Source organism: Cucumis melo, chromosome 4, assembly GCF_025177605.1.
Source record: "Cucumis melo cultivar AY chromosome 4, USDA_Cmelo_AY_1.0, whole genome shotgun sequence".
Lineage (NCBI taxonomy): Eukaryota > Viridiplantae > Streptophyta > Magnoliopsida > Cucurbitales > Cucurbitaceae > Cucumis > Cucumis melo.
Genome location: NC_066860.1, coordinates 2,609,697 through 2,752,859, shown reverse-complemented (window position 1 = coordinate 2,752,859; position 143,163 = coordinate 2,609,697). Strand labels below are relative to the sequence as shown.

Sequence of the window (143,163 nt, the reverse complement as noted above, 5' to 3'; positions counted from 1 at the left end):
TTTGCTGTTTCCACTATTTTCAAATAAATTTGAAGAAAACAAATGAATGGAGCATTAGTTTTCTCTTTTTTCTCTAGAAACTTGAAGGAAATCAAATTTAACCTATCCTATTTTCAAATAAAGAGTTTCGTAAAAGTAAATATCTAGCAAGTATGGACTTCTAATATTTTCTCTATGCACATTGTTGTATTTGACATGGAATTAGAGATGTTTTATTATGTTAAACATATAACTTAATGTAACCCTTTATTGTAAGTGTTCCTTTTTCTTTTGAAAGGAAACACTTATCTTAATGTTTTTAAAAATATTGAATATGCACAAAATGTATTATTACATTAATGGAACATATTATTAATTTCAAAGTTCACATATCTATTAGAGACAATAACATTAAAAATGACATCGTCCAATGGGAATACGAAAAAAGATAACGGAGTTCAAATTCATCAACTTGAACAATAACGTCACTTCTATAATTAAATGTGTATGTGATACCATAAACACAAATTAATTGATTGATTAATTAATTAGGCAATTAAACGTGACAATTTGGAGCAGAATCTGTTGATATGAAAAGGTGTGGTTGAGCATTAGTTGGGTGTCAGTTTGAAGACACAAGTTGTGTTATAATTAAATTAGTTGACAGTTGGGAATTTTGTCTATAAACGAATTCGATTCTACAACTAATCACAAAATCTTTCTTTCTTTCATTAAAAGAAATCTGATTTAATTGTTCAATAATCAATCATTTCTTAAAGAAAAAGTTAAATTTATTTAGAAGCATATTTATTGAAAGTGTCCATGGGAATATTAATTCATTTGCATTACAGAAAGAAACAATATCTAAATATTACTTGAGCACTATTTTCTTTTTAAGTTTTTATTTTAATAGTAGAATTGAGGAGATTCAATTTTTTTTTTAATCAATGACAATGGGTAAATACTTCCACCCGACATTTGTCTATTTTGATTTATTGACATTTAAGGCAAAGTTATATGATTAGGATTTAGACTTTGAAGTTTACATCTATTTAGCATTAGTATTTTTAGAGTGTTCGTCTAATAGATAGTCAAGTTTTCAACTTTGTTGTGCAATAAATATCTTATTTTTTAATTAGTTGTCCAATAGGTTTATGACATATTTCTCATTTCTTACCGTACAAAAATTTATTAGGAGAAAAATCTTTAGAGTTCCGTTAGGTGAAATTTAAAATTATGTTTTGTGAAATTGAAATTCGAGACCGAATAGATACAAAATTAAAATTTTAAGAACCAAGTGGATAATTTTGAAAGTTGAAGAACAAATTAAAACTTCAAAATTTTGACACTAAACATGTAATCTAATTTTCAGAAAGCAATAGTTAAGCACAAATTTACCTATTTTTGTCTAGTCCACTCTAATAAGACAACAAAAATAATAAAAACATTTTAGAAAAAAGAGAAAAATCAATAAACTACCTACCAAACCATGGTCAGGCGATTGAATATACAACACAAAGATGAGTATAGTGTGCAAAATGCACATAAACATATGTTTTTTAGAAAAGAGATTTAAATACTTTGGTATTTTACTTTGACTTGGTTCACCCTTTAGTCTTTATACTTTCGATTTTTAGTTAATTTTGATTTCTCTAATTTTAGAGCCATTGAATTTTTATCTGTATCTCAATTTGATTACTAAACTTTTAAAAATCTACCATTTTACTTCCCCTATAAATGAAATAAAAATATAAGTGAAAGAAGCAAAACAATCGCATTTTAATGGCATAAAATATAAAATGAAACAAAATTAAAATTACGAGAGCAAAATATTTATGAAGTATAGCAAAATTTTATATTCCATTCATAATAAATACCAGATCTGTCAGGCATATAAAATCTACGTTAGTAATAGTTTTTTTAAACCAATAAAAATAAAGTAAAATTTAAAAGTAAAATTGTAAAAAATAGAATATTTCACGAAATGATTTTGGTTTTGTTGTAAATAGTTTGTCTTAATTTATTTTTTTGAAAAAGCCCTAAGAATTAAAACAAATATTTGGAAAAACATATAAAAAAAAAGCAAAAACAATATTTAAACTAAAATAAATAAATAAATAAACACGAATGGGAAAGGGCAGATTCGTAGCTGACGTAAATAACAAATAGTTTAAAATTGAAGAAAATAATAACAACAATTAATTAATTATTATTATATAATTAAAAAAAGGGAAAAAAAAAAAAAAGAAAAGAAAAGAAAACCTTACTTCCCGCCTGCAAGTGGGTCCCATTAATGCTTCTTTCTACAACTGAAAAATCTTTGATTCCAATACAAAATGAAATGAAGTACATCAAAATCAAAATCTTCTTCTTCTCGATGGATTTCAATCCAATTCATTACTCCATTTTTTCTTCTTCTTTATGCTTTACACGTTTTTCAATGTCTTCCTTCACTCAACTTATTATTTTATTCATAATAATTTAACCCCAAATCAAATCTCACCATCTTCTTCTTCTTCTTCTTCTTCTTCTTCTTCTTCTTCTTCCGCCATTTTTACCCTTTTTCCTCTGCCAGCTCTTTTCAGTGCTAAGTCAACCATATACGACCATCCCCCCATCATTATTTCTCTTTCCGCCTATTGCGGGATACTTTTTTCTTCCAATGTGAATCTTCCCCACTTCTCTTCTTTCATCAAATCGCTTCATGGATTAATTCGTTTCTCTTCATGGAACACAACAAACCCAAATTCGTCAGGTGATTTCTTCTGTTTTCCTTTACTTATTTTTAGATTTTTGTTGATGGGTTTTTCGTTTCTTTGGGTTTTTACTCCAATCTTGGATGGGAATAAGAAGAAGCGTATTGAGTTCCCATTTCCTCTACATAATTTGAGATTTTGGTTTATGGGTTTTTCGTTTTTTTTAGGTTTTATTCCAATCTGGAGAAAAACGATGGGAATAAGAAGAAGGGTATTGAGTTCCCGTTACCTATTTTCAAAATGGGGACGAAATTAGAGAGTGAAAGTAAAGTTGATTCTTCGCAAGAACAGAAGAATAAGAGGATACTTAACCCTGAAAGTGAAAGGATTTTGAGATGGAATAGGGTTTTTTTGTTCTCTTGTTTGACTGCTCTTTTTGTAGATCCCTTGTTCTTCTACCTTCCTTCAGTGATTCATCATAACAGGTCATCTTGTATGACTACTGATTTCAATTTGGGAATTGTTGTGACTGTTTTTCGTACTTTTGCCGATGTCTTTTATCTGTTGCATATGATTTTGAAGTTTCGCATTGCTTATGTATCACCAACTTCAAGAGTTTTTGGCAAAGGTGAACTTGTTACTGATCCTAAGAAGATTGCTGAACGCTATTTGAAGTCTGATTTCTGTATAGATCTCATTGCTTCTCTGCCTCTTCCTCAGGTATTTTAACTAACACATTTGTTTGCTATTGTTCATTACAGCTTTATGTTTTCATACTCGTTTCGTTTCATAAGCATTTCAATTTTTTTTTAAAATTCTAGCTCTATTAGTTTATTTGTATTGTTATCTATTTTTAGGAGTGTTTAGTTTTCCAAAATTGAAAAAATGAAGTTGTTAGCCATGGATGATCTTTGTATTAGTTCTCTCACAGCTTCATGTTTGAAATTCAGCAAGTCTTACTTAGTTTGTTTGATAACTATTTGTGTCGAATTATTTGGTAATTTATTTATTTATTTTTGTTAAAAATTATGTAGTTCTTTTTTCTCACATTTTTTACGATGATAATTATCTTTTCTATAGATATTTTTTAATTATGATTTTTAAAAAACTTTTAAAATCTCTCCTTCTTTTAGTTTTCGAAACTTAGGTTTTGATTTTGAAACTATTTAAAACATTATAAAAAAACTAATAAATTGAAGTAGTGTTTATGACTTTATTTTTAAAAAGCAAAAGAGTTTATCAAAAAGTACTTTGGTTTTTGTTCTTTTGGTTTTTAATTTTAAAAAAAAGTGTTTAAAAGACTACAACTACCTATTATTTTATTATTATTATTTTTGTTTTGTTTTCTACTATTTCATGATTTCTTTCAAAATCAAAGTTAAAATAAAACTTAAGAAAAAAAAGTAGTTTACTTTCGAAATTTAGTTAAGAATAATGTTTAGTTAGAAAAGAAATAAAACTATTATTAAAAAATTCTGAGAAAATAAACATTAATTTCCAAAAACAAGAAATAAGAAGCAAATTGGTTATTGAAAGGGGCTGTTCGTATAAATTATATTGAAGAATCTGTTCGAGACTATGTTATCAATCAATTCTTCACCGTTATTTCCGTCTCCCAACATGACTGGCTTTGAGATTTGCAGTTTCTTTCATGTAGGCCCATATTTGTATATGAGCTGTACTGCAGCTGTTTCATCTGAAGCAACAGTTTTCTATATTTTGTTTTTATATCTCAACTGAGGTCATAGATGATGTTATTTTTATTAACCCCCTTTGTTGATGTATATTTTATTTAAACTTATTTTTGACAGATTATGATATGGTTTATCATGCCAGCAATTAGAAGCTCTCATGCAGACCATACAAATAATACTCTTGTATTAATCGTCCTGCTTCAGTATATTCCAAGATTTTACCTGATTTTCCCATTAAGTTCCCACATTATCAAAACTACTGGTGTTGTCACAAAAACTGCTTGGGCTGGAGCTGCATATAACCTCATATTGTATATGCTAGCTAGTCATGTATGTAATGAACCCGCGTGCCTCTCGTCTCGCTCCTCGTTTTTTACATTCTAAATATACTTCAAAGGCAACCTGTTTGAAGTTTCTTTTGTTCACATAGATCTTAGGAGCAGCATGGTATTTACTATCTGTGGAGCGCCATGCCATGTGCTGGAAGTTCACCTGCAGGAGGGAATTCAGTCCTATGAAATGCCTTCTTGACTATCTGGATTGTGGTACTTTAAATGATGTAGACCGCAGGATATGGGAAGTGAATACTACTGTATTTAGCCAATGTTCTCCAGATGAAGACGTCGTTTTCAATTACGGGATATTTGCGGATGCGATCACTAAAAATGTCATCTCCTCCCGGTTCCTTCAGAAGTACTTCTATTGTTTATGGTGGGGCTTACAGAACTTGAGGTATGTATAAGCTTTTTGAGTAGTTTAGCTACTTGTATTTGTGTCTTTGCTTCTCAGATTGCCCTCTCAACTTTGACATTTTTCATTTATAAATTTTCCAGTTCCTATGGTCAGAGTTTGGAAACAAGCATCTACATAGGAGAGACTTTATTTGCTATCCTCATTGCTATAATGGGTTTGGTCTTGTTTGCGCATTTGATCGGAAATATGCAGGTACGTTCGAACTCAATTTTTATTTTGCACTACTCAAGGTTTGATCCATTGGAATCTGACTTAGAGAATATACTAGATCATAGTTGTTGCATAATATAATCACAACAGCCAAAACGAGTTTAGCTCAGCAGTCATTGATATGAACTCTATCCTTAAGACGAGGGTTCAATGTTAATTCCCCATCCTCATAAGCACTTACTAGGTTTTGTAGGATAAATTAATAGCTAATACAGTGACAAACATATTATGTGTAATGTTTGTATTCACGGGTTCATTTTGGAAGGCAATTATTTGAAAACTGAAGACTTTTATTATATGATAATCTTTGTCGTGCTTCTATAAACTTCTTAATCAACATGCCAAGTCTGTCATACATTTATTTATAGCATAAAGATTAAAGAGATGTTCTATCTCTGTCAGTTATCTGGTTCACGTCAAATCTATGTATCATAAATAAGTCGATGTATACTTTTTATTCCATCTCTCTCTCTCTCAAACTTGTGTTACAATGCAGACCTATTTGCAATCCATCACTGTGAGACTGGAGGAATGGAGGGTGAAGCGTCGAGACACCGAGGAATGGATGAAACATCGACAACTCCCTCAAGATTTACAAGAACGTGTGAGGAGATTTGTTCAATACAAGTGGCTTGCAACACGAGGAGTGGACGAAGAGTCGATCTTACAAGGCCTTCCAACAGATCTCCGTCGAGATATTCAGCGTCACTTGTGCCTCGACCTTGTTCGACGTGTAAGCTCTCTCCTAAATCTCCAATTTTTGTTTGAATGTTCTCTTCCGTTTTACCTGCACAACACATCACACAAAGTGAACCTGAAATCATGGTGGTTAAAAAAAGCCAGATGTTCATAAAAATCTAACCCAACCAAATCCAATCTCCCAAAAATTTTATGATTTAGGTTGGTTCGTGAGTTCACATAAAATAACCCAAACCGACCTAAATTTATTGTTATTATTAATTTAAAAAAAGATTTTATTAGAAATATCAAAATGAGTCAAAATATTACAAAATATAGTATCAATAATATGCATCGACGTACATGATATATTTTATATAAAAGTCTATCATTATCTTATTAATAAAATTTGAAACTTTGTTTTATTTTGTAAATATTTTCAACGGTTTTTTATTTATAATAATTTTTCGTTTTAAAATATACATCTGTTTTTACGTATAGTATAATGATATGCACGTACATTATGTTAGTTCTATTTGATTTCATCTTTTTTTTTTTGTAATTATAATAGGTAGCAATTTTTAGAATAATTATTAAGTATGTAGCAATATTTTAAAAAAATTGCAAATATAGCAAAGTTTATCGGTGATGCATTTCTATCGTTGATAGACTCTTATGATTTATCAGTGATAGGCCAACATTTGCTACATGGTATATCGGTGATAGACTCCAATCTTTGATAGATTTTGATAGATTTTGCTATATTTGCAATTTTTTTAAAATGTTGCTATATACTTAATTATTTTGAATATAATTGCTACATTTGCAACTATCTTTTTTTTTTTTTATATTTTGTTCCCAACTTCTAAAATTAGTTTCTATTGCCCTTTGGAAAGAAAATTTTCATCAAAATTGAGTGTTTTTATGATAGAATTGAGTTTTAAATCTTAAACATATGAAAATAATTAAATTAAACTTTTAGGTATTAACATTTTACTTCTCAACCGAAATGTTTGTTAGTTTCTAGTTTTAATAAGGATTATTTATCTTTTTTTTTAAGTCTTTTTAAGCTTACGTTGGCAATGCGAATGTTTGAATCGAAGAAGTGTATGAAATCTTTATTCTTTGTGTACGGAGGAAAGTTCTCATTTCAAGTGAGCTGAGAAAATTTATATTCTGAAATTTATTGAACTGACCTCCTCTTGTTTTTGGAGATTGCAGGTTCCTTTCTTTGCACAAATGGATGATCAACTACTTGATGCAATTTGCGAGCGACTGGCTTCCTCTCTATGTACACAACGTACTTACATTGTTCGTGAAGGAGATCCTGTTACTGAGATGCTCTTTATCATTCGAGGGATGCTCGAGAGTTCCACTACGGATGGTGGACGATCGGGTTTTTTCAATTCCATAACCTTAAGACCTGGTGATTTTTGCGGTGAAGAGCTTCTCGCTTGGGCATTGCTACCAAAATCATCTATCAGCTTACCATCTTCTACTAGAACTGTTCGAGCAATCACCGAAGTGGAAGCCTTTGCTCTACGTGCAGAGGATCTCAAATTCGTTGCTAACCAGTTTCGACGACTTCATAGCAAGAAGCTTCAGCACACCTTCCGGTTTTACTCTTATCACTGGAGAACTTGGGCAGCATGCTTCATTCAGGCAGCATGGCGTCGCTTCAAAAGAAGAGTCATAGCGAAGTCTCTCAGCTTACAGGAGTCTTTCTCGTTGACTCCAGAGAAGCCAGTGGCCGATGAAGCTGAACAAGGAGAGGAAGGACATAATACTCCGCGCTCAAGTTACTCTCAAGCAAAACAAAACCTTGGTGTCACCATATTGGCTTCAAGGTTTGCTGCAAACACACGTAGAGGAGCACAAAAGCTCAAGGACGTTAACTTATCCAAACTTCGAAAGCCTGATGAGCCTGACTTTTCTGAAGAACCAGATGATTAACTTGTTGAAACAAAAAAGAAAAACAAAAAAAAAAAAACCCATTCAAGAACAGTCTCATCTTTGACTGTAATAAGATATTCACTTGTATATTATTACCCTTTTTTTTTCACCTTTCATTCATTCATTTCTAACTTTGTATTTTTATATTGGAACTCAACCAATTCCTAGAGGTCTTTCAGACAATTTTCACTGTACTAGCTGCACTTCTACTTTAACAGAGCACCAGAATTCAACAACATTAATCAAGATATAAGATCAAGAACTAAATCAAAACCAAATAGCGACAATATCTTTTGTTGATACTAACTCATTCATTACCTCACGTGAGATGCCGTGGATATAAGTGAAAAGGTCAAGAAACATCCTTTTGAACACTTTTAGGATATAATAAGTCGTAAGAGAGTTCCCAGATACCATTTAGCTTAAGAGAGTAATCTCAGACAGAGATAATCTAAAGTAGTTAAAAGAAAGTTGGCCCACTGGTACCCTAAACTTATGGAATGAAAATCAAGTTAATATTCAACTTGCCAACTTGAAAACGTGCAAGAGAGGTGGGTCATGACTCAGTTTGTCAAATCATAGTTTTTCCATAGAAAGAGGTCGAATAAGCTAAAGACAAAGCTTTAATTAAAAAGGGCCATACGTAACCAGTCAAGAAAACAATGGCCAAATTTGTCATTAAATCATTCCACCAACCAGTGACAATAGCAATAGTAGGCACTATCCACAACACAATAAAATAAAAAGAAAGAGAAAAAGAAAAGAAAAGAATCAGAGCATATGCCCACACTAGATCCTGGACCCCACAAATATTTCAGCAGCCTTCTAATAAGGGTTGAAAAGGTATCTGAACTAACAATATTAGCCACCCAAAACAATCAACTTTCCTCTGTTCAAACTTAACCTGCCGACACTAGCTTTGTAGTTTGTACTTTGCAGCACAAGTAAATTGCAGTAGATTAAAAGAAGAAAGAGCTATCATTGAAGTAGTGAAAAATATGATAGATTTTGGATTGGATGAAACAGTACATTTACAGAGAAGTTTGAAGTCTTACAGGTCCTGAAAACCATACAACAAAGGTAGCTTGATTCAAACTGATTGTTTGGTTCAGTTCGGTTTCTGTGTACGACGGGGTCTTGGAACGGCCAAAACAACACCCAAGAAAGAATTAATGGTGGCTGTGGAAATAATAAAGCAGAACTTATTTGCATAATAAACACTAGACTGCTGAAACAGCTTATGAATGATTACAATCACAGATGCTGTATGAGTGTGTAAGGGAAAAATGAAGGTGGTGACTGGTGTGTATGACATGAAGGGCAATCCAAAAGATGATGTTCTTTAGAAGACTTCGATATCGTCTCTTTTTATTGAATCAGAGGTCGGGTTCAGCATCTTTGATCATCGAGAGTTAAAATCCCTCGGTGGAACAAATTATACTGCACAAACAGAACTTTGCTGCTATAGCACAAGAAAATGTTGTTTATCCATCTTGATCTTGGATTCAATTTTGTGAAGTCAGCTCATTTGCTCTCCAATTAGATCAAGGCCTACAAGGAGGAAGGTTACACCTTGGAACATCAAGAAGTAGAAGTGGACTCCTTGTGCAGCCAAGAGACTCCTGAGTGAGGCTAACAGTAAAAGAAACGCGAGAGCTAGCTCTTTCCGATATATCTTGTTAACTTTTTTGACAGGTGCAGAGACTACTTCTTTGTGTTCCTTCAAGTGAGCCAACTCGGAAATCTCACTCTCGGAAGCACCTCTATAGATCAGAGCTTGATTCATTGTCTTAGAGTCCCTTTCAGCAGCAGCTAGTAAGTCGGATTCGGAGGACCTGCCAGCTTTTTTAGTAACAATCCACTCATAAGAGCTACCTAACTGGAATAAACCAGATACCATGGCATTGAATTTGGTGACGGACATGGTGTTCTCAAAAAGAAGGTAGGGGACAATAAAAGGAAAAGATTTTGGGGATGGAAGAATGTTGAGTAATGACATGAAAACGGGGACATAACAGATCACCCATACAGGAAGCTCGGCTTCTGGTACGAACATGGTTAGGGGAAGAATTATGCAGAACAAAGTGAAGGAATAGAATGGAAGGATAAGCTTCCTTAATAGAAAGAACAATAGTATCAAATTTGCCTTCTTCCATGTTGATATCTGCATTATAAAAGGTTCAAGGCATCATCTCTTCATCGTTATTGCATAACGAAGCGGCTAATAGTTAAAGTATCAGAATGTGAACATAAGGACCATACCTTAGAACTTATGACTGCTGGAAGACACAATCTGAAGAGTTGCATAGGACCAGAATGCCAACGATGTTGCTGCTTCCTATAAGCTTCATAGGACTCAGGAACTTCACAAAGGACCTGAATTTTACATTTGAAAATTTCTGAAGGTTTAAATTAAATGAAAACAAGCATATTCAACTTTATTAATACATATTTTCTTTGGATAATTGAAGTTATGCTCAACTTGTTATCCAACAAGATAGATACTTAGACAAGTCAAGTTGATATCATAGTTTCCTCAACCTAACGAAGTGACAGATTCGATTACCTTAACGTCGTTTAGAAATACAAATTTCCAGCCGTTAAGATGGGCTCTCACAGCTATGTCCATATCCTCTACTGTGGTTCTTTCAAGCCATCCTCCAGATTCCTCCAAGGCTTTAATCCTCCAAACACCAGCAGTGCCATTAAAACCGAAGAAATTAAGGAACACCCCATTAACCTGCTGTTCTACCTCAAAGTGGAAACACAAGTTAATATTTTGAAGGCGTGTCAACAAGTTTTCGTCCGTGTTCACGAAAGACCATCTGGCCTGAACCAACCCAAGCTCTGGGTTATCCTGCAAAAAGAAGAAATGCAAGGGACAGGAAGATCAACAAAATTTACATAGACAAAGAACATTGGAAAAAAGTGTGTTTTGTTGTTACCACCTTGAAATGGGGGACGGTCAGTTTAAGAAAATCTGGATTAGGTTGAAAGTCAGCATCAAAAATTGCTACAAACTCATAATCTCTAACATAATCGCAACTCATTGCAGACTTGAGATTCCCTGCTTTATATCCTGTTCTTACTAATCGATGGCGATACACTATATTTACCCCCTTTTGGCTCCATTTAGCAACCTCTGCTTTAATTAACAGTTGGATGCTCTCATCATCAGAATCATCAAGAACTTGAATTAGTAAATGGTCCCTTGGCCAATCAATCTGACAGACTGCAGAGATAGATTGCTCATAAACCTGCATAAAGTGTAAAGTCAGTTATATTTGGAATCTAACATTATCTTCTGACACTACAACGAGAACTACTAACTGTCATTGATTACTCTAATATACAGATAAAAACTTATAAAAGCTACATCAACATAAAAGAAGCATGTAGTATAATCTCACTTGTTTTTTATTCCTGTTTAATACCTAAGTTATTTAAATATTTATGCTCTATTGCTCTCACATGCTATGTTCACTCCTCATCTCTCCTACAATTATCAAATCACTGAAAAGCTAAATAATTATGAAGAATCCTTAAATCAGATTTGTCACATACTAAAAAATAGAGAAACAAAGGGGAAATAGATCGAAGAGGATCATTACCTCCCGCTCGTTGCACATGGGAATTTGAACAAGAACCATTGGATACTTGTACCCAGCTCCCTCCACATCATCCAACTTGAAGGGATCCCCTTCAATCTTGGGTTCAATTCTTTTGTACTTAATCCACAGGCAACCGAAACAAAGGATCATACGATCCACTGATTGAATAAGGAACAAAACAATGCAAAATTTAGAGAGTGCTTGAATGAGGGGAGCAATGTAGTCTGCTCTAAAAGTTAACCAAGCTACATAGAGTGAATGAAGGAATCCTTGCAACTCAGAAGCTTGAGGAATATGGAGATTGGAATTCTGAAAATAATGCCAGCCTTTGAAATAAGCAAGTATTTCAAAAACAAGAATGGCAATAGAAGTTACTAAGAAAACTCTAATAACTCCAAACAATAACTTCCCTCTTCCCAACTTCCCGCCTTCAATGGCGACTCCTTGTCTGTAGATCAGCCTCTTCTTGATTGTTCCCAACAATGCCCAAAGAACAGTAAGAAGCCAAGTTATGCAACCGACGGCTCGATTGGCCTTTAGAAGAAGAACCCATGTAACCTGTTTGGCATTCTTGCCTCTACTCTTCTCCACCGGCCGGAATGCAGCGTCGGGACCGTCGATCTCTACGACGGAGAAGTTAGGTTTCTCCATTGTTACAACCACCGGAGTTCCCTTTTGAGGGTCTTTCTCTTTACCCCACCGACACAAAAACCCCAATCTCGGTGCCATTTCTTAAACACACTGCAAGGGAAAAACAAACAAACGAACCCCAAATCTCCTAAACGAAAAAAAAACAAAAACAAAAACAAAAAAGAAGAGAAAAATCAGAGCCGACGAAGAAGAAGCTTAAAGCAAAACCCCATTTGAAAACCAATAAACTCCACCAAGGAAAACACTTGAATGGATGGTTATTCCATCATTTGAGAGAGAATAAAAAATAATGCAGCAGAGGAGGAGGAGGAGAAGAAGAGAGTGAGAGAGTGTGATTTGTAATGGGATTGAAGGCTCTAAAAAACCACATTATGAGGAAAGGTATCAGCAGCTTCATGTGGGGTAATGGTCACGTAATAGAATAGCTTTATTTTTTAACAGCTAAAGAATTGAGTGAAAAAAGGGGAAGGAAGCGTATGGCTTAGCTAAGCAAAACAGTGAAGAAGATGAAGTGAAGAAGTGAAGAAGTGAAGAAGTGAAGAATTGAATTTGAATAAGAGGGTGAAGAATTGAGATGGGTTTTAGAGAATTAATATAAAAATGGAAGAGAATTGGATGCGATTCTTCTTCTTCTTCCTTCTTCTGTTGTGTGAATTACAGAACGTGAAGAAGAAGAAGGAACCCAACTGTCAAAAAACAGGTCCAGATGGATTCGATCATGGCATGGCGCCCATTCTCATTTATCTTTTTTCCACCGCACTCCCACCCTTTTTTTGTTTTCTTTTTACTGAAATTGCACGGGATAAGTTTCTAACATTTTTTAAAAAATATTTTTTAAAAAATAACAATACTATTTTAAAATAGTGAAATCTAAAAAAAAAATGAGTAATTTGATAAAATATTTATAAAATATAACAAAATTTCAGATTTTAACGACCATACATGTTGATAGATACTGATATTTGATACATAATCCAAAATTTTGCTATGTATTATAAATATTTTAGTTTATTTTACTATATTTAAAAATGTCTATCAATATTTTGATTTTTTTATAATATATAGAAATTTGTCTTTTTGGTATTTCAATTCGATCCATTTTTCAAGATTTTTAAAATATATATATATAAAATGATAAAATATTTATTCTCTGTAACAAATTTTAATCTCTTATTTTTCTTAGTTTTTTATTGAAGTGTAAATAGCTTCTTTTCTTTTATCATCGGTAAAAACATTAAAAAGTTTATATTTTAAATCATAAGTTAAAACAGTTTTGTTGGTGTAATTTTTTCTTTTATTTTTAAAGTAAAGTAGATAACTTTTGAAAATTATTGTAAGAGAAATTGTGATGAATAGCATAAAAATAAATTTATTTACTAGCCAGAATTTCGAATGAATTATAGAGGCGAATTTTATTATAATTTATAAATAATTTCAATATTTCGTTCCTTTTTAAAATATTTATTTTTAAATTTAAAATAAAAAACAAGAATAAGAATGATAATAATTATTATTTTAGAATGGTTTATTTAATTTAGTAAAATGGAGGTTGTTTGGCCAAACTTTGCTTGTTAAGTTAGTATAAACTTCAATAGAGTAGATACATATTATTCTTTTTGCCTACTTTTACGCTTGCAAATAACTCTATTTTTTGAAACAATTCTACACTTCAAATCAAAATTCACTAACTCAAATTTAGAAAACAAATGTATTTATTCTTAAAAATGGTATGTTTTAAAATTTAGAAACTTACATTAAAAAGACAAATTTTTAATATATATGTATATATATATATATATAGTTATTTAAAAATGTTTTTATGGTATTTTTTTTCGCTTTCTTTTTCTTTAAGAAATATTTCTATTATTTACATTTGATTACATATGCACATTTTTGCACTAATAAGATATTTTTTGTTGGTGTAAGAATCAAAGATTGGAGCTTTAAGACACATTACGATTAAGAGTTTTAGAACCTCCATTTTCTACTCTACATTTTCAAACTACAAAATTAAGTTATGAGATAATAATAAGGTTAACTACTCGATAAAGAGTAAAGAAAAAGAAGCATGTTATTCTTCCAAAACAACCTATTCACAAGAAAATAAGATAACCAGAAAATTGTGGCATCGTACATACCACATGAGAGAAGAAAGTTGAAGTCAACTCACTCGCATATGAAGACTCGTTACGGAGAAAGAGAATAAATTTGTTACAATTAAATTTGACCATAATATTATTTACATTAATGGAATAGAATAATATTAACATCGTGGATATTTCATACATTATCAAAATACAAATAAAAGGGAAACAAATTGTTTTCATATAGGCCTAAAGCTATATGAAATAGTTGAAGTAGATATAGAGTGGGGCAAATATTAAAATATTTATGCTTCAATACTTTATATCGAGGTATTAGTTATTATTAATCATTTCAACTAAGCTAAGATTATTACTAAAAAATCATACAAAAATAGTCTTATAAATTACGTCATCCTAACATATTTATTACTCAATTTATCTTCATTAATAGTTACGATAGACAAATATATCGTAGTGTCTTTTAGAACGACTTCACAATTTATATATTAAAATACATATGAAATTGTGACATTGCATAAATTTTACCTTATTGATTAAATTTTCATTAAATCATATCATGCACTTATATGTTAAATTGTAATTATGGTCTAATGACCATTTAGATAAAAGGTTAGATTTAATAAAACACTCTTAGATGGTGCTATTTATGAGAATTTTATCATTATATATAGTATTTATGGAATTTTATCTAACTTACTTTTAAAATCATTCTAATTTAGTTCTAATTATGGAATTTTATCAACTAACTTCTAAAATCATTCCAATTTAGTTCTAATTTTCCGAGAACCATAAGTTTTTTTTTTTAAAAAAAAAAAAAAATCAGCCCAAATTTTACATTATTTATTAAGTTTTTTTTGTCAATTTATCGACATTTAATAATAATAACACCAACTGAAAAAATATTTATCTTTCATAGAAAAATCAAATGTAATGAAACTAAATAATTTATCAATTTTTCTATATCTAATGTTATAACTCCCGTATCTTATTTAAAATATCTTCTATGTTCTTTTTCTTTTTCATTTTTCAATTTATAAATTTCAATAATATTAAGAGATAGTTGCAAATATGACAATTACATTTAAAATATTAACATATATAAATAACATGTTAAAAAAATACAAATATAGCAAAGAATTTCGATGTTTATCAATAAGAGTCTACTAACAATAGAAATCTATCATCGATAGATTTTGTTATATTTACAATATTTTAAAAGAGAATTATCAAAAATAGTAAAATGAACAAACTATTTACACTTGGTAAAATCAAATTTAATAAATTTTTGTCTTAAATGGTTTGTATTTTTTATTATTTAAAAAAAAACCACATTTTTTAAATATTACTATCTATTATAAATACTCTAAAATATTAACACGGGAGAGTTTCTATTTCTTTTTCCATTTATGCCTTAGGGGTCTTGTTTTGCCCTACAGAATCTTAAGGAATATTCGTTCTTTTTTGTAAATAAATGCAAACGTACGAAATTATTTTCTTTTCTTTTGGCAAAAAAAAATTAATTTCACTTCTTTATCCACAAAAATAAATAATGAAAAGAACAGTCGGTAGCACTGAGGCAACGGCGTTTCCCATATCAGTGGAAGCGATATGTTAGGAAGGGTGTTTTCGTCTTTTTAACATTTTTGGGGTAAATGAAAAATTATAAGATTGTTTGGATATATTTTGTAACATTTTCGATTTTAAAATATAAAAAAATTTAACTACAGTCATTCTCATTTCTATTTATTTCTTATAATTCAAATAAATTAATATATTTATTTGATAGAAAGAAAAAAAAAATCATAAATATAACAAATTACTAAAATATTTACCATTTTAGATAATAACGTGCCTAAACAGAGTCCATCCTCCGAAATCTAGTTTAAAATAAAGAAAAAAGAATAATGCATATGTCATCCTTGGCAAGAACAAACTCTATCACTTTTTTTTCTTTAATATATTTTGTGGGTTTGCAATAAAGGTTTTAGAATAGACAGTGTTTGTCGCAACTCAAGGAAAGAACAAATTTAGTTTAATCGGTTAGACTGAGTAATTAATGATTAAATAGAGTTTAATTAATAATTAGTTATGTGATTAGCTGTGAGGCATATTTGAAATTTCTTTAATTTTGAACCCAATTACTTTAAAGTCTCATACTTTTCTATTGTTTTATAGCACTGTCTTTGTGATCCACAATCACACTATCATTTTAAAAACAGCTTCTTTAATTAATATATTAAATAAACGTAACATTATTTAATTTAACGTTTTTTCCTTTCAACATTTTATAAATTAAAATTTTTTAAAAAATATTTACGAATATAATAAACAAACAAGACAAACTATTATATATATTTACGATGATTGAGACATACACATGTAGTAGTCTAACGTGTTCGTAGATATATCATGATATTTTGCTATATTTAAAAATAATTATAAAAATTGACAAAATAGATAAACTATTTACACTTTATTTAAAATCAAGTGTAATGGGATTTTGCTTTTTAGTAGTTTTTTTTTTCCATAGAGTGTATATAATTTAAAATTTTTTATTATTTTTGAAAAAAATCCATTTTTATATTTTATTTTTAATTTTATACTTCATTTGCAAGATTTGAAAATGATTCAATCGACTTCAAAACTATCCTTAGTTATGAGTCGAACTGCTTTTAGATTTTATTTTTTCAATTTCCTTATTATTATTATTATTATTATTATTATTATTATTATTATTATTATTATTATTATTATTATTATTATTATTATTATTATTATTATTATTATTATTATTATTATTATTATTATTATTATTATTATTATTATTATTATTATTATTATTATTATTATTATTATTATTATCATCGCAACATGGTTGAAATAAAAATCAAACCTTCCACCTCTAAAAGAAATCACTAACCATTGTTGAATTAATTTCGCTTCTAACACTCCTTAATATTACATTAGAAATGATGTCTCTATCTCAAATAATAAAAGAGAGAAAAGATTTCTAAATTGATTTTTTATTTGGTAATTATTTTATTTCAAATTTTTGGTTTTTAAAAATTAAGTCTAAAACTACTTCGGAATTTGTTTGCTTTGTTACTTACTAACCAAAAGGTTGTGAACTCAATCCATGATAGATGAATTAATTTCCTACAAAATGTTGTGGGTAAGACACTCACGAATATCAAAAGAAAATTTGTAAATTTTTTAAAGTGAGGTCATTATTTTCATTTACGTGGTCACGGTATTGTAGTTATTTTCTTCATAAATTTCAAAATGTAACTTAAATGTTATTTTTATAAATTTAAATTTTGTTTCAATTTGATTCTTGAATATAAAAGTCTACACTTTTAACGATTTAGACTTACTCACTCGAGTCTTTAATTCTAATTTTGATCTCTATTAATTAATTTAAAACACTAATGAAGTGAAATTTAAAAAACTAATTTTAATATTGAATGAAAAATAGTAAAAATTATTTAAGTATAATTTAACTCTTTTAAATCAGCTTCTAAAAATGTGGGTATTCAATGAAAATAATAAGATTAAAAGTGTAAATAATAAAATCTAAGATCCAAATTGAATTAAAATTCAAACTCGAAACTCAAAAAGTAAAAGGGTAACGTTTTAAAATCTAGGTGAACAAACGTTTATAATTAAATTATATAGGTATGTATGTGTAATTATTACGATCCGTAAATGGTATGGGTGTGAGTAATAGTGTCTACATTTTTTTTTTTTAGGTATTTTGATGAGATCTATACTTTGATAGTATAACATGTGATGAGGGACATCCCACATAGTGTTGGATTGTACATTATCACCCAACACTTAGTTGGACAACTATGGTTATGTTTTCATGTTTTCTTTTTGTTTTTAGTTTAAATCTATTATCCAAAAAATTTATAGGTCTAGGTTAAATTAGTTAAATTATACGAAATAATTTCGTACTACTACGGATATAGATTTCAATCATGTTCTAATTATACTTCAAGATCTTTCATTTTTATATTTTGAAATTTTAAATTTGATCTTTGAGATTATGCCCAATGATGTATCTTCTTTGTTGGAAATAAATGAAGAAAAAAATTAAAAGGTTGTTGTTGTACTATATTTATACAAACTATAAAAGAGTAATATAGTTACGTTATTGTCATTTAATTAAGCTTAAAAGATATCATTAAAAATCCTGTAATTGACAAAATCAACATATAATATAACAAACGGAGCATATTTTGTTTATATTATATCAGATATCAATTTCGAAATTAGATGGTTCAGTTCTCTCTGTACTTATATGTATTCATGTACATAATTAATGAATGTGTGTATATATTTATTCATTGCCATCTCCATGTGTCACACGTGCTACATATTCATTTCGTCTTGAATAAATTTTGTAATTCAAAAATAAAAGTAAAAACTTTCCAAGTTTATCGACACAATTAAAATTTTAAAGTTTAGAAGTATATGACATAATTATATAACACATTTTAAAATACTATTAAAGTCACTTAGTTAAAAAAAAAATTGGCTATATAAATCATTGTACCCTATTATAAGAGAAAGAGACTATTTAATTCACCCACTTAAGTTGATCAATTGAGTTGGTTAAAATTAATTTTAAAATTAATGTGTGACCCAACAACTTAAAATGTTGATGAAGTTGAGTTGGCTATTTTAATTAGTCATCTCAACCCAATTTACTCTAATATATTCCAACGCGCCATCTATTCGATGTTTTCGATGACTTCACTTTCTAACTACCGTCGATGACTATTGTGATCTCACTTTGGCCCACTTTTGTCTATCCTACTTCGCTAACTGGATGATGATTTCGATAAAGACCACCAATTTTGTTGACCATCGTAGCCACTGACTCAATTGATTGTTTTCCCTAACAATTTAACAATACAAATTTGAAATTCTTAGTCTATATTGTTTAATTTAACAATAGTCTTATAGGAATTAGTTTAATGCTATTGAGTTTATATTTTATAGTAGTTTAACATTAATAGAAACACTTCGAATATCTATCAAAACCAAACAAGCTTTTAATTTATAAGAATACTTGTCAGAAAAGGTAACCAAATACGTGAGAAAATGAAATTTTAACTTTTTGAAAATATTCCTAGGCGTTATATGCATACTAGAGTCTTAATTTAAACAAAAAACAATAACGTTAAGAAGAATATCACCTGATATGTTTAAACAAAAAAATAGTAGAAAATCATTTTTGTCCTTGAATTTGGTAGGTTATATCAACTTGAATCCTAAACTATACATCAATTTCACCCGTTTAAATCACAAACTTGGTAGAACAACTGTGTTAATTCTAACTCTAGTTAAGCTTTAAAATTTTCAACTATGAACGACTTGGAAGTTCCATTTTCAATATTCAAAATTCAAATTGTGAAGCTATTTCGATTAAAATGAACGGCGTTAATCATATATGTTTGTCATTTCAACTAAGTTAAGATAATTGCTAATTAAACATTGTTCATAAATAGTTTTACAAATCACGTTATGCTAGCATGTTTATTATTCAATTTATCTTCGTTAGTAATTTTGATGAAAAAATATACCACAGTGTCTTTTAGAACGATTTCAGAGTTTAAATATTACATTAAAGTTTTCTAAAAATTTCAACTTTTATTTACGAGAAAATCACTTTGCACATATATATTAGACATTGCAATTTTGATATAATGATCATTTGAATAAAATTAGAGTTTAGTTTCTATGATTATAATTAAATCTATACGTTAAGATTTAATAAGAAAAACCTCGTAATAATCATTTACAAGAAATTTATCAAATCATGCAAGATATTTATGAGATCTTGTCAACAAATTTCACAATTTAATTAGTTCCAACTTTGTGGGAGACCATAACCTTTATTTTTTATAATTAAGTCCAAATTTTATATTATTTATTAAGTTTCTTTTGTCAATGAATTCACAAATTTTCGAATAATAATAATAAATATTTGATATAAGAGGATTCAGACGATAGATGTTTTGTATTTAGTGATTGATTGGGATCGCTATAAAATGATTATCCAATTTAGTTTTTGAGTAAAATATTATGTTGGCTAGCCATTTGTGATTTCTTTAAATAATTAAATATAGTAGCAAAAGATAACATCCATTTTCTAGAACTTAACAATAAAACAAATAAAAATAGAACTTTATCATAATTATTTAGTTAACTAATTATTTTCTCAAATAAAAAATATAATTACTAAGGCAATAATTCTAAATAATTTCTAAAACCGAAGATTTGTCAAATATAAATTTGATTGTTTAAAAATCAATTATACATAAATTTCTTTGGTCTACACGAACTAACTATCAATCCTGAAACAAACCCTAATTAATTTTTAATAAGTAATTAGTTATCTCGAAGGATGGTTGTTCTTTTTTCAAACAATAAGTTTCGATCGTGGCAGGGTATTAAAGATTATAAATATGACAGCCTTTTAATAGATTTTTTTTTTTAATATTAGAAAGAGACTAAATAAATAATTTTTGTTGCAATGCATTTAATATTAATGGGTAAATAAAAATAAAAATTGTGAAATTATTTGGGGGCTAAGTTAGGTGTTAGGGTGGGGAAAATATTGGAATAGAAAAAAGTGACACAGAATGATAATGAAATAATAAGATCCAAAATAGTACAATACAAAACCACGTGCTTTTTTTGAGGGGAGAGACGAGAGAGTTTAACATTGACATGCCCACATGATATAATCCCAATCTAACAAGTTTTCCTCCTAAAATCAATGAACGGCTTTCTTTAGGCTATTTTCCAAAAATCTCGTGGAAGGGGCGGACTCCACGTGTAGTCGTGGTTAACTACTATTTTTTTGTTCGGTGAAAATGTCTATTTTGGTGGTGTAATTTTGAGTTTAGTTAATTTTAATTGGTATATTTTTAGAATATATCATTTTAAGATCTTTTGTGTTTGAAAAGTGATGGTTTTATTTTTTGGTTCCTTAAATTTTTAATTCTAGAGGACTGAAATGACAAAATTAAAAATGAAAAGGAGAGAAAAGAAAATGGGAGGGTAAAAGATGGAAAATGAGAAGAGAATAAAAATTGAATCAGACTTATTTAAATGGTCGATCTTTAAAATATTAATTATTTGTCAATCTTAACAAAAGATGTTGGATTTTAGTTTTGAACTTGCGCAATTATGGATTTCAAAATTGGCATTGAACTACATTTACTTAAATGCACAATATTATAACAAAAAAAATTGTCAATTTTTAACTAGAGATTTTTAAAAAGAAATGTTGGATTTTAAAATTTAAAATTATTAACTTTTTTTCTTTTTTTGACAATTTTAATAAAAAGGTTGGATTTTAATTTTAGAGATAGTTAATTAGGATTTAAAGAAGTTAAACAAAATTTTTAAGTTCTCACAACTTCGAACTATGGAGCATATATGGTTAGAAATAAAATTTTAAAAAAATAATAAAAAATCACTATTTTCTTGGCATTTAAGAAATTTAACATAATTCATTTAAGGGCGAATACACATTTTATAAATTGTAATCAAAATTAGCATAGGTTAGGCAATTGCTTGTATATATGACCATCAACTTTTCTTTTATCTTCATGGTTAAAAAAATTGAACATAAAGTATTCTCTTCTTGATTGCTTCTTAGCTACAATACGTTACAAATTCAGAAATGTAACTATTTAATGACTTTTAAAGGATGACACAATAAACATGACATAGCATTGGAAAGGTTTAAAATTTTCGGTCTTTTCTAGCTAAAATCGTGTCTTTTTCCTTTCAATACATTCTACGACTCTTTTTTTTATAGTCATAAATCGATGGCACAAAGAAAAACAATCATTTTCGTTAAAAATTCGAAAACTTTTATTTTTCCAGCGTTTTATGACTCATTTTCTATGCACCATCTAGTTGGCTACTATTAAATAAGCCATGGAAGCTCAATTTTTTGTTTTAATGATATGTCAAAGTCTAATAAATTGTTGTTATTGTTAAATTTGTGACCTTTTTTCTTTCTTAAGTAACACTTTATTGTGCGACATAACAACATGATGTGTTAATTAGTGTAAAAAGTTGTGAAATTGACATAACATTACCTAAAATAATAAGACAAGCAAAGCTACATAATTTTTTTATTATTATTATCATTTTACTCCAATAACAACAAGTGAGATTCTAGACGTTAAAAAATATGACGTCTTTCAATGATATAACTAAACCAATTAAACTATGTTAGATTTCACAGGTAAATAAATGAGTTAAACTTAAGATATAGTGGAGTAGATCCATAAACTACATTTCAAAATTACACTTCTGTAAAGTCATGAAGTGGACATTTTTAATAAATATTTTCTTTATAATATATGAGACGATAAGAGTGAATACGATAGATAAAAAAAAACAGAATCGACCGACCAAAATCAACTGAATTGAAGGTAGTCGGTAGAAAAAAAGGGATTTGATTGACGTCAATTCGAAAAAATCCAAACAGACAACATTTTTAAAAAGTTTCAAAACTTAAATCAACCAATTGACCGAACAATAGTCGGTTTTATACTCCTTTGTGCACTACAAGAGACGAGGTACTCTCGACGCACAAATACGTCGGCGAAAATGAAAAGATCGTTGGGAAAGGATATCCCGACGTACAAAACGGCGTCGGGAAGAACGTCGGAAGAAATGCGTCGCGAGAGGCTTTTCTTACGCCAAGATATGCGTCGGCATAGCTTGCGTCGGGAATAAGGTATTCCTGACGCCGTCTATGCTGACGCATATCTCGGCGTCGGAAAAAACCGCTTTTGCCGACGTTTTTTTCCCGACGTAAAGAACGTCGGAAAATCCTTTTTATATATATATTTTTAAATATTTTATTTTTACCTTTTTCCTTATAATATTTTGCTCAAACATTCACAATGATATTCGGATTGCTCAAAAAAATTTTGCGACGTTTTGGATTAAATTAAAACAAATGAAATATAAATTAAAATAAATTAATAAATATACAAACACAAATTAAAAAAATAGAATTAAAATTAATAATACGAATAAGTTTACTACAACAAAATATAGTTCTCAAAATAGAAAAAACATAAACATAATGAAAAGTCTCCCAACGAGGTGCGTATGCACGTCATTCTACATCTTCAGTCCTAAAAATGGTATAAAAATAACTAAGTTTAGTACATAATCATATATTGCAAAAACTTAAGAATAATAGAGACATATACGTACCGCAGAGCTAAGGATCATGTGGTGGTTCCTGTTGTGCACGAGTTAGTTCTTCTATCATCTTTTTCATACTTTTCACTTGTGAAGCTAATGCTTGGTGATTTCTATCTTGTACTTCAATTTGTTCCAAAGTTTCATGAAGTTTAGCTTGTAATTCAATCTCTTTTTCTGTGGATGGCGAACAAGATGTCGACGAACTGCTTGCACTCACCGTTCTGCGGGCCTTCGGCTTGGGTCCTCAACCAAGGCCTTTTGAGTAGCCTGGTCGTCTACCCAACACCTGATCGCATATCTCATCCTCAAAGAGTGGCTGACTACCCTCTGGGGTAGGCTGGGATTGGAGTTCCAGCATTTGATTCTGCAACAAATTTAAAAACTATGTTAGGTAACGTGCAAAAATATATAATGAAAGTGGATAATTAATAAGGGCATAACTTACATGCGCATCCTCAGCGGCCTGCGACACGAATGTCCCAGCTCGAACGTGTGTTTCCCGAAACAATTCCACACGATCGATCGGCTCCCCTTTTCTTTCAGCGAGCTCATACTGTCATTGTAGAAACGACTTGGACCCGCTACTATGATTGTAAGGCTGCTTCTGTCTAGTAGCCTTGTTCGTCCGTGATTGCTCCTGCATTAAAACAATTATATTATTTATTTCGTATACATATTGAAACTTGTTATCATAATTAATCATGACAAATACCTGGAATGCACGGCTGATATAATGGTCGCAAAGGAAGTGACAATCCTCATCACGTCCAACCAATGCATTTGGTGGGTTGACACGAGCCTCCTCCAGATCGCTGTACTTTTTGAAATGTCTATGACAGTCGGCCCGGAACTCTTTAAAGGTCGTGAGCATCTGATGCTCAACAAACCTGTTAATCGCTTAATCATTGAAATCAAGCACAAACAATCGCTACAGATTACAAACATAACACATTAAATTGGTTAAAGTTAGATATGTTTCAAATGAAATCATATATAAATGTGTAGTGCATTTAATTACCTGGAGGTCGTCCTTGAAGACCCCAATGTATTCTCTCCCAACGTCTGCCCACTTAAGACAGCGGACAGAAAATGTCTTTCGCATGCACACGCCTATCGCCTGGCTGAAGCGAACGACGTGTGGAGAAATAGGCTTCTCCGCTCCAGGGGCGATCGTTATCGGAATGCGCCCATTTATTGCAACGTGGCGCTCTAACTCCAAGAGTCGAGACTGCGCACGTCTCCTAGGAGTCGGAATCGATTGTTGAGAAGAAGACTCTGTTCAATAAATCGATAATAACATATAAAGTTAGAAAAAAGAACATGAAATATTTGTAAGTTAAAATGAAGAAAATTCTTAGACTCACCCGTATTGTCGCCCACAGATGACGACCCTCCCGCAATGTTATTATCTAAATCGTCCTCAAACTGGAGGAACATATCGTCCGTCTCCATAAAATTTGATCGTCGATATGACATAATGACTATAGACATAAAAAACAAACTACTACTTCAAAATATTAACAACATATCTTCGCATCCTACAAACTCATCCAAACTAATTATTAACAACAAAATACTTCAAACTATCCTACTACCACCCATTCAAACCAGCAAATTCAAAACAAAAAAGGTTACCATAACTGCAGGATAGTCATCCATTCCATTTTCAATTCAAAACATAAACTATAAATCCCCCCTCCCCCGGGCTTCAATTTAACTATTAACCCTCCCTCCCTTCCAATTTCAATTTTCAATTGAACTTAAACCTCCCTCTCCCCAATTCAATTTTAAATTTAACTATAGATCCCCTTAACTATAAATCCCCCCCCCCCCCTCCAATTTCAATTTTCAATTAAACTTTAAACCCCCCCTCCCAATTCAATTTTCAATTTAACAATAAACCCCCTCCCCCAATTCAACCCCCATTCAATTTTCATTTAACTATAAACTCTCCCCTCAATTCAATTTTCTAAATAACCCTAAACACTAAACCATTCAAATTTCAATTCAACCACAAATTACACACATTCTATACAAAAATACATTTAACAAACAAAAATCTATTCCAAAATAAAATCCTAAAATAATTTTCCTAAAAGAAACCCTAAAACATAAATTTAAACTAAATAAAATTTAATTTTTCACTTACCTAAAGTGGCAGACGGCGGCTAAACGGTGGCAAGTGACGGCGGCGGAACACGGAACGACGACGACGATTCTCTCTTCTCCCCTCTCGGCTTCTCCTCTCGTTTTCCCTCTCGGTTTTGGTTCTGTAAATTACAGAACTGAAACAATTAAAAAGGGGATTTCCCGACGCAGTGCCGCGGCATCGGGAAATCCCCCTAAAAGCGTCGGGAAAAGTGGCATTCCCGACGCTCATTAAAAGGTTTTCCCGACGCTTCATAAAAACTCCTTTTCCCGACGCCGTTCCCGACGCACTGTGCACGACGTCGGGAATAGTTTGTTTTCTAAATTTAATTTACCCTTCTCCCGACGAGTTCTTGCCGACACTTTCTTAGTGCGTCGGGAAAGAGTGTTTTCCCGACGCTTTGCCCGATGCGGTGTTCACAGCTTTGGAAAAACCCTTATTCCCGACGTTCCTTATGCCGACGTCGTGTTCTGCGTCGGGAATGATCAATTTTCTTGTAGTGATGGTTAGGGTCGGTCTAAGCATTTACTAAGTTGACGATAATCTGTTTGGTCGAAAAACCGACTCCGACCAATTAATGTTCACCGATGAGATGTATAATCAAATTTTTAACCGAAATTAATAATATGTAGGACTTCTTTAAGCTTGAACTTGATTTGATTAAGAAAAAGTGCAAATACATAATAGAAAAGAATATGATCATTAATATCTTTTGATATTTTGTGGATTTCACTTTTTCTTTTTTCTCTTTTCTTTTTCTAAATTTTATTTTTAAAAAAATTCAGCTGGTGGATTGCACTTTGGTTTCACCAAATATAAAAAATATACTAAAGAAGTGGACAATTTTCCATCTGATTGATTCTTGCCTTGAAGAGAGAAAAAAAAAATTGTTGAGGATTTGGAAATTGTTTTACCCATAAGGCTGTCCCAATGGAGCTTTATCTATAGAGATATAAAAATCTTGTCCAATGGCAAAGGGTTTGGAATCTAAATAAACACAGATTTACATTGGGGATTGGAAGTGAACTATGAAGACTCCCTTTAGATTAGGGTTTAAATTACAAGTTTCGTTATTACGTATCTATTTTATTTTCGAACAAGACTATTTTGTTTTTATGTATGTCTATCAAATTTAAAATAGAAGAATGAGTCAATAACTTGTTTGGTAAAAATTTAAAAAGAATTTCACTCCTATCGTCTCATATATTGAAAATCACCGATTCGAAATTTCATGAACTTGGATGTATGTTCCCTTCGAAATCATTTTACATAATAAAATAGGTTGTCTTAGTAAAAAAACAAAGTACGTAAAACGGTAAAAAAATGTTCTTTTATAAGAAGTAAAAGAGGAATGTGATAATTGATAATGCGTTTGAAAAATAGGTTAATATTTTCTATTTTTTCACCAAATTGACCCGCAAAACATGTATGTGTGTTTAAAGTTTGTAATAGGTATCAAGAATATTTTGGTATTTAACGTTGGAGTATTAGTCATCACAACCAAATTCTACAGTTGAAAATGTTGTTTGGGTCTTTCGTAGTCAAACCCAATCTCTAGATACCCTACCCACTTTTTATTAAAAAGGGAAGGGAAGAGAAAACATATTAGTTGAAGAAAATATCGAAGTTGCATCATATCTGTCAATATATTCGTTAATTTAAGTTATGGACCCAAGCAACATGTGATGATGTATACACTTAAAATCTTCCATAATTAATGTCCTATCTCACATTCTAATTAAAAATTGATTAATAGCCAATTCAATTCAAACCGTGGATAAAGGCAAGGCCGATGATTTGGTCCCTACTTCCACAATTGCTAAACCAAAAAAGATGGATTATTACATCTATTAACATCCATCAATAATTTAATTTACACATTATACCTATAATTCATATGTGCACGAACATCCTTGAATTTTGTTTAAAGTTTACTACCTATTACTTTGTTCATGTATGTCATTTTTACATATTCTTAATTATTTTGTAAAATTTGGTAACAAGTGCACATGTGATGCTTATAAAGTTATAGTTAAATGTGTGATAGTGAAGGTAAGGAAAAGTTACTTTGAATCTGCTTTTGCCAAACAAGGCATCCCTCTAAGCTCCATCAAGAACAACTTTAAGAAGAAATTCCCCAAATAATTGAGTAAGTCAACTGTTGTAAAGCATTCATGAACCAGAAAACTCACTGTTCAATTTACTCGAGATGTCCAAATCCAAAAAGAAAACTGAGTCTCAATTTGTAACGTATGTCTTTTCGAGAATGATTCTTTAGATCAAAACTAAATGCACAGTTAAACTGGTTGAGTCCGATGCTAATGACCTAATAATGATGGACAAATCCAGCAAAACTTAGAAGAAAACAGAAAAAGGTTGGTATGTTACAGGTTCCAAGCTATGAGGTCACTCCTAGTAATGAATTGAACTGTTTCTTTTCACTTTGTTGTGGGCCTTGCGCTCGTAGAGGAGTGATAATTGGTACTTCTTTGTTTTCTATAAGAAGTATATACATCGTCTTTGCCATCAAAACTCATGGGTCCTTCCGAGGGATTAACCTCACCAATCTCTTTAAACCACTTAGACACTCTCTCAAGAACTTCAAAGGGAGATATATTGGATGGAGGAATTAAAGTTGGAATATCCAAAGGGTTCATGGAAGAATATGGGACTCCACTTCCAATCTGCATTTTTCTCACCATTCCAGGAATAAGACCAGGAGGGAACAAAAGATATGGTGGCAATTTTTCACCCACAGCAGCAGGCATTAATTGGGCATTGGGTTGTTGGTTTGGTGGTTGAATAGGAGTTGGCAAAGGAATGGAGCTTACAAAATCAGCTGTGGGTATTGTACTTGGTAGAAAATTTTGTGGCGTCACAGATCTTGGCAGCGCCTGGCCTGAGGAAACGGCCTTATCTGGGTGCTCTTGATCAGGAAAACTTGGAATGGCGCATTGCCTATCAGGTTGCCACAGGTTCATGGCGTGGTTGTTTGTATGCTGTGCCAATCCTGCATGGCACCAAGAAAAAGTTTAACAAAGATTTTACCCATTTGACTTGAAAATATCATTTTCTCACAAAAGCACTCTGCAAATGAGAACATAAGTGAAGGCATACAAAAAAGAAAGCCAAAAACCTACCAGCAGCTGAATCTACTGTAGCAGATAGCTCTTTTGGATGCCCTGGCAAAGCTTTGGTAGGAATCTCACTAATCATTTCACCTTCAAGTGCGTTAATAGTATCCTTATCATAAATCTCCTTAGACGCCTAGAACTGTATCAACTTCTATAATTTCAATTGCCTTTCCTCCTTCGTTTGAGGGTTGTGATATACTCTTGCAAGCATGGAACCTAAAACTGGTTTGAATGCTAGAGCTTCGTTGTCAAGGTCCTTTGAATTGATTCTTTGCATCATGCTGAAAATTTTGGAAGAAAAATTAATGAGGAAAAACTAATACACCTCGAATTATTATATTGTTGGACTGCTATCAGATTAGTTGGTTAATGCAAATGATACTTTATTGAATAGAGCTTCTAAAAAAAACTCGTCATCAGATCTAATTCTATTTAAGAAGCCAGAAAGAGAGAACATCCCTCACTTCAAGAGCAGTTAAATTATTTGTTCCAGAAAATAAAACTTTAAGCAGTATTCAGCAACATTAAGAACTTAAGCAAGCTGAATGCACCAAACCAAGAAATTATAATATTCAAATAACAATAACAGAAGCAATCATATGGTTGCGCACCTCTCAAAAAGAATGTCATTGACAAGGTATATATAAGAAGTTGCTTCACAGAATCATCTATGTTAAAAATCATGTCTCTAAGTGCCAAAGCATTTGTCCCAGTAAGGTTGGTGCAAGAGGAGACCACTGCATGAACCAAGTTTTAGCACGTTCAATGGATTCTTTTGTCCCAGTAAGGTTGCTGAGCACATTGTTGAGCTCCAAAGCAACATAAGAAGGAAGAGGTCCAGAAAGCCCTTTAAAAGATTTTGAAGATTGATCATAATCTGACCGACCAGGGATACCGAAAGCCTGTTGACGGTGCTGCTGCTGCTCATAGAAAGAAGCAAAAGGAGTTTCATGCATTTGAGCTCCCCCAATTATTGATGCAGAGGCATTCAACGGAGAAGCATGGGGGGGGGGGGGGGGGGGGGGTGGACGTAACAGGATTTGGACGAGGGTGCAACATGGCCACGGATGAAGATGGAAAGGGAGAATTGAAGGGTTCTCCAAGATGGGGGCGAGTCATTAGCCAAAGCTTAAAACGATAGTAACCTTTCCCCTCCCCACCAAAGAGAAAGCCATATGTTGGATTGTCCTGTTGTTTTTCTCGTATCATGGATTCAAATTCAGGGCCATTCTTTATGATATACTCCACGAGTTTGTCTATCCGTTTTTGGAGCTTGGGGTCTGAAGGAGGTGGGACTGGTGGTGGAGGAGCAGAATCATAGGGACCGTGGAAAGGTGAAGGACCCATGGGAGGGGGTAAATGAGGAGCAAAAGCTGGTGGTGGCTGCTGCTGCTGTTGAAGATAAAGAAGGTGAGGGTGGGGTGGGGTGGATGATGTGGATGAAGTTGTGGTTGCTGCTGCATAGGGTGATGATAAGGGAACTGTTGCATAACAGGATTGGCGGTAGGAAAGAGAGACCTGGAACAGATGGAGGATATTGTTGATGTTGGCCATGAAGATTACAAACGGCAGCTGTTGTTGCATATTAGTTGTTTGTCGTCGCTGTTGTGCATAAGCAGCCGTAGTAGAAGCAGCTGCATAGTCTTGAGACTGTCCATCCATTAGATATCGATAATTCTGTATAAGTAATCAGCTGGATAACAATCTCAATCTCGACAAAATCTTCAATCTACATAAACAAATTTGGCAAACAAACAAATCATTAATCACCCCAAACCATTTCGTATCATCAAGCAAATCCAATTTGAATGTAAATGTCAATCAACTAAATTTCACTTAATCCATCCTCAAAAAATAATCAAAAGCTATAATTGTCACGACCACATTTCAGATAATCAAACACGTCGAATTTCAAAAGTATCAACAACTACATTTTACTCAATCCTGAAAGTTCAACAGTAAAATCCTCGAAAACGAGTAAACATATATAAATCGCTAGCTTGCAGTAATTTGGACATCGTGAACAAAGAACCTATAATTTCTTTGTATCTTCGACTTTTCAACATCAGAATCTCAGCTACAAAACGAAAATTCGTGAAAACCAGTGAAGAGAAAAAATATATGTTTCAAGTGCCAGAACAAATCTACACTGACCATCTTTGTCTTTCAAACCAGCCTCCGAGCTGCTTCACACGCTTTCTTGGTCCTCCCTTCCTTTTCTCTCTCTCTTTGTTTATGCAATTCCTTGACGGCTCCGACGAGGTTGATCGTCGGTCGCCGCTGCAATCTCCGGTCTTCATGCCCTCCCATAAACTCATTCGTCCGATCCCCAACCCGGATATGAGAGTTAAGCATGATAGAGCAAGAAACCGAGTCCATAGAGTCGATTTTAGCGAAAAACACGATAGCAGATAAAAAATTTCAAAAGTATTTATAAGTGTTAAATTAATAGAAACAAAACTAACCCTAAAACAACTAGATGATCACCCCTGCCCAATAGGAAATTAAAGAAAATTATTTTTATTTTCTACTTAGTCCTTGGAAAGGAAAATTATTTTAAAAGAGAAATCTACTCAAAATGATAATGGCAATATTTTATATTCATCATCCATATTACTATATTACTAATAGACACAAAGATTATTAGCAACTTTCTTATGTTTGAAAATGTTATAAATAAAACAAAAAAAAAAAAATCATAATCTATTTATAATAGAATAAATAAAATCTATTTGTAATAGAATAAATAGATTTTATCGCAATAAATAGTTTATCGACGATAGTTCATTATTTGCAACATGATCTATTGGTGACAGATTCTATCATTGATAAACTTTAGTATGTTTTGTTATATTTACAATTTTTTAAAAATATTGATATATACATACTTATTTTAAATTTAATTGCTATATTTGCAACTATACAGTAGCGGATACATAAAATTTGTATAGGAGTCACTATATAATAAACATTAATTTAATACGTATTACAACTGTCATTTACGAGTTTTCATGTTTTGAAATCAATCAATGATAAGTTTGTTATATAACTTATCCAATAAATCTTTATCGATATAAGCTATAAGATAATCATTCATCAATTGATCTCTCATTCGATTGCATAGTCGAGTATTCACTGTATCCATAGCAGAAAACGTTCTCTCTATAGTAGATGTTGCAACTGGTAAAATCAATGTCAATGTGAACAACCGATAAACTAATGGGTATAGACCTTACCTCTTTTCGTAATGACCAATTTCGCTACAATATCACCAATGTTTTTTTAGTTCAACAAACTTTGAATGCATATCAATAATATAATTTTGAAGTTGATCATCAAGCATAGAGAGTTCAATAGCTGAGAAGTCTATTGGATAAAAGCTGAATGAATTACTTGGATTCAAACATGCCACATAGAAAAGCAATTTAATACTTGTTTCAGTAAAACGATTATTCAACTCTTGTAGAGAAGAATAAGAAGCATAAAAGTTTTTGAAAATTATTGATATTTGAAATAAAAATTATTTTGTAAAAATAGTTGCAATAAGCAAAATTTAAATCGTTAACATATTGGTTATAAGGTGGGCTTATAACTACTACATCAAAAGCAAACTTTAATAAAAATAAAACATTATTTAAATATATTGTAATTCAAAATTATTATTGAAATATAAAAACCAATAACATGAACAGTGCACGCTCGGCCTTAATAAATCCAACTATCCCTTCTTTTATTTATTTTCCATGTTCCTAAATTATAGTATAAGAAAAAAAAACCGAAAATTGAAAGACATAGTGTATTTTATGCTTTTAAATATGTGTTCGGTGACAAACTCCATAATTATATTATAACTCAAATAGATATTTAAAATGTGTGATATTATATTTATACACAATAAGATCAATTTTAGTCATAAATAAATATGACGTTGTAATAAACTATTATTAATTTATTTTTTGTATAAAAAATTGTATAATTAACATTCTATAATGTAAAATATATTACATAATACATGTTCAAATTTTAAAAATTGAAATGAGTTAAAAAAGTATAATACTATATTTATAGATATTTTTGTTTTTATTTAATATAATATGCATTTTAAAACATCAAATTCAAATTTCTAATAACTTCTCTTTCTCTCTTTTAATTTACACAATTAATGTTTGAAAATAGAATATAAACACATTTTTATCCACTAAACTGTTGACACGTACGTAATTGGGTTTTGACTTTTAAAAAATACGAAAAATATATACTATTAGTAAATTGAAAAATCCGAAAACTTGAGGAACAAGAAGCTTTAATACGGTCAAAGGCGAATGTTGAGTACTATAACGGTCATATCTCGTCAAATCGCTTTGAGAGGCGAATGTTCCTTCTCAATTGTTCTCGCGACGTTCGCTGCAGCACGTTCGGCGTAGTGTCCTCTCGCTACAATCCGATCGAAAAGCTCCATAACCAGATGAACATTATCGTTATCCTCGTAAGTCGTTTTAAGCTTCACTATGTTCGGATGTTCAGGCAAATTTTACATTGTAGCAACCTCTCGCCTCACATCCTCTATATCCACTGCAGTTTTCAGCTTCTTCTTCGATATACAAGCCCGAACTCTCCACGGCCTAGTTCAAGCCCCAGTATATACTTGTCGCTGATTCGCGTCCGGTGACTGAGTGAAACCCTAAGTGGAGCCGGCGAGGAAAACGCGGGCCGAGATCGGAACTCTCCAAGGCCTAGTTCAAGCCCCAGTATATACTTGTCGCTGATTCGCGTCCGGTGACCGAGCGAAACCCTAAGTGGAACCGGCGAGGAAACGTGGGCCGTATCCTGAACTCTCCAGGACCTAGTTCAAGCCCCAGTATATACTTGTGGCCGATTCGCGTCCAGTGACTGAGCGAAACCCTAAGTGGAGCCGGCGAGAAAACGCGGGCCGTGATCCCGAACGCTCGACGACCTAGTTCAAGCCCCAGTATATACTTGTCGCTGATTCGCGTCCGGTGACTGAGCGAAACCCTAAGTGGAGCCGGCGAGGAAACGCGAGCTGTAATCCCGAACTCTCCACGGCCTAGATCAAGCCCCAGAATATACTTGTTGCTGATTCCTGTCCGGTGACCGAGCCAAAACCCTAAGTGGAGCCGGCGAGAAAACGCCGGCCGTGATCCCGAACGCTCCGCGGCCCAGTTCAAGCCCCGGCATATTCTTGTTGCTGATTCGCGTCCGGTGACTGAGCGAAACCCTAAGTGGAGCCGACGAGAAAACGCGGGGTCGGTTGAGAAGAAAAGAATAAAAAATTCGTGGTAATCATATCTAATTTTAGACACTTCCCATTCATAGATGTGATAAATAACAAAGTCGCATCTAACTCGAGATCTCTATTTGGATACAAAATTCTTTGGCTATCTTAACTTGGTCGTCTAAACTCGCTCGCATATTTTGGAAAAATTCTCAAACCAATTGATTATCGTTTTGTAAACAGGGTCATGTGCCGCTTATATCAATCTCGGGATTGCATCAGTTGCACTTGTTTATCTTCTTCTTAGCCGTATTTCATATGGTATATAGTGCCATCACAATGATGCTTGGGAGGCTAAAGGTATGGGAATTATTTGTATGATCAATGTTAAGCTGTTAAGAGTGTTTTCCATGGTTGCAAAAATTCTTGGATTAAATATTAATTGTAAGTTACCTCTATTATAGTTTCTCACTAATCCAAGTTTTGGCTGTTAACCATAATGGCTAATTAAGGAGAAAATTGATGACCTTTTTCACCATAAGTTTATTTTGACAAGAAATTGGTACTCAATCTTTCCGTTTAAGAAAAAAATTTGAAATTGGGATTAATTGTGTATAAAAAATTTAAAATATCAACTACGTAAGATGAGAATATAAAGTTTTGATAATGTTGCCTCTGTTAGTTGTTAAATCTACTCGTGTCTATGTTTATACATTACTTTCATTTCTGTGCACAGATTCGAGATTGGAAGGCATGGGGAGGAGGAGACCTCAACTCACAATTATGAGTTCTCAAATGGTATGCCACTTTTCTTTCCTTTAAAAAAGCTTTTTCTTTTAATAGCCTAACTTTTGCATGTTCTGCCCCAATACTTAAGTTTAATGATTTATTTTCTCATGGACGGATCAGCCTTTCCTCTTTGAAACTAAACTAGATGAACTTGCTTTGCAGGTAATGCACGATTCAGGCTTACTCACGAAACATCACTTGTGAAAGCCCTCACGAGTTATTGAACAAAACTTCCTGTCTTCTTTTACATTGTAAGTAAAGTTTCTCCCCAGCTAGGCAACTCTTATTTCCTTTGTTGTGCCTTTTTTTTTCTCTGTGAAACCACTTGGACGTAATCTGGAAGCAATAATACTGTATAGTCACATTAAAACACTATTGTTCAATAAAGCAATGCTCGATTGTTATGCATGTATTGAGATGGAGTGTCGAAGTGGAGAGAATCAAAATATTTTTATTTAAGACATTGCCAAGGAATATGGGCAATGTACAGCCATACATCCCTCCTCTATCACGGGGACAAAAATGAAATTCTTTGGCCTTGATTAGAGATATGGATATCGTGGTTCAAACTTATAATACTTACAATTGATTTCCTATAGAGATTTGAAACGCTTAAAATATGTTATTTCGTTTCAGGGATGCTTCTTCCAACAATTTTTCAAGTCTGTTGGCAAGGCTGGCTACTTGGCATTACGTAATGGATTTATTACCAGTGAGTTCCCAATTCCCAAACTAACTGTTGATCATAAACCACTTACTTGTTCCTTTTATGACAGTGCTTTTTATCTTTAGGTTCACCTTGCTCCGGGAAGTAAATTTGACTTTCAACAATATATCAAAAGGTCTCTAGAAGATGACTTCAAAATATTTTTCGGAGTGAGGTAAAAAATAGATTTTCTATACTCTCCTCTTCCCAAATAGTACCATGTATTCATGGGTGGATCATTTCTTCCAAATGATTGAACTTGTAGTCGTCCTTATTTATTTACTTAATGTTGTTGCAGACCCGTGCTTTGGACAATGTTTGTGGTCTTCTTGCTCATAAATGTTTACTGTGAGCTAGTTCATGGGTGGAGTTACATTGTTGGAACTGTTGTAGTGCCAACTAATCAGGTTAGCCTTCTTACTCCCTAGTTTTTATAAAATTTTCAATAAATGTTTTTCATATCTTATAAAATGTTTACTTTTTTTATGTTCTTTGTGAAATCATGTTTTTGTTTCAAGAGTAAATAGACTTGAGAGAGATTGAGCAAGGAATGAAATTATATCGTTAGTTGTAGGTGGTTAGGAATGGAGCATTTAACTCTAATTTAATATTGTCATCCCTTTTAAGGGAAGCCCAGCTTTTATTTAGATGAAATTAAACAATACAAAGTGAATAAAAAATAAACACTCCAAAAGATGGTCCCTTATTAACCTATAAGGGGCCTAATACATCAAAACAAGACATAAATGCTTCTCACACAAAGTTGTTATGTTATATTAGCCTTAAAGCGGCCCAGAATAAAGCAAAAAAAGATATAAAAAAGTAATTACAACAAGCTTTTAGACCCTTTCCATTCAAAGATGTGATAAATAACAAAGTCACACCTAACTCAAGATCTCTACATCCCTCTAGAATCTAAATTTAATTTAAGTGGTATAGCCATTTTTTGTACTACAAAGTAAAAGTTTGGTTGGAGAGTTCCAAAAGGAACAACTTTTAAGACATATGAGAAGAGAGTTTTATTTAAAGTATGGGATAAGACTCGTATAAAAAAGTCTGTAATAAGACTACAACTTTTTGATTGAAGACACCTTGGTATTTTTCGGATAAAAGTGTAGATAATTGGACGTGAAGTAAATAAAATAGACTAGTAAACATACTTTTTTTTCAGACTCATGATTGACTTGTTAAAGGTGTTGGAAGATAACAATAGAGATTATGTATTCCATGATGGAGGTAAATAAGTAACACAACAAGAGAATTTGGATCAAAGTATGTGATTGGACTTCAACTTTTTTAATTGAGGACGTTTAGTTGTTCTTTGGATTAAAAAGTATAAGTTTGGTTGAAGAGCACGATAAATGGACAAATTAGAAGATACTTAGGATAAGAGTTTAAGGTTTGAGATTGGACTTCCAATATTTGGATTGAGGCTTAACCATTTTTTGGATTACGAAGTAAAAATGTGGTTGAAGTGTTAAAAACGGGACAAATTAAGAGATACATGAAATAAGAAAATTTTGGTTTAAAGTCTAAGATTGTACTATAATTGTTTGATAGAAGACACCAAGCCATTCTTTGAATGAAAGTGTAGATTATTGGTTGTGGAGTTAATGAAACGGACAAATAAAGGTACATCTGAGACTTATGGATAATTTGTTTAAGTGATTGACATTGAAACATAACGTTAGAGATTATATATGCCTTGGTGTCGAAAGATAAGTAAGAGGTATAACGTTAGAGGTCTAACGGTTCTCAAATTAAAAGGTATTAGTTTGATTGTAGAGTTTAGAAAATTGAAACATTAAGAGATACAACATATCAAATAATTTTGGAAATAATTTTGGTTTATTGACATTTTGATTAAGGGGGCCTAGCCATTCTTTGGATTACAAAGTACAAAGTTGGTTGAACATAAATTGGAAATTAAGAGATACATAGGATTGCAATATTTTTGTTTGAACTCCGAGATTGGGTTACAACTTTTTTGATTGAAGACAACGTGCTATTGTTTGGATGAAAGTGTAGATTATTGGATATTGAGTTAGAAAATGGACAAAAATATAGGTACATCTAAGACTTGTGGAGAATTTGTTCAAGTGTTTGACATTGGAACATAATGTAATGTTAGAGATTATATATCGATAAGGGAAAACACAAATTTATTGTTGATAGTTATGTATTCCATGACAAAGGCAAATAAGTAAATATAAGACAATTTTGGATTAAAGTATGTCATTGAACTTCATTTTTTGATTAAAGATACCTAGTCGTTCTAGGGATTAAAAAGCTAAAATTCGATCATAGAGTTCGAAAAATGAACAAATTAAAAGACACTAAAGATGAGACAAATTTGGTTTAAGGTTGGAGATCTTCAAGATTTGTATTAAGGTTGGATTTGAAGAATATAAAATTGGTTGAAGAGTTTGAAAAATGAACAAATTAAGATTTACTTAAGATAATTTGGTTCAAGGTTGGAGATTGGACTTCGACATTTGGATTTAGGGAACCTAGCCTTTATTTGGATTATGCAAAGTACAAAATTGGTTGAAGAGTTCATAAATTGGAAAGATTAAGAGATACACAAGATTAGAGTATTAGATGGGACTACAACTGTTTGATGGACGACACCAAGCCTTCTTTGGATTAAAGTGTATATAATTGGATGCAAAACTAAGAAAATGGACAAATGAAGGTTCTTAGAAGACTCATGGACGATATATTGAAAGGGGAAAAAGATAAATTTTTTGTTGATAGTCATGTATTCCATGATGAATGAAGATAAGAAAGGACAAGAGAAATTGGGATTAAAGTATATAATTTTATTTAGTTGAGGAGTTTAGAAAAGCGACATTAGGCAACACAGATGATAAAATAATTTTAGTTTAATGATGGAGAATTTTGGTTAAAGGTTTCAAATTTGTCTTTGGCATTTGGTTTTAATAGGCCTAGCCATTCTTTAAATTAAGAATTTGTTGTAGAGTTCATAAATTGAAAAAAATTAAGAGATGCATAGGACTAGAGAATTTGGGTTTAAAGTCTAAGATCAGACTACAACTTTTTGAATGAAAGTGTAGATTATTGGATGGGAAGTTAAGAAAATATAGAAATAAATGTACATCAAAGACTTGTGGAAGATTTGTTTAAATGATTGACATTGGAATATAACATCAAAGACTATATGTTGAAGAAAAGGAAAACAAAGTTTGTTGTTGATAGGTATGCACTTCCTGATGGAGATAAATAATTAAAGATAAGAGAATTTTGGATTAAAGTGTGTGATTGGACTTCAACTTTTCGATGAAGGTTGATCGTTGAAGAGTTTGAAAAATTAACAAATTAAGAGACTCTAAAAATTAGAGAAATTTGACTTAAGGTTGGAGATTGGACTTCAAGATTTGGATTAAGATTGGAGGTTGAAGAGTATAAAATTGGTTGAAGAATTTGAAAATGAACAAATTAAGAGTCACTTAAAATAATTTGGTTTAAGGTTGGAGATTGAACTTCTAACATTTGGATTGGAGGGATCTAGCCATTATTTGGATTACAACGTACAAAATCGGTTGAAGAGTTGATGAATTGGAAAAAAAAAAATTAGGAGTACATGATTAGAGATTGGTTTAAAGTATAAGATGGGACTACAAGTTTTTTATGGAAGACACCAAGTCGTTCTTTGCATTAAATTGGAATAATTGGATGTGAAGTTAAGAAATGGGATGGTAAAGGTATTTATAAGACTCATTGACAATCTATTGAAAGAGGAAAAAGACAAATTAGTTGTTGATAGTTATCTATTTCACGATGAAGATAAGATAGGATAAGAAAATTTTGGATTAAGGTATGTGTTTTTATTTTAGCTTTTTGTCTAAAGTTTGATTGAAGAGTTCGAAAATGAACAAATTAAGACGAAGATTAGAGAAATTTGATTTAAGGTTAGAGATTGGACTTGAAGATTTGGATTAAGGTTGGAGGCTTAAGAGTATAAAATGTGTTGAAGAGTTTGAAAAATGAACAAATAACTTGGTTTATGATTGGAGATTAGACTTAACCATTTGGATTGTAGGGACCTAAAGATTATTTGTACTTAGTACACTATTGATTGAAGAGTTCATAAATTGGAAAAATTAAGAGGTACATAGGATTAGAGGTTGTTGGTTTAAAGTCTAAGATTGAACTATAATTTTTTAAATGAAGGCAACATGTCATTGTTTGGATAAAAGTGTTGATTATTGGATGCAAAATGAATAAAATAGACAAATAATAAGACTTGTGGAGGATTTTTAAGTGATTGTGATTGGAGCGTAATGTTAAAGATTATATTTTGAAAAAGGGGAAACACAAATTTGTTGGTAGTTATTTATTCCATGATGAAGACAAATAAGTAAAGAGAAGTGAATTTTGGATTAAAGAATGTGATCTGCTTTTAACTTTTTGATTAAAGAGGTCCAATCTTTAAAGTTCGATTGAAGAGTTCGAAAAATAAACAACTTAAGAGACATCGAAGATCAGAGAAATTTGATTTGAGGTTGGAGATACTTCAAGATTTGGATTAAGGTTGGAGGTGAAGAGTATAAAATTAGTTGAAGAGTTCAAAATATGAAGAAATTGAGAGTCACTTAATCTTAAGTGGTTTAAGGTTGGAGAATGGACTTCAACATTTGGATTTAAGGTACATAGTCATTATTTGGATTATACAAAGTACAAAATTAGTTGAAGAGTTCATAAATTGGAAAAATTAAGAGGACGTTTGGCGTGAGAAGTGACTTATAATTGTCTGGGGATTATAATAGCTTGTGTTTGTGAGAAGAATATGTGTATTATAGTCTGAGGTGCAGACTTAGCCCAACTCCACGTTTAGGGCATGGATTAAGCAAAAGGGGAATTTGTGTTATTTTACTTCTTTACTTTATGTCGAAATCCCTGCCACACTGTTCCATTCTTTTGGTCGGGTGCACCTCGGCACAACTGAAAACTTTGTTTTTCGGGATCAATCTCGGATGAGATCGACCTCGAGATTCTTCCCAAAATTATAGAACTATTTGAAGGAAATTTCTCGGTCTTTTTTTAGGCTAACTTGGGCCAACTTTGGTCCAGGGTCATACTACATTACCATATGTTCTTTAGCTCGGGGCTATCTCGGGCCAACTTTGGCCCGGGATCATACTACATTACCTTATCTTCTTTAGCTCGAGGCTTTGGCCCGTGATAGTCTCAAGCTAAAGAAGATAAGCATAATGTAGTATGATCCTGGGCCAAAGTTGCCTTGAGCTAAAGAACATAAGCATTATGTAGTATGATCTCGATCTAAGGTTGGCCTAAGTTAGCCTCAAGAGAGACCGAGAAATTTCCTTCAAATAGTTCCATAACTTTGGGAAGAATCTCGAGGTCGATCTCAACCGAGATTGATCCCGAGAAAAACAAAGTTTTCAGTTGTGCCAAGGTGCACCCAACCAAAAGAATGGAACAGTGTGTGGCAGGGATTTCGACATAAAATAAAGAAGTAAAATAACACAAATTCCCCTTTTGCTTGATCCATGCCCTAAACGTGGAGTTGGGCTAAGTCTGCACCTCAGACTATAATACACATATTCTTTTCCCACAAACACAAGCTATTATAATCCCCAGACAATTATAAGTCACTTCTCGCGCCAAACGTCCTCTTAATTTTTTCAATTTATGAACTCTTCAACTAATTTTGTACTTTGTATAATCCAAATAATAATTTCAGTTTTGCCAAGATGCACTCGACTGAGAGTGTGGAACAGTGTGTGGCAGGGAGTAAAATAACCCTAATCCCCACTATGCTTAATCCATCCCCCAAACGTGAAGTGAGTTGAGCTAAAATAATCCACCCCACTCAAGTCGACACCCCAAACACGTCCTAAGAGATACACAAGATTATAAATTGTTAGTTTAAAGTATGAGATGGGACTACAACCTTTTGATTGACAACACCAAGCCTTTGTTTGGATGAAAGTGTAGATAATTGGATGCAAAGCTATGAAAATGGATGAATCAAGGTCCTTAGAAGACTTATGGACAATATATTGAAACGAGAAAAACACTAATTTGTTGTTGATGGTTATGTATTCCCTGACAAATGAAGATAAGAAAGGATAAGAGAATTTTGGATTAAAGTATGTAATTTTCTTTCAACTTTTTTATTGAGGAGGTCTAGCCGTTCTTTGAATTAAAAAATAATTGATTTAGTTGAAGAATTAAGAGAAGTGACAAATTAGGAAATACAATTTGAGGTTGGAGACTTTTGGTTAAAGGATAAAGGAAATTTGGTTGAAGGTTCTAAATTGGATTTTGGCATTTGGATTTCATGGCGCCTAGCCGTTCTTTGGTATATAAAGAATAAAAGTGGTTGGAGTGTTCATAAATAGGAAAAATTAAGAGATGCATAGGATCAAAGAATTTGGGTTTAAATTCTGAGGTTGGAGATTGAATATTTGGATTAAGGTTGGAAGTTGAAGAGTTTGAAAAATGAACAAATTAAGCATCACTTAAGATAACTTGGTTTAAGGTTGGAGATTGGACTTAACCATTTGGATTGTAGAAACCTATGCATTATTTGGATTAGAAAGTATAATATCGATTGAACAATTCATAAATTGGAAAACTAATCGATTGAAAAGTTCATAAGTTGGAAAAATTAAAAGATACATAGGATTAGAGACTGTTGGTTTAAAGTTTGAGATTGCTACAATTTTTTTGAATGGAAGCAGCGTATCATTGTTTGGATGGAAGGGTTGATTATTGGTGCAAAGTGAAGAAAATGGACAAATAATAAGACTTGGGGAGGATTTGTTCAAGTGATTGACATTGGAACATAATATAATGTTAGAGATTATAGATTGATAAAGGGAAAGCACAAGTTTATTGTTGATAGTTATGTGTTCCATGACAAGATAAGGCAATTTTGGAATTATGTCATTGGACTTCAACTTTTTTATTAAAGAGTTCTAGTGATTCTATGGATTAAAAAGCTAAAATTTGATTGGAGAGTTCAAAAAATGAACAAATTAAAAGACACGGAAGATTAGAGAAATTTGGTTTAAGGTTGGAGATTGGACTTTAAGATTTGGATTTAGATTGTAGGTTGAAGAGTATAAAATTGGTTGAAGAGTTCGAAAAATGAAAAAATTGAGCGTTATTTAAGTTAATTTGGTTTAAGGTTGGAGATTGGACTTCAACATTTGGATTATACAAAGATCAAAATTGGTTGAAGAGTTCATAAATTAGAAAAATTAAGAGATACCCGAGATTAGATAGTTTAAAGTATGAGACGAGACTACAACTTTTTGAAGTGTAGATAATTGCATGCAAAGTTAAGAAAATGAACGAATAAAGGTCCTTAGATGACTCATGGACGATATATTGAAATGGGGAAAAAGATATTGTTGTAGATAGTCATGTATTTCATGGTGTAGGAAGATAAGAAAGGATAAGAGAATTTTGCATTAAAATATGCAATTCTATTTTAACTATTTGATTGAGGAGGTCTAGTCACTCTTTTAATTGAAAAACTATTATTTAGTTGAAGAGTTCATAAAGTTACATGTTATGAGATACAAAGGATAAAATAATTTTGGTTTTAGGTTGAAGATTTAATGGGGTTTAGCCATTGTTTGTGATACAAAGAACAAAATTGGTTGGAGAGTTCATAAATTGGAAAAATTAAAAGATATAGATGATTAGAGAATTTGGATATAAAGTCTGAGACTGAACTGCAGCTTTTTGAATGAAGGCAACATGCTATTGTTTGGATGGAAGTGTTGATTATTATAGGCAAGGTCAAGAAAATGGACAAATAATAAGACTTGTGGACGAGTTGTCAAGTTATTATCATTGGAACATGGTGTTAGAGATTCTATATTGAAAAAGGGAAAACACAGATTTGTTGTCTATAATTATGTATTCGATGACGAATGCAAATAAGTGAAAACAAGTGAATTTTGGATTATAGTATGTGATTGGACTTAACATTTTGATTGAAGAAGTCTGGTCGTTTTATCGTTTAAAAAGCTAAAGTTTGGTTGAAGAGCATAAAAAACGGAGAAATGAAAAGATACTTGGGATAAGAGTTTAACATTCGAGATTGGATTAAAGTATGTGATTGTACTTTAACTTTTAATTCAAGAGGTTTAGCGTTCTAAAGACTAAAGTTCAATTGAAGAGTTCGAAAAGTGGAGAAGTTAATAGATACCGAAGATAAAAGAATTTTGTTTAAGGTTGGAGATGGACTTCAACATTTGGATTTAAGAGGCCTAGCCACTCTTTGGATTTCAAAGTACAAAATTTGTTGAAGAGATCATAAATTTGAAACATCAAGAGATATATAAATAAAATTAGTAATGGTTAAAAGTATGAGATGGGACTACAACTTTTTGATTGACGATACAAAGCCATTCTTTGGATTAAAGTGTAGATAATTGGATGCAAAACTAAGAATATGGATGAATAAAGGTCCTTAAAAGACTATGGATGATATATTGAAAGAGGAAAAAGACTAATTTGTTGTTGATAGTCATGTATTCCATGATGAATGAAGATAAGGAAGGATAAGAGAATTTTGGATTGAAGTGTTTAATTTTATTTCAACTTTTTGATTAAGAATGTATAGCCGTTCTTTGAATTAAAAAACAATTATTTTAGTTGAAGAATTCAGAGAAGTGACATATATTAGGAAATACAAATGATAAAATAATTTTAGTTTGAGGATGGAGACTTGGTTAAAGGAAATTTGGTTCAAGGTTCCAAATTGGACTTCGACATTTAGATTTTATGGGGCCTAGCCATTCTCTTGTATATAAAGAATAAAAGTGGTTGGAGAGTTCATAAATTAGAAAAATTAAGAGATGCATAGGATCAGAGAATTTAAGTTTGAAGTCCGAGGTTGGAGATTGGGCTTGAAGATTTGGATTAAGGTTGGAGGTTGAAGAGTATAAAATTGGTTGAAGAGTTCAAAAAAATGAACAAATTAAGCGTCACTTAAGATAACTTGGTTTAAGGTTGGAGATTGGACTTAATCATTTGGATTATAGGGACTTAGGCATTATTTGCACTACAAGTATAATATTAATGGAAGGGTTCATAAATTGGGAAAATAATTGATCAAAGAGTTCATAAGTTGGAAAAATTAAGAGATGTAAGATTAGAGATTGTTGGTTTAAAGTTTGGGATTGAACTACAACTTTTCGAATGGAAGCAACATGTCATTGTTTGGATGGAAGTGTTGATTATTGGATGCATAAAGTGAAGAAAATGGACAAATAATAAGACTTATGGGGGATTTGTTCAAGTGATTGACATATTGTAATGTTAGAGATTATATATTGATAAAGGGAAAACACAAGTTTAATGTTGATAGTTATGTGTTCCATGAAGAAAGCAAATAAGTAAAGATAAGGTAATTTTGGACTAAAGTATTTCATTGGATTTCAACTTTTTGATTAAAGAGGTCTAGTTGTTCTATGGATTAAAAAGCTAAAATTCGATTTGGGAGTTCGAAAAATGAAAAAATTAAGAGACAATTGAAGATTAGAGAAATTTGGTTTAAGGTTGGAGATTGGACTTCAAGATTTGGATTAAGATTGGAGGTTGAAGAGTAAAAAATTGGTCGAAGAGTTCGAAAAATGAACCAATTGAGTGCGACTTAAGTTAATTTGGTTTAAGGTTGGAGATTGGACTTTAACATTTGTATCATACAAAGATCAACATTGGTTGAAGAGTTCATTAATTGAAAAAAATTAAGAGATACTCGAGATTCGAGATTGTTAGTTTAAAGTATGAGATGAGACTAATACTTTTTGAAGTGTAGATAATTGCATGCAAATCTAAGAAAATGGACGAATAAAAGTCCTTAGAAGAGTCATGGACAATATATTGGAATGGGAAAAAGACAAATTGTTGTAGATAGTCATATATATTCCCTGGTGAAGGAAGGTAAGAAAAGATAAGAGAATTTTTTATTAAAGTGTGTAATTTTATTTTATCTATTTGATTGAGGAGGTCTAGTCGTTCTTTGAATTGAAAAGCTATTATTTAGTTGAAAAGTTCATAAAGTTACATGTGACGAGATACACAGGATAAAATAATTTTGGTTTAAGGTTGAATTTCGATATTTGGATTTAATGGGGCTTAGCTATTGTTTGTGATACAAAGAACAAAATTGGTTGGAGAGTTCATAAATTGGAAAAATTAAAAGATACAGATGATTAGAGAATTTGGATTTAAAGTCTGAGACTGAACTGCAACTTTTTAAATGAAGGGAACATGCCATTGTTTGGATGGAAGTGTTGATTATTGTATGCAGGGTCAAGAAAATGGACAAATAATAGGACTTGAGGATTTGTCAAGTTATTGTCATTGGAACATGGCGTTAGAGATTCTATATTGAACAAGGGAAAATACATATTTGTTGTCTATAGTTATGTATTCCATGATGAATGCAAATAAGTGAAAATAAGTGAATTTTGGATTATAGTATGTGATTGGACTTAACATTTTGATTGAAGAAGTCCAGTCGTTTTATCGTTTGAAAAGCTAAAGTTTGGTTGAAGAGCATGAAAAATGGAGAAAGTGAAAAGATACTTGGGATAAGAGTTTAACATTTGGGATTGGACTTCTCAACATTTTGATTGCACATGTGTGGCTATTTCTTTAGATTACAAAGTAAAAATGTGGTTGAAGAGTTCATAAAGTTTTGATGGAAGACACCAAGCGATTCTTTGGGTGACAATGTAGATCATTGGATGCTGAGTTGGGGAAATGGACAAATACTACCTTTAGGACTTATGGACTATTTGTTCAAGTGATTAGTATTGAAACGTAAAGTTTGAGATTAATACCTTGTTGAAAAAATATGAGTAATTTTTGTAAGTCTGAGATTAGACTATAACTTTTTGATGGAAAGATACCAAGTCATTCTTTGGATGAAGAAATGATCTGTTTGAAATTTGAGATTGGGCTATAATTTGTTGATTGTTGACACCTAGGTATTCTTTGGACGAAGTGTAGATAATTTGATGCAAAGTAAATAAAATGGACAAATAAAGTTACTTCTTAGACTTGTGGACGATTTGTTATAGTGGTTGATGTTGGAAGATAAAATTAGGGATTATATGTTGATAATTATGTATTCCATGATGAAGGCAAAAGAGTAATGATAATAGAATTTTGGATTAAAGTATATGATTGGAGTCCAACTTTTGATTAAAGAGGTCTAGTCATTCCATAGATTAAAAGATACTAGAGATAAGAGAATTTTGGTTTAAGTTTAGGGATGGACTTCAACATTTAGATTGAAGAGGCTTAGTCATTCTTTGGATTACAAAGTACAAAATTGGTTGAAGAGTTTGTAAATTGAAAAAATTAAGAGATACATTTGATGGAAGACACCAAGCCGTTCTTTGGGTTAAAAATTAGATAATTGGATGCAAAGCTAAAGAAAATGGAAGAACAAAGGTACTTATAACTTATAAGGCCAATGGATGATAGTTTGAAAGAAGGAAAAGACAGATTTTTTTGTTGATAGTTATGTATTTTATTATGAAGGAATATAAGAAAAGGTAAGAGATTCTTGGATTGACGTATGTGATTTGATTTCAACTTTTTGATTCTAGACGTTTGCTGTTCTTTCGATTAAAAAGCAAAAATTAAGTTGAAGAATTCATAGAATAAGAGATACAAAGGATAAATAATTGTGGTTGAAGGCAACATGCTATTGTTTGGATGAAAGTGTAGATTATTGGATGCATAATCAAACAAATGGACGAATAAAGTTACATCTAAGACTTATGGAGGATTTGTTCAAGTGATTGACATTGAAACATATTGTTAGTGTTATATATTAAAAAAGGGAGAAGATAAATTTGTTGTTGATAGTTATTTATTCCATGATGAAGCCAAATAGTAAAGATGAAAGAACTTTTTATTAAAGTATGTTATTGGACTTGGACTTTATGATTGAAGAGGTCTAGTCATTCTATGGATTAAAAAGCTAAAGTTCTCTCGAAGCGTTTGCAAATTATGAGACATTGAAGATGAGAGAATTTTGGTTGGAGGTTGATAATTTTGTTTAAGGTTGGAGATTGGATTTCAACGTTTGGATTGAAGGGGCCTAGCTATTCTTTGGATTACAAGTACAAAATTGTTGAGGAGTTCACAAATTGAAAAAATTAAGAGAAACATAGGATTAGAGATTGTTGGTACTACAACTTTTGGATGGAGACACCAAGTCGTTCTTTTGATTAGAGAGTAGATAATTATGGACTAATAATGGTACATATAAGACTCATTTACGATATTGGAGAAAAGAAAAATTTGTTGTTAATAGTTATGCATTCCATTATGTAGGAATAAGAAAGGAATTGAGAATTTTGGGATTAAAGTATGTATTGAAAAAGGAAGAACCAAAGAACAAGGTATCATGGAAAACCTAGCAGAGGGGGAAAAAGACTACAATAGAAACCTCTCTTATTATTTTCTAATAATCAAGAGTACAAGTGAGAAGAATATATATGAGCCATAGTAAGCCCAAAAAAAAATAAAAATAAAAATAAAACTAGGGTACAATAAATTACATAAATACAATTGGGGCTAGCAGTTAATTTCCAACACCCCCTTTAAGTTGGAACTGAGGTTATCGTCGATGGTCATTGGTTTCGTGATAAGATTTCATCGTGGTTTTAGGTGGTCGTTGGTTGATATTCGTCAATGATGGCTAGGGTTTCATTGTTCCTTCGCTTTGATACCATATTGAAAAAGAACAAAGTAGAGAAAAGCCAAGCTATACTTGGAAAACCGGGTATAGGGAGAAAAAAATCATGATAAAAGCCTTTCTCAATATTTTCTAATAATCAAAATAGTACCAGAGGGAAGACTATATATACATGTCATAATAAACATAAGAAAAAAGGAAATAAAGCTACGATACATTAAATTACACAAATACCCTTGGAGCTATAAACACTTTACTTTCCCCTAACTTCTAAAAGTATGTGATTTCATTTCATCTTCTTTATTGAAGAGGTCTAGCCGTTCTTTGGATTCAAGAGCAATAATTTAAATGCAGAGTTAAGGAAATTGACAAATTAAGAGATGCAAAGGATTCAATAACTTTGGTTTAAGGTTTAAGAATTGAGGATAAAGGATAAAAGAATTTTGGTGTATGTTTGGAAATTGAACTTCGACATTTTGATTCTTTGTATTTCAAAGTACAAAATTGGTTAAGCAATTCATAAATTGTTATAGTATTTTGGATTAAAGTTTGAGATTAGACTACAACTTTTGAAGGTAGTGTGTCATTGTTTGGATGAAAGTATAGATTATTGGATGCAGAGTTATGAAAATTATAGAAAATAAGAGATTTTTGGATTAAAGTATTTGATTGAACGTCAACTTTTTGATTATGGTTGGACGTTGAGAGTTCGAAAAATGAACAAATTAAGAGACTAAAAAGTAGAAAACCTTGATTTAATGTTGGACTTCAAGATTTTGATTATAGTTGGAGGTTGAAGAGTTTAAAATTGGTTGATGAGTTTGAAAATGAACAAAATACGAGTCACGTAAGATAATTTGGTTTAAGGTTGGAGATTGGACTTCAACATTTGGATTGAAGGGACCTAACCATTATTTGGATTACTAAGTACTAAATTGGTTGAAGAGTTCATAAATTGGAAAAAAAATTAAGAGTATGAAATTAAAGATCGATTTAAAGTATGAGATAGGACTACAAGTTTTTTATGGAAGACCCCCAGCCGTTCTTTGCATTAAATTATAGATAATTGGATGTGAAGCTAAGGAATGGGAGAGTAAAGGTACTTATAAGACTCATGGATGATATATTGAAAGAGGAAAAAGACAAACTAGTTGTTGAGAGTAATCTATTACATGATGAAGATAAAAAAGGATAAGAGAATTTTGGATTAAGGTTTGTGTTTTTATTTCAACTTTTTGATTGAAGTGGTCTAGTCGTTATTTAAATTAAAAAGAAATTGTTTAGTTGAAGAGTTTAAAAGATTGACAAATTACAAGATACAAAGGATAAAATAATTTCGATTGAAATTTGAAGGAATTTTGGTTTAAGGTTGGAGAATGGACTTTGACATTTGGATTTAAGGGGGCCTAGCCATTCTTTGGGATACAAAGTACAGAATTGGTTGGATAGTTCATAAATTGGTATAATTAAGAGATGCATAGGATTTAGAGAATTTAGGTTTGAAGTCGGAGATACAATTTTTGAATGAAGGCAACATGTCATTGTTTGGGTGAAATTGTTGATTATTGGGTGCAGAAACAAGAAAATAGACAAGTAATAAGACGTATGGAGGATTTTTCATGTGATTGTCATTGAAACATAACGTTTGAGATTTTGTATTGAAAAAAGGAAAACACAAATTTGTTGATAATTATGTATTCTATGACGAAGGCAAACAAGTAAAGTTAATTTTGGATTAAAGTATGTGATCGGACTTCAACTTTATTGTTGAAGAGGTCTAGTTGTTTTTTGGATTAAAAAATTGAAGTTCGATTGAAGAGTTAAAAAAATGAACAAATTAAGAGTCAATGAAGATTAGGAAATTTGATTTAAGGTTTGAGATTGGACTTGAAGATTTGGATCTAAGTTGGAGGTTTAAGAGTATAAATTGGTTGAAGTGTTTGAAAAGTGAACAAATTAAGCGCCACTTAAGATAACTTGGTTTAAGGTTGGAGATTGGACTGTTGGGACCTAAAGATTATCTGGTCTACAAAGTGCAATATTGATGGAAGAGTTCTTAAATTGAAAAAATTATCGATTGAAGAGTTCATAGATTGGAAAAATTAAGAGATACATGGGATTAGAGATTGTTGGTTTAAAGTTTAAGATTCCACTACAACTTTTTGAATGAAGGCAACATGACATTGGTTGAATGAAGCTGTTGATTATTGGATGCAAAGTGAATAAAATGGACAAATAATAAGACTTATGGAGGATTTTTAAGTGATTGTAGATTATATTTTGAAAAAGAGAAAACGCAAATTTGTTGGTAGTTATTTATTCCATAATGAGGCAAATAAGTAAAGATAAGTGAATTTTGGATTAAAGAATGTGATTTGACTTCAACTTTTTTTTATTAAAGAGGTCCTGTCATTAAAGTCCTATCGAAGAATTTGAAAAATAAACAAATTAAGAGGCATCGAAGATTAAAGGAATTTGATTTGAGGTTGGAGATACTTCAAGATTTGGATTAAGGTTGGAGGTTGAAGAGATCGAAAATGAACAAATTAAGAGTCGCTTAAGATAATTTGGTTTAAGGTTGGAGGTTGAAGTTCAACATTTGGGTTTAAGGGACTTAGCCATTGTTGGCATTATACAAAGTACAAAATTGGTTGAAGAGTTCATAAATTGGAAAAATTAAAGAGGCGTTTGGAGTAAAGAGTGACTTTAATAGTCTGAGGAGTATAATAGTCTGTTTTTGGGGTGTTGACTATTATAGTCGGTGCTACTATGTTTGCGTTTGGGGTGCATACTTGAGGGGAGTGGAGTGGAGTGGGCTATCTTAGCCCATCTCCACATTTGGGGCATAGATTAAACAAAAGGCGGATTAATGTTATTTTACTCCCTTTATTTTGCGTCGAAATCCCTTTCACACATTGTTCCACTCCCTGCCTCACATTGTTCAATTCTCTCAGTTGGGTGCATCTCGGGACAACTAGGAACTTTGTTTTTCTCGAGGTCAATCTCGGTCGAGATCGACCCCGAGAGTCTTCTCAAAATTATAGAACTATTTGAAGGAAATTTCTTGGACTTTCTCAGGTCAACTTTGGCTCGAGATCATACTACATTAGCTTATGTTCTTTAGCTTGGGGCTATCTCGGGCCAACTTTGGCCCAGGATTGTACTAAATTACCTTATCTTCTTTAGCTGGGGGCTTTGGCCCGTGATAGCCTCAAGCTAACGAAGATAAGCATAATGTAGTATGATCTTGGGCCAAAGTTGCCTCGAGCTAAAGAACATAAGCATTATGTAGTATGATCTCAGGCTAAGGTTGCCCAGAGATGTCCCCGAGAGAGATTGAGAAATTTTCTCCAAATAGTTTTTAAAATTTGGGAAGAGATCTTGGGGTCGATCTCGACATAGATTGACCGCGAGAAAAACAAAATTAGTGGTGGTCCCGAGATGCACCTGGCTGAGAGTGGAAGAGTGTGTGGCAGGGAGTAAAATAACATTAATCCCCTTTTTACTTAATCCATGTCTCAAACGTGGAGTGGTCTAAAATAACCCACTTCACTCCCCTCAACTCTGCACCCCAAACACGCCCTAAGAGATACATAGGATTAAAGATGGTACTACAATTTTTTGATGGATGATACCAAGCTTTCTTTGAATTAAAATTTAGATAATTGGATGCAAAGCTAGGAAAATGGACGAAGAAAGGTCTTTAGAGGACTCATGGATGATATATTGAAAGGGGAAAAACACAAATTTATTGTTTATAGTCATGTATTCCGTGATGAAGGAAGATAAGAAAGGATAAGAGAATTTTAGAATGAAGTATGTAATTTTATTTCAACTTTTTGGATTGGGGAGGTTAACCGTTTTTTGAATTTAAAAGCAATTATTTAGTTGAAGAGTTCATAAAAGTGACATTACGAGATACAAATGATACAAAAAAATATGGTTTAAGGTTGGAGATTAGACTTCTACGTTTAGATTTAAGGGGGCCTTGCCATTCTTTGGGATATAAAGAACAAAAGTGGCCGGAGAGTTCATAAATTGGAAAAATTAAGAGATGCATAGGATTGGAGAATTTGGGTTTAAATTGGAGATTGGACTTGGAGATTTGGATTAAGGTTGGAGGTTGAAGAGTTTGAAAAATGAATAAAGGGAAAACACAATTGATTGATGAAAGCACATAAGTAAAGATACGACAAATTTTGATTAAAGTATGTAATTGGACTTCAACTTTTTGATCAAAGAGGTCTACTCATTCTATGTTTTAAAAAGCTAATATTCGATTGCAGAGTTCGAAAAATGAACAAATTAAGAGATACTCAAGATTAGATAAATTTGGTTTAAGGTTGGAGATTATTTTAGAAAAATTACTAATCGAAGAGTTCATAAATTGGAAAAGTTAAGAGATACACAAGACAACATGCCATTGTATGGGTGAAAGTATTGGTTATTGGATGCAAAGTGAAGTAAATGGACAAATAGTAAGACTTATGGAGGATTTATCAAGTGATTGTTATTGGAACATAACATTAGAGATTATATATTGAAAACAGGAAAACACAAATTTGTTTGTAGTTATTTATTTCATGATTAAGTTAATTAAGTAAAGATAAGTGAATTTTGGATTATAGAATGCGATTGGATTTCAACTTTTGGATTAAAGAGGTCCAATCGTTCTTTGGATTAAAAAGCTAAAGTTCGATTAAAGAGTTCAAAAAATGAACAAATTAAAAGACTATGAATAATTCAGAAAATTGATTTAAGATTGGAGATTGGATTAAGGTTGGAGGTTGAAAAATATAAAATTTGTTGAAGAGTTTGAAAAATGAATAAATTAAGTGTCACTTAAGATAATTTTGTTTAAGGTTGGAGATTGGACTTCAACATTTGGATTCAAGGGACCTAGCCATTATTTGGATTATACAAAGACCAAAATTGGTTGAAAAGTTAATAAATTGGAAAAATTAAGAGGTACACAAAGTTAGAGATTGATAATTGCATGTAAAGCTAAGAAAATAGACGAATAAAGGTCATGTATTCTATGATGAAGGAAGATAAGAAAGATAAAGAGAATTTTGGATTAAAGTAATTTTATTTTAACTGTTTGATTGAGGAGATCTAGCCGTTCTTTAGATTGAAAAGCTATTATTTAGTTGAAGAGTTCAAAGTGTCATGTTACGAGATACAAAGGATAAGATAATTTTTATTTAAGGTTGAAGATTGGACTTTGGCATTTGAACTTAAAGGGGCATAGCCATTCTTTGGGATACAAAGAACAAAATTGGTTGGAGAGTTCATAAATTGGAGAAATTAAGAGATACAGATGATCAGAATTTGGGTTTAAAGTTCGAGATTGGACTACAACTTTTTGAATGAAGGCAACGTGCCATCATTCGGATGAAAGTGTTGATTATTGTATGCAGGTTCAAGAAAATTGACAAATAATAAGACCGTGGAGGATTTGTCAAGTTATTTTCATTAGAACATGACGTTAGAGATTCCATATTGAAAAAGGTTAAACATAGATTTGTTGTCGATAGTTATGTATCATGATGAAGGCAAATAAGTGAATTTTGAATTATAGTATGTGATTGGACTTAACATTTTGATTGAAGAAGTCTAGTCATTTTATTGTTTGAAAAGCTGAAGTTTGGTCAATGAGCATAAAAAATGGAGAAATCAAAAGATACTTAGGTTAAGAGTTTGATCATTGACACCTAGGCATTCTTTGCATGAAGAGTAGATAATTGGATTTGAAGTAAATCATAAGGACAAATAAAGTTACTTCTTAGACTTATGGATGATTTGTTATAGTTATTGATGTTGGAATACAAGATTAGAATTATATGTTGAAAATGGGAGTACAAAAATTTGTTGTTGATAATTATGTATTCCACGGCGAAGGCAAAAGGGTAATGATAAGAGAATATTGGATTAAAGTATGTGATTAGACTTCAACTTTTGATTCAAGAGGTCTAGCCCTTCTATAGATTAAAATGCTAAAGTACAGTTGAAGAGTTTAGAAAATGGACAACTTAAAAGATACTGAAGATAAGAGAATTTTAATTTAAGTTTGGAGATGGACTTAACATTTGGATTGAAGAGGCTTAGCCACTCTTTGGATTACAAAGTACAAAATTGGTTGAAAGTTGATAAATTGGAAAAATTAAGGGATACATAAGATTAGAGATTGTTGGTTTAAAGTATGAGATGAGACTATGACGTTTTGATGGAAGACACCAAGCTATTCTTTGGATTAAAAATTAGATAATTGGATGCAAAGCTGGGAAAATGGACGAATAAAGGTACTTATAACTTATAAGGCTAACGGACTATATTTTGGAAGAAGGAAAAGACAACTTTTTTATTTTTTTTTTGATAGTTATGTATTCCATGATAAGAAAAGGTAAGAGATTTTTTTATTAAAGTATGATTTTATCAACTTTTGATTTTAGAGGTCTAGCTGTTCTTAGGATTAGGAAGCAAAAATTAAGTTGAAGAATTCTAATAAGAGATACAAAGGATAAATAACTTTGGTTGAAGGTTGGAGGTTGAAGGCAACATGCTATTGTTTGGATGAAAGTGTAGCTTATTGGATGCATAGTCAAGAAAATGGACAAATAAAGTTAAATCTTAGACTTATGGAGGATTTGTTCAAGTTTGAAACATAACGTTAGAGGTTATATATTAAAAAAGGGACCAGACAAATTTGTTGTTGATAGTTATGTATTCCATTATGAAGCCAAATAGTTAAAGATAAGAAAATTTTGGATTAAAGTATGTCATTGGACTTCAACTTTTTGATTGAAGAGGTCTAGTCGTTCTATGGATTAAAAAGCTAAAGTTCAATAGAAGAGTTTGACAATTTAACAAACTAAGAGACATTGAAGATAAGAAAATTCTAGTTGGAGGTTGAAGATTGGAGTTTAAGATTTGGATTAAGGTTGGAGGTTGAAGAGTTAGAAAAATGAACAAATTAAAAGACACCGATGATAATTTGGTGTAAGGTTGGAGATTGGACTTCAACGTTTGAGTTGAAGGGGCTTAGCTAATCTTTGGATTACAAGTAGAAAATTGTTGAATAGTTCATAAATTGAAAAAATTAAGAGAAACATAAGATTAGAGATTGTTGGTACTACAACTTTTTGATGGAGACACCAAGCCATTCTTTAGATTAAAGAGTAGGTAATTGTTTACGCGCCTCTCATATGCTTATTAATAAATTCGTTGATGTTACATTGAGGTTCTATGTTTGCAACTACGCTACGTGATAAGGCATGATCCTCGCATACGAGATGTTCTCTATGTCTTTAGGCTAGGATCGTGCAATAAAAGGTACACATTCTTTCCACGCATAATTACTTAATTTGCGTTGAGTATAAGTAATTATGCTCAAGTGAAAGCGAGGCGATAGGTCTACTGGGTAAGCCAGGGTCGAACACAGGGAGTTTCTATAAATTTTAGCTATAACGTCTACTTATCATTCCAAGCGGTATAAATGTCTATATAGTGTAAAGTATGTGGGTATGTATGTGTGTATTAGTTCTACTATTTACAATAGAGATTCTATAGAAGGTGATATGGAATGGTGTGAATATTGGATAGTGAACTAACTTGTATTAAAGAAATGTGAACGAAGGTCCTTGATGTGATAGACGTCACTTAACCATCTTAAGGCGAGCAACTTCTTGGTGTTTAAATGCCACACTTGGTCACCTTCAGGATACAAATGATAAAGATAAATTAGGTGATAGCTATTTGGATTTTCTTATTTATAAGAGTCACATTACCTCTCTTTTAAGATGGAGAACCTCTTAGTGTCAAGATTGGTACTTTTGTTCTCCTTTTGGGAGACAAATGATGGAGGTTAATCACATGAATAGAGTTTATTTCAAACTTTTTTTTGCGCACGTTTAACTATGTCCTTGCTACTTACTCTCTCCAGAAGTTGGCGATGAACGTGCTAGGCTTTTCGATTTTATTCACCTATAATGGAAGGAATAAGAAAAAACAATGTGGGAAATGAGGAGGCTACACGTGGAAGTGGGGAGGAGAGCAAGGAAGTTGGAGACCACGAGTTAGTAGTGGGAATTAAAAAGGTGAGAGGAGGGAGCAGCCCATTTTTTAGAGAAGAAAGGTTGGGCTTGTTTCCTCCTCGAGGGGTAGGAAGCCAGAGAATTTCCAGGTTCTTTCGTTCTTTGTTTGTTCTTCATTTGTCCTTGTTGTTTTCTAGGTATTAGTCATTGTCGTCTGGATTTCTGGTTTGTATTTCTTGTTAGTGTTCTATTTCATTTTGGAGTGTGAATGATCGCTTGGATCGTTATTTCTAAGTTTGTGCTGTAAGTTTGGTAAATTTCTTTGAATGTCTCAATAGAAAGAATAGGTACTTGTTGGTACCTTACATTTGGTATCAAAGCTTATCACCTGGGCTAATGTACGATCATGGCTAAGAAAGTGGAAGAGAAACTGGATATGGTAGAACAAGGGATTTTGAAGCTCCTATTGATGGAGGAGAATATAGCACTACTGTTGAAGAACATAGTTGAGATGAATGCGTAGATCGATAAGTAATATCAGCACCATCAAGTCATCTTGAAATACATAGAGGGGATCATTCGGGATGATTCGTCGAGGAACCAAGTGGTCGAGGGTTCTTCGAGCAAAACTAAGAGCGATGAACCAACTGTCACGGCTCTGTCCACGGAATCGAAGGAAGAAGAGAAAGCTGATGAGGGGCGTTCAACAGATCGTAACAAGTTCAAAAAGTGGAAATGCCCGTGTTTAACAGAAATGATCTGGATTCTTGGCTATTTCGGGTGGATCGATACTTCGGGATACATAACTTGTCTGACTCGAAAAAGCTTACAGTGGTTGTCGTTAGCTTCGTCGGGCCAGCGTTAGATTGGTACTGATCCCAAGAGGGGTGGGAAGCTTTTAAGGGATGGGACAACTTGAAACAAAAGATGTTGGTGAGATTCGGTCCATCCGAAACGGCACATTAGTGGGTAGATTCCTCACCATTAAGCAAGAGGCTACAGTGGAGGAATATAGGAACCGATTCGATAAGTTGTTGGCACCAGTAGCATTCCTACAGATCGTGTTGTTGGAAGAGATGTTCATGAATGGGCTAAGCCCATGGTTGAAATCAGAAGTGGAGACATTGGAACCATTGGGCTGGCCCAAATGATGAGGCTGGCTTTGAAAATAGAGAATTAGGAAATGTTTTGGAGAGAATGTGGGCTGAGTAGTGTTTATGATAGCAAACCTTCAATAAAACACATCACACATGCAATGCCAATATGGCAAGTGCAAGTGACACTATGGCGGCAAGCGATTGGCCAATGAGAACGATTACCCTGAGAGAATTTGCAGCTGGGGATAACCGCCGAGACGGTCCTACCAAACAGCTAACGAATGCTGAGTTCCAAGCAAGAAGGGAGAAGGGGCTGTGTTTTAGATGTAGGAGAAGTATCATAAGGGGTATAGGTCTAAGGCCAAAGAGAACGAAGAATTGCATCTATTATTGGTGAAGGAGAATGGGGAAGAGCCGGAAATTTTAAGAATACTTCGATGTTGAAACAGAGATGAAAACGATTAAAGTGCATAATGTAGAAAACCTGAACATCGAATTATAAGTTAATTCAGTGGTAGGCTTGACAAACTCGGGAACCATGAAAATTAAAGGGAAGATAGAAGAGGAAGAGAGTTTTCCTGGTGGATTGTGGGGCTACCCACAACTTTATTGCTGAGAAGTTGGTGAAGAAACTAAGTTTGCCGCTGAATGAGACGCCCCAACTATGGAGTAATACTGGGTTTGGGCACTGCATTAAAAGGCAAAGGGAGATGTCGAAGTTTTGGGTTGGGGAATGGAAGGTCAATGACAGCTTCCTACACTTGGAATTGGAGAAGTGGATGTGATCTTAAGAATGCAGTAGTTGCATTCATTAGGAGTTACTGAGATTGACTAGAAAAACTTAGTGTTGTCATTCTATGATTAGGGGTAGAAGATGACAATCAGGGGGACCTGAGCCTCACGAAAACTCGAGTTAGCCTAAAAAGCATTATGAAGACCTGGGAAGAAGATGACCAAGGGTTTTTGGTGGAATGCAGGGGTGGAAGGGGGGAGATAACAGTTGAAACAGAGGAGGTGGAAGAGCCAATGTTACAGAGGAGGAGAACCATATAACCGCCCTAATTGACAAATATGCTGATTTGTTTGATTGGCCGAGAAAAAGGTGACAATCAGGGACGGATCCTGTTAACATGCGACCATTCGATATGCATACCACCAAAAGGAGGAGATGGAGAGATTGGTGGATGAAATGCTTGCCTCTAGGATTATCAGACCAAGCATAAGTCATTATTCCAGCCCAGTTTTGTTAGTGAAAAAAAAAGATGGGAGCTTGAGATTTTGTGTAGACTATAGAGCCTTGAACAATGTAACCATTCCCGATAAGTTTCCAATTTTGTTGATTGAAGAGCTTTTCGACAAACTAAATGGAGCGAATGTATTCTCAGGGATGGATATCATTCGATTAGAATGTGCCCTGAAGACATCGAGAAAACTGCCTTTCGCACCCATGAAGGCCACTATGAATTCCTGGTAATGTCATTCGGCTTGACCAATGCTCCATCGACCTTTCAAGCTCTAATGAACCAGGTGTTCGTACCCTACATGAGCAGGTTCGTACTCGTTTTCTTTGATGATACCCTAGTCTATCGTAGAGGGGTGGAGGAATATGTGCAACATCTAGAAGTAGTACTGGATTTGTTGAGGGAAAGTGAATTATATGCTAATCTGGATAAGTGTAGCTTTACAAAGCCAAGAATTAGCTACTTACACCCCTTCATTTCAGAGAAAGGGATTAAGGTGGATCCTGAAAAGATAAGATCAATAAAGGAATGGCCAATTCCCACAAATGTTCGAGAGGTTAGAGGACTTTTTGGGCACTCTGGTTACTACCGCAGATTTGTGCAAAACTATAGCACTATGGCAGCTCCCCCCACTCAACTGTTGAAAACAAGGACGTACAAGTGGAATGAAGAGGCTAACACAGCTTTTGAAAAGCTCAAGATGGCAATGGTGACCCTTCCAGTATTGGCTATGCCTGATTTTAATCTGCCATTTGAGATAGAATCAGATGCATCTGATTTTGGAGTGGGGGCAATGATGACTCAAGCCAAGAGGCCAATTGCTTTCTTTAGCAAAACCTTGAGTATGAGAGATAAATAACGGCCGGTGTATGAAAGAAAGTTAATTGCAGTAGTGTTTGCAGTCCAGGGGTGGCGGCCATATCTGTTGGGAAGGAAATTCACTGTGAAAACCGATCAGAGATCCCTAAGTTTTTGCTTGAACAGAGGGTCATACAACCCCAGTACCTTAGTGGATAGCTAAGTTGTTGGGGTATTCGTTTGAGGTGGTTTATATAGGCTTGGAGAACAAAGCAGCAGATGCATTGTCACAGATTCCACCTACGGTGCACTTGAACCAACTGACTGCCCCAGCTCTTTTGGATGTGGCTGTCATTCGGGAGGAGGTGGAAAAAGACCCAACATTACACGAAATTATCAAACTCATAGAGGAACACAAGTTGGAGATTCCACGTTACACTATGCAGCAAAGGGTACTGAAGTTAAGGGCAGGCTGGTACTTTCGAAACCTTCCTCCTTATTACTCACAATTATGCATACTTACCATGACTCGGTCTTTAGGGGACACTCAGGCTTCCTTAGATAGAACTTACAAGAGAATGACTAGTGAGCTGTATTGGAAGGGGATGAAGGACATCAAGAAATATTGTGATGGGTGTGTGATATGTCAGAAAAATAAAACATGTGCTCTATCTCCAGAAGAGCTGCTGATACCATTGGAAATTCCTGATGCCATTTGGAGTGATGTCTCCATGGACTTCATCAAAGAGGTCTAATCCTTCTTTTGGTTACAAAGTAGAAATTTGGTTGAAGAGTTCGAAAAATGGGCAAAATTAATAAGAGAATTTTGGTTTAAGGTCGAAGATTGGACTTCTACTTTCTCTAATTAACAATTTCAGAAAATAAACAAATTAAGAGATACATAGTTCGAATGTTGGTTGGAATTCTGAGATTTGTCTAGAACTTTTTGATCGAAGACATCTAGCCATTCTTTTGTTGGTTGAAAAGTTCAAAAAATGGACAATTAATAAGAGAATTTTTTTTAAGGTCGAAGATTGGACTTCTACTTATTTTTATTGAAATTTTCAGAAAATGATACATAGATTGAATGTTGGTTGGAATTCTGAGATTTTACTACAACTTTTGTATCAAAGACATCTAGCCATTCTCAGCCTTTGGGGATAGGTTTCAAGTCGTTTTGAAGATCTCTTCTAGTCCCTTTTTGTCATGAAAGCTAATCAGTTAAAGCACGTTTTGAAGCTTTGTAGGGTTCTTATTTTGTTGGTTCTGAAGATTCTTGATCTTAGTTTGCCTTGTTTTCTCCATTCTTGTTTTTTTTTTTTTTTTTTTTTTGGCTCTGGGTTCTGGATTCTTTGCCTTTATTTTGGTTTTTTTTTGTTGGTTTACTTTTTTCAATGTGTTTTGCTTGTTCTTTTCCTTGGTGGAGGTTTGTAATTTGAGCGTTATTCAAATTAACTGGTTTGTTTTGTAAGTTCGGTTATGTTTATATCTCAATATATGAATGTTCTATCGAATCCAAACCCCAAAAAGCCCAAGACGAATGCCAAATATCTATCTATAATTTATATGTATAATTTGAATGTTGCTTACATAGATTATATTCTATAAACTTCCTTGCAAATCTGAGTGAGGTCTTAATAAATATCTATTTATAATTTGGATGTTGTCTTGGATAATTCAATAGACTTACAGAATCATTGAAATTAATTCCTTTGGTTCATTATAATGATTTGGACTCACTAATTAAGGTAATTGATAAAATACCTATTACGTTACATGTGTTAAAATGAAATCGATGGAAGAAATAAATGTTACAGAAGCAAATCAATTTCTAAGTGTTTGTTAAACAGAGAAGAAAATGGAGAATGCGAGAGTGAAACCCAGTGACTAAGCCTTTTGTTGAACACAAAACAAAAAGTGAGAATTTCCAAAGAGATATTAGAACTAAGATTGCAACACCAGTTGTTCTCGACATTCATTTAACTGAGGCTTAGTCTGCTGCTGTTCAGAATCTCTTTCCATCAGTTTTGGCTTCCTTCATGAAACCCTCGAAATAGAAGCATTTAAGTATCACTAGATAGATATTGAGATTCAGTTTATTATGTCTGTGCAGGTGCTTTTGGTATCTATTTCTATTTCATCCCCAAGACTTTGTTCTTCCAGGTTTACCTTTCACATATGCCTAAGTCTTCAGTGTGTGTCAATTTAAAATTTTAATTTTAGATAATATCTGGTTGAATTGTGAACTAACGGGAGAGGATTTTATCTATTGCGAATTTAAAGTCTACTGCTCTTCAAACCGTAGGAACCAAATTTTTTATTTAATCATTTTTTTTTTTAATTTAAGCCTAAAACTGCCCGATCAGTTTTTTTAATAGAAAAAGGAGTTTGGTGACTGATGTCTTATAACTGTTATCCCATTTACTACAATCAACAGTTATTTTACAATTGTCTCAACTTTTTGTATGATCTACTGCTTGTTTTGGAGAAATTGTATGTTCAAATTGTGTGCCAACTGAGTGTCTGAGTTCAAAATTCTTGATATTGGCTTATATTTGGGATGATGGTACATTGCATGAGTTCTCAACATAATCATATAGTACATTTTTTCAGTACACCGGGGAAAGTTAAAAACTTGAAAACAAAGATTGCATTTGGTGAGGCTGTAATATCTTCTTTTTATAGCTTAAATTTCTTGGGATGTTATTTCTGGCACTGCATATTAACCTTTTAGATCTTTCTTTTGCTTTAGTGTTAGATATTTCATGTTAGAACTAAGTGGGGTGTTATTAATTCACATCGATATGTTCATCTTTCGGTAAAATTTTGTTGGATTAAATTTGGTTTTTATACATCTGGGTAGCCATGTATTTTGCTTCTGATGTGCAGTTGGTTTGGATTGCTTTCTCTAGCAGTACTATAGGTCTTTGTGTTTATAGATTTCAACAAAGATTCGTTTTTTAAATTATGTGTTATTCAATTGGGTTGCTTCTTAATTAATGTCATAGACTAGTCTACTTACTGCAATATTTACCATCTTTAAATCTTGATTTGACGAGGAATATTTTTAATAGCTGATAGACTCTTATCGATGATACTTTATTATCAATAGACTCTAAACGTTGGATTTAAATTTTGTTATATTTATAAATTCATTTGTATTATGACATTTATTATTACTTTAGGTATGATAGTTATATTTGTAACTGTTCCTAGTGTTATTAAAATATTTTCTATACTAAATTATAAAAAATGTTCAACTTCAAAAATATAGATTTTTTTTCAAAAATATATCTTATCAATTACTGAGAAGTTTCAAAAATTCTTTTAAACATATAAAAAAAATTAAGTACTCATTAATCCAATCTTCAAACTAAATTTTATATATCTTAAACTTAAAAAAATAAAACTAATATTGATAACTACACTATAGTTAATTTTGTATCAATAGGTTGATATTTCTATCATTATTTTTACAGAACATTAATCAATATTTCTAAAGTCTATAAGTTAAAAAAAATTATCAAATAACACTAATATTAATATTATATAAATAATAGAATATTTACTAACTTGTACTTTTTTTTGACGTTTTTGTTTTTATAATTTTTCCTCCATCTAAATTGTATTTTTGCAAAATTAAGAATTTGACATGTCAATCAATATGATATTTAAATCCTTGTTTAAACATAAAAGTGAACTTAATCTTACAAAATTCCAAAGCAAAAAATTATCCTTTAAAACATACCAAAACAGTTATTAATAAAATAAAATAAAAAAAGTTAAATTTTATCAATGAGAGTATTTCTTAACTTTTTAAAGTTAAATTTTATTTTATGAAACTTTTTAATAATTTAAGAAAATTTTAGAAACAAAATTTTAATGATTTTCGATTCGCAATTAATGTTAAAGATCCGATTCACAATTAATGATAAAGTATCTTTAACATTCTTTTTTTAGGATTGAGGACATATTTGAAATTTGTGAAAATTTAGAAGTAATATTTCATTGTGTAATTTAACATATTGGGGTTGGGGACGAGGATTTCTGAGGTCATCTTTTCGTCATCTGCCCCTACGTGAAAGCATGTTGGGACTTCTTGTCTATGGACATCACCTCGGCCCTCTTCTTGTCTACTATGCTTGAAGATCATCCTTTGGTAGTTTTCGTAACTAGGTTAATCTAATTATATATCACCTAACACTAAGATCTTCTTTCTTTACTTCCGTTTTCAATTTGGAGATGGATAACTCAAAACAAAATTCTTCTTTTAATTTGAACCGTATGAAATATCAATTTAATAAAAATATTGGTTTCTTAATTTGATAAAGACTTTGTTGGAAATATTGATAAAATGTTGATTTCGAACAATTATAACAACAAAAAAATGAAAATACAAAAAGAAAAGTGTAAATTAGTAAATAATCTCATTTAAGTAAACATGTCTAGTAGTTATTGACGTTAATAAAATAGTTGTATCTGAGGCATTTTGATGTTTATTTGAATTTTTTTACTATAATGAAAATATATTTCCAACCCTTTTATCGGTATTGAAAATATTAACATATCGATGAAAATTTAATATTATAGATCAAACTAGGTGATTAAACACATAGACATTGATTATCAATGCTTTAAAAACGTTTTAAAATGCTTTCGAAAAAAAAACATATATATACATATGTGTGTGTATATATCCCAATTTTATATAAATGAAAAAAAATGTCTTCCCTTCAACATCAAACCAACTTCCAACAAAGCAAGGTTTCGCCCTCACATTTGATCGTCGTCTTAAGTTAAACTATAAAACAAATATTTCATCCAATTAAGTTCTTCTTGGGCTATCAGATACTTTGTTCAATCAAATATGTCAGGATTGATCATTAACTTCCTACCATAGCTCGAGTTGTTATATGATTGCAAGGATTAAGTCATTGCGTCCTACACTAGATTCAATTGAATTAGTTTATATAAAAGTGCGTTTCAAGATGATTTTGACATAGTTTAAAGAACTTATCCTTAAAAATACTATTTATTCGTCACAATCATGCATTATGCTTAGAAGCACATAGAACGACAAATTTTATATACTATTGTTCCTTCATTTATTTTAAGTCCGCATTGGCATGCTTTTAAAAATAAAAATGGGGTCATCTAACATTGGTATGAAAAAAAAAACGTATGATATTTATGTAATGCTAAAAATTTTCTCTCTTTCAAAAGTAATTTTAAGAGTTTAAAAATAGCTAGTATGTAATTTGTGTTAACTTGGCGTATTTAAGCGACAACTCTGCGAAAGACAAAGCTTCTTCAATAGTTTTATATATATATAGTTAACTAGTTCGATACTACATGCTTTGTTTGAATGTACATGTTTATACAAAATTAAAGATGTGTTGAAGAAGCTCAAAAGAACTTAAGTGGTGATGTTCGACGGTAATTAATTAGCCAGCTGATATTTAATTTTATGATATTGTCGATAAAAAGTTGCTATAAAATATCTACTTTGAAAAATAGATGAACTCACATTGATATTAAGATTTGGAAAAACAAAATCCACATATGCTCACCTCAATCGAGATGGCGAATCTTTGATTTGATCAGTGATAGAGTCAGATCGAAGACACAAAACGGGTTTTAATATGTGCATCTATTTAACCCACATAGGCAGAAATTAGGCTAAAGTAATACAGGGTTATTTTGAAAATTTAAAAACCAAAACACAAGTTCATGGTAAAAAAAAATATATGTATATATTGACTAATTAAAATTGAAAAATTTCAAAGTATAAGATATACTAACGCATAATAAAAACATAAGAATTAAGGACAAAAAATTGATATGACCTTTCATTGTAGGGCATGAAGTTAAAATCCTCAAAACCTTAATTATTGTACTAAAAATAACTATATATTTAGATCCTCATAAAAAAAATTATATTTTTAGTTCCTACGTTTGGATGAATATATACATTCGGTTCTAAGTTTTAAAAATAGACATTTTTAGTCCATGGCTTTATGAGAATAGACTAATTTGGTCAAGTTTTCGAAAAGGTACATTTTTAGTCAATTAATTTTTAAAATACGTTAAAAGGCCTCCAAACCAACTTTATACTTTTATTTTAAACAATTATATTAAATTTTAAATTAGAATAATAACTTATAAAAATCATATCCTCTTTCAAACTTTTTCTTTTAATTTTAAATATCATATAATTATTTTTAGAAAATCAGATAAAAATGAACTCTAACATTTATTAAATATATTTCTTTTAATAAGTGGAGACAATATTTGTTTCGCTCATAATGAAGGAAGGAATAATTTTAGTTTAGTTGGTTCAACTTATTAATTAATGATTAATAAATATTGAGTATAAATGAATATTATCTCAACTTTAAAAATGAAAATACCAAAGAAGAATCAAGTTTAAAGACTATACTTACATCATTGGTTCGACTACGGTTGCTGTGAGTTTTTTCAACTTAAAATCTGATCCAAATCAATTCTTTTGATTTTTTCCAAACACAGACCAAGAAATATAATTTGATTCTAAAAACCAAATAGATCTATTTCAATTGGTTTGGTTTTTTAATATTTCAATTTTTCGAATCACCCCTAATCCTTTCGGGGACTATTTATGAAACTTCTATCAAATTTTTATGATTTAACTTTTAATCATAAAGGATTAAATTACAATTTTTAAAAATATACCAAAATCGTAAAGAAAACCTTAACAAAACACATCGATAAGAAAATATTGTAAACGACAAAATTGTTAAGATATTTATAAAGAACAAAAGATTTTTAGATTTTATCTGAAATTCTATAGGTTTTTAGGAATTTAAGAAAAATTATTCACTTCATATAAAAAATCTGTAAAAAAATTATTTATACTTGCTTTTTACGTAAAATGTAAATATTTGATCAATATTTCTCGAAATATTCATACTTTACTTTATAAATATTTTAATTAATTTTAGAGACATTTTCAAATTTATGATCGATAGAAATATATTAAGAATCTTTTATGTTTAATATAATTTTGATATATTTTATAAATATTTAATCAAGTTTGTCATTTTTAATAATTTACCTTTATTTTATTATATTTAAAAGGTAAAAAGGAAAAAAAGGAAAAAAGAAAAAAAGCGCACACACACACACAAATAAATGAAAATGACATAACCCTAATGGAGTGGCGCGAGGTTGGCTGCTGTACTTACCCCAAAACCCCTCATCGCAAAACCCTCTTTCTTTACCTCCTCTGTTCTTTCTCTTTCGAACTCTGTTCATCTCTTTCTCTCTACTTGAACGCGAGAAGCTTGCCGAGAGAAGCTTCGAAGAACCGAAGTCAATGAGCCAGCTTCAGAGGAGCCTCTCATTGGCTTCTTCTTCCAGTAACGCCATTTCTTCCTCTGTATTTTCAACAGCTCTCTCTGCTTTTTCCTCCTCCCGACTCCGTCATTTCTCGACCAAGGTTCTCAGATTCTACCTGTTATTCTTTCTATCCACATTTTCTTTTTTCTGTTCAATAAATATTTGAACTGTCGCGTTTTTGTCCATAGTTATCTGTCAGCAAGTATTTTGAAAACTTATCCGGTAATGATCAATAATATATTTCTGTTGCGTTTGAAGAGTTACAATTTCTGTAGCGTTTGATGTTCGACTTTTTGGTTACTTCCGCTTATTTGTTCCTTTTCTAATTGTTTTAGAGGTTCTTCTTTATATATTTGTCGCGTTGGTAGTGTGTTTATCTACCGATTTTTATTTTTGCTGTTTAGTATGTTGTTTTTTTTGAATTATTTAAGTTATATTCTTGCATTTTGATTTAGAGGTCTGTCCCGCAGCATATATTAAAGAAGAAACGTATGGAATTTTAATAACTTAAATGATAACGGTCGATACAATCTCCCTAGAGAAAAGTTGGAAGAGTTGCAATTTTCATATTGGCTTTTTGGAATTCAAGTTACATTCTTGCATTCTGATTCCAAAGTATAAACTTCTGGTATTTGACTTTTTGGTTACTTTCTCTCACTTGTAATTTTTCTGAATGCTTTTTAGTGGCTTAGTGAATTTACATTTATATGGCAGTGTGATAATTTGTTTGCTATCAGTCTCTCTTTGTAGTCTCGTTGGTTGTGTTTGAGTTTTTTTAATTTTTAGACTAATACACTCCTGTTTGTGGATTCATTTCGGACTTTTGCAGCAAATGTTTGAAATGGATTTTTATGAACATTTTAAAAACTTATGTGGTAATGGTCAATCATATCTCATAAAGAAAACCATTCAAAGAGTTGCAGCATGAATGTCTGTCAATGCTTTCTGCCATTTGACAATTTTAGTTACTCCAGTTAACTCTCTCTTTTTCCCTAGTATTGTGCAGTTGCTGGTGGTGATATTGTGTTATTTTGTTTCGCGATTGTGTTACAGTTGCAGGGCAGCACTCTTCAAAATTATACTAGCAAATGCATACCGGTTTTACCATTTCCCACTGCTTGTAGTTCAGCCAGATGTTCTCAGCTTATTTTTAGAAAAGGTGGAGTAACATTTGCTGTCAAGACTGAACGTGCAAAGGCTGGGCAGTATCGTGCATGCGATGGGCCAAGTGTTTTCACTCTATATTCTCGCTTACCGTTGAGATTTCCTCATTCTGCTGCATCACCAAATGCTTCTAACCAACAGTTATTAAATTGCACTTTTACACATAAACTTCCTAATTATAGAGCGTTTGGACGGAAGTTCTTTTCTAACACTACAGAAGCATCGATTGGAACTAAAAATAAGAATGTTAAATATTTAAGGAATGGAACAAGTACAATTGAAGGATTGAATAAAAAATCAAAGGGTGCAAAGCCTGTTGCTACATCCAGGAAAAAAACAAGAATTAGTGCTTCAGCGCCATCTGGCTCCACCCATGTTGATGGAACAAATTCAAGCGATCAGTTGGTTGGAGCTACAAAGGAGGCAAATCTAGTTTCATCTAATTCTTCTTCATCCATTAGGAGAGCATCCAAGGGTTTGAATGAAAAGAAGTCTTGGAGCAAGAAAAAGAAGAAAGCTATTTCTTCAACCAATGATGCAGATGTTGAAGCCGTATGCAAGGATAGTCAGTCAAAGAGCTTTGGTAGTAGCAATACTGACCAGGATGTTGTACAAGATCCCAAGAAGGAAGCCATTTCTTCAACCATTAGGAAAGCATCCAAGGGTTTGAATGAAAAGAAGTCTTGGAGCAAGAACAAGAAGGAAGCTATTTCTTCAACCAATGATGCAGATGTTGAAGCCGTATGCAAGGATGGTCAGTCAAAGAGCTTTGGTAGTAGCAATACTGACCAGGATGTTGTACAAGATCCAAAGGTTTGCAAGTAGTTGATGTTTTCAATCCCTTTTTCCCGTCTCATTGCATTATTTTAACTAACAGTGCAGTTTTTCAGAAAAATGTAACCAAGGGTACTTCGAAAGATTCTGGTTCAACCAAACAACAATCCAATAAGAAAAAATGCAACTCCAGCAGAAATAAAGAAGCTACAAAAGGTGCTAATAAGTTGCAACAGAAGCCAAACGTCATAGTGGATACAAGGGGGACATCTCAGGGAAAGACCACTTTCAAGCAGCTATATCCCCCAATGGGAAAATCTGTTCTGGTGGTGGAATCTGTTACAAAGGCAAAAGTTATTCAGGATTATCTTGGTGATATGTTTGTGGTGCTACCTAGCCATGGCCATGTTAGAGACTTGGCTGCAAGGTCTGGATCTGTAAGACCTGAGGATGACTTCATTATGGTGTGGGAGGTTCCTTCTGCTGCCTGGACTCATCTTAAAAGCATCGAACTTTCCTTAAATGGGTATGCATCTGGCTTCTATTGTTAGCTTCGCCCTGCAAGCAACTGTATTTTTGGCTAGTTTGATAATGATTGTTAAGAGTATGCGTACACATACATGCTCATTTGCAGGGGTGATCATCGGTCGGTCGGAGTCGGTTTTTTGACAAAACCGCCTCGAACTGACCTCAACATCAACGAGTAAGGGTCGGTCGGTCGGTTTTTGTCGGTTTGATTAACACTTAAAAATACTATTTGGAATTATCAATTTGAAACTTTCCGAAACCGACCCCTCGTTCTCCGACCTACTGATTTCGGTTTGGTCGGTCAGCTTGGTTTTTCGGTCTATCATGCTCACCCCTACACATTTGTATTTCTTTTATTAAGTTTCGCTTTTTTCTTTTTTATACACAGTTTGCATCGTTGTGCTTGTGCATCGGTGTCAATTATTTTGTGATGTCTAATATGCCTTATTTTCTCTATCTTCCAATTATGTCATTTTTTTGCGATGTCTAGTATACTTTCTTTTATCTTACCTCCAATACCTTCAGTTTTAACCTTTTTTTTTCTTTCGCAATGTGTTTATTCCTCAGAGCAGAGAACCTTATTCTTGCATCTGATCCAGATCAAGAAGGTGAAGCTATTGCTTGGCATATAATTGAGATGTTGCAGCACCAGCATGCTCTACATGAAGGTATTAGCATAGCAAGGGTTGTTTTTCATGAAATAACTGAGGCTTCTATAAAGAGAGCCCTGCAATCTCCAAGAGTAATTGATGAAAACTTGGTACAGGCTTACCTTGCACGGCGTGCTTTAGATTATTTGATTGGATTTAATATTTCACCATTATTATGGAAGAAATTACCAGGTTGTCGATCACCTGGGCGTGTTCAATCAGCTGCACTTGCCCTAATATGTGACAGAGAAACAGAAATTGATAAATTTCATGCACAAGAATATTGGACTATTGACGTTAAGCTGAACCCAAAAGATCCTTGTTCTTCCGTGGAAGATTTTGCAGTCCCTGCACATTTGACCCATTTTGATTCTAAGAAGTTAAGTCAGTTTCCAATCAGCTCCAACATGGAGGCAAAGAACATAGAAACTGCGCTGAAATCAGTAAATTTTCAACTGCTTAGCTCTAGAAAGAATATTGTGCAGACAAACCCTCCAATGCCATATATAACATCTACACTTCAGCAAGATGCAGCAAACAAATTTAATTTCCCTGCAACTTACACAATGAAGGTATGTGGTAATTTTGTTTTGTCCTCCTCATGAAGTTCTTGGTATAGAATAATGCAGTCACATTTTGTTAAAATCTTACTTCGAATCAGCAGCAGCACCAACTAGTTGTTGTCCTCTATTAATAACGTGGTATCTACTACTGTGTTACTGGATGATGGTGTCTGTGCTAGTTGTAAGAGCCTTTTGGGCATACCAGCTGTAAGAGCCTTGTCGGTTGCATGGTCAGTCACCTTGCCAAACTAATGATGATTTTATATAGTGAGTTATCATCATCATTACTTTTTATAATGAAACAATTACTTCCGTTGAGAAAAAAGAGTATCAAAAAACCAAGTTCTCTAAAGAGGGTAATACTGCTAAAGAGGGGGCTCTAGCTGTACAGAATAGCCCTTCTAGAATAGTTACCAAAGCTTTTCAAAATTGATGCTTGGAGGAAAACATAGAATAGTACATGTGCAAGTGGGCAGTTCTGATATTAGATTCTGGGAGTGTTTTCCTCCGTATCTCTCTTCTAGGAGCTATCTTAGTTGAAACTTAATTCTGTTTGTAGCGTTGTTTGGAAATAACATTATCCTGTGAAAGTCAAATTCTTTTGCTGGTATATTGTGTTAGGGTGTCTTGATCCAAATTATGAATCTTGTTTTTTCCTTGTTTTTAAGTTTGTGTCTTATACGACTTTCTATGCAGCTTGCCCGGAAACTTTATGAGGGAATTCAATTGGCTGATGGAAAGGCAGCTGGTTTAATAACTTATCCAAGAACGGATGGGCTACATGTAAAGACTTTTTGCCTTCAATTTTATCACCGTGCTATCTCTTGTTATTTCTTTGGCAACACAGCTGGGTTTATCTTGTTGCCTAAGTCTATTTGTACCAATTAATTACTATGGGATTTTATTCTTTCTTTGATGTTACTCGTGTGATTTCTCGTATAAATGCATGGAAGAAAGTGAAATTAGTCCTTAGGTTGATGTTCTATTTCACCTTTGTCCTGGTTCATGCCTTTTTGCCGTTTCTAAAAAATCTTACAGTCTAATCCTTACTGCTTGAACCACTTCCAATTTAGATCTCTGATGAAGCTGTTAAGGACATTCACTCCCTGATTATGCAAAGGTGAAAGTTCAAAATTCCCCTTTTCTTTTCTTTGTAACTTCATTTCAAATTTTTAGGTGCAATTTGTATTCCCTCCATCCCGTATAAGGGTTTTAGTGCATCCAATTATTTATCCTTAAAAATGTACTGTTTACAGATTTGGGCAGGATTTTGTTTCCAAAAGTGGACACAAATATTTTAAGAAGGTGAAGAATGCTCAAGAGGCTGATGAAGCAATCAGACCCACTGATGTGCAACGGTTACCCTGTAATTATATAATCTTCTAGCTGAATAATGCTTGATTTGGGAAAATACGTATATATATAAGTTATTTTGTCCTAGCAACGTACTCCAACTTTGTTAACTTGTGGGACTGTTTCTTTAGCCTTCCCATTTTTGTGAAAACATTTTTACCGATTATTGATCGTTTTATTTCATTGCATTCACTTCCAGCAATGCTAGTGGGAACACTTGATGAGGATTCTCACAAACTATACTCTCTTATTTGGCTCAGAACGATGGCATGTCAAATGGAACCTTCTATCACTGAAGAGGTCAAGATGCATGTTCCATTATGCTATTTGTTTTCTCTTATTCAGTGTTTTACTTTTTCAATGTTGATAAATTTTATCATAGGAACGTGTGGCTTATTTAATAAAGCTCAATGTTTATTTTTTTTCTTATTAAGAAGATTCTACCACGACATCCTATATCATACATGTTCTTGTTAATTATTCAAAAAGTAAATAAGGAATCTACTGATTCCAAAAGCCATGAAACAGAAGTGGCAAATGGGTTGATATTGAGGACAACCAGATTCCAACTGAGAGGGTTAACAATAATATGATGCATTTTTTATAAGTTTATGATGTCTGGAAGATGCCGAGGACATGAGTCACCCTGCCTAAAAATGAGCTTATTGTGGCTTAGAGTGAAATTATAAATCAAGATGGGTTCTACGTTAGTTTTCAAATGTCAATGAATAGTTTCTGTATCTTGTTTTCCTTTTATAAGAAATGAAATAAGTTCTGGGTGTCTTTTAGAGCAGATTATTACTTCACTGTTTTTCTTTCTAAAGGTATTGCTTTGTCTTTATCTGCTCGTTTTCTTCTCTTTTGTTTTTAAATTGTAGTTAACTTCAATTTGAGTCCTTTTGAGCAGACTATGACAGCACGATTTCTCTTTGTAAACATATGTGTATGTGTTACCAGATTCAAATTGACTGTGGACTTGCGGATGAATCCATCATTGCCAGATCTACATGCTCAAGAGTTCAATTTCGTGGGTTTCGAGATGTTTTTGAGGTATGATAGTCCTGCTAAGTATTCTTTGAGAGGGAGATTGATTATTTTGTTTAGTTCATGTAACGGATGCTTTCAAATGTTTACCTTTCATCATTCTTTTAGTCAATCTCAAATTCCAGTAAGCGTTAGTTTCTTTCCTTTTTTTTTTCCCTCTCTCCCTTTCTTTCTTTCCCTTTAAATTATTTGTTATCACTTTTGATAAAAACTGATGAGGTTTTTTGGGTATCCAATAGGATGGTTAGCGTTAGTTTCTTTTCTTTTTATTGTTATCGGACAATAAATTTGCTTCTTTAGAAGAAGATCCTCATCACATCCTCGACTGTAGAAGGATTTTGGAAACTAATAGTTTCTGCTCCTTTACTCTCATTGTCACCAAGCGCGATTTTCATGATAACTGGATTAGGATTTTGGAAGTTCTCCAAATGCAAACTCAACGATCCTTTATCATTAATCCGTTCTATTTTGACAAGGCCTTGCTCAATACCTAGATTAGACGTTGGTGAGACTTTGCACCTTCAATAAGGGATGGGCTACTTATGGTCCTTTAATGTTGAAATTGGAAAAGTGGGATCCGAACAAATATGGAAGAATGCTTGTTCTACCGTTGTAAGGTGGTTGGATCAAATTAAGAAATTTCCCTATGCATTTATGGAATGAGAAGGCTTTTTAAGCGGTTGGTTACATGTTTGGTGGATTTATAAATTTCACTGATGAAAACTCCGAGTCTCATTGAATGCTAGGAAGTGGCCATCAAAGTAAAAGGGAACTACTACAATTTTGTTCCTGCCGAATTTGAGTTGATAGACGGCCTTGAAAAATTTCTTCCACAGGTTGTGACCTTCCAGGATGCCAATCTTCTCATAGACAAAGTGGTCGGAATCCATGGATCCTTTTCATCAGAGCAAGATGTGAGATTATTCAAAGGATCTGGTTGCCCGAATTTGATCTCGATTGACATTGAGGGCGTGGAGAGATCAAAAACGAGGTTGATAGTAGATGTGACACAGACTTCTTATTCGGGTATTACAGAGGAGGAGTCGTTTGATAAAAGTCGTCTTCTCCAAAGCGAGTCAGAAGCACATGGGCTTTTTTCAAATATGAGGTCCAAATTGATCTAATTGGGCTTGGGCGTTGGAATGGGCCAGTCTGATGCAAAAGGGAAAGGCATTGTCCTTAGGATTACAATAATCGTGGACCCCATCCTTGTGATGGTCCAGCTAGAATTGTTATTGAAGAGAAGATCCACCTTCCCGAATCTGACCAAGCTTTTCTGAAGGTCCCCAATCCCAAAAATCCTAAAGAATCAAGTTCGCTGAAAAGGATGAAGCCCACTCATTTTCTAAAAATGGTGTGATATACTCCACAAGTAATATCATTCTTCTTTGACTCTAACCATGTTTCGCTCCAAAGATGACAATGATCTAAATTCAGATTTTTCCATCTCCAGCCCTGGTAGTCCATTCTTGGAGAATAAATTTTGTCCTCACATCCTCAACTACTCCATTGACGTTTGTTCAAATGCTATTTCAAGATAATGATTATGAAGTTAGAAACGAGAAGGGGGGGTTAACAACATATTGTATTTGAGAACAACTCTACTCTCTTTTAGATTCAGAGTGCAACGGAGTCGCAACCAGCCTCCTTGCAAAATTTGAACCCCCTGAGCAAGGAAGTGGTCATGGGGTTACTTGATTATAATTTATGCATTCATTCTGGCTCAAGGAAAGGGAAGTTGCAGAGAAAGGGTGGGGCCGCTAATAATAATAAAAAGCTTATCAAAGAAGTCAAAGCTCTGCTGGGTAGTTGGGAACGGAAAGCTCTAGCAGTTAAAGCTAGTACAGCCTAGGACTTCGATGGTTCTCCTTGTTAATTATCTCTTGGAATGTTAGGGTCTTAATGCTTGCCCGAAAAGAGTTGTAGTGAAAGATCTTTTAGTGAAACACAATCCAGATGTTATTCTTCAGGAGTGCAAGGTTAGCGAGGTTGTGTTAGGCCTTCTATTATACATACTTACAAATGTAAGGGCAAAAGAGGGAATACCTAGGGGACAACCCATCCATATATGATTGGAAAGGAGAATAATGACTGCGGGACCCACTTGGGAAAGGAGTGTTTAAAGAATGTTTGGAGATTGCTGAAAGAAGGGTTTGTTTTGGGAAACGCTGTTGAGTCCTTTTTAGGGAGAAGAACCAAAGTTCTCGAATCTGTTGGGGTTATCTTTATAGTTTCCATTGTTGCTTGTTTGTTCTTTCGTATTTTTATTGCTCTTGAGCTAAACTTTGCGTAAGAACTTGGCGTAAGAACTTGGCGTTGTTCCCATTCAATATATTGCACCAAAGTACTGTCTCTGTTTCTCTATTTTGTTGGGATTTTCTGAGTTTTAGGTGGAGTACTAACAAATTGGTATCAAAACCGCAAAATCATGGGGAGAACTCGAGCAATGACAAAAACAGTTGGAGGAAGGATGGAGATGAATGTGAGAGATCTGGGTTTGAAAGAAATGATTCTCGAATTGACGAAGAGTGTGGAGAAACTAGCAAATGAGGTGGAAGGGAGCAGTATGAGTGTAGAGAAGAATCATGCACGTCGAATGGGTATAGGTTGTAACTAAAAGGAAAGGTCGAAGGGCGAAGAGTTTGATACAACATCTGGTCCCATCAATGGGTCGTCTGATAAAAGTAGATATACGAAGTTGGAGATGTTGATCTTTATCGAGGTGATCCCGAAGTTGTGGGTTTATTGTGTCGTACTATCTTGAGATCATTGATCTTGTCGACGCAGAGAAGGTGAAAGTAGTAGTTGTCAGCTTCGTTCAACATTAGGTGGACAGGTTTTACGAGAGTAACAATAAAGAAAAAACCATGTCGTGGGAGGACCTGAATAGGAGGACATTTGAAGATTTTAGGATCACCAAAGAAGGGAGTTTAGGCATTCGTCTCATATGCATTAAGCAAGTTGGATCTTATACGGACTTCGTGAAGATATTTTTGAACTACTCCATGTCGTTACTGGAGATGGCGGAGATTGCTTATGAATGCCATTTTAACCGGTTTGGAACTAGTGCTACAAGCAGAAGTGACAAACTGTCATTTGATGACACTAGAGGGCTGTATGGAGGAAGCCCAATTGGTGAATGGTGGGAATCTGGCACTTAAGCCCTAGTGAGTTGGGCGGCATGGACCTGGTATCTTAGAAGCCTAAGCCCAAAATACGAATCCTAACTGTGGAAGGACAGAAACCAATCTGGCACAAGTATGGTTATATTCAGAAGGAAAAAATCAAAAAATTAGTCACTGAAATGTTGCAAGTGGATATCATCAGACCTAGTCGGAGTCCTTATTCAAGCCCTATGGTGCTAATAAAGAAGAAAGATGAGGGGCGGAGGTTTTGTGTCGACTACTGCAAATTGAACCAAGTGACTAGCGAATACATTCCCCATTTTTGTGATTGAGGAACTTCTTGATGAGCTATGTGGCACGATGGTTTTCTCTATGCTGGATTTTGCGGTCGAGGATGACATGAATTCCTTGTCATATCGTTTGGGTTAACCAATGCCCCAGCAACATTCTAATCACCGATGAATCAAGTCTTTAGACCATTTCTGAGATGTTTTATGTATGTTTTCTTTTTATGATATCTTGTTTTATAGCACAAATATCGCCAAATACGAAAGGCATTTAATGGTGTTTAGCATATTGAGAGACAACAATCTCTTTGCAAACAAAAAGGAATGTGTCATTGGGCATTCAAGAATTCAATATCTGAGACATTGGATCTCTAGCGAAGGAGTAAAAGCTAATGGGGAAAAGGTCAAAGTAATGGTGAATAGTTCGCAACCAAATAAGTCATCTGCACTGAATAGGTCTTTATCTTCATTCTCTCCATTATTCGACTTATAAGCCATATATATCTTCGTTTGTCTTAGAGTCATCCAAATTAACAGATGTGGAGGTGGATGTGGGCGGTAGTTGTGTGGAAGGTGAAGATGAAGATGAACCTGAAGCTTTACTCTTAAACTTAGTTCTGAAGGTGAAGATGAAGATGAACTCGAAGCTTTACTCTTAGACTTAGTCCTCGAGGAACTGTTCTAGAATAATAGGTAGGATCTTTTGCTCCAACAGCTCTTGAAACATCGCCCTTATGTTAAAGAACCTTCGTTGAAAACATCCTCCTCCTCCTCTGAATCATCATCCATTCTTCCAAGCAACAATTCATTACTATCATCGATTTCTTTTAAAGAGATTGGGTTCGACAATGTCTCGAATATTGTATCGACGCTTCAATGCTCTATCATATTTTATGAAGGCTAAATCATTCAGTCGACTTTGAGCAAATCTATTCCTTTTCTTGCTACGAATTTGCAAGTATATAACCAAGGTTTTAATGTCTAGGTCAATTATATCTACATCTAAAGGCAATATTAGAAGATACCTAACCTATTAAAAAACGCTCCAATTACGTTCACATCCCGAGGCACTACAAGTGAGATCTAAAATTCTCACAACAAACTTTTGTAAGTTGGGAGTTGATTGTCCAAAATCATCCCACCATTTGACCATAGATCAAAAGTATATCAGTAGCTTTCAATTTGAATGTTATTCAATTTTAATCAAAGACTTAAAGTTAAGGCTTACCTGGAGATATTTTTGTTGAAGATGGTCCAAATAGCCTTTCAATTTTCTTGTATTTGGTTATCTCTCCAAGTATCTTACCTTGAATGTCCAAGGAAGCAACCATATTTGTTATGCACATATACAACCCATTGACAATTTTATCATTATCTTGAATATTTGGATTTGAGTAATAGAATTCTGGGTTTAGATAATATCACGCTGCATGCAAAAGATTGTACAATTGAAGCTCCCATCGTCTATCAGTAATTGTAAAAATGTCTTTGTACTTTTCTTACTTACCATCGAAGGTTTCGGTGATGGCCTCCTTAGCTCTATCCATAGCCTCGTAAATGTATCCCATAGGAGACTTCTTCTCACCATCCACCAACCTAAGTACTCACACTAAAGGACCTGATACTTTAAGAACAAACAAGATGGTATTTCAAAAAGTTGTGAACAAAATTGTTTGAGGAACCTGTTTTCCTTGTTTTTTTTTTTTGCTTCATTTGCTATTTTTCAATTCGTCCAAAGTAAACATCTTTCTCAAATTATTTGTCTGATGATGTAAACTTGATAATGTTATGCAAGTTGTATCGAATTAAGTCTTAGCTAGTCTAACTACTCGTTATGTTTAACAATCCTTGAACATAAATGAAATTGCTAACATCCATGCCTTTTTCTAATGTTTTGCGAATATGTGGGATCTTGTATATATCCTCCAACATCAAATCTAAACAATTAGTGGCACATGGAGATCAAATTAATTGTGGTCGTTTTGCTCTAACAATCTCCCTATTAACAAAATAAAATAAGAACACATTTAGGCTTAAACGTGTAAGCATAAGACTAACAAATTTAATAAAGAGTTGGTACTTCGCATTTTTTCTTACCTGCCATAACATTTGCCGAGGCAACTTCAATGACAACTTGTACGACATTGGCTTCTTCAATGCGCTCTACGAAATTTTCGAGCAACTCAAACATTTTCTTTTCGTCTTTCACATAAGATGAAGCATCGATAGACTCAATAAACATGGTGCCTTCAGGACTATTGACTTAAAAGTTATTTAATGTCCCATTTCTTCAATCTGTCCACCCATTAGGCATAATGGTGCATCCAACCTTTGCCCACTCTGCCTTATGGCTCTTCATCTACTCATTTGTGGATTCTAATTCTTTTTTCAAACACGACACTCTCAGTTCATGTGGCTTCAGTCTAGGACTGAATTGTCCTATTGCCTCAATCATAGGGGCAAAGCTATCTTAAGTACATGTTTTTAAAGGCATTCTAGCATCCCAAAACCAACGAGCAATTCTTTGGATGGTTTACTCCCTCATTCCCTTTTTGTATGCTTCATTCATCGTGTTTTGTTTTCCCTTCCTTTGTTATGCTTTCAATTTTGAACCACAACTTCCAGGTTAAGTATAAAAAAAGCATCCACAAGACCCTTTTTCCTTGGCTTCTTTGAACCCAATGCCACTCTTTTATTTGAGTTACTTACCCAGACTTCATCTTCATCCTCAATACCATAAGTGTGTGCCAATATCAACAATCAAATTAATTTCTTTGGTCTTTAGTCTCCTTTTTCTTGGACATGTAGGCTTTAATTTCTTCCTTTGCGTGATCAGGGCATTTTCTACAAGCAGTGACATTTTCCTTAACCACCAAGAAGGTGCTGTTTCATTCCATAAACTCGCTTCAGTTGCTTTTGAACAAAATTCACACACTAATGTATTAACATCTTGCTTATTTTGCAATTGAGCATATTTTCATGTTGGATCTTTTCTTAAGCTGCCCTCAGCCATCTAATTATTTAGAAGATTAAACTAATTAGAAACTAACTCAAGAAATTGATCACAAAAGCTAGGACTGAGTTAATTGGGACATACCAAAAATTTGATGAAGATTGAACTAGGAACACTACTGTTTTGGAGAGTTTTCAGCAAGAGGAGGAGACGAGGAGATGTTCTCTGTTCATTGTTCTGTTTTTCCTTTTGTTGAAGAAGAAAAAAGAAAAGAAGGTGAAGAAGAAGCGGAGGATATGTACTGTTTTATGAAGATGAATCCTTACGCGTAGATGAAGAAATCTGCCACTCTTCAACTTGTAATTTATTTCGAATTGGGTTAAAGAATTATAAATATATTATATTTTATATTAAACGGCAGCCAATTTTGTTTTTTAAATGACCTGTTAAAAAAAAAGTCCTAAGTGCGCCTCGATGCTTTGTGAAAGGTGGGCAAAGCGAGCGCCTTCCTCAATGTGCCTCGCCTATCCAAGGCGAGCCACCTATGTTGACACTTGCTCCTAGGCACACGCCCGAGTGCGTCTTTCAAAACACTAATTACACCAAACACTTTTGTAATCATAGCCTTCCTATGATCTTCAACAGTTGGAAGGCCTGTATTTGTTAGTTCTTCTTGGGGAGGGCCCTCTCGTCCCTTGCCTCTAGGCTTGTTTTTTTTAATGTATCTGTTTCTTATAAAAAAAATTGGTTAGTAAATTAGAGCTCGAGAGTGACTCAACGAGGGTTAAATGCCTCAAAACACTTGGGGTCTTTTTGGCCAAGGAGTTGGGAAGCAGGGATTTGTAAACTCCCTTCTTGTTTGGCTGAAAAAGTTTGTGGGTCTCACTACTTGAAAACATCAATTTTATACCTTATCAACTCCTTACATTGTGAGCCCTAAGAGTTTACAACTCCTTACAGACTTCATGACTCCTCACTCCTCACTGCTAACTCTTTGCTTCAAACACTCTCTTAAATTTTCAAGTAGATATGTTTTATGTTTCAATATGCTTGGGTTCTATCATTTAGTTCAAGCAATCTGTTTTTTCTATAAATGTTCAATGAACATTGAAGAGCATAAAGATGGAATGGAGAGTTGTCTGGATGATTGGAACTGGAAGTAGCCCTCCTCCCATTGTGTTGGGTTGCTAGGATTGTAACAAGTATGAGATTGATTGGTGAGAGAAGGGCGTTCAAGGATTTGTCAAGTTTTTTGGATTAACTTTGCCTTAATCTTGTAGTTAGTAGATATCTCTCACACATTTTTCTCTTTCATACTTTTAATCTTATGTGGATATTAGCTCTAAAACAGAGATAGGCTATAATTGTTTGTATATCACTGTTTTCCGATTAAATTTACTTTGTTGTTTAGATTTTTTGATTAAATTTAACATACTTCTATACCTCATTTATTTACTCCTTACATTGTGAAACCATGAGTCACAACTTTCCATACTTCACATCTCTTTGGAATTCATTATTTCACTCCAAGAAATAATGAACTCCAAACAACTCATCTGTGTTTACCTTCTATATGTTTTTGATATCATTTACCAACTTATGCATGTTAATTGGTCCTACTTTTTTGAATTTCTAAGGGGCTTTTTCTCTGTGAGGACATCTTATCTACCATCATGTCACCTCAAAGTTCTGTTTCTTAATTAATGTGTTATCTTTGTGGGGTCAAGTACTTTAGGATTATAAAGATCTAATAATTTGTCAGGATCCAGAAGTTCATGCAGTCAAACATAAAGACCATGAAGAAAGCGGACGGGATGATCTGTTCAGAATTCTGAATCCATTGAAGGTATAAAGGTTTCATCATATTATTGCTTCTAGTTGGTACTTTTTGTTATTTGTAAATATCTATTTGGTAGAAGACTTTACGATGTTGAGCATCTATGTATATGGGTCTATTATTGAAACGTCGAAGAAATTCTTTCCATTCGATTTTTCCTGCTGGAAGTTGGCATGGAATTTTCAATTAACTGAGCAATTTTTATTCTTATTTAATCTCCTCCCTTTTGCATGCTTGTAATTTGTCCTTGACTATTATTTCAAATAGTGTTTGCAGTGCAAATGGTTATGAACTGTATATTTATTAGCCAGTTACTTTTTTAGCCAGGGGATCAATTGTCTCTACTTGCTGTTGAACTAGAGGAACATTTTACCCAGCCCCCACCCCGCTATACTGAGGGGACATTGGTAAGTGCCTAACTATTGGACTCGAAATTGTAAGGCTCTAGTACTTAAAAAATATTATTATTGTGGCCGTTTATCATTTTGATTCAAGAACCAATGTGACATTTTGCTATATTTGAAAATATTTTGGTTCATTTTGTTATATTTGAAAACAGTCCACATATATACCAGAGTTTTTTTAGTAAAAAAATATTATTATTCTTATTACGATTATTATTATTATTATCATTTACCATTTTGTCATTTTGTTTTATTCACCCTACTATATTTCTTTATTTAAATGTATATGCTTTAAATAATTTCATTTATATATGTTTTTAACAAGAAATGATTTTTTATTTCACTGGATATCCAGGTCAAAAGGATGGAGGAGCTAGGGATTGGAAGACCTTCCACATATGCAACCGCACTAAAAGTTTTAGAGGTTACTGATAAGTTTGAACTTTTATCTTCCTTTTCTTTTTCTGTGTTTGAAGTGTCATGGATATGATGGATGATTACATTCTATCACATTGAGGAGTATCCCACTCCGGGTTTTATATGTGTGTGTTATATATATCCGACTCGGGGATTGCTCCCCTTCTTTCATATAAATGATATCAACTAAATCTTGTTTCCCACAAAAGAAATTATGTTGAGGAATAGCTCAAGATATAAGTATTATGAAAAACAATAGTACTTTTGCTACCGTAAGTTCAGAACTGAATGGCATGATATACAGAGGACTTATTTCATACATTGGTTGTGTTAACGGTGTCTTTTTGCATGGCATGATATACCTGTTATGTATATATTATTCATTTTGTCTATTTGCCGTCCAAAGTGATAGATGACATCGTAGCATTACTTGTATCTCTCTTTGAGTCTGTCTGCAATAATGTCTATTACACTTATATTGATTCTGACATGCATTTTCACATAATTTGTCTACTATTAAATGATGATATTTCATATCCTTTGTTTTAACTATTTGATTTATTATACTTTCAGGACAGGAACTATGTGGCAGTGAAAAGTCATCTTCTACATCCGGAGTTTCGTGGGCGCATAGTATGTGTGTAGCTCTTAATCACATTGAGTTTCCAATTCTTCAAATTTTAATTTCATTGCTATTTTAAAATCATAGCTGCATATAGGATGTAAAGACTTGCATCTTCTAAACATGTCATTTTTTAACTCCCTGGCTGGCATCATAGAAAGCAAGGAAGACAAATTATTTTTAAGGAAAAGAATAAAGGTTGCACTTGATATTATCTTTCTGCATTACTGCATTTTTATAGGAGTGTTTTTTCTGAACTCATGGGGTTTTTTCTTTTCCTTCAATCAAATATTCTTATTTTCTTGAAACTAGAAAACTTAGTCTCAGCAAAGGTTATTGTGTAGATTATAATGAATCTACAACTTCAAAGGCATTTAAGTTTACTGTGGATGGAACTATAATAGGCTATATGTATATTATTCATAAACCCAAGATAGATCTTTGTTTATGTTGATGTTTCTGTAATTTCTCAGATATTTGTTATTTTGTGACTTCGTGTAAATCCAATTCTCCCCCCACCCCCCAACTCACATCCTTGGAATTTTTGTAATTATCTAAATGGTGTAGTTTACTTCTTTTTGATTGAGTCCATTAGATGGGGACTTATTTTGTTGGCTTTTTTTCCCCTCCAACTTTCTCCATGAAAGCGCAACTTGCTAAAAGAATCCATACTCAATTCATTGTTTTTAGTCCGAAAACAACTGTACTGTGCCATTGCAAACTGCTTTTATAATGTGCTAATTTTGATGAGTCCTCTTATAATTCTAATTTTCATTTTTCTATCTTTTCGATTTAAGGTATCGGCATTTCTTTGTCATCATTTCTCTGGCATCACCGATTATAGTTCTACTGCAGACTTGGAAAATAAGGTGAGTCGCAGTCACCCACTTTCTGCGCTCTAGCTCACAGTTTGTATATTGGGTATGACGTTTACAGAAGTTATCTATTACGCAAGCACAGAATACCTCATTACAGCATTACCTTTACGGGAAATCTCAAATTTTAACAAATGCTCTACTTTAAAAACCATGTCTACTTTCTTTCTTCAGCTTGATAATGTCTCAGCTGGTTTAACTGAATGGAAACGCCTCCTAAGAGATTGTTGGAACCAGATCAGCTCATCTTGTAAACGTGCTAATAATGTTAATATTTATCAGGTAACACACCTTTTTGTTTTAAGAGGTGGATACAACAAATGGTGTATTATATAATTAGAAGTCTCCCTCCATCATCAAGAAAAAAAATAGAGGGAGAAGAAGAAAATGAAAACAGAATACTTCAGCTGTTTGATATTTCAGGTGGAAAAGATGTTGGAGAAGAAATATGGGGACTTCTTATTTTCTTTTCTTCCTAATAATTCCAGAGCATGTCCAAGGTATGTGTTATGGGTATCTTTCATCCATTTTATCATATGAGGTTTTGGTTTCTTTTAAAAGAACACTATGATGTAGAAAGGGGACTGTTTTGTTGAAAGAAAATTTTCCTATTCATTCAGGAAGAATAGGGAATCGGGAGGTTTAAGACTTGAAATGTACTACGCCATTCTGTTGTAAAGAATTGAACATAACATCTTGTTTCCGTATGCTCGTGTATAGCAAAGTATTTTGCTTTTGCTCTCCTTGTAGGAACAAATGTCTTGTGCAGAAAATTATAGAAGCCAGGCCAAACAGTCACTTAAGTTTCATGACTTTTAGGCCTCCACAGTATTAAACGTTTCCAACTATTTCGTCAAAGTGGGCTGATTAGAATATGAGATGTTTGCCATGGGCCCATGCCAGACATTGAAAAACAGAAAGTTCTGAACAAGTATTAGAACATTGGCATACCATAGTCATGATTTGTCAACTCATTGGTTTGGTGTTGGCCCTCTTTTGTTGCTCTTTTGTATTCTTTCACTTTTCTCAATGAAAGTTTGGCTCCCGCAACAGCAGAAAGATTGAAATCTGAATTAACATTTATTCTTCAATATTGTTGAATTAAGACAGTATTTTTCACTGAAATATTGAATAGAGACTAATGCTCAAACGATATAAACCGTAAAGAGAAGTGAAATAGAAGCATAAAAGACAACAAAACATGGAATTGCAAGGGAACAATATATACATATAACTTCATAAATAGGGCTCTTTGGGCTCTTTGAAGATTTCCGACAATAAACTAGTCTTCAAAAATACTTTAGGTACCATCTCAGAGTATTGGACCAGCTTCTTGTACCTATTTCTTGATAGGAGCTTAGTCAAAACCATTTCATTGATAATAGTTTATCTTTTATCAATGAAATAATTTTGTTTCCTATTGAACATGAAGAATAGTGGTTGATAAACATTCCGTTTATAAGGTTTAGGTTCAAACTATTTGAGAGGTTTTCTGTAACCCATTTAGCTGTAGGGTTTGGTTTTCTCTCCAGTTCCGTTAAAAGTCTTAGTTTCTCAAAAAGTTAGTTAAGGTTGCAGAAATATTCTTAAAAAGGTCAATGGCACAAAGTGCGTACGTCTTTTTTTGCATGTTAAAACTTGTCTCTTCCAAGTATTATGCTAACTTTTAGTTATTTTTCCTTCAGTTGTCCGGATGGCACTCTGAGCTTCAAAGTTAGTGGGTGTGGTATTGGCTATTACATAGGTTGTGATCGACAGCCAACATGCAAGTAAGTTTGAAAAAGAATAACGTTGCTATAACTTCTTCACTTTAGTTTGAATGACTTTTTCCTTGTCCTTTCTCCACGCCACCATTCAGACATCCAGTGGAGAATTTGTTGCTTTGGCCACTGTCCTTCAAAGTTTTCGACCAAGTAATATATTCATAAACAGACTGAATGATACACAACTTTCCTGTTGTCATTAGGTATGTTGCAAAAACATTTTTTGGTGAGGATGAAGATAAAGATCCTTTTCAATATGACGGCATTGTAATAGACGGGCCAAAGGTTATTGGTGTCCATCCAGTTTTTAATGAAAAGGTTGTGCTTACGGCTGAAATTTTCACACATTTGTTCATTCTATATGATTTTCTTAATTATAAGAATGTTCCCTTTCAGATTCTTTTGAAGAATGGTCCATTTGGGTTTTATGTACAACTTGGTGAGGACAGGAAAGGGTACGTGCCCAAAAGAGCCTCTCTTTCTGAGGTATGTGGTTTCCTTTTCTGCTGTCGGATTTGTAAAAAAAAAAAAAAAAAAAAATTTGGGAATATCTCAAACGTGATTTAATTCGTCCAATTCTTATACCTTAGGAAATTTCTTCTGAAGTGTTGTTTTGTTTTTGTTCTTTTTCTCATTTGATAAAAACTGAAATCACTATATCTTTTATAATTTTGAATTAATGACCTTTTTGTCTTTATCCAGAGTGTGTCAAAATTTTTACCTCGTTTGATCTTTTCGGCTTTTACTCTATATATTAGTTGTCAGGTCTAGACACGCCAGAAGCAGAGAAAGAAATTCCATTAAATACGTCTAAACAATCCACCCAGTTTCTTAATCTTTACATTTATTTTCAATTTCTCCTGCATCCCTGAAGCACCTTGAAATATTTTGCATTGCTTCAAATTTTTAAAACTTACTGTATGCATAAATCTCTCCCTTTGTGCCCGTAAGGTTTCCTTTCTTTATTGATGGAGTGGAGTCCTTTGTTTGGTTGATTACTTGTGACTCTTTTGATACCGATGTACCCAGATTGAACTACAGATACTTGTGTTCTTTCCTGGAAGCAAGGGTTCTGTCTATGCGATAAAAATTTATGTAACTCTTTAATTTCTTATGAATTCTGAATCAAGAGTGGATCTTTGTGTCTTCCAGATAAAGGACAAGAATTCTATTACTCTCGATGTTGCTATTGATCGTTTACGCTACCCAATTACCTTGGTATATTTACATTCTCTGAACGTATGATGTATGTTTTCTTTTCCTTTTCAATACATTTATACTCACTTTTGTTGAGTACTACATGACAGGGAAAACATCCAAAGGATGGCCAACCCGTGATAGTAAAGATCGCAAGAGTTGGATTCACGGTTAGACATGGACGCACGATAGCTTCCGTTCCTAAGGTCTTCCATTTGTTTCGTCCTATTTTCCATTTTGCTATCACTCTTTAGGATAGGTTAACCCAAAATTTGAAGAGATAATAATCCTGTGTTTTATTTAGTTAAAACTAGACATGCTTTAACTAGTTGAAATCAATCTTTTAACTAGTAGCTTACGATTACGATTACTTGAAGATTTAAAATTATTTTTGACAGAGCGTGAAGCCAGGTAGCCTCACTTTAGCGAAAGCGCTGAAGCTTCTGTCAAGTAGCAAAGTTAGAAGGATTGGGCGACCTAAAGGCCCGAACAAGGTTGATGATGAATTCTATTGAGCTTCTCTTTAAGGTTTTATTCTCCCTTTATCCTTTATTTTGCGTTCTTTTCAATGTATGCATTCGTGTACGGAGATTGGTTCGATATTCATAGTTGAGCTTATGATAGAAAATAAAGACATAGAATTAGTGTTTGAGTTCTTATCATTACCCATGAATGTCGATTGATGTTTATTATTTTTAATATTATATCAGTAATATTGATTTTTGTTTTGTAGATTTTTATTTAAGGTTGTGTGTACCATTTGATCCTGTCAGTAATGGGTAAATTAATTCTGAGGAAACGCACAATGAATATAGTTTTTTTTTTTTATCTACTTCAAATGACCTTTTATTTCAGAAAAAGAAGAAAGTACATAGCACTCCCAAAATCACAGTTGACAAATCATCTCAATCTTGACTTCGTAATGATAGAAAGAACATGGTGAGTATGTGGGTTTACCTGTGCTTACATTTACAGAGAAGAAAAAAACAATCTGACGAATTCATCTCAATCTTAGCTTTATATATCACAATCTTCAATTAAATTATTTTATACATGATATTCATTATATAAATATATACTCAACATTGTTAGAATGAAATTTTATATTGTTTGTACTATGTTTCTCAATCCTTCTTTTAACAAAAAGAAACAAATTGTAATTTTCATAAATATAAGGCGCTGAATTATATATTTATGTGAGCTGACTTACTAATAATTGATATGACCTATATTTAGTTATTTAGTATAATAATAATAATAAAAATAATCTACATCATCATTCATAAGAATGAACTCTTATTATTATTTTTTTGTATATATTTGTTGGTTTTGATTATATTTTTTAAATGAATGGATATTAGAATTGTTAGAATATGCCGTATTTAAATAACTCTAATCTATAAGGAAAGAAAGTTTAATTGGTTAAACTGACTAATTAACATAATTATTAGTATCAGTGTAAATGGATATAAGTATTAGTATCGAGTATAATGGATATTATCTCAACTTTTAAAATTTAAACACCATTTCTTATTCCAAATGAAGAGTTTAGTTTAAAGACTACTTGTGCCATTCGATCGGTTACGGTATTTTCAACCAAGAATCTGAATATTAATACCTTATGGTTTTTTTAAATGCAAATCAAGAAGTTGAATTTGATACTAAAAAATCAAACTAAATCAAATAAGAATTGTTTGGATTGATTTTGCTCTGTGAAAATTCTATCAGATTTTAATGGTAAATCGATTAAATTATAATTTTAAAAACTATATCAACATTTTAAACTGAGCCCTAAAAAACACTTCAAAACAAAGATTCAGAAAAAAAAAATATATTGTAAATGGTAAAATTGTTAAAATATTTATAAAATATATAAAATTTTTAGATTTTATCTTAAGTTCTATTGTATTTTATAACATCTTTGCAGTTTGAGGTTAGTATTTATTTTGGTTACAAAATTTGACACATTTTAAATGAGACGACAGTTTTGGTGAATGGATGGATTTTACTATTTACATTTATTTCAATTTTATTTTAAGCTGTGAGTTTGAGGGAAATGAGATGACAGTTTCGGTACTAAAAGGAAAATGAAATGTAGATTTTTGTTTAAAGACTATCAATGGCAGAACACACAAACATTTTTGTTAATTTCTTTTGTTCCTTGAAAACATTGGTTTGGCACAAAATTGCCCGTAAAATGTTTTAACAATTTTTATCAATAAAAATGATGATTTTGCTCCCTTTAATTTTAAAAATGGAAGTCTTTTAAATAATGAACAGCACATTTGTAGAATTCAAAATTGTACGATATGTCGTAGATATTTTAATTTATTTTATTATATGTAAAGATTTGACTAAGAATATCTAAATAATATAAAATTTTTAAAATTTTCTATCCTATTTCACATCAAATAAAGGTCAAAATTGATCTCAGATCATTCATTGGTGTCTTCCAAAACGAACTAAAATGTCAATGTTGAAACTTCGAAACCAAATAAACTCTCAACAAATTTAGGACCAAAGTGCATTTTGCCTATGGGTAAATAAAAATGACACAACCCTAAGAGAGTGGCGCGAGGGTAGCTGCTGTACGCAAAACCTCAAAACCCCTCATCCTAAAACCCTCTTTCTTTAGCTTCTTTCTCTCTCAAACTGTGTTCGTCTCTTTCTTAACTCTCTCATCACCTGAACGTGAGAAGCTTACCCGAGAGACGCTTCGAACCGAATATTATCGCCGATTGATACTATTGAGGCGATGAGCCAGCTTCAGAGGAGCCTGTTATTCGCTTCTTCTTCCACTAACGCAATTTCTTCCTCTGTATTTTCTACTGCTCCCTCTGCTTCTTCCTCCTCCCGACTCCGTCCTTTCACGACCAAGGTTCTCATATTCTACCTATTATGAGTTCTATCCAGTTTTTCTTTTGTTCTTTTCAATAAATATTTTAACTGTTGCGTTTGGAGACTTACAATTTCTGTAGCGTTTGATATTCGACTTTTTGGTTACTTCCGCTTATTTGTTCGTTTTCTAGTTGTTTTAGGGTGAATTTATATATTTTTCGCATTGGAAGTGTGTTTGTCTACCGATTTTTATTCGCTGTTTAGCATGTTGTTTTTTTTTGAGTTATTTAAGTTATAGTCTTACATTCTGATTTTGGAGGTTTGTCTTGCAGCATGTATTACTTTTAGAAACTTAAGTGATAAGGGTCGATACAATCTCCTTAGAGAAAAGTTAGAAGAGTTGCAATTTTCTTATTGGCTTGTGTTTGGTATTATTTAAGTTACACTTACATTCTGATTCCGAAGTATAAACTTCTGGTGTTTGACTTTTTTGTTACTTCCGCTCACTTGTAGTTTTTCTGAATGAGTTCGAGCGGCTTAGTGAATTTACGTTTATATGGCAGTGTGATAATTTGTTTTCTATCAGTCTCTCTTTGCAGTTCCGTTGGTTGTGTTTGGGTTTTTTAATTCTCAGACTAATACACTCCTGTTTATGGATTCGTTTCGGACTTTTGCAGCAAATGTTAGAAATGGAATTTTATGAACATTTTAAAAACTTATGTGGTAATGGGCAATCATATCTCATAAGGAAAACCATTCAAAAAGTTGCAGTTTGAATGTCTGTCAATGCTTTCTGCCATTTGACAATTTTAGTTCCTCTTGTTAACTTTCTCTTTTTCCCAAGTATTGTGCAGTCGCCTGGTGGTGATATTGTGTTATTTTGTTTGCCATTTGTGTTTCAGTTGCAGGGCAGCAATCTTCAAAATTATACTAGCAAATGCATACCTGTTTTACCATTTCCCACTGCTTGTAGTTCAGCCAGATGTTCTCAGCTTGTTTTTAGAAAAGGTGGAGTAACATTTGCTGTCAAGACTGTACGTGCAAAGGCTGGGCCAAGTGTTTTCACTCTGTATTCCTGCTTACCATTGAGATTTCCTCATTCTGCTGCATCACCAAATGCTTCTAACCAACAGCTGTTAAATGGCACTTTTACACATAAACCTCCTAATTATAGAGCGTTTGGAAGGAAGTTCTTTTCTAACACAACAGAAGCAAATTCAAGCAATCAGTTGGTTGGAGCTACAAAGGAGGCAAATCTAGTTTCATCTAGTTCTTCTTCATCCATTAGGAAAACATCCAAGGGTTTGAATGAAAAGAAGTCTTCGAGCAAGAAAAAGAAAGAAGCTATTTCTTCAGCCAATGGCAATGTTGAAGCCGTATGCAAGGATGGTCAGTCAATGAGCTTTGATAGTAGCAATACTGACCTGGATGTTGTACAAGATCCAAAGGTTTGCAATTGGTTGATGTTTTCAATCATTTTTCTCATCTCATTGCATTATTTTAACTAACAGTGCAGTTTTTCAGAAAAATGTAACCGAGAGCAGTTCCAAAGATGCTGCTTCAACCCAACAACAACCCAATAAGAAAAAACGTAACTCCAGCAGAAAAAAAGAAGTTTCAAAAGATACTAATAAGTTGCCACAGGAGGCAAACGTCGTATTTGATGCAAGGTGGACATCTCAGGGAAGGACCAGTTTCAAGCAGCTATATCCCCCAATGGGAAAATCTGTTATGGTGGTGGAATCTGTTACAAAGGCAAAAGTTATTCAGAATTATCTTGGTGATATGTTTGTGGTGCTACCTAGCCATGGCCATGTTAGAGACTTGGCTGCGAAGTCAGGTTCTGTAAGACCTGATGATGACTTCAGTATGGTGTGGGAGGTTCCTTCTGCTGCTTATACTCATCTCAAAAACATGAAAGTTTCTTTAAATGGGTATGCATCTGGCTTCTATTGTTATTTTGGCCTGCATACCACTGTATTTTTGGCTAGTTTGATAATGATTGTTAAATTCATGTGTACACACACATGCACATTTGTATTTCTTTTATTAAGTTTGGCTTGCTTTTGTACACGGTTTGCATTGTTGTGCTTGTGCATCTGTGTCAATTGTTTTTGTGATGTCTAATATGCCTTACTTTCTATTTCTTCCAATTATGTCATTTTTTTTGTGATGTCTAATATACTTTCTTTTATCTTACCTCCAATAGCTTCAGTTTTAACTTTCTTTTCTTTCGCGGTGTGTTGATTCCTCAGAGCAGAGAACCTTATTCTTGCATCTGATCCAGATCGAGAAGGTGAAGCTATTGCGTGGCATATAATTGAGATGTTGCAGCACGAGGATGCTCTACATGAAGGTATTAGCATAGCGAGGGTTGTTTTTCATGAAATAACAGAGGTTTCTATAAAGAGTGCGCTGCAATCTCCTAGAGTAATTGATGCAAACTTGGTCCAGGCTTACCTTGCACGGCGTGCTTTAGATTATTTGATTGGGTTTAATATTTCACCATTATTATGGAGGAAATTACCAGGTTGCCGATCAGCTGGGCGTGTTCAATCAGCTGCACTCGCCCTAATATGTGACAGAGAAATGGAAATTGATGAATTTCATGCACAAGAATATTGGACTATTGACATTAAGTTGAACCAAAAAGATACTTGTTCTTCAGTGGAAGATTTTGCAGTCCCTGCGCATTTGACCCATTTTGATTCTAAGAAGTTAAATCAATTTGCAATTAGCTCCAACATGGAGGCAAAGAATATAGAATCTGTGCTGAAATCAGTAAATTTTCAAGTGCTTAGCTCTAAAAAAAATAAAGTGCGGAGAAACCCTCCAATGCCATATATAACATCTACACTTCAGCAAGATGCAGCAAGTAAATTTAATTTCTCAACAACTTACACAATGCAGGTTGGTGGTAATTGTGTTTGCCCTCATCATGAGTTCTCTATGGTATAAAATAATGCAGTCGCGTTTAGTTAAAATTTTACTTCAAATCAGCATTCAGCACCAACTACTACTGTTTTACTGGATGCTGGTGTCTGTGCTAGTTGTAAGAGCCTGTTGGACATACCTCACCAAACTAATGATGATTTTATGTCGTGAGTTATCATCATCATTGTTTTTTATAATGAAACAATTACTTTTGTTTAGAAAAAAGATCATCTAAAAATCAAGTTCACTAAAGAGGGGAACACTGCTAAATAGGGGGCTGTAGCCGTACAAAATGGTGCTTATAGAATAGTTACAAAAGGTTTGCAAATTTGAAGGTTGGTGGAAAACATTGAATGGTCTGTATTCAAGTGAGCAGTCCTGTTATTAGATTTTGGGAGTGTTTTCCTCTGCATCTCAAACTCTGTTCTGTTTGTAGCGTTGTTTGTAAAAAATATTATCCTGTGAAAGTCAAATTGTTTTGCTGGTATATTGTGTTAGGGGTTCCCAATAAGGATAGTGGATCCAAATTATGAATCTTGTTTTTTGCCTGTCTTTAAGTTGGTGTCTTATATGATTTTCTATGCAGGTTGCCCAGAAACTTTATGAGGGAATTCAACTGGCTGACGGAAAGGCAGCTGGCCTAATAACTTATCTTAGAACAGATGGGCTACATGTAAAGACTTTTTGCTTTCAATTATATCTCCGTGCTGTCTCTTGTTATTTCTTTGGCAACACAGCTGGGTTTATCTTGTTGCCTAAGTCTATTTTTACCAATTAATTACTATGGGATTTTATTCTTTCTTTGATGTTACTGTTGTGATTTCTCGTATAAATGCATGGAAGAAAGTGAATTTAGTTTGTAGGTTGATGTTCTTTTTCACCTTTGTCCCAGTTGCTTTTTTGCCATTTCTAAAAAATCTTTCGTGCATCTAGTCTAATCCTAGTTGCTTGAACCACTTCCAATTTAGATCTCTGATGAAGCTGTTAAGGACATTCGCTCCCTGATTATGCAACGGTGAAAGTTCAAAATTCCACTTTTCTTTTGTTTGTAACTTATTTCAAATTTTTAGGTGCAATTTGTTTTCCCTCCTACCCATGTAAGGATTTTAGTGCATCTTATTATTTATTCTTAAAAACGTACTGTTTACAGATATGGGAAGGATTTTGTACCTGAAAGTGGGCCCAAATATTTTAAGAAGGTGAAGAATGCTCAAGAGGCTCATGAAGCAATCAGACCCACTGATGTGCAACGATTACCCTGTAATTATATAATCTTCTCGCTGAATAATGCTTGATTTGGGAAAATATATATACATATATATATATATATAAACATATAAGTTATTTTATTCTAGTAACATACTCCAACTTTGTTAACTTGAAGACTTTATCTTTAGCCTTCCCATTTTTGTGAAAATATTTTTACCGATTATTGTTTGTTTTATTTCATTATTCACTTCCAGCAATGCTAGTGGGAATACTTGACGAAGATTCTCACAAACTATACTCTCTTATTTGGCTCAGAACGGTGGCATGTCAAATGGAATCTTCTATCACTGAACAGGTCAGGATGCATGTTCTATTATGCTATTTATTTTCTCTTATTTAGTGTTTTACTTTCTTGAATTGTTGATAAATTTTATCATAGGAACGTGTGGCTTATTTAATACAACTCAATGTTCATTATTTTTTCTTATTAAGAAGATACTACCATGACATCCTATATCATACAAGTTCTTGTTAATTATCCAAAAAGTAAATTTCAAAAGCCATGAAACAGAAGTGGCAAATGGGTTGATACCGAAGACAACCAAATTCCAACTGAGAGGGTTAACAATAATATGAAGCATTTTTTATAAGTTTATGATGTCTGGTAGAGTTGCCGAGGACAAGTCACCCTGGCCCAAAAATGAGCTTATTGTGGCTTAGAATGAAATTATAAATCAAGATGGTTGTTACAGTACTCAAATGTCCATGAATAGTTTGTGTATTTTCTTTTTCTTTTATAAGAAATGAAGTTCTGGGTGTCTTTCCTATAGACTATTACTGCACAGTTTCTCTTTCTAAAGAAATTGCATTGTATTTATCTGCTAGTTTCTCTCTCTCTTTTTTTTTTAAAAATTGTAGTTAACTTCAATTTGGGTGTCCTTTTGACCAGACTATGACTGCACGATTTCTCTTGCTAAACATATGTGTATGTGTTACCAGATTCAAATTGAGTGTGGACCTCCGGATGAATCCATCATTTCTCGATCTACATGCTCAAGAGTTCAATTTCGTGGATTTCAAGAAGTTTTTGAGGTATGATAGTCCTGCTAAGTATTCTTGAGTGGGGGATTAGTTTTTTCGTTTACTTCATGTAACGGATGCTTTCAAATGTTTACCTTCCATCATTCTTTTAGTCAATCTCAACTTCCAGGAATCAATTATAACTTTCTTTACTGGAAAAAGATGTTTGAGTTTTTTTGGGAGGGGGGGGGGGGGTTGATACTGTTAGTTTCTTTTTTTTCTCTGCCTTAGTTTCTTTCCCCTTTAAATCAGTTGTCATCACTTTTGCTAAAAACTCATGAGTGGAATTATTCTAAGCTCAAAGTTCACTTTAACGATAGGAATGTCATTAGGGTATTAGTAGGATAGTAAAGATATATTAGTAATTAGGTAGGGAGTTTGTTATGTGAGTTGGTTTTACATAGATAGAGGGAAGGAGCAAGATAGGCATTGTTTTGGTTAGTAAATTTAGAGCTCGAGAGTGATCTCAACGTGGCTCCATTGCCCCGAAACACTTACGGTGTGTTTGGTCCTAGGAGTTTGGAAGTAGGGATGAACTTTACCCCTTGTTTGGCTTAAGGAGTTTGTGGGTCTCCCCAATAGTAAACATCAATTTTATAACTTATCAGCTCCTTACATTGTGGGTGCCAAGAGTTTACAACTCCCTAGATTCCTAGATTTCAACTCCTTACTCCTCACTGTTCAACTCTTTGCCCCAAACATTTCCTTAATTTTTCTAGTAGATATCTTTTATATTTCAGCATGCTTGGGTTCTATCATTTAATTCAAGCAATCTGTTTTTTCTATAAGTTTTCAATGAATATTGAAGAGAATGAAGATGGAAGAGAGAGTTGTCTGGATGATTGGAACTGGAAGTAGCCCTCCTCCCATTGAGTTGGGTTGCTACGCATTGATAACTTCTCAAATAAAAGTACATTCCACTGGAAATATGTTTTTGGAGCTTCCATCTTTAAAGTAGAGGCCTTCGGCACAGGATTGTTGTAAGTATGAGATGGATGAGCGAAGAGCGTTCAAGGATTTGTCAAATTATTTGGATTAACTTTGCCTTAATCTTGTAGTTACTAGGTCCCTCTCTCACACATTTTTCTCTTTCATACTTTCAAACTTATGTGGATATTAGCTCAAAAACAGAGATCGGCTATGATTGTTTGTATATCACTGTTTCTGATTAAATTTACTTTTTTATTTAAATTTTCTGATTAAATTTATAGATGGCTGTATTAAGCCCTAACTGTTTAATGCGTGTGTTGTAGTTTCCACGACCATTTGAGGGGCGGCCAAGGAGTGGGGGAGGAGGAGTTGAGTTGTTAACTTTACTCCTTGTTTTCCCTTAGAAGGTCGTGGGTTCTATTAGTAGAACATACTTGTATACTACATTAACTCCTTACATTGTGGGCCCAGGAGTTCACAACTGCCCATATTTCACAATGCCATGGAGTTCATTATTTCACCCCTTGCTCTAAATACCTGATTGGAGTTTACCTTCTAAATGTTTTTAATATCATTTACCAACTATGCATGTCGATTGGTCCTACTTTTTGAAATTCTAAGGGGCTTTCTGGGAGGACATCTTATCTACCATCATGTTACCTTAAAGTTCTGTTTCTTAATTAATGTGTCATCTTGTAGGGTCTAGTACTTTTGGATTATAAAGATCTACTAATTTGTCAGGATCCAGAAGCTGATGCGGTCAAACATAAAGACCATGAAGAAAACGGACGGGATGAACTATTCAGAATTCTGAATGCCTTGAAGGTATAGAGGTTTCACCATATTAATGCTTCTTGTTGGTAATTTTGTTATTTATAGATATCTACTTGGTAATTTTGTTATTTATAGATATCTACTCAACCGTAGCCTGTTTCTATTTGGTAGAAGACGTTACGTTGTTGAACGTCTATGTATGTGCATCTATTATCGAAACATCACGATTTTTCCTGCTGGAGGTTGGCATGGAATTTTCAATTAATTGAGCAATTTTTCTTATTATTTAATCCCCTCTCTTTTCTTTTGCATGCTCATAATTTGAATGGTACTTGCAGCAGTACCGATGGTAATGAATTGTATATTTATTAACCAGTTACATTTTTAGCCAGGGGATCAATTGTCTCTTGGTGCCGTTGAACTCAAGCAACATTTTACCCAACCCCCACCCCGCTATTCTGAGGGAACATTGGTAAGTGCCTAACTGTTGGACTTGAAATTGTAAGGGTAATGCTTGAAAAATATTATTTTTGTCGCCGTTTATCTTTGAGATTCAAGAGCTTTTTTCGTGAAATTTTACTATATTTTAAAATATTTTGATTTATTTTGTTATATTTGAAAACAACCCATATGTATACTAAGGTTTTTTTAGTAATAAAATATTATTTATATTATGATTATGATTATTATTACTATTTACCATTTAGTATTACTATTTACCATTTAGTTATATTCACCCTACTATATTTCTTTATTTAAATGTATGTGTTTAAATAAGTTAATTTATATATGCTTTTAACAAGTAATGGTTTTTTATTGATATAATGTAAAAGAGCATTAATTTGTAGGCAATAGGAGCCTAATTAAAATAATAAAAGATAATTAGGGCAACAATGAAAGACTAAAAAAAAACTTTGGACCTTCAACATAAACCAAGCCCGCTAATTCTAACACTCCTTCTCAAGTTGGGTCGTAAATGTCAAGAAGACCCAACTTGCTATCACAAGACTTAATCTAGAAGCCATTTTGTGAGAATATCAGTAATTTGTTGGTTTGAAGGTATGTAAGGAATGCAAATGCTACCATTGTCCAATTTCTCTTTGATAAAGTGTCTATCAATCTCTACATGTTTAGTTCTGTCATGTTGGGTCATGTTATTGGCAATGCTGATAGTCGCCTTATTATCGTATAGTCCTAACAAAGATCAAATAATACCTTCTAGAGCCAAATTTCCTCACAAATTCCCAAATTCATGGTCCTGTACTTGGCTTCGGCACTGCTCTTGACAACAACCCCTTGAATTTTACTTCTTCGAGTAACAAGATTGCCCCACTCAAAAGTACAGTACCCAAAGATGAATTTTCTATCAATAATAGACCTTGCTCAGTCTAATCTGTATATGCCTCAATACACTTTTTGTCAGTTTTTCTGAATATCAACCCTTTACTAGGAGTTGCTTTTAAATACCTCAAAATTCTGTTTTCTACCTCCATGTGTTCTTCGTAAGGAGTCTTCATGAACTGACTAACAGTACTCACATACGAGATGTTAGGCCTAGTGTGAGATAAATAAATCAGTTTTCCCACCAGGTGCTGATATTTCTCTTTGTCAATCGAAACTTCGTCACCCGTGTCCCTGAGTTTAGCATTGAACTTAATAGGTGTATCAGTGGAACGACTTTCTAACATACCTGTCTCAATTAACAATTCATAGGTGTATTTCCTCTAGGATACAGAGATGCCTTTTCTAGATCTGGCAATTTCCATCCCAAGGAAGTATTTAAGACTATCAAAACTGTAATTTTCCTAGACTTAAAGAGACTTTTGTGAACAAAGTATGATCAGAGTGCCCCTGAGTGTTCCCTTGAGACTTGACAAAGGTGGTAAATTTGTCAAACCAAACTCTTGGTGACTGTTTCAATCCATACAAGGACTTCCGAAGTTGGCAAACATGATGGTTAAACTGGGCTTCGAATCATGGTGGACTCATGTACACTTCCTCTTCTAAATTCCCATTTAGGAACGCGTTCTTAACATCAAGCTTATATAGAGGCCAATCTCTATCCAGAGCACTAATTAGTAAGACCCTTAAAATGTTTAAATTTGCAACAGGATAAAGTCTCAAAGTTGTCAAACCCATAAGTCTGAGTGAACCCTTTTGCAACTAACCTGGCCTTATGTTTGTCAAGAGTACCATATGCTTTGTACTTGATAGTAAACACTCATTTGCATCCCACGGTCTCATGTCCCTTAGGGAGTGCAGAGTTCCCAAGTCTTGTTCTTTTCCAGGGCTCTCAATTCTTTCATGATTGTAGTTTTCCACTCTAAGCATTCAAAGGCAACATGGATATTCTTGGGTATTGTAGTAGAGTCAAGACTAGTTGTAAAGGCTTCGAACGGATGAAATAGATTTTTATAAGAAACATAGTTAGCAATAAAGTGCTTTGTGCAGGACTTGGTACCCTTCCTTAGTGCAATAGGCAGATCAAGAGACGGATCATATTTACTGATATTTTCTGAATGATCCTCCCTAGTTTCATTCTCTTTGCAATGACCTCATTCCATCATCATTGCCCTTTCCATCTGAAATGACTTCAATATCAACATTACAGGGTTCACCCATATTTTCAGGAATAGTTGTCTCGGACTTGTATCTTTCACTCGTTTTACTGTCAATATGTAAGTAGGTACAACCGTGTTGTAAGGATTTGGGTTAGGTAGGGTAACAAAAGTAGGATTGGTAGACTCTTAAGGAAATCACCCAGTTAGACTCTTCACTCTCACTCTCTCCCTAAAGTAAGCAAACGGGAGATAATGGTGACATCCATGGAGTCAAAAGTACTTAAAAGAAGACAAATGAAAGCATTTATAGTCTTGTTGGTGCAGAGGGTAACCAACAAAAAACACATGCCTAAGCTTGAGGGGTAAACTTAGTTGGGTTAGGGTCATGGTTATGAATGTAGGTTGTGCACCTGAATATCCGAAGAGGAACATCAGCAATGAGACGGGTAGAGGCATATGACTCTTTAACACTCTAAAGGAGTCTGGAGATGTAGGACACAAGAAGGCATCCGATTGATAAAATGGGCAGCAACGAGAACAACCTCGCCTCAGAGATAGGAAGGGAGGGAAGTAGACAACATAAGGGAACAAACTCTTTCATTTTTGTGCTCGGCTACCCCATTTTTTGGGGGTGTAGACACAGAAACTTTAATGAACAATTCCTTTGGAGGACAAACTCATTGAGGGTGTGGTTTTGGAACTCACGACCATTGTCACTTTGTAGAATAGCAATCTTTGCGTTGAACTCCGTTTCTACGATGTGATAGAAGTCTCGAAAGATGAAGGTGACCTTGGATTTGTCGAATACGAGAAAGACCCAGGTAAGATGGGTATTATCATCAACAAAGGTTAAAAACCACAGTTTCCCAAATGAGATAGTTATCTTGGATGGTCCCCAGACATTATTATGAACAAGTGTGAAAGAGTGGGTTGGTTTATATGGTTGTGATGGAAAAGAAACTCGATGTTATTTAGCCCAAATACATGCGTCACAAGATAAGGTAGACACATCAATTTTAGAGAAAAGATGAGGAAATAAATGTTTTATATATTGAAAATTAGGATGTCCTAAACTAAAATGCCACAACATAGAATCTTGTTCAAAAGTAGTAAAATAGGAAGATAAAAGACTAGTCTTAGAAATGCTACTAAAAGAGGCGCTGTCATCAAGGAGGTAGAGTCCCTTACTACGTCAGGTAGTGCCAATCATCCTCCCCGAGCTTAAGTTCGAAAAAGAAACAAAATCAGGTAAGAATGTTGCCTTGCAGTTTAACTCATAAGTAATCTTGCTTATAAGAAATTTTGGACACATGCAAAACATTATGTAAGGAGAGTCCTACACAGGGAGAAATCTTCCCCTTTCCAGCAATGGGGGCCAATGAGTCATTTGCAATTCTGATTGTTTTGTTACCAGCACATGGAGCATAGGACACTAAATGTTTAGAGGAGCCAGTCAAATAATCTATGGCGCCAGAATCCATAATCTTGGGGTTCTTCCCATCAACACTAATAAGATTGAAGGACTGAGGTGTACCTGATTGGACAATAATGCCTAGAATAGTGGGATTGGAATCGATCTGGTTTCTACGTGGATCAGGTGGTTGAGATGGTCCAACAGATTCACTCATATACCCCGTCTTGTGTTCTGTTTGTCATTGGGAGAGCGTTTCTTACTGGTCCTTGGTATGCCATTGTTTCTTGCAATGATCGTAGACAAGAACTGATTTTCTATTGTTCTTTTCACTGCCACAGGAAGAGGACCTCGCACTAAAAGCAGCCGAGTCAATAGCAGAAGTTGCCAAAATATTGACACACTCATACGATCCTCCTTAAGGGTATACACCCGCAAACTACATCGACTTAGGGTTTGGACTAGCAAGAAGGTCATAAATTCTGTTAGTTACTTCAATTCTATAGTACTACACACCATCACTAGCACTCTGTATAGGTCCATTTCATGCTAGTAAGAGAGAGCTTTTTAGAAAAGGATGTGATATCCGTGGTTCCTTGCTTGCATTCATGAACTTGTTTCCATAGTGGGTATAGACAAGGGGTATTTTGACGTTTGAAATATAGTTTATGGGTTGTATCCGAAATATCCTTAGCAGTTGAAGCGTACAATAAGGGTTTGTCGATCTATGACTCCATACTATTAATCAATGTGGGTCGAAGAAGAGAGTCCTCTCCTTTCTAGTACCATTCCTATGGGTCTCCCGGTGGAGGACGAGGTATTTTCCCTCTTAGAAAACCAAATTTATGGCATCCTTCAAGGACCATTTTCACTGATTGAGACCATGAGAAATAGTTATCTCCGTTCATTTTTTCTCCTTAAAAATATCATGTCGACTGTTCCACTATATTAGTTCACATAAGAAGAGGATAAAGTGGGGAACGAGGTTATTGGATTCTCAGAATACATCGGTAAAGGTGTACGAAGGCCATGATCGAGAGTGTTGGATGTCGCCCCTAAGATAGCCTCAATTGCTGCAATCTGCTGTCGAAGCTCTTCTAGTTGTTGGTAAGCTATACTCGAAGAAGAAGCTTGCTAAGTGTTGGAATGTTTCGAAGATTCACCAACGTCAAATGCTGAGTGAATTTGAGGATTTCCAACCTCGGGATAATAACTAAGATTTACAGTAGAATCAGTTGGTGGCAGGGCCTACAAAATTTACTTGAGTAGTGGTGGTTGGACAAAATTAGGTGGCTGCACATGGAGCGGGGCATGGGGGACATTGTAGGCTGTGGATGAAGACAAGGGTGGTAGAGAAGGATTGGCTGGTGTGATCTGAACTGAATGGCTGGTTCGGAGGTCCCCAACGACGACGCGTGGAGGTGCAGACGACGGAAAGGGTGATGGAATTATGTTGGTTGGCATTGTTTGAAGCTGGTAGAGCCACTCATCCATGGCAGCACTGATCCGAGCATCAACGGCAACGACACTGGTGCCGACGACTGTCTCCTCTGTTTGGTTTCCATCAAGAGTTGTGTTGTCTTGGGTTTGGTCAGTATCAGGCTCTAATACCATATTGCAAGTAGAGGCGAAGAACAAACACAAGTTTTACGTAGAAACCCTAGTTCGAGGAAAAAAGCCACGATCCAAATCTTTCTTATGATTTTCTTATATCACTGATGATATAGGGGAGGATTAATTTATAGGCAATAGAAGCTTAATTCAACATACACCAAGCCCGCAAATTCTAACAATAACAATAAATTCTGAATGAAAGGTATAAACCAAAACTAATTTGGGAGATACTAATAAAAAAAATAATAAAAATGAAGATGAGTTTCTTTCCACGTAAATTATAATTCTAAACTGAAGAGAGCTTCATATTTTTCATGGATGGCTCATCAGATAGTATAAATGTTTAGAAAGTTTTCAGCTTCACATCTTGTTATAAAAATTTAAATTATTGAAATTAGGTTTTTCATGTAAAACAAGAAATTTAAATACTAATTCGACTTGAATATGTAGGATATATTTTTCATTCAATTCGCTCCTTTCTGCTATATCAGATAGAACTTAAGATATGGTTTCTCTGATCATGTGCATAACTCATAGGCCTTTATAATGTTTTTTTTTTCTCTTTCTATATCCGTGAGTGTTCGGACCAGCTTACGCACACCTCAACTAATCTCACGGGACAATTGGCTTGACCCTACACCCTTAATGTAAAGTGACGAGGACTTTCACTGTATATCCAGGTTAAAAAGATGGAGGAGCTAGGGATTGGAAGACCTTCCACATATGCAACCACACTAAAAGTTTTAAAGGTTACTTTCTATCATCTCAACTGTTAAATTTGAACTTGTATCTTCATTGTCTTTTTCTGTGTTTGAAATGTCTGAATATGATGGATGATTACATTCTGTCACATTGAGTAGTATCCCGCTCTGGGTTTTATGTGTGTGTGTAGATATATATCCCACTCAGGGATTGCTTCCTTTCTTTCGTATCAATCATATCAACAAAATCTTGTATCTCACAGAGAAATTATGTTGAGAAATAGCTCAAAATATAAGTATTATGAAAAAAACAGTACTTTTGCTACCATAACTTCAAAATTGAATGTCGAGACTGCTTTCCATTCTTGTAAAAAATATGATTCGTTTCATTTCTACCTTTTTAAATTGAAGTGACTGTGAAGATTTCTTAAACTGAACCGTTTTTTGCTCTCAACTATGTGTGGGGTGTATGATTTTAGTCGTCTTTGACAAGTATTCGAACGTAGTGGTAGCCTTTGGGTACCCTCATGGCTCCTACCGAATGGAACTAGCATAGAACTGCAATTACATTTTGCAAGTGTTCCTGGAACTTGTTGCTTGGATGCATGTTAAATTTCCTACAAACTGAGGACTTATTTCATACCTTGATTGTGTTAACGGTGTCTTTTGCATGGCATGATATACCTGTTGTGTATTTATTAATCATTTTGTCTATTGCCGTCCAGAGTGATTGATTACATCGTAGTGTAAGGTGATTAAGAACATTACTTGTATCTCTTTTTCAGGTCTGTCTGCAATAATGTCTATGACACTTGTATTGATTCTGACCTGCCTTTTCACAATTTGTTGACAACTAAATAATGATATTTCATATACTTTTAACTATTTGATTTATTTTACTTTCAGGACAGGAAATACGTGTCAGTGAAAAGTCGTGTTCTACATCCAGAGTTTCGTGGGCGCATGGTATGTGTGTAACTCTTAATTACATTGAATTTCCAATTCTTCAAGATTTAATTCCAGTGCTATTTTAAAATCATAGCTGCATATAGGATGTAAAGACTTGCATCTTCTGAACATGTCATTTTTGAACTTTTTGGCTGGCATCATAGAAAGTACAAAGTACGTAAGACAAAATATTATTAAGGAAAAGAATAAAGATTGCACTTGATATTATCTTTCTGCATTATTTAATAGCTGCATTTTCCTAGGTGTGTTTCTCTGAACTCATGGGTTTTTCTTTTTTTGGTTTTTTTTGCTTCAATCAAATACTTATTTCTTGAAACGAGAAAACTTAGTCTCAGCGAATGTCATTGTGATGATTCTAATGAATCTACGACTTTAAAGGCATTTAAGTTTACTGTGAATGGAATTATAATAGGCACTATATATTGATATTCATAATTCCAAGGTATGGGTATGAACAGATGGGGTAAAATCTTTTTTCTTGATTATGTCAACATTCTGTCAACAATAATGTCCATGATATATCCATATACGTTATATGCAGACAGATCTTTGTTTATGTTGATATTTCTGTAATTTCTCAGATTTTCGTTATCTTGGGATTTGGTGTTTTTGTTAAGATACTAAACCTGAAACTCAGAAAGATCTCAATAATAGGGAGAAAACAGAAACAGTACTCAGCAGTTGTATATTAATAAAATGATCCAAGGTTCTCAAACACACAAGAATACAAAGTAACAAGTAACAAAAGCAACACATGATAGAAATAGTAAAAGAACACCCAGCTCTCTTGCATTTCTTCAGCTAAATGTTCCACACTCTTCTTTAGTCCGAGTATGATTTCCTTGAGATCTATAATCTCCCTTTCACTTGATTCCATTCTTTCTTGAAGCTGTTTTTGAGCCATGGAACGTGTCCTCCCCAAGATGAGTGGCTCTAATACCAATTTGTTAAGATCTTTCTAAACTTGAAACTTTGAAAGAAATTTGTTAAGATCTTTCTAAACTTGAAACTTTGAAAGATCTCAACAATAGGACGAAAACAGAGACAGTACTCTACAGTAGTATATTAATTAAATGATCCAATGTTCTCAAACACACAAGAATACAAAATAACAAGTAATAAAAGAAATAGATGATTGAAATAGTAAAAGAACACCCAGCTCCTTCGAGCATAGCTGGCGACTTCTCCTAAAAGCCTATGATGGCGTCCACCAAAATCAAGACCTTCTTTCCCACCCCTAAAAAACATTTCTTATTTATATACATGTCACCAGTGGGTCTTGAGGTGTTTCTTTCCCTCTCTCCTCGGCTCTCCCTTGGCATATTCTGTGAAGTCCCCTTTCTACCCTTTCTTTAATATGTATGAAGGACTGGAGGCCTATCAGTTTGATAATGTCAACATCCTATCGACAACATTGTCCCTCTCCATTTGAAGAAACCTTTGAAATTTCCTCTTTTTAGGATGTAAGAGATGACAAAGTTTGGCCTTTGGATAATCCAATTTTTTGTATTTATCTGAATGGTGTAGTGATAGTTCCTTTTGATCGAGTCCATTAGTTGGGGATTTATTTTGTTGGTTTTCTTCCCACCAACTTTGTCCATGAAAGCGCAATTTTTTATTTAAAAAATTCATATGTGATTCGTTGTTTTTAGTCAAAAAACAATAGTACCGTATCACTGCAAACTGCTTTTACAATGTGCAAATTTTGATGAGTCCTATTATAATTCTAATTTTCCTCTTTCTATCTTTTTAATTTAAGGTATCGGCATTTCTTTCTCATCATTTCTCTGAGGTCACCGATTATAGTTTTACTGCAGACATGGAAAATGAGGTGAGTCGCGATCACAAACTTTCTGTGTTCGCTCACAGTTTGTCTATTGGGTATGGTTGACATCTACAGAAGTTATCTATTACTCAAGCACAGAATACCTCATTACAACATTACCTTTATGGGAAATCTCAAATTTTAACAAATGTTCTACTTTAAAAACCAAATCTACTTTCTTTCTTCAGCTTGATAATGTCTCGGCTGGTTTAACTGAATGGAAAGGCCTCCTAAGAGATTATTGGACCCGGTTCAGCTCATATTTTGAACGTGTTAATAGTGTTCATATTCATCAGGTAACACACCTTTTTGTTTAAGAGGTCGTTTTGGATACAAAAAATGGTGTATTATATAATTAACAGTCTCCTTCGCATCACCAAGAAGGAAACGAGAACAGTTGTAATACTTCATCTGTTTGATATTTCAGGTGGAAAAGATGTTGGAGAAGAAATATGGGGACTTCTTATTTTCTTTTCTTCCTGATAATTCCAGAGCATGTCCAAGGTATGTGTTATGGCTATCTTTCATCCATTTTATCGTCAGGTTTTGGTCTCTTTTAAAAGAACACTATAATGTATAAAAGGGACTCTTTTGTTGAAAGAAAATTCTCCTATTCATTCAGGAAGAATAGGGAATCGGGGCGTTTAATACTTGAAATGTACTACGCCATCCTGTTGTAAAGAATTGAACACAATATCTTGTTGTCTTTAGTGTCAGTTTGTTGGCCTTTTGTGAGCACTTCTGGATTTTATAATCAATATAAATATAGCAGAGTACTGTCTCTGTTCTTCATCTTTGTTGGGATTTTTCTGAGTTTCAGGGAAGGAGTCTTAACGGCTCCCTTCCTTCATTTGCACGATATCAGTCTAACGCCACATATTCGGAACTGATAGTTAACTTCTTTGCTTTGGTCAATTTGTGAATCTAGAAGTATTGATCTGCCCCAAACAACCAGGAATTCGGATCCATTCCATTGAATATCGGCATTTCAACTTTCTTAAGCTTACTTCTTCCGACTCTCGTTTTTCCCGCTCCTTATTGCAATGCTTCATTCAAAGCCGCTGTCGAATCATCCATTGGCTCCTTCCTTTCTTACTTCCACTGGATTTCTCTACTTCAGTAGTTCCAGATTGATGAAATCTTGTTTGTGCAATCTCGGTCGACACATTCGATAACAGTTGCTTCATCTCTTTAGAACTTCGTTGTTGAATTTCTCCTTGTATATTTAATCACTCAATGCTTTTTGCTAACGTTCCATTGTTTCTTCCATTTTTGGCAACTTCTGAATCTCCACTCCGACTACCAAGATCCACTTCATTAGCCTCGATCTTCTCTTCCAAACAATTCTGTGCGATTTTCGATAAGTTTCCCAGGTTTGAAGCTCTGATGCCAAGATGATTGCCTCTACCCACAACCTCTCCTCTCGAGAAGGTTAACACAGGAACTCCCTCCCTCCCTCCTACCTCCCTCCCTAAAATTTTCTATTTTTATTCATCCATTCTAGTGGTCCCCTCCCTTGACAACTTCTCTCCCCAAAATACCCTTACCTCTCCTATGATATTGATGTATAATTGGGAGCCTAACAGGCTCCCTCAGTAGAAGAAAGATGGAAATCTGAATTAACATTTATTCTTCAATATTTGTTGAATTAAGACAGAATTTTTCATTGAAATAATGAACAGATACGAATGCTGAAACGATATGAACTCTACAGAGGAGTGAAATAAAACCATAAAAGATAACAAAACTTGGAATTGCAAGGGAACAATATATACATATAACTTCATAAACAGAGCACTTGAAAGATTTCCGACAATAAACTAATCTATGAAGAATAGTTTATGTACTATCCTAGAGTATTGGACTAGCTCCTTGTAACTATTTCTTGATAGGACCTTAGTCAAAACCATTTCACTGATAATAGTTTATCTGCTATCAATGAAATAGTTTTGTTTCCTATCGAACGTGAAGAATAGTGGTCTATAAGTATTCCGTTTCTAAGGATTAGGTTCGTTAACTATTTAAGGGCTTTTCTGTAACCCATTTAGCTGCCAGGGTTTGGTTTTTGCTCCACATTTCATTGATCTAATAAAATGTCTTGGTTCCTCAAAAAGTTAGTTAAGATTGCAGAAATATTCTTGAAAAGGTCAATGGCACAAATTGTGTATTGTCTTTTTTTGCATGTTAAAACTTGTCTCTTCGAAGTATTATGCTAACTTTTAGTTATTTTTCTTTCAGTTGTCAGGAGGGCACTCTGATCTTCAAACTTAGTCGGTTTGGTCCTGGCTATTTCATAGGTTGTGATCAACACCCAAGATGCAAGTAAGTTTGAAATAGGATAACATAGTTATAACTTCTTCACTTTAGTTTGAATGACTTTTTCCTTGTCCTTTCTCCACGCCACCGTTCAGGCATCCAGTGGAGAATTTGTTGCTTTCGCCACTGTCCTTTAAAGTTCAACCAAGTAATATATTCCTAAACAGACTGAATGATACACAACTTTCCTGTTGCCATTAGGCATATTGCAAAAACGTTACATGGTGAGGATGAAGACAATGACAACAGTTTTAAAGAGCCAAAATTGCTTGGTCTTCATCCAGATTTGAACGAAAAGGTTGTCCTTATGGCTCAATTTTTTTCACTCATTTGTTCATTCTATATGATTTTGTTAATTATAAGAATGTTCCCTTTCAGATTCTATTGAAGAAAGGTCCATTTGGGTTTTATGTACAACTTGGCGAGGACAGGAAAGGGTTCTTGCCCAAAAGAGCCTCTCTTTCCCAGGTATGATGTTTCCTTTTCTATTATCGGATGGATATATATTGAAAGACATTGTTTTGGAATATCTAAAACTTGGTTTACTTCATCCAAATTTCTTAGGAAATTTCTTCTGAAGTTTGTTTTGTTTGTTTTGTTTGTTTTGTTTTTGTTCTTTTTCTCGTTTGACGAAACTGGAATTGCTATTTCTTTTATAATTTTAAATTTATGACCTTGTTGTCTTTCTTTCCTAAGTATGTCAGAATCTTTACCTCATTTACTCTTTTCAGCTTTTACTCTATATATTAGTTGTCAGGTCTAGAGATGTCTGAAACAGGGAAAGAAATTCCATTAAATACACCCAGTTTCTTAATCTTCAAATTTATTTTCAATTACTCTTGTATCCTGAAGCACCTTGAAATTTTGTGCATTGCTTCAAAGTCTTAGGACCTACTGTATGTATAAATCTCCCTTTGCACCCATAAGGTTTCTTTTCTTTATTTTATTACGAAATTCACCTATTCTTTCAGATCAGAATGCAATTTATTTATTTTTGTTAATGTTTGTGAAAATCTATGGGATTCGTTGTCTTTTCATTAGCATAAAATGAACAAAATGATTACATATTCCTTCCATTTTATGTGAGTTGATATTTTTCTCTATATAGACTTATTTGGTTGAGTGCTTGTGTCAACTGAAGAACCAATCTCTTTTGGTACCGATGTACTCAGATTGAACTATAGATACCAATATAATTCCATTCCCGATGAGAAAATTATATCAATTGTCGAATATGTCTGAAGAGTTGGAAAAAAAATTCACTTTATGCTACCCGGAAGCAAGGGTTCTGTCTACGGGATAAAAGTTTATGCAACTCTCTAATTTCTTATGAATTCTGAATCAAGAGTGCATTATTGTGTCTTCTAGATAAAGGACGTGAGTTCTATTACTCTCGAGGATGCTGTTGAACGTTTATGCTACCCGGTTACTTTGGTATATTTACATTCTCTGAACGTATGGTATATTTTCTTTTCATTTTCAATACATTTCTACTCATTTTTGTTGAATACTTCGTGACAGGGAAAACATCCAAAGGATGGCGAACCAGTGATAATAAAGATGGCAAGAGTTGGGTTCGCAGTTGGACATCGACGCACGACAGCTTCCATTCCTGAGGTCTTTTTTTTTCGTTTCCTCCCATTTTCAGTTTTGCTATCAAATTCCTTAGGGTGGTTAACTCGTAATTTAAAGAGAAAATAATCATCCCTTGTTTTAATTATTTCAAACGAGAAGAATTAAACTAGTTGAAATTAATCCATTTTATTTGTTTTGTTCAAGCTAAGGGTGTAAGTTAAAATTATTTTTGACAGAATTTGAAGCCAAACGACATCGATTTAGCGAAAGCGTTGGAGCTTCTGTCTAGTAGCAGTATTAGGAGGTCTGGGCGATCTAAAAGCAACCCCAAGGTTGCAAGCTGTTGAGATCTTTTAAGCTTATTAGAATAGGTGATTTACGTGCTGCCCTTTGGCTTCGTTTACTCATTTTTATCAGCCACACGAGGCAAGTTTTTTCATTTGATTTTTTACTTTTATTATAAATGTAGCTTCCTTTAGGGTTTTATTCCACCTTTATTATTTATTTTGTATTGGGATTCGATTCGTTCGATCATCATAATTAATTTTACGATGATAAAAAAAATTGCATAGAATTAGTGTTTGAGTTCTGATCACTACTCATGAATCTCAATTGATATTTATTATTTACTCATGAATGTCAGTTGATGTCTGTTATTTTTAATATCATATCAGTAGTATTTATTTTGTTTCATGTATTTTTACTTAATGTCGTGTTTACCATTTGATCGTGACAGTAATGTGTAAAATGCAAAGTATTAAATGTAATAGTATCAGCACCTTATGTAATTTTTAAATGTAACCAAACCAGCACTCCTTGTGTTTAAAAAAGATAGGAATCCAAAGGATGGTCAGCCAGTGATAATAAGTTTGAAATTGACATTGACAAATGATAGCTTTGTTTCTAAGTATTAGATGTTAGTTAAATTTTATTATATATCATGCAATTTTGCTATCAATTTCCTTGGGATAGTTAATTAAAGATTTTAAATTTTTTTAAACACAATGTGTTGATCATTCACAAAGAAGAAATCCCTTTGAAATAGGGTTTAAGAAACGTCCATGAAAAAAATATTGAGGTTTCTATTTTATCAAAAAGTTTTTTGGCAATATTGGTAAAATGTTAATTTCAAACAATTATAAAAAATAAAATTTAAAAAAAAAACCCTTAGAAGATAGAAGTGAATTGGTATAATTATTTTAAAAAAAAAAATAGACATGTTTATTTATTATATAACATTATAGTTCAAACAAATGTTTTAATTAGGTAAAATATGTTTGAAAAGCACTTTTGACTGTCGAATATATAACAAAAAGATATGAATTATGAAAGAACGATGCAATAACAAAGTGAATTTGTACATCATTGAAGCAAACGATGAACAAAAAAAACATATAATATAACCCAAGTTTATATACATAAATTATCCGTAGTACCCAAAAAGAGAAAAGAAAAGAAAAGAGGTATCTTCCCTTCAACATCAAACCAACTTCCGAAGAAGCAAGGTTTCACCCTCGCATTTGATCATCTTCTAAAGTTGATTATTAACTGGTGTGCTCTAACTTTCTTCCACCGATCAAAAATTAACCGATGGATTTCTCGAGCTATTATATGATTGTGGAGATGAAGCCATTGCTCCCTATAATAAATTCATTTTGAACCAGTTAGACAAAAGCGTGTTTCAAAGTGTTTCTGACATAGTTTAAAGAAATCATCCTTAAAATTTTCATCAAAATCATGCATTATATTTAGTAACACAAAACAGGCAAATTTTATACATACAGGTTTCTCCATTTATTGTAGGTCACATCGGCATGCTTTTAACATTATGTTGGGTCATCTAATTCTAGTGTGAACAAAAAGAATATAATATTTTCGTAGCGTCAAAACTTTTCTTGACCTTCAAAGGTAATCTTAAGAGTTCAAAACTAATATGTCAAAGTGGTTTTTGTTGTTAGAAGACATTTCGGAGATTTACTTTTTTGAAAATACCTATTCTTAGAAGAGGAAAACAATGTTAAAAGTAGTTTTTATTGAATCAAAAGCAGAAACTATTGTAATGGAACATAAATGAAAAACTTACCAACTGAAGAGAAACTTGGCTGTTGTTGCGAGAAGGGCTTGCGTCTCCCATCAGTGTTGGATGCATTGTATCTTCTGCCATAGCTCTCAACCTGTTAAGCTCAGGAAGGATAGCCTTCCCAAGATCCGGCCTGTCTTTACGTCTTAACTCGGCGCATTTGAGCGATAACTTTGCAAAAGACAAAGCTTCTTCAACAGGCCAATCAGTGATGGCTGGATCGAGAATAGTTTCGAACATACCCTTCTCGATAGCTCTTTCGACATGGTGAGTCAATCCCATTGGTGGCCTAGAAGTTATCAATTGGAGAAACATGATGCCTAGCGAGTATATGTCCGATTTCACACCAAGCATACCTGTTTGTTGATACTCTGGATCAATGTAGCAAAATGTTCCAGCAGTTGATGTCATTCGGTATTGTGTTACGCTATCAGCAATCGATGGTGGTACAAGCCGAGCCAACCCAACATCACTGATCTTACTGACGAAGTTACGATCAAGAAGGATGTTAGCTGGTTTCAGATCACGATGCACAAGAGGCTCTGGCTTTGTTTGGTGCAAGAACAACAATGCTGTTCCAATTTCAGCTGCAATTTTAAACCTTAGTTGCCACGAAAGTGGAGGCGTGTTTCCTCGTCGTAGAAGCCGGTCTTCTAAGCTTCCATTAGCCATGAACTCATACACCAAGCAGCCGTACTCGGGGCAAGCTCCGAGGAGGAGAACCATGTTTGGATGGCGTATACAGCTGAGTACTTCTACCTGTATGAAATGTTATGTTTATTTTTCTTGTCATCAAATAAAGTTGCATATGGTTCTAATTTCCAAAAAATTGTACAGTTCTATTCATTTTGACAAGATTGGCTTAGACATTAGAAATTGTTGGCTTGAGAGTTATGTTTGGTAACAAACCTCTTGTTTAAACTGTGATCGTCCTTGAGTCGCATCGGGACGTAGAACCTTAATGGCAACAGGAGTATGATCAAGATCACACTTGTAAACAGGACCATACCCTCCTTCTCCAATCCTACGGGATTCGGAGAAGAATTCTGTTGCTGCTTCGATCTCCTCGATCGTATACTTTCTATACCTGATATTATCTGTTTGTGCCAATGCATCAAATGCCTTTTTCTTCTCTTCAGCTTCTTTGAGTGCTTTCATTTCAGCCTTCATTCTTTTCTGTGCTTCTAATTCTGCAATTCTTCTTGCTGCTTCAGCTGCTTCGACGGCTGCTTTCGACTTGGCCTTCTCTTGTTCGGCTAGTGCCAATGCAGCTTCCCCCGCCAATCTCGCCTCTTCTAATCTTTGTTCTTCTTCCAATTTCCAGCGTTGTAACTCGACCGCCTGCATCAAAAACCATAGATATGATGATTTGCTGCAGCCATTGAAAATCAATCATGATGCGTGTTAATTAATCAACTTCTCTTACCTTTTGTTTTGCTGTAAGAGCTTCCTTGCAGGCTGTACTGTACATTTCCATGGTTTGCTTGAGTTCTAGCTTCAGTCTGCGCATCTCAGCCTCTACGTCTTCCTGCACACATTATATAAAAGTCAGAGACAATTGCAAATATAACAATGAAATCCAAAGATAAATAGATACGACACAATGCAAGGAATTTGTAGATATAGAAAAATTTAGATCCCACTCTTGAAATTTATCAACGATAAACTATATCGTTAATAAAAGATAAAGCAACCCATAGAAATGCTGCTATACATTTAATTATTACCCTTGAAAGTGCTACCATTTGTAATGTCCTAAAAATTAATATAAAATCAAAGTTTCATAAGGCAATGTCACAAATTGAATCCAAAGAATATAAATAAAAGATATAAGAAAAAAAATTGTAATTCTCAAACTCTTCAAAGACATAAATTGCATGAAAGAGGATTTGATCATCAATAATTACAAAAGTTAAATGAAATCATAGATAACAAAGTGGCTCAAAACTTTACCATAGACTGCGAGGAGATAGACAATCTGTCGCTATCTTGCGAGATGGATGAGAACTCGGACGGAAAGTTCATATCCAACGACATTCGTCCCAACTGCAGAGACTCAAAGCTGCGAGTCAAGTCAAGATCTGTACTGCTTGAAATCTGTGGTGGTGTGGCTCTTCCTACCATATCTTGACTCTCATAAAGTGTCGGAAATATACGATCGATGCTCGGTCTTCCCGAGCTAACGAAAGATATATCTGAATCTTGCATCGGCAAATCTCCATATGATGGTTTGTAGTTATATCCTTTCCTTGTGAATGGGGACCTGCTTCCAACACATTTTTTCTCATCACTCTCCCTGTAAACATCATCAAGTTTTGCATCTTCTAGTTTTACTACTACTACTACTTTAACACCATATCGTAATAAAACTGTCATGTTCTTCTTCGATATTAATAGCTCACATGTGTTAAATTTCATGCAATTTAAGCTTATGAGTTTTGCATTAGTCTAACGTTTATTTGAACCATGCAAAGGGTCCAAACTAACCTCATGAAATCGGCTTCGTCTTGCGATTTATTAGGCAGATCAAGAGGTGGCTTATCCAAAGACACTGCTAACAAATTCAACATTAATTTCATGGAGAATATTTGAGACAATGAACATATTAAGAAAAACCAAACTGGGCAGCTGTTTGAAACAAGTTTACCTCTTGCACTGGCAGAGTGAGAGACAGGGAAGTCGGGTGTATCGGATTTTGTGCTGCATTGTTGTGCTAATTGACCTCGTAGAGCACCAACCGTTGGAGCAGGACGAGATGCCGAACGCATCGATTGAATTTTGCCTTTAGAAATGACAAACACATTACAAAAATCTGGTGCTCCTTTTACTATACTGCCAGGAACATCAGTTGCCTTGAATCTGCTCCCCATAAAAATGAAATTCATTCCAAATTAATATGATACAAAACATATACTAAATCGTTCAAGATGGAAATGATCAATTTTTACTTCTACTTAAAAACAAAAAGTATGTATTTGAAACAAAGAAAAACATGCCTTAAGAAGCCAGATTTGGCTGAAGCACCCACAACAATATTCTCTATGGTTGTATTTGCAGCATATTCAATTATGGCCTTTGCTACATCTGTATCTTCCAACACAACATCTTTGCATTGAATCTGTAATTCAATGTTATGAACAATTTATATCAACACTAAAAAAATTAAAAGAAAAATTTGAATATTAAAGGAAAAGAACTTACATCTTTTCGAGTACAAAAGCATCGAAAAGGAAGGAACAGATCTTTAACACTTGCTTCTGGATCAGGTTTCATCTCTGCACCCAAAGGAAGAGCTTTCTTCATATGAAACTTTGTAATTTTATGAACTACATTGTTTTGCAATAATACTCTGGGCACCAAAATCAAGTAAGATTTTGCTAGAAAAATGCACAAAAAAGAATATGATTTCTTTCAAGTTTAAAATGATATATTCTCTAAATGAGTCCCCACTAGCCAATAAGAGAAAATTTCTAGTACTCCATTAAATAACGAGAGATTTTCAAACATTAAAAAAGTCGTCTATGAAGGTAATTTTGAACGTAGACGAAGAGAGTATGGTATCCTTTTGGTACTAAACTAGAATTTTTTGGCAAAATCATATTAAATTACTAAAGATTCAATACACAAATTGTGCTTTTTGAGATTTTATCATCCTTTAACCGATTATCATCATTCAACTAATAAAGACTTCAACTTAAAAAATACCTAACTATAAAAGATGAAATTGAAATTTCTAAACGACTCTGAGACCAAGTTGAACAAAAGTGACGTTTGTATTCAATTATCCAAAAGGTGAAAGGTTTAAATCTTTGCCCACATGAATGAAACTAAACGATAATGCCACGAATAAATCCAGTGTGATAAAAGTTTTTAGAAACTATCTTTCTTACTTTTCAAAATTTGACTTAATTTTTAAAAATCATATCAAGAAATTTTGAGATGAAAGAACTGTTTTTAAGCCTAATTTTCAAAAACCAAACAAATTATCAAACAAAATTGTAGTTTTTAACTATAAAAATAACCTTATAAAACATTATTTACACCTACAAGTTTCTTTGTTTCATCATCAACTTTCAATTGACGTTCTTAAATTCTTGCCAAGTTCTAGAAATCAAAAGAAAAACAAATAGTTTCTAAAAACACATTTCAGATCTTATCGTATCATTCTCATAATTGTTATACACAAATGATAAGAAAACAAACACAATTTTCAAAAACCAAAACGTTACTTAAAAGAAAAGTAAATCAAACTTGGAATATGAAAAGAGAAGAAGAAGAAAAGGTTTAAAGAAAGTACTTTGGGTAGAATTAGAAGGAGATTTGAGTTTGACATGAATGAGGAAAACAGTATGTCCTCTTTGAAGCAAATGATCAATTGCCCATTTGAGAGCTCCTTGGCTTCCTTTATCTTTATCAATTGCCACTGCCACAAATCCATTTACATTCAATTTCTCTTTTCTTTCTAAGCTATATCTTGGTAACCACATTCTTCTCTTTTTTTTCCTTTTTAAGTTTCTCTCTTCTCAAAAACAAAAACAAATCAAAACAAACCCCAAAAACCAAAGAACCCAAAATTTTACAATTTGAGTTCTCTGATGTTTTTCTTTTCTATTTTCTTTTCTGTTTTGTTTTTGTTTTTGTTTTTCAGGTTGCCTCTGTTTTCTAATTCTCTCTCTAAAGAAAGAAAAAACAATAAAAAGAAAAGGGGAAGAAAAAGGATTATGTTTGTTTTTCAAAACTAATCACTTTATGGTTGTTTTAGTTTTATTTGAATGTTTCAAAGTGTAACTGTTTTCACCATGGAAATAGCTTTTTGACTATTTTTGACACTTTTTGTTATTGTTGGTGGAAGAGACAAAATGAGACCTTAGAAAAAAAAAACCAATACGCTTTATATACGGAGTTTTGCCTTTACCATGCATTTACTCTTTCATTTTTGTACCAAGGACAAAAACTACGGCTCCATGAACTAGATGATAATTACAATCTTTAACCTAAAAGTTGAACCATTATAATGTTAAAATTGAACGTTTAAGCCGGTAAGAAATGTATTTATTTGAAGATTCAATATTGACTATTTGTGAGCTCAATTTCTATCATCATGTTAAGTTTAACGAACAGCACTATTTATCATTTACCGTTTGGTAGTGCAATAAATCTATCAAAAAAAACATTTCACAAAATATTTAAGTATGAAGTATAGTAAATTTTATTTTTTAGTAATTTTATTTTATATAGTATAAATATTTTGTCTATTTTTTTTTTTTTATGAAAAATACTTCTTATTTAGCATATTATTACCTTTATTCTTAAATTTTGAAGTTTAATTTTTTATTAAATTCCAGATATTTATATGAAATCATTCTTATCTAAAAGATTTTTCCAGAAAAATGCTAGTCTAACATATATACTTCAAGAAGCATTTGTTTAACAATACATTAAATAACAAGGTTAGAACTTTGAATGTCGAATTTATTTCAATAAAAAGGATAAAGAAAAATAAAATTCTAATACAAATAAAAAGTTTGTCGTATATGGTAAAAATAATAACATTATCAATAACATTTAAATACATTCCGTATATAATAACATTTAAATACATAAATACAATTTTTTTATACTTTATAAATATTTTCATAATTTTTTAAATATATTAATTTGATTGAAAAGACATTTTAAAAATAAGGAAATATTAAAATTATTCACGAAATATAGCAACTTTTTGTTATATTTTTTAAATAATTTTATCTTTTTATTCATAAAATTCTCTTTATTTTTGTTTTAAATACTAAATTTAGAGATTTAGAAACAAAATATTTAAATTCAAGAAAAAAAAAGCCCTATTCTCTCCCTACAGATTTAACTTCAACTTCACTTCCATAAGACGAATAAAATTCATCCTCAGTAGAATTTTCCGTCTCCTTCAATTCCTCAATCTTCTCCACCGCCTCCTTCAATCCCCACCGTTGATCTTCCTCCTCTTCACTGCAATTCATTCCGATCCTTAACAACCGCACCATTTCCCCGTCTTCGTTCTTCGTCCCCTTCATCATATCCCCATCGAATACCTCCGCCGTCCACTCCTCCCTGACCGCCGACCTCACCCACGCTGCCAGATCTCCGTTCGCCGCACCCCCTCCCTGTCTCAGATAGTTCGCCGGAAACTTCCCTGTCAGAAGCTCCAGGATCAGAATTCCGAGGCTCCACACGTCGGTCTTTCTGGAGATTCGGCGGTGCCGGATGTACTCCGGCGACTTGTACGCCGCCATGAATTGATGGCCTTGATCCTGGCAAACTAGAGGATCGAGGCCGAAGTCGGTTAATAGAGGCTCGTAGTTGCTGTTAAGAAGGATGTTGGAGGATTTTAAGTGGCCGTGTGGTAGGCTCAGGCTCGGTAATGCTCTATGTAAATGGACCAGCCCTCGGCCCACTCCTTTGATGATCCGTAACCGTGTGGGCCAGTCCAGCCCAATATTTCCAGGCGTACGCTGAGCTGGAATATTTTGAACACATTTCTTTAGTTACAAAAACAAGAAAAAATGATGTAGGTTATATTACAAGTCTTTTCAAAAATAGATAAAAGTTGAAACAAAACCATTATGACAATCGATTTTTTTTTTTTAAATCTTATGTACCAAATTGTATGTAATTTTTTAACTAGATAGCTTCAATCTTTTTCTTTTGGTTTTTCAAGTTCCATTGTTTTAAAATTATATAATACCATTAATATAAAGGTGGATACTTACCCAAGTTCATTTATCCTCTCACATTTCTTGTTTATGTTAAAAAAAAAAAGGTGTATAAAGATAAATTAGCATCTCAATAGATGATTCATTAAATGTTTCGATAATTTTTTAACAAAAGATAGTAATAATAATAAAATCGTCCATTTTTAAATTTTTTGTTATCTAATGTTCGATTTGACCAAAAATACATTATCACACATCATGCTTTAAAAAAAATCATTAATTACATGTTGAAAACAAGTCATTCAAAAGATAGGATTAAATTCTAATATACTAAGTCAATGATTCAATCTTTCTATCTCTAAAATAGTTGAATAGATAACAAATATTATAACAAAAAACTTTCAAATTCGTTAGTTATAAGGATGCCTTTGGTTTGAGAAGTAGAAGGGTAAGAGATCATACCGTGGCCATGAAGATGATCAGCTAAGTTCCCATTCCCTATGAACTCCGAAATCAGAAGCTTATCTTCATTTCTATAATAGAAAGCCAGAGGAGGAAACAAATTAGGATGTGAAATTGAGCCAAGTTTTTTCATATGCTCATGGAACTCCTCGAACCCAACGCATCTCATGGGGCGAAGCCTTTTCACAACCACTGGAGGCCCATTTGAAAGCAGGGCCTTATAAGACGACCCAAAACTTCCACCGCCCAATACTTCTGCTGGGGCCGTCAACAGCTCCTCTAAGTCAAATATGGGCCTGTCGGCCCGAACGAATTGGAGCTTCGCGTTTTCTTCTGTCTGTTCTTGACTTTGGGCCTTTGCCATGCCCACTTTATTGTGGGCTTCTTCCGCCGCTAATAATAAGGCCTTGCGGCGGCGGTAACGATGGGAAATGACAGCGATCGCTAAGAAGACGATTCCGACGGTGACTCCGATGAGGATGTACCATTTCTTTGGAGACTTGCATCGGCTAAGAGGTCTTCCACATAAATCGTTATTCCCTATGGGAGAGATGAATTTTCATCTTAGTTATCTGTTTGGCCACATGTGGTTTTGATCTAATTTTGAATTCTCTTCAATAGAAAAATGAAAATTATTGTGCATGCTCTCAATCAAGAGGTGAGTTCAATTGAAGATAAAAATAAAGACTGCTGTTCTTTGTTTGAAAACCAATGTCATGGTGAGATGATTATTTGATCCTTAGTTTTAGGTTTTTGAAAATTAAATTTACAAACATTAATTATACCAACTAGGTAGGTTTGGTTTTTTTAAAAGAAAAAAGGAATTTGGTTCAAAAGATTTAATAAAAATGGGTTGAATTCTATAAATGTAAATATACACACTTAATTAAATTTTAGTGAGGTCCCATTATCAAATAATACGCTATTGATTTTAAAAATAACATACAAGGAAGTAATTCGATGTTACCTGTCGACAAAAGAAGTCGTTAGTAACAATGAATGAAAAGTAAAACCGCAAGCCAATTTTCAATTATATACTTAAAATTCTACGGGCCATATGTTAATTAAAGATTTAGATAGAAACAAATGATTGTGCTCTTAAAATTTTATGTCACAATATATATATATATATATATCATGTAGAAAACTGAAAGAAATATACATGGACTTTGGACTTGACTAAGAACTTACTAACGTAGATGAAAACATGATTAAAAAATTGTGAGAAAAACAACACGATTTTTAAAAATCAAATAGTTATTAAACAAATAGTTTCTTAAATTGAATCCATTTTTTCATGGCAAAATGTTCTTATTTTGTCTGGAATATTTTCTGCAATGGATTTTCTGAAAACCAATTACCATTTCAGAAAATTAATCAACAAATTACATATGAGAGATGTTTCGCCAAATCTTTGAAAATAATTATTTAAAAAGTTTTAGCTTAATTTGTTTTTTAAGTTTTTTAAAATTATACTTGGTAAATCATTCTGATGGCTAAAATCTAAACCAAATAGAAAAAACAACTTGAGATGTGCATCTTTTTAATGTTTAGTTAGATTTAAAAGGTCAATAATATATATCTTAATCAGCTCAGTTTTAAAATGATTTTGCAAAAATCAACTCTAAAATATAATGATATTATAATGGTAGTTGGAATTATACCCTCAATTTGAGACTCCAATTTTAATATTTGTATGAAAATTTAAGGGTATTATTGCAACTACAATCACACTTTAGCTTTTATTTATTTATTTTGCAATTTAACAAAAAAGAATAGAACAAAAAGGCCATCTAAGTGGGTTTCAAAGGTTATTCACCTGCAAATGCAATGGGGTCGATATTGGCTAAGCCAGGAGGTATTGAACCCTCCAATTTGTTATTGGACAAATCAAACAACTTCCAATCCCTTGGTATAAAATCAGGGATGTTGCCTTCAAATCTATTCCCTTCAAGGCTTAATTCCACTAATGCTGGCAAACTAGAAAGGGAACCTGGAATTCCTCCTCTAAACTCATTCTCTTCTAAACGCAACGTTTTCAAAGACCTCATATCTTGAAAAGCATCATCAGATATTGTACCAGAGAATTTGTTGTATGCAAGATATAAAGCTCTTAGTGCTCCCAGTTCCCTAACGGGAGGCATCGAACCATGAAAGCTATTGTTCATGAAGCTTAAGCTTCTTAGAGATGGCAAGTTCACGAGCACGCTTATGTTGATAAACCCGCTTAAGCTCATGTTCTCTAGCCGTAACCCAAACAGAGTTCCATCTTTACAAGTCACGCCAGTCCAGAAACCTGTAGTTTTTGGATCATCGTCGCAGATGTTGATGGACACGTTCCAGTTGTCCAAGGCGGGGTTGTGTGAAAGAGAGCTCTTGAACTTGATGAGAATTTCGGCCTCGGGACTAGTACTAGAGGAAGTGTTACAGCACCAGACTAGAAATAAGATCAGTAAAAGCAGGTCTACTTTACGAGCCATGGGTGAGGGAAGATCTTGCAAGCAAAAGTGTATTTGGAAGGGAAAATGAAGGAAGGATGAAAATGGAGAAGCACTAGAGAGAAGTTTCTTGTTTTGATGAGCTGTTGAAGGTTGTTCCTTTTAAGTGATATTGCATAGTTTGTTCCCCCAAATTTCCAACAAAGGGTGATAGCACAACATAGTTTAATGTTTCTAGTTTGGAGTTTTGTGGTATTTTTCTTGTAATTCATGAAAAAGAGAACCTATTGGTCTTAGAAAAAAGAACAAAAAGAGATTTTCATAAATAAACATTAGGTTGGGTTTTCTATCTATAACCTGGAAAATGTCGACAACGTTTTACCGTTGCTTACACGGCCAACTTGACGCTTTGCCTCTATGAGAACAGATGAGATTCAAAAGTGTAACATGTCATCAAATTGTCAATTTCCCAAGACATGCTAACAAAATGATTTAAACAAACATCTACACTAGGAGTTGAAGATACCATTGGAGAGAAACTCTTACTTGGTGGGTTAATGAAAACCAAGATTCTTCTAACGAGAGTCAGTCACAATCTTTGAGCAGGCCACGGAGATCGTTAATAGTGTTGAGAATATCTCCAAGGCATCTGATAAGCTTGCTCCCTTGATGCCTTACCAAATTAGTTTGGTCCTTGTTACACTTTTCATCAGAAGTTGTATATTCTGCATTCTCAGACACAATTGCTTGAACTTTTTCAGCATTTTCAAGCAAAAACTTTTCCATCATTTGCTCTTTGGGTTCGACATCATCAGTCACCTTTGATTCGTTGCTTTTGATGTAGTATTCTTGAGACTCTAGTTCTGGAGAGCTTAATAGAGGTTTTTCTTTTACTTCTTCTCCTTCTCCTTCGCCTCCATCTTCTACTTCTTTACATTCTAAAGATATCTCAAGTGCCTGATTTCTCTCACATTCCGGAGACTTCTCAAGAGCTTGATTGCTTTTAGACATTGAACGACGTCTTTGCCTTTTAGGCCCTGGAGTGACAAAATCAGAAAGAAGAAAAAGACCGATGTTATTGAATTAATTTGAAGACGGCAATTATAAGATCCATCTCTACACATTAGAAGTTGCTTCAAAGCAATTTAGACAGTTATGACATTTTTGTCAACAAACTCTTTTTGTTTCAAAAAAATTTACATTAAGCCTTATGAATGACTTTCATACCCATGAGAAAATTAGGATGCCAAAATAATCCTGAAAGGAAATCCCATCTTATCAGGTCTAGCATGATACAAGTTAGCACCAGCAGAATACTAAGTTCAAATTGCCCCTAACGGATCAAGGAAAAGAACCAAACAATCTAGACCCTAGAACAGCTATGAAACCGACATGAGTTATTCTTTTTAACATAATGCCTCACCGCTCTACCCTTCAATTCGCTGCTTAACATTTGAAGGTTTTATTTAGATTTGTTTGCAAATGATTTCTAGATACAAAAAAATTACATATTCATGAAATGTTCGAGGCAGGCCCTGTATCTGAGATTCTGAAGTAGTCAAACCACTCTGTCCTTGCAGTTTTTTTAGATTTAATTTACTGTTTAATTCAGTCATCCCCACAACTGGCTGGATAAAAAGGTCCAAAGGCAATGCTTCCGTAACTTTGAAGAGCTCGTAAAAGATGAAACATTAATCGTCTTTCTCAGGATTTATTGCCAAGAACAAGAAATAAAGGTATTTCTTCGTATTCCGATTAATTTCATAGCATTAAGAATAAGAACTAAACAACAAATGTTTCTGAATTTCCTCAATCGTTGATGAAGAAACAGAAAAAGAAAAAATATTTAACCGGGATATCAAATCCCCTTCTTGGATCATGTTCATGATTCATACTGTCATACAGCTAGTTCGTTTTGTGCATCCAGGGGAAGTCATTAAGTGAAGCAAAAAAATGGTTTGTTTTTTTACTAAAATCTGTACTATTCTCATAGATAAGCATTTTACCCTACTGCATTTGGTTGTCATAGGATATTAAATCTTAATTAGGTATTCACCATGACTTTGAACTCATTCCCTCTAAGCTTTTTATACTTCCACGGCCCTTGTTCACTACTAGACCAAAAGTAAAAGAATGATTAGTGCCGAGTGTATTCAAAGAAAGTATAGAGAGGACAAATTCATATGAAAATTTTATCTCTAAGCACTGTGGGAAGTAAAGTACCATACCCGGCTCTGCAATTTCATTAGCGTTCTCAATAGCAGCCTCCGGATCAGTATCGGACTCCGTATCCGACTGATTTGCCCTCATTGATGCGACATTATCAATTGCTTTGAACAGCTCCTCATCAAAATTTTCAGGAAGTCCCAATTCTTTTCTCCTTCCACTCGCCAAACGCCAATAAGAATCATCATCCGGCATCTTTAACTCCCATTGCTTGATAACATCATGTTCAATCAATAGACAATCCCACTTTCTCCTGCACTGATTCGAAGTCCGAACCACATCCAAAGACGTGCAGTTCTCTGCAACAATCTTCCATTTCTGATAGCTAGACAAAGCTTTCAAACAATCAGCCTCCACAGCCGCAATCACATTAACAAGAACAAGACAATCCGCCGCCGTCCAACCCGGCGCTACTGCTATCTGAGAACGCGTCCGACGAGAACCTGAAACCCCCGATCCACGGTTACCAGCGTTTTCCTTCTTCATTTCACACTCAAATGTTCGTCGTTTCGAGTTCCGAAATCCTTCAACCCTCTATTTCAAATCCAAATGCTCTACCTACGATACATGCAACATTAGACAATGCAAAATCAAACGCCATTTTGTAGTATAAACACAATAAACCATAAATTTATGAGATGAAACTGAAACAGCGTTGATTCGATCAACAATAAATGACGAATCAAATGATATCAACCAGATTAAACGCTGATAGCCTCGAATTTAGAAGTGAATCGAAGTAGAACAGAAATGAGTGTGTAAAAAGTTGAAAAGTGATGGAAATTGCAAAATAACTTGTAACAATGAGGATGATAATGCAATGCTTGAAGAATTTTCAGTTGTTTGAGTTTCACTTTACCAAATCCATAGGAAGTGGAAGCCATAGCTTTTCTGCACTGCCCGTTCGCATTCGATGCCCAATCTTCGGCTTCGCGGTGGAAATGAAGAAATCACAAACCCCCATTCCCCTCGGGTTTCTAAATTCTAACGCACACTTTCGCACTCGATTTTAAATTTTAAATTCTTTTTCATTTAAAGTTTAGTGACTTTGCACCTTTAAATTTATATATATATATATAGTTTTGGAATCACTTTTGTCTTTAAAAAATATCACTTTTTGTTCAAGAATGTTCACAAAGTAACATTTTAATGGGTATTTCCCACCTGAAAAATGTGTATTCGACATTCAAATTATATGTTGTAACGAATTTTGTTCCCATCTCTTCTTCTTCTTCTAATTTGAGAGATTTAAAAGACTTCTCATTTTCGTCTTACTTAATTTGCATAATTAATAAAAAATATATATATAAAGAAATCTTTTATATGATAACGTTCACGTGAGGTTTTCGAATAAACATGTTTCGTAGAACTAAATTTGTGTTTATGTTGAGTTTGTGCAAGGCAGTTCGTTTTTTAGTATTTGATCATCTAATTCTCTCTCGATTAAATGTCTACTTGTATCTTTGAATTCTCGATAAACCTTTTGAAAAAAAAATTCTCTCCCCCATAAATGAATAGAATTACTCTTCTCGCATAGGTTTGGGCTTGGGCCTAGTTAATCAATAAATTAGACTCATAGGTTCACCACATGCATTTGAGCCATATTTAGCATTTAAACTAAATTAAGAATTCATCATTGAACACTCAAAACCATTATCCATTTTTTCAAAAAAATAAATAGATGCATCTTGTGCATTATCTATATTTGTACGTTCCACCAAATTATTTAATCATAACTTACCAGGGAGTGAAATTTATTTTTTCATTTTTTAAAACAATTTAATATATTCTTAAGTGATTGATGATAAAAAAAATATACGAGAATAGTTTATCTTTTTAAAATATATGTAAGTATTACCTAATTTTTATCATAGGACAAGATGAGATTATTTTATCACTCATTGTCTCATGATTCTCACTAAGTTATCGAATTTTATTTGAGCTTAATTTGCTTAAGAAGAAAAATCGCAAATGACTTTTTCTTTTGTTTTTTTTTCTTATGAATCAATTAAATAGTTAAATTTTGAAGTGAAAGTCATAATTCTTAATATAGCATCTATTTTTTGATAATCATAGCAAAAAAGTAAAACAAACCAAAATATATGATATCAATTACAAACTAAACTCCTGTCCGGAGTCCGGCCGGTGGCTGCAAGAGGTCCCCAAAGTTTGGAATTTCCTAGACTGTTTTCATTGTTGATATGCAATGGCCAACTTGCCTCCCAAGTTGAGTTTCTGGAAAGCACCGAGTCCCCATCTTAAGAAAAACACAAATTTGTACCTTCATCTAACGATAATTATAATTATCTTTTTCGTTGTTTTTAAATATAACAAAATATTATAATCTATTTACACGATGGACCTCTATCATTACGATAGTACATGTCTATTATATAGTAATAGAGTAAATAGTAATCTATCTTGATTTATCACACATAAATTATGATATTTAAAATATAAATTGTGGTATTTTAAAAAAAACAAACAAACATTTTAGTCCCTAGGTTTGGATGAATTTGTACATCTGGTGTCTGAGTTTTAAAAATAAGCTTTTTTAGTCTTAAATTTATAAGAATGGACTTATTTGAACTCCGAGTTTTCAAAATATATCTTTTTAGTTTGTAAGTTTTTAAAAATACCCCTCAAATTACTTTATATTTTTATTTTAAATAATTGTATGATATTTTAAACTAGGAGAATAACTTCTAAAAATCATATTTCCCAAAATTATTTTTTTAAAATTTTAAATATCTTATAATTATTTTTTAAAAGATAAACATAAAATATTTTTAAAACTTTATAAATCTTCTTTTTTTTAGTTCGGACTAAAAAATACATCTTAAAAATTTGAAAACAATCGATTATTTTTCAACATTTTTTAAAACTATAATTCAATTTATGAATCTGCCAACAAACTCATATAAAAAAAATACAAAATATAATTATGTTTTTATATAATCCTTTGTTTTCAAATTTATGTTTTTAAATTATCTATTAAACAAGTTCTAAACTAAAAAGAAAAAGAGAACTCAAATACATTAACATTAGACAAAAATTCGTACATATCTTAACTATTTAATTGAATTTATCACGTGTCAAACTTTTTCTTAACATATGATGCGTTAAGATTGGTACAACGTACCTTAAAAAATATACATAGATATTAATATTTTATTAATAAATATCATTTATCCTATGATAAAACACACTTTTTATCCCTAAAATTTGATGTTACTATCTCTTTAGTCAATGAAATTTAGAGAAAGATACTTTAGTCCCTCAATTTGAAAAATACTTTGAAATGGTTCCTAAGTTAATTTTACTGATAAATGACTAACGAAAAAATGAAGTAGCATGTTGAGTTTGCAAGCTAGATGAGGTGTAATTTCCACACCCATTCTCCTCTTATCTTTTATTTTTCATGGCTTTTGCAAACGTTTGATCTTTGGACTTCAAACCCTCCACGAATTGCAACCAAGAGAATATTTGAAAAGTGCTCCATCTCGTAAAGATGCAAATGTGACTTAATTAAGACATGACTTAAATTTTAAGTATAATCATAGTCAAGTGTCTCAATATATTTCGAATCTGATCATTGAACTTGATTTAGGGTTTAAAGTTCAAAGATGATAAGCAAGGAGGAACTGAGTATGGCAAGAAGTATAGGAAAAAATAAAATAAAACAACAAAAGAAAACCCACTTGTTTATTTTCTCCTTTTGGGGTGATGGAGAAGCAAAAACCACCCCCATTTACCAAGTTCTTCGATTTTCTTCTTCTTCATTTTTCTTAATCTTTTTCCACATCTTAGTTTTTTGTTCTCCCTGCAGATTATTCTTTTTGCTCTCCTTTTCTTTTCATGTCTTTTAATTAGTACGTCCTTCTCTTAATGTGTGTTGAGTGTAGGGTGTACATGTAGAAGGGTCTTTTGGGCATATCTGTGTGAGAGAGAGAGAGCTTCCTCTCCATGTTACAGGAAGATTCATGATGAGGGGAGAGAGAAATCTGAAAGAGGAGAAAGGAAAGTGGAACAAAATTTATCCATTTCATTTTGGAAAAAAAAATAAAAAATGAGCAAGAAATTTGTCAACTTGATATACCGCATCAATTTGTTAACTTCAGGACCATTTTAAAGCATTTTTCAAACCTCAAAGAATTAAAGTATTTTTCTTTTTAACTTTATAAAATCAAATAAACACAAACTTCAAACATCGGAAAAAAAAAAAAAAAAAAAAAAAGAGTGTATTTTGTACTCTGTCCTATAATAAAATCCATATAATTGATTCCACCCACTTTTAGGGAGAATATTAAATTGAGGCCACAGACTCAATTGCAGGTGAGGCAATGAAGACTCTATTAATAACAACGATTTTTTTCATTGAATTAAAGTGTCCAGATTCATTGAACCAAGCTTAATTCATTGCCGTACGGTTTTGTTTTCACAAAATTTAATAAAAATTTTAGCATTAATGGAGTTGTTTTTTTTGGGTGAATCTTGTTATATTTATTGTTGTCATTATGAAATGAATTAAGGTTATGAATTTTGTTGAGGTGCTTTTTACGTAATATGGTGTTTAATGGAAAACTTTCCGAAATATAATAGACTACTAGTTACATGTGTACCAAATTTTGAAAAAAAAAAATTGTTTAGATTTGAAGTAACCATAAAAGATCGTGTAAGTCAATTAATTAAACAATTAAGTAACCAAGCTAAACGTAGAATTGAAAAAATAAATTTAAACGATTGTGTATCAAACAATATTCAAATCTAAACGATCAGTATACCTAATATATTAAACACATTGATGATGAGATATTTTTTATATTTTTTATGATGGGTCTGTGAGCTTTTTCCATTTTTAAAATTGTTTTATATAGTATAAATATTTTTTCCCTTTTAAAAAGATTGGGTGTTTAATTTAAAAATCATTTGTGTAAGCAGAAAAAGGAAAATGGTTCACCAAAATGGGATTGTGTGATTTCTAAAGTTTTGGTTAATTTATAACCATTTTATTAATTTGGCTTTTTTGAAAATCATGCATCTAAAGACTACCTCTCTCTCTCCCCCTCTTCTCTTGCTCTTTAGGATTATTTTCTAATATAGTATTAATTCAAGGTTTGAAAACTTAAAAAAATATTTTTAAATATAATAAATAAACTAAAATATTTATAAAATATAGTAAAATTTTAAATTTTATTAGAAACTGATAAACTTTTATCATTGCCTATCAATATCACTGATATTTTTATCAGTGTATATCAATGTCTGTTATTAATAAATATGAAATTTTACTATATTTTGTCAAAAAAATTTACCATTTCTGACAATTTTCCAAAAGTTAATAATAAAATAATAACAATAATAATAATAATTTGAGAGGAACAAGAATAAATTTTAAAAAACATAAGACTAAATATAAATGTTTGGCTTGTATTTGTTTTTTTCTTTAAATTAAGCCTACAATTTTTTCTATTTTCTTTTGAAAAAACAACCCTCTATTCGATAGAAATAAAAACAAGAAAACCACGATCTCGTTTAACAGTTATTTTCTTTTTGTTTATGGTTTATGGAAATCAAACCTACAAATCTCAGTTTTGTTGGCTACATTAGAAGAATTTTTAAAACAAGCTAAATTTGAAAGTAAAGATGAACAACAAAGTCAATTTTTTTAAAAATAAATTAGTGGGTATAAAACTAAAAATCGGCATCAAAATAGTTAGGAAAGCCAAGTGTCGTTGAAATGACAAAACTTGGGGGAAAGAGAGAATCTTAGGAAGCCGAGTAGGAAAAAGAAAAAGAAAAATGATGGGAATCTCCAATCGTGAGTATTTACAAAGGGATAAGTTTCAGATTCACAACCCACTATTTCCTTTCATTCTCTATCGTGGTCCATTTAGATTCTCTTTTCCTACCTCCATCATGCCAAACAAAAACCACTTTTCCACTTTTTTATTCTTAAGTTAGAAAATTTTCAAATTATTTATAAAATATAACAAAATTAATCCTTAATTTTAATATTTTGTTATTAATGACAATTTTTTAAAAAATATTTTACTTTGGGTGTAGTTTTAAAATTTTAGGTCCTTTTTAATTATTTTGGTTCGTTTTATAGTCTTTTCAGTTTTTTTTTATGGTTTTTAAATTTTTTTTTTATTAAAATCAAAACTATATACACTTAGCAAATGAGTTTTAGAGTTTGTTTTCTGTTTTTGAAAACAAAATGTGTTTTTTTAATTTTTTTTTATAATTTTGAAAATAAGATTTTTGTTAAAGAAAAAAGTGACTTAGTTACTAAACACACTTGTTTTTTGAATTAATTTTCACAAACAAAAAACTAAAATGTAATTGAGTTACTAAATATGTCTTCCAAATTTCTGTTTTTATTTTTCTAAAACTAAGTTTTTTTTCCTCCCTCTCTTACAATGATTTGTAATTTAATATATTAGTTTTAGTCTTAGCGAATTTTCAAAAACAAAAACAAATTTTTGAGAGCTATTTTTTTAATTTTCAAAATCTGACTTGTTTTTTTATACAATTGACAGAATATTGATAACGAAGAAAGAAAGTTGGTAAAGGTAGTGTATAAATTTTTCTAAAAACAATATATTTACCAAACAACCTTAATATTTAAACTTTCAAATTTTAACAAAAATAAGAATTAATTCAAATCTACATCTATAAATAAATTAATCTTTTAAAAATTTTAGTTTTTTAGGATATGTTAGGAAAAAAAATGGCTTTAAACGTTTAAGAGATTGTTATTCATTTTCTTTAAAAAAAAATTTAAGTACTTGTTACTCATGTAAAAGTTATTGGAAATTTTGGAGGCTTACAAATCTAGTTGTAATTTAAACTATATGTTTATTTTTCTTTTTTATTTCTTCCTTCCTAAGAAATTTCTAAATACAGTAAAACAATCTAAAATATTTATAATATATAGTAAAATTTTGGATTATATCAATAATAGTAAAAAATGATAAGCTTCTATATTAGTATCTATCATTGTAGACAATGATAGATCGCAATATTTACAATATATAGTAAAATTTTAGATTATATCAATGATAGACACCGATAGACTTTTATTAGAAGCATGTCAGTGTCTATCATCGATAGAATCCGAAATTTTACTATATGTTAGTAAATATTTTGTCAAATTTGCCATTTTTAACAATTTCTTTTATAGGATTTCGGAAGAATAGCCAAGCAATGAATTGAACACCACAAAAAATTTCAAATGTGAAATGACGAGTTTAGCCTCAAAATTTTTCTATTTAACTTCTAAAATTTCAAATGTTTCTTTTATATTGGACATCTAATAAATTCATGAAGTTTAAATTATCTATGATCTATAAATTTTCAAATTTTGTATCTAATATATTCTATATTTGTTGTATTAGAAAACTATTTGATTATCTATCAATGTATAACTACATTTTACATTTAAAAGAATCCAACAAAATTTCAATTTTATGCTTAGAAAGTACGTGATGTTCTCGACTCAATTAAATATTTTCCAAAGTTAAATTATATATATATATATATATATATAGTAGAAAGTTTGTATTTTAAGATAATGAAAAATGTAAAATTCAGAAATATATTAATTACTGTGAGAAGTTTAGAGATAGAATATAATGTATATTAAAAAGAAAGGAAGAAATGTCGGTTTGGTGGTTATGTTTTGGGTCTATTTTTCGCTTAATCTCTATCTTCAAAATTTACAATTTTTATTTTGATTTTTCAATAAATATTTGCTCGAAATATTTTTTTTTTAAAATATAACAAAGCAATAAAATATTTATACAATTAAAAAAATTGAAAAGTCCACACGGTCATAGTGAAAAATACAAAAAATACATCGTCAACGACGTCGTAATATATTTGACAGATAATATTTTAGATTTGGCTATTGTTTAAGTTGTTTATATTTGGTTACAATTTATTTTTTCAATTATATCGTTTAATTTTGTTACATGATACATGTAAATTTAGTCATTTAGATTGGCTAAATGATTTTTTTTAATTATTTTTCTACATTTGAATTGTCTAATATTTTTTATAGGATCGTTCCAAATTTAAACCACGTATAAAAAAAAAGAATGAAAGACGATGAAAGAAATCGCAACAATGGAGAAGACGATGAAATAAATCGCATGGAAGAGAAAAAAAATGAGAAAACAAACCTGAAATATTTGAAAAATGGAATATTTGAAAAATGAGTTTTGTTAGGTCGTAAATAATTTGGTGTTTTGTTACATTTATCAAAATTAACATATTCACACCATAATTTTACAAGTATATACATAATGAGTTTTTGTCCAGTTCTTGTCTTAGTTTTTATTCTTTTATTGTTCTTAACAAAACCCTTGAAATAATTATAATTAATTAAGTTTTACTAATTTTCAAGTGTAAAAATGGTAACATAATGGCATATTAAATCCAAACCAAATTCAAAATTTTAAAATTAAATATATAATATTTAAAATTTTATAGACAAAATGAAATCAAACCTAAAATTAAAAAATATTTTTCTTAAATTTAGTTTAATAATAGTTAACATAATTTTTCATTCAAGAGACAAGAGGTTCAAACTCCATCTCAATAATTATGTAAAAAATGTATTTTTTTTTAAAGAGTTTTTTTTTCTAAAAATAAAAAGAATTGACAAACTATCCTTTTTAAAAAAATGGAGGCCAAATATGTAATACAACCAAATTAAGAGGTAGGAAATAAAGAATCTTGACAGAATCCGTCATACACGTTACTAATTAATTAACAAGTCATACGCGGACGGAAACGGATAATATAATCTATACGTCGTCGTTCGTGCCTGTCGTACAAATTTCAGCTGCTGACGTGGCACACATGTGGTACCAACTCCCAACTCCCGTGGGCGAAGTTGTAGTTTCTTCGCTTCATCATCATCTTCGTGAGTACTATAAAAGACATTCACAACGTTCATTCATTTTCTTCCTCTCCAGAAAAAAAGAGAAAAAATTTACCATTTCTCTGGAAGTGAGAGAAGAGATAGAGAAACCAAGAGGGAGGAAGAACACAGAACTCAACCACTCTCAAGTTTCGAAGCTAAAACCCTAAATTCCTCCCCATTTCTCTCTGCTCTTTGATTTTTCCTTCATTTTCTCTTCCTTTGTGCTTCGCATTGTTCACTAGATCAGACCAAAAAGAAGAAGAAAAAGAAAAAAAAATCTCTCTCGTTTTCCGGGAAAAGTTTTCGGATCTTTGCGTAAGAATTTAAATCTCTTCATCTTTATATACCACGTTCTTTTCTTTGAGAAATTATCTCGTTTATTTTTACCATGTCGTTTGTTGTTTGATCGGGGACTTTCGGGTTTAATTTTTTGGCGTTACTTGATTCATTTGTGATGCAATGCGGGTTTGATTGTATCATACTTGAACAGATTTTAATTTTCTATTTCTAAGTTTAGGAATTAAAAACGAATGCGTTATTGGACTAATTATAGACCATTCATGGCGATTTCAGAAATATTATCCTGTAATTTTTTTTTTACTAGTAATTACTCTTTTCTTCATGCTCGTTCACTATGCATTTCGATTTCTGATTCGGAGATACGTGAAATCATTTCATCCTACCAATGGGATTATCTTAGCACAGGGAATTTGTTGTTTTTTTTTTTTTTTTGGTGGGGGGAGGGGTGTGTATGTGTGTGTTAACGATGAGAATGTAATATTGCTGTTGCATCTCATTATCATTGATCTTGACGGTTATATTTTTCCTTTTTCCAGGAGTTTTAGAATCATGGTGTTCTGGGTATTTGGGTATGGCTCATTGGTGTGGAATCCAGGATTTGAATTTGATGAGAAAATTATAGGCTATATCAAGGATTATAAGCGTGTTTTCGACCTCGGTAAGTTTCGTATATCCAGCAAGAGAATGTCGTGAATGTAATTGCCTATAGTCAATAGTTATCCATTCAGTTTTATTTGTTTTTTCACTTTTATTTTTTATTTTTTGGACCAGCATGCATTGATCACAGAGGTACTCCAGAAAATCCTGCTAGGACTCTTACTTTGGAACAGGAAGAAGGAGCTATTTGTGTAAGATTAACTACTGATCTACATAAGTTCAATATTGAGTTTGCTAGTTTTAATTTCTCTATTTCTTCTCTTCTCGCTACTCATTTTTTTTCTGAAACTTTTTGTCAGTGGGGAGCAGCTTACTGCGTGCGGGGGACTCCTGAAAGGGAAAGAGCTGCAATGGAGGTAATTTAATGTCCTTTTGAATTTATTTATTTTAAATTTATATGTTCATGTTCTATGTATGTCGTGCAAGAGTCTTATCTATGAACTTCACGCTTGATCGTTAATTAGCATAGTAAGAAGACTTGTTTGGAATTGATTTTGAAATTGTTTGATTACTTTCATTACAAAATCACTCTCAAGCATTTCTTTAATTGTTCGAAATAACTTTGGTTGTATAGAAATCATGTTTAGAAGTATAAACATGTCTGGAAGTGAATTTGAATACGAAAGAAGTGCATTTTTTAAACAAAATCACTGTCTAACACATCATAACATCAGCTACTTTTCTCTATTCCTCCTGATGCGATTTTCTTCATTATCATTTGTTCCTTTTTCCTTGTGTTTTTAGTCTTACACAGGAAAGTTGCGACCAAAATTTTCCTGTTGGTACTTTATTCCCAAATTGTTAGGAAGTTATGATAATTTTTTCTCTGTTTTTCTCATTCGCAGTATTTGGAGCATAGAGAATGTGAATATGATCAAAAGACACTTGTTAACTTTTACAAGGTGAGATTATGAATCGGTTTTAATGCTATACTCAGTCCATGTTGACAAATTGCCAATTTGAAGGAGGTTCTACATTTTAATTCTATGCATAGCATTCTCCATCTTTTATTCTAACTGATCTTTCAAGTTCATTCATTGTTCTACTGCTTCTCTTTATTCAGGAAGAAAACTCTATTGAACCTGCGCTTACAGGAGTAATTGTGTAAGTGTCAGCATTTGGTTTACTTGCATGTATAACTTGCAGTGTGCCTTTTGCCTTTTCATTTATCTAGTGCAATTTGAGTAAAAATATATCAAAGTGATATAAAGTCTTGACTTCTATATGCACTTCGTTTAGACCTTGCTACTGATTTATTTCCTATATGCAGTTTCACGTCCACTCCGGACAAAGAAGTGAACAAATACTACTTGGGCCCTGCTCCATTAGAGGATATGGCTAGGTATTTTAAGAGTTTGTTTGGAATTTTTTCAAGTTCTTTAATAGATGTTTTTTTTAAGTACAGCAAAAGAAAGAAAAAGAGGTAGATTTTTGCACTTCAAAAGTCATTTCATTTCATCCCAAACATTCTTTTTGGTGCAAGCCTTAGTTCCTCATTATTCTTCATTCCCATTTAACAGACAAATTGCAACTGCTGTTGGGCCTTGTGGAAACAATAGAGACTATATTTTCATGTTAGAAAAGGCATTATTTAACATAGGTGAGCTTCCCATCCCCCAAATAGTGCCAAGTTCTTTGTAGCAACATGTCTTTGGTTTTGCGACTTTTATGTACATAAACATTTGTTGTCTATGGCCATAGGTCACGAGGAGGAAATGGTAATCGAGCTTGCTAACGAGGTGAGAAAAGTCCTCGACCTCCTCGAGAACGGAATCTCAAGGGATAACAAACTGCTTGGAGCAGCGCCTCACATAGTACTCAAGTCACACATACCATCCTTAGAACTGCAACCGCTTCCAGAAGCCATAGCCACAGACTCCTAACTGCAAAATATCACAAACAAAGCAACCAGAGGCTTCCAGTGATGGTTAATAACGGTTACTACCACGCTTAGATCCATTAGTTTTTGACCTTACGTCTAGGAGTTGTCTTTGCAAATCGATGCCGTGTTTTTGTCATATACGACAGTAATAGTACTGTCCGTTTAACGATCTTGAACTGTGGACATTATGATCTTGTTCTAATGTTTATTTGAATGAACCGAATGTGGTTAGGAGAAAGAAGGAATATTGTCACTTATTGAGGTATGTTGCGTAGATTACACATCAAATGGCTCCTTAGACGGTTAGACCTAAGGTTCGTGGATTGCACGTCAAAAGGGTCAGTGCTTTTAGAATAATATATTTATATACAATTGATAAGTAGTTCCAAACTTTTAAAAATGAATTTCCAATACTTAAAATAATTTTGAATTATCATATTTGGTTCCAGAATTGATTTTAAAATTATCAAATTATATTTTATATTTTAAAATTATTTAACCAATTAATTATAATAAATATTTTTTTATTAATTTGTTTTTTTACGTTTTTTTTTAAAAATGTTTTTATTAAAAACTTGGCCACCAAGAGTTCAATGGATCATTAGAGGTTGGTAACGGTGGTTGCTGAAGTTGGTCAATGATGGTCACTGAAACACGAATGTCGATAGTTGGACAAAAACGATTGTTGGAAATATGGTCACCTAATAAATATCTCGATTGTTGGAAATATGGTCACCTAATAAATATCTAATTTATTGGAAGTTGTTCAACGTTAGGTGCTAAAATGCAATTGTTGAAAGTTGATCGATGTTGATACTGGAAACGTTGATATGAGGATGACGATAGTGGTTGCATGAAGTTATTTGATAATTGTCGTAAAAGATAGTTGTTGAAAATTGATCGACGATGATTTCGAAGAGTAGTCACTAGAGGTTGGCTGGTAGCAATTGCGAAAAAAAAAATGGTCGTCAGCAGTCATTGAAAAACAATCTATAGAGACTAATTAGAGGTTGACTGGCGATCGTCTTCAAAAAACCATCATCGAAAGTTTGTCAACGATAACCATTGAAAAATGGTCGTCAAAAGTTTGCTAGTGATAACTGTCGAAAAGCAATCATCGAAAGTTTGCCAACAACAATTACAAAAAATGTAATCGAAACTTGACCGATAGTCGTGGTCAAATCTTTTTAATAAATATCTAAACTTATTAATCTATTTTTAATAAATTTTTAAAAAAGGTTGGAGGTGATTTTCTATCACTAAAGAAGCAAAAATCAGTTTAAAGGATTGTTTCTATTTTTCAAAAAATCAATTTCATTTTATTATTAAACAGGATTATTTTAGATAAAAATAATTTTGAAAATAGTAAAAGTGGTTTTAGCTAGGTCAAAATCACTTTCAAATACACTTTTAAAGATTATTGTAATTGTTGGGAGAATAATCTGATTTAGATTAAATATAACTGTTTTTTCTAAAAAAAGACAAGAAAACTGTAATAACACTAAGTCTTAATTCTAAAAACATAACTTTAAATGATTTTCAAAGTTGATTGTTTCTCTAAAATAAGCTTTTGTTCAATCTTTGCATGTAAAGTTAAGGTTGTCTTCATTGTACCACACCTTAATTCAAGGTCACATTCATCATATTTTATTTCACTACAACATTCACAAAATCAAAACCAACCCTATCAATTGGACCATTCACATTCCTTTTTAGTCTCCTACCACTCACCATGGCCGAAACAAAAATGTAATCGACGTGTTTTGTATAAACTACATCAGTGGTTGGTTTGGATTGAGATAATTAAGATGGAAATTGGGACGGAAATAAATATGGGATAAACATGACTTAGTTTGGTACAAGGTTTTGTAACTTAGGCATGAGAATAAGCTAATCTTAGACATCATTTATCTCCATGAACTATATAGTCCAAATGACGAGTTTTCTTCTTTATTCACTTTTAATATAATTTTTTATTTTAAAAATTATTTAAATTAATTATATAAAAATTAAATGTGTGGTTTATAAAATGACATTTAAAATTTCAATTATAGTTGTTGAATAAGAAATTTTGGAACCAATCACAAATTGCCACGTCATTTACTAAAATAATTATATTTGGGATTAACTAAAAATTGACATGTGTCCCAAATTAAATTTAAAGACAAATTGGACAATTCTAATGATGTCACGTGTTATTATGACAATTGGGTCAAATTAATTATATTGAACCAATAAAATATGACCCAAATCCATGTGATTGAGCCCATGGGTATGGTCAATGGACCAGAATAGGCTCAAGTCCATAAAAGCCCACCAGGAACTCTATAAATAGAGGAGTTCTCTTCATTTGTGGGGTTGAAAATTTTTTACTCCAAAAGGTCTAGAGAGAATTCTCCCAAGAGATAAAAGCCTCCTAAACTCCTGAAGTCAACCAACCTCGAAGATCGAAACTCCGACCACTGAAGATTGAAGCTTCAACTTCAAGAACACCCTCGAAGACTGAAGCTCCTTTGAAAATACAAACTTTCTTCCAAGACTCCAACTTCAAGAACACAATCAAAGATTGAAGCTTCTTTGATGAAGATACAAGCTTTCTTCCAAGACTCCAACTTCAAGAACATCCTCGAAGATTGAAGCTTTTTTGAACAATAGTATATGCATTTACTATGCTGAGTTAATAAATTAATATATATATATATATATATATTTATTTATTTTAATTAAATACATTAATAATGGGTTTTTTCAAAAATAAAAAAAGTTGACAAATTATTTACACTCCATAGAACAAAATTATTAAGAAATTTTTTTTATCACATTTGGTTTTTCTATGAAAGTAAATATTTTGTCAAATGTTATGTTTTTGACAATTTTCCTTTATTTTTTTCAAATTTATCCGATCAAATTACTCATTTTACAAATATTGGTAATTAATAATTTTACTAATATTATTATTTGATTGATAAATAAATAATTTTTCTAAAAAAATTTGAATTACATTTACTGTTTATCAATTAATATATTAAAAATTTATAGAGTTTTAATGAATAATTTTACAAATGAAATACAAAATAATTTGTTTCCATACACATTTCCATGTACAACCAAACATACTTAATTCACATACTTTTATTCTCGAACTTATTATTTTTAGGTATCCTTAATTTTCTAAAACCTTATCCCCATTCCAAATCCCTCCATCCAAATGACCCTAAATTTTTTTAATTCAACTGTAAGAATGAGGATCAAATCTCTAATCTTCGATAAATTTTGAATAAATGAGACTATGGTAGAATCGAATTAATGAAATTTTGGCGACATCATTTTAATGTTGATTTGCTTTAGAAGGAAAAACATGACAGATTTATTGTGTGTATGTTAATATTATTAATTAACAACCCATGGATGAGAAAAAAAGTGTAGGTTAATAATTGGATTTTAATTTTAACTTTTTTTTATTCATTTTGTTAGACAAAAGTGTAAATTTGATTCATTTCAACAAAAAGTGAAAAATTAATCCAAATAAGATATTTAGTTATTGATATAAAACTTATAAAGAGAAATAGTCCAAAATAGCCCAATAAAGTATTTAAATCTTGAAAGTAACACCATTTTTAGAAGTTTTCTTATTGAAAATAAGAAAAATGGTAAAAAAATAGAGCTTTTGACAAAATATTTTCGATTTCATGGAAAAATCAAATATAATTAATTTTATATTTTATTGATTTGTTTAATAAACTGTAAATAGTTTGTCAATTTTTTGTATTTTTTAAAAAATCACTTAAAATAATTTTTTTTATAATTCGTGTATTTCCTTTACGTAAAACATTTGTTGAATTTCATGAATTTTTAATTTTTCGGAGTCAAAAATCTCTACTTTTTACTTATAAAACAAATCTTCCTCACTAAAAATTGCGAGCGATTGAGAGTTTTCAAGCTTGGTGCTTACTATTAGTCAGTGTGTGACAACAAAAGGATTAGATCTCCCTACAAAGTCTGCTCTGAAATTCTCAAATAAGACGATTTAGTAGTAGAAACATAAATTTTTTCAATCTATTGTTTAGTAGCTTACTAAAATTTAAAAATAAAATAGTTAATAAGTAAAGAACCTATAACGCTCAAAGTTGAAAATCGGAAGTTCATAGACCCAAATTGTGAAGTTGAAAACCTATTACATACTTTTTAAAATTCACAAAACCAAATAGGCTAACATCAATATCATAGACTTAACCTGATATTAATAACAATAACAAGAAAGAAGAGATAAAAGCCTTAGATGTGTATATATATATAGATAGTGGCTTCAGTTAGTTTCTTATAGAACTATAAGCAATTTGAGTGGGAAATGGATTCAGCATCTCTGGTTGCTCACGCGTCTCTTCATCCGCAGCAGAATCTTCACACTCTCTTCGTCTACGGCTCTCTCATGGCTGATGAAGTTCTTCGTATCCTCTTGAAGCGTACTCCTCAATCTTCTGATGCCCTCCTCAATGGCTAGTACGTATTTTCATCTCCTACTCTTGACCTTTTTATGTCTCATATCCTCATTCTTAGCTTCTTCTATTTTGTTGAACTCGAAGTAAAATTCTCATCGATCATAGCCTAATTCCTGTTCGTTATATTCTGATTCTGATTTACTCTATTGATCTTTTGATTTACTTGGATTTGTGCTGTTTCTCTGCTTAATTTGTATTTAGATAAGTAAGTGGATGTTGATTTTCTATTTTATATTGTTGCCGAACTGTCATGCTTGTTTTGGATTATCTAGGTTTTGTTGCTTAGTTTAACATTAGCGTTATGCGAGAAAGGATTATGATGAGAAATACTCTTCTACTCTCGGCTCTTTACTTTGCAAATCGTGCTGTTATTTTCTTCTTTTGCAATCAACTCAAGGCTAAAGTCGCATTGATGATGCTAATTCGTGCTGATTTCCTGAAGGAGAATTTCACTCGGTCTAATTAATCTTACTCGGATTCATGCTGTATCCTTGTTTAATTTGTCTCTGTAGAAGTTTGTGGACGTTGATCTTCTATCAAGTATTGTAAGCAAATTGGTATGCTTCTTGTGATTTTATTAACTGTTATTTTCTTCCCTTTGGATAGCTTTGAAGCTAAATTTGTGCATCTTTGTAGTCTAATTCATGTTGGTTTCCTAGAGGAGAATTTGATTCACTGCATCCATCTTATGGTTTACTAGAACTAATGTTCTTTCTCTGTCTAGATACCAAATAACTATTGCAAACTGTTATTGCATCTATTTGATTGTTCTAATTTTTAAGGTTTTGATTCTTGGTTTAATAGATTAACATTTTGACTAGGAAGGATTAAAAGCATTCTTCTAGGCCTTGCTTGTATTCCCAAGTTCTTGATATGATTGAACTCTGTAATTTGCATGAGAATTTGCAGTCAAAGATTAAGCATTAAAAGAAGAGTTTATCCAGCGATCATACCTGTTGATAGCAAGAAAGTATCTGGCAAGGTTTGTAATACTGTGCTCGTTGAATTTAGCCACGGGCGACTAGTAATGAACCTGAATTTTTTTCCATGTCGCTTTATATTTTCACGTTCAACTATCCCTTACTCTGCAGATTCTTTCAGGCATCAAAGACTTCGAAATGGATATTTTAGACGCATTTGAGGCTGTTGAATACAAGAGGATTACAGTTGAGGTCTCCTTAATGGTTAAGTATTTGCTTATCTTGGTGCTCGATTGTGTTTGATTGTCAAGTATTCTGTACCTTCACAATCGAGTACAGACTACTAAAAAATACTAATTTCTGTTATCTGTTTTTTCAAGTTGTTATTCATACATATTAGTAGCAACAAATTACTCAGAAGTTAATGAAAAACTTGATAAACATTGGCGATTATTGTGAGTGTTTATCATTTAGGCGCCTTGGATTTTAAAAATAAGCTTATGATTTTTACTTCCATCCATAAAGCTTCTATCTTTTGATATATATTTTCTAATAATTTAATTAACTTGTTTTAGTTTTTAGAATTTGACTGGAATTCAAGCGTCTTAGCCACAAATATGCAAAACCATAATTTCAAAATTAGGTGGAAACATGTAGAAATTTAAAAAGCAAGATCGTTATAAAATAGGGACTTAAATTATATATGATAGTGTATGTTGTTTTCTTCTTCCCTCTGCTTTCAGAATCGTTTAGTTGAGCGGTTGATGATTTTTTGCAGGACGGTTTGGAGAAGCTATTAGCTTATGCTTATGTTTGGGGCAACGAAAAGGATCCAAACTTGTATGGAGATTGGGATTTTGAGGTAAAAACACTATCCTTTCTTGCTCCATTTATGCATCATGTTATAATATTTTTGCATCATACATACGGAGAAGAAAGTTTTTTTTTGAAATCTTGTATTCGTTATTGAATAATCAGCTTGTGTACAATGAATAGTATATGCACAAAATGTTTGAATAAGTAAGAAATGTCTAAAGTCTAGCCTCATAATTAGCTTATCTACAAGATTACAAATCGTAATATTTCATATACGATAACATTGTTTTTTACCACTAATTTCACAACATAACTCAAGTGCACAGAGTTCAACAATAATTTAATCACAAAGTCTATAAGAAGTTAAATTAATCACCAACAAGAGCTTAGCTTAACTGTCATCTAAATGTAATTAAGGACTTGGAGATTTCAAGTTTAAATTTCCCAACCCCAATTTGTCCGGTAAAAAAGGTAAATTAATCAGGTTTCAATTATTTCTTTTTCTCCTTTCACATTTCCGGTTTCCCTGCCCCCTCGTTCTTCTGGTGAGACTATGATAGATGCTTCAAATTTAGATTGATGCTCACCTAATCACTTTCCTTATGCTTGGATCATGAATCCTTCGCATGGATCAAGATTTCTTAATTTGATTTTAATTTCCTTATGGTCGGTTACCCAAATAAATAGATTTTATTTCACTCGGAAAACAAACGGAATGTCCGACAATGCTGCTTTTGTGAAAATATTGTTGGAGGCGATATTTACGAAATATGAAGTAACCGAATAATGAGATTTATGAAATAAAATTTTGCTATATTTTGTAAATATTTTAATTCATTTTGCTACTTTTTAAAATGTCCTATATATATATATAAGAACAATTTTATCTGCTGCTGATCGCAAGGAGTGGAAGCGAGATTATCTGGAAGCTTATATCAAGAGGGTTAATAAATTTATGAAAGAATTTGAGCAGCAGACGACACCATAGAAATGTCTGGCCGCTGATGGAGAAGGATAACGATGCTAAGAATCAGCTCTCCCATCTCCAGGTAATGAATACTTCATTCATACATCTCCTCAATCTATCATTTCTTTCTTAAATATACTTTCAGCTAAAATAAAAGCTTCTGCTCTCCCAACTTCCATTAAAGTAACTAATGACCACCATCTTTATTTCGATTAAATTATTTATGACAGTACAGTTGTTACTTCATGAGACATCGTGCCCTGGTTCGAAAAATCATGGGCCTAATATGGTATCTTTTTATGCCAAACTTAAGAACAAATAAGTAAATGCCATATAAGGATCGAGCACATTGTTGAAACTATGAGGTTCAAACGAAATTTTGATGCATAGGTCTATTAAAATTATATTAAAAATATTTATTGGCATTGAACTCACTATGGAAGGAAGAATAAAAATCAGCGGATATAGTATAGGCTTGGTCCTATCCCCTCTCAACTTTATACTCCTTATATAATATATATATTAAAAATTAAAATAATAATATTATCAAAAGTTAGTCAGTATTAAAATTGTTTTTCAGTCTCCTCTAGACTATGGCTAAGTATCATAATCAATATCAAACCTAAGCTTGTTTGTTAATAATTTTTGTTTCAACTTTCCATCGTGTAAAAATGCATATGAATTTTAAGCTAGATTTAAGAAAAAACAACTTTAGAAAAAAAATTGAAAATTTTAAAGTTTAATTTAGATTTTGAATTTAGAAGCAGTATTCTACCGAGGTCCAAGTTGATAGTCATTTGATTTTTTTTTTTTTGTTTTTTTTAAGAATTGTGCTTGTTTTATTTATATGTTTATTTATTTATAGTTTTTTCAACATTTGATTTCCTAGTCAAAATTCGTTAGTAGAAATCTAAGCACATGATGTTCGATATAGAATATTGAATGGCGTATTATGTTGGATTTTAAGTGCTTTGGAATGATTAGTTTGGAAACTATTTATAACATATAGCAAAATCTATTAAATTCTCAACACATTTTATATATATATATATATATATATATATATATATATATATATATATATATATATATATATATATATATATATATATATATATATATATATATATATATAT

At 32.9% G+C, this 143,163-nt stretch overlaps 10 protein-coding genes and 1 long non-coding RNA gene across 24 annotated transcripts in view; 6 read left to right on the top strand and 5 right to left on the bottom strand.

Annotated features, from left to right (window-relative positions):
• Positions 1-2,358: 2,358 nt before the first annotated feature.
• LOC103503747 (probable cyclic nucleotide-gated ion channel 14) lies at positions 2,359-8,218 on the top strand. Of its 2 annotated transcripts, none has more exons than XM_008468070.3 (7): positions 2,359-2,734; positions 2,903-3,395; positions 4,487-4,699; positions 4,800-5,101; positions 5,203-5,314; positions 5,829-6,065; positions 7,232-8,218. In XM_008468070.3, exons 1-7 carry the CDS (start codon positions 2,706-2,708, stop codon positions 7,961-7,963), a joined length of 2,118 nt encoding a protein of 705 aa, XP_008466292.2. In that variant the 5' UTR covers positions 2,359-2,705; the 3' UTR covers positions 7,964-8,218. The 2 variants fall into 2 exon arrangements, with proteins under 2 accessions (XP_008466292.2, XP_050939591.1); XM_051083634.1 differs by having other exon boundaries at positions 2,365-2,734; positions 3,304-3,395.
• Positions 8,219-8,944: 726 nt separating this feature from the next.
• On the bottom strand, positions 8,945-12,948 carry LOC103503746 (probable xyloglucan glycosyltransferase 5). The gene is made up of 5 exons (XM_008468069.3): positions 11,575-12,948; positions 10,912-11,220; positions 10,530-10,820; positions 10,226-10,339; positions 8,945-10,127 (listed from the first exon to the last, which is right to left on the bottom strand). Exons 1-5 carry the CDS (start codon positions 12,301-12,303, stop codon positions 9,483-9,485), a joined length of 2,088 nt encoding a protein of 695 aa, XP_008466291.1. The 5' UTR covers positions 12,304-12,948; the 3' UTR covers positions 8,945-9,482.
• Positions 12,949-27,908: 14,960 nt separating this feature from the next.
• On the bottom strand, positions 27,909-30,527 carry LOC103503745 (uncharacterized). The gene is given in 6 exon segments (XM_051083175.1): positions 27,909-28,741; positions 28,872-29,146; positions 29,477-29,513; positions 29,516-29,576; positions 29,579-29,826; positions 30,011-30,527. Coding segments are annotated over 6 exon segments (1,710 nt in total). The 3' UTR covers positions 27,909-28,169.
• Positions 30,528-33,150: 2,623 nt separating this feature from the next.
• Positions 33,151-62,024, top strand: LOC103503744 (uncharacterized). Of its 2 annotated transcripts, none has more exons than XR_540876.3 (9): positions 33,151-33,351; positions 33,444-34,162; positions 34,342-34,458; positions 34,835-34,896; positions 35,050-35,138; positions 35,524-35,599; positions 35,680-35,768; positions 35,892-36,000; positions 61,603-62,024. It is a non-coding gene; the product is annotated as an uncharacterized LOC103503744 (long non-coding RNA). The 2 variants fall into 2 exon arrangements; XR_540877.3 differs by having other exon boundaries at positions 33,157-33,351; positions 33,444-34,159.
• A 4,655-nt stretch (positions 62,025-66,679) lies between these two features.
• LOC103503742 (uncharacterized) lies at positions 66,680-87,154 on the top strand. 2 transcript variants are annotated; one of them, XM_051083629.1, is made up of 22 exons: positions 66,680-66,966; positions 67,920-68,843; positions 68,921-69,330; positions 69,900-70,554; positions 71,242-71,328; positions 71,619-71,665; positions 71,802-71,911; positions 72,098-72,198; positions 72,856-72,948; positions 81,070-81,153; positions 81,468-81,551; positions 81,904-81,972; positions 82,539-82,598; positions 83,385-83,456; positions 83,637-83,744; positions 83,886-83,962; positions 85,148-85,231; positions 85,429-85,543; positions 85,622-85,711; positions 86,378-86,443; positions 86,533-86,628; positions 86,821-87,154. In XM_051083629.1, exons 1-22 carry the CDS (start codon positions 66,844-66,846, stop codon positions 86,935-86,937), a joined length of 3,672 nt encoding a protein of 1,223 aa, XP_050939586.1. In that variant the 5' UTR covers positions 66,680-66,843; the 3' UTR covers positions 86,938-87,154. The 2 variants fall into 2 exon arrangements, with proteins under 2 accessions (XP_050939586.1, XP_050939587.1); XM_051083630.1 differs by lacking the exon at positions 66,680-66,966 and having other exon boundaries at positions 68,695-68,843; positions 68,913-69,330.
• Positions 87,155-88,971: 1,817 nt separating this feature from the next.
• Positions 88,972-109,733, top strand: LOC127143809 (uncharacterized). 3 transcript variants are annotated; one of them, XM_051083631.1, is made up of 22 exons: positions 88,972-89,300; positions 90,163-90,708; positions 90,785-91,194; positions 91,516-92,170; positions 92,781-92,867; positions 93,163-93,209; positions 93,345-93,454; positions 93,658-93,758; positions 94,403-94,495; positions 96,155-96,238; positions 96,576-96,659; positions 102,454-102,522; positions 103,381-103,440; positions 105,203-105,274; positions 105,457-105,564; positions 105,696-105,772; positions 107,507-107,590; positions 107,786-107,882; positions 107,963-108,052; positions 108,953-109,018; positions 109,106-109,201; positions 109,396-109,733. In XM_051083631.1, the coding sequence occupies exons 1-22, from the start codon at positions 89,178-89,180 to the stop codon at positions 109,504-109,506; spliced, it is 3,270 nt and encodes a 1,089-aa protein (XP_050939588.1). In that variant the 5' UTR covers positions 88,972-89,177; the 3' UTR covers positions 109,507-109,733. The 3 variants fall into 3 exon arrangements, with proteins under 3 accessions (XP_050939588.1, XP_050939589.1, XP_050939590.1); XM_051083632.1 differs by lacking the exon at positions 88,972-89,300 and having other exon boundaries at positions 90,558-90,708; positions 90,777-91,194; XM_051083633.1 differs by lacking the exons at positions 88,972-89,300; positions 90,163-90,708 and having other exon boundaries at positions 91,047-91,194; positions 91,521-92,170.
• Positions 109,734-110,463: 730 nt separating this feature from the next.
• LOC103503739 (U-box domain-containing protein 52) lies at positions 110,464-115,964 on the bottom strand. The gene is made up of 10 exons (XM_008468063.2): positions 115,537-115,964; positions 114,441-114,514; positions 114,236-114,357; positions 113,887-114,098; positions 113,727-113,790; positions 113,193-113,502; positions 112,666-112,767; positions 112,149-112,580; positions 111,243-111,998; positions 110,464-110,798 (listed from the first exon to the last, which is right to left on the bottom strand). The coding sequence occupies exons 1-10, from the start codon at positions 115,724-115,726 to the stop codon at positions 110,736-110,738; spliced, it is 2,325 nt and encodes a 774-aa protein (XP_008466285.1). The 5' UTR covers positions 115,727-115,964; the 3' UTR covers positions 110,464-110,735.
• Positions 115,965-116,774: 810 nt separating this feature from the next.
• LOC103503735 (pollen receptor-like kinase 2) lies at positions 116,775-120,975 on the bottom strand. The gene is made up of 3 exons (XM_017048043.2): positions 120,210-120,975; positions 118,391-118,942; positions 116,775-117,732 (listed from the first exon to the last, which is right to left on the bottom strand). Exons 1-3 carry the CDS (start codon positions 120,868-120,870, stop codon positions 117,080-117,082), a joined length of 1,866 nt encoding a protein of 621 aa, XP_016903532.2. The 5' UTR covers positions 120,871-120,975; the 3' UTR covers positions 116,775-117,079.
• A 150-nt stretch (positions 120,976-121,125) lies between these two features.
• LOC103503736 (trihelix transcription factor ASR3) lies at positions 121,126-124,078 on the bottom strand. Its single transcript, XM_008468059.3, has 3 exons — positions 123,914-124,078; positions 123,057-123,612; positions 121,126-121,865 (listed from the first exon to the last, which is right to left on the bottom strand). The coding sequence occupies exons 2-3, from the start codon at positions 123,538-123,540 to the stop codon at positions 121,414-121,416; spliced, it is 936 nt and encodes a 311-aa protein (XP_008466281.2). The 5' UTR covers positions 123,541-123,612; positions 123,914-124,078; the 3' UTR covers positions 121,126-121,413.
• A 7,941-nt stretch (positions 124,079-132,019) lies between these two features.
• LOC103503734 (gamma-glutamylcyclotransferase 2-1) lies at positions 132,020-135,082 on the top strand. The gene is made up of 9 exons (XM_008468056.3): positions 132,020-132,301; positions 132,823-132,944; positions 133,058-133,134; positions 133,243-133,299; positions 133,789-133,845; positions 134,007-134,047; positions 134,214-134,285; positions 134,464-134,543; positions 134,645-135,082. Exons 2-9 carry the CDS (start codon positions 132,836-132,838, stop codon positions 134,824-134,826), a joined length of 675 nt encoding a protein of 224 aa, XP_008466278.1. The 5' UTR covers positions 132,020-132,301; positions 132,823-132,835; the 3' UTR covers positions 134,827-135,082.
• A 4,029-nt stretch (positions 135,083-139,111) lies between these two features.
• LOC103503731 (AIG2-like protein D) overlaps positions 139,112-143,163 on the top strand; it is a 5,216-nt gene continuing 1,164 nt past the window's right edge. Inside the window, exons 1-5 of one of the 9 annotated variants that reach the window (XM_051083628.1) lie at positions 139,112-139,325; positions 140,234-140,306; positions 140,416-140,490; positions 141,023-141,106; positions 141,937-142,385. In XM_051083628.1, the coding sequence (XP_050939585.1) occupies positions 139,174-139,325; positions 140,234-140,306; positions 140,416-140,490; positions 141,023-141,106; positions 141,937-141,957 (405 nt within the window). In that variant the 5' untranslated portion in view covers positions 139,112-139,173 and the 3' untranslated portion in view covers positions 141,958-142,385. Of the gene's footprint in view, positions 139,326-140,233; positions 140,307-140,415; positions 140,509-141,022; positions 141,107-141,936; positions 142,386-143,163 lie in introns of those variants that run through there. The other 8 variants (XM_051083627.1, XM_051083625.1, XM_051083623.1 and 5 more) reach the window with 8 other exon arrangements.

What these genes read in the sequence shown, in the direction of transcription:
- LOC103503736 (XM_008468059.3), bottom strand. Translation starts at nt 123,540, where the DNA reads ATGAAGAAGGAAAACGCTGGTAACCGTGGATCGGGGGTTTCAGGTTCT. An exon ending in TAATGAAATTGCAGAGCCGG is followed by an intron (nt 121,866 to 123,056) that starts GTATGGTACTTT and finishes TTGTCACTCCAG; the next exon opens with GGCCTAAAAGGCAAAGACGT.
- LOC103503739 (XM_008468063.2), bottom strand. Translation starts at nt 115,726, where the DNA reads ATGTGGTTACCAAGATATAGCTTAGAAAGAAAAGAGAAATTGAATGTA. An exon ending in GACGAAGCCGATTTCATGAG is followed by an intron (nt 113,503 to 113,726) that starts GTTAGTTTGGAC and finishes TGTTGGAAGCAG; the next exon opens with GTCCCCATTCACAAGGAAAG. An exon ending in CTCTTACAGCAAAACAAAAG is followed by an intron (nt 112,581 to 112,665) that starts GTAAGAGAAGTT and finishes TTTTTGATGCAG; the next exon opens with GCGGTCGAGTTACAACGCTG.
- LOC103503747 (XM_008468070.3), top strand. Translation starts at nt 2,706, where the DNA reads ATGGAACACAACAAACCCAAATTCGTCAG. An exon ending in TGGGGCTTACAGAACTTGAG is followed by an intron (nt 5,102 to 5,202) that starts GTATGTATAAGC and finishes TAAATTTTCCAG; the next exon opens with TTCCTATGGTCAGAGTTTGG. An exon ending in GCCTCGACCTTGTTCGACGT is followed by an intron (nt 6,066 to 7,231) that starts GTAAGCTCTCTC and finishes TGGAGATTGCAG; the next exon opens with GTTCCTTTCTTTGCACAAAT.
- LOC103503734 (XM_008468056.3), top strand. Translation starts at nt 132,836, where the DNA reads ATGGTGTTCTGGGTATTTGGGTATGGCTCATTGGTGTGGAATCCAGGA. An exon ending in TAAGCGTGTTTTCGACCTCG is followed by an intron (nt 132,945 to 133,057) that starts GTAAGTTTCGTA and finishes TTTTTGGACCAG; the next exon opens with CATGCATTGATCACAGAGGT. An exon ending in AAAGGCATTATTTAACATAG is followed by an intron (nt 134,544 to 134,644) that starts GTGAGCTTCCCA and finishes CTATGGCCATAG; the next exon opens with GTCACGAGGAGGAAATGGTA.
- LOC103503746 (XM_008468069.3), bottom strand. Translation starts at nt 12,303, where the DNA reads ATGGCACCGAGATTGGGGTTTTTGTGTCGGTGGGGTAAAGAGAAAGAC. An exon ending in CCATGTGCAACGAGCGGGAG is followed by an intron (nt 11,221 to 11,574) that starts GTAATGATCCTC and finishes CACTTTATGCAG; the next exon opens with GTTTATGAGCAATCTATCTC. An exon ending in TATTTCTAAACGACGTTAAG is followed by an intron (nt 10,340 to 10,529) that starts GTAATCGAATCT and finishes TGTAAAATTCAG; the next exon opens with GTCCTTTGTGAAGTTCCTGA.
- LOC103503742 (XM_051083629.1), top strand. Translation starts at nt 66,844, where the DNA reads ATGAGCCAGCTTCAGAGGAGCCTCTCATTGGCTTCTTCTTCCAGTAAC. An exon ending in GAATTCTGAATCCATTGAAG is followed by an intron (nt 81,154 to 81,467) that starts GTATAAAGGTTT and finishes TTACTTTTTTAG; the next exon opens with CCAGGGGATCAATTGTCTCT. An exon ending in CTGCAGACTTGGAAAATAAG is followed by an intron (nt 83,457 to 83,636) that starts GTGAGTCGCAGT and finishes TTCTTTCTTCAG; the next exon opens with CTTGATAATGTCTCAGCTGG.
- LOC127143809 (XM_051083631.1), top strand. Translation starts at nt 89,178, where the DNA reads ATGAGCCAGCTTCAGAGGAGCCTGTTATTCGCTTCTTCTTCCACTAAC. An exon ending in CAACAACTTACACAATGCAG is followed by an intron (nt 92,171 to 92,780) that starts GTTGGTGGTAAT and finishes TTTTCTATGCAG; the next exon opens with GTTGCCCAGAAACTTTATGA. An exon ending in GAATTCTGAATGCCTTGAAG is followed by an intron (nt 96,239 to 96,575) that starts GTATAGAGGTTT and finishes TTACATTTTTAG; the next exon opens with CCAGGGGATCAATTGTCTCT.
- LOC103503735 (XM_017048043.2), bottom strand. Translation starts at nt 120,870, where the DNA reads ATGGCTCGTAAAGTAGACCTGCTTTTACTGATCTTATTTCTAGTCTGG. An exon ending in CGACCCCATTGCATTTGCAG is followed by an intron (nt 118,943 to 120,209) that starts GTGAATAACCTT and finishes GATGAAAATTCA; the next exon opens with TCTCTCCCATAGGGAATAAC. An exon ending in TGATCATCTTCATGGCCACG is followed by an intron (nt 117,733 to 118,390) that starts GTATGATCTCTT and finishes AAAATATTCCAG; the next exon opens with CTCAGCGTACGCCTGGAAAT.